Genomic DNA, 144,179 nt, shown 5'->3' on the forward strand with positions numbered 1-144,179 from the left:
GGGGATTATTTTGGTTAGGGTTAAGCAATACAGACTGTGTGACAATAGTGTTGTAATATGTATTTTAATAGAAAGTATGTTTGTTTTACAGGTGACGTTACCAACAAGCTTTAAATGAACATAGAGGAGACTACCCAGATTCACCTGGAAGACTATAGATGTTCATCAAACTTTTAGACGTGTGTCTTTTTCTTTGCTTTGGTGTTTTGATTTTAAGGGAATCCCTGCGATTGCAAATAATGTTCTTTTCTTCTGTTTTCTTTTGAAATTTTGTATTCACTTATTAGTTATTGCTGCCTCACCTTAACACTGGAAATCTGGAAAACAGACCATGCTCTGTTACAGTTTTAATATGATTGGTACATCCATGTATTTAACTCAAAGTGTAGGATGATACAAGTTGCCAATAACTATAAAAACACAATCTCTAGGGGGGGAAATGAGTGCTATGTGTGTGCGGGTGTACCGTCTACCTTTCTTTCATGTAGGTACAATACATCACTGCAGTACCATACAATTTGAACTGTAACAGCCATGAAACAAAATGAACAATAAAGAAAATAATGCTATTGTAGTGTTTCATTTCAATAGTATGCTTTCATCCAGGCACCTTCTTTAAGACAATATAATTTCTCAATATAGATAACATCAGCATATTATATATCAACAGACAGGATTTAAAAGCCTTGCCATGGTCAACTTTGATATTAAGGTCTCATTGACAACATTAGAAACACATTAACAGGATTAATTTAAAAACATCTAAAAGTAAAGAAATGAGTAGTTTTCTAAAGTAAACAAAAGGGAAAAATGATTGAAGAATGTTGAGAAGACCTTTAGAAAAACAATATTCTTAACCTGGATTTAACAGCATAGACACTCGAGGCTGACTTCACTTCTGCTGGCAGCTGTGACTTGCACAGAGGTTTTGGGGGGCAAATGTTCCGGATGAATGCATTTGAGGCTGTTGTACGGATTCTGCACCAATTGAGTCGAACAAAATCTGAAGCAGGCCACCACCTTGGAGTTGTTGCCATGGAAGTTTCGGCATCAACCGGGCCTGGTTTGGTAACCTGGCATTAGCCAGAATGATAATTGTGATTCACTCAAGGTAGTCTTGTCATGTTTAGGTTCTGTGGGGTTAGGTTTTTGTCTGTTTTTTGGGTGTTGTTGTTTTCTTTTGTCTGTGGTTAGTGTTTTTGTTATGTGTTCCTTGTCTCTCCCCTTGTCTCGTAATGTGTAACCACGTCCACCTGTGTATGTGTGTCTGCCCTCAGGCACTTGTGTCTCGCTCAGGTGTCTCTTGTTGAGTCAATCAGTGTGGGTGTATTTAGGCCACGTCAACAACAATGGTGGAGAGCGGCGTCGTAGTCGTTTTGTGCAACCTCCTTAGCTTGCTTATGCTTTTACAGCAAACTATTTTGCATGATGTTGTTGTACTTTGAAGACATTTAACATTTTCAATTTATATTTTTACTGTTTATGAATTTACTTATAAACATATATTGGAATATAACTGTGTATTGTAATGAATAACACTGTGATGATGTTGTTGTGAAGTATATTGGAACTTTTCACTCCCTTCCAGCTGGTGAGATAGGAATGTACATGGGAGTCAAGTTCTCAAGTTCTCATGGAGATAACACTGTGGGTCTGAGGGAGTCAAGGTCGCATGGCATTACCTGTCTAATCATATATTTCCGGCTTTGGACGGGGAACTGGAGTAAACATGTCAGTAAATCACTTGTCTGTCGATTATAATTACTAACCCTTTGTCCAGCCTCAGAGGAGGAGTATGCTTTTTACATCTATAAAACGACTGTGTGTTTTCATATTGACACACTCGAGGCTTAACATCACATTAGAATGTAAGCATTAAATCTTGTGTCTCTTAGGAGCTCCTAAAATAAATTCTCTTTGCAAAGAAGGCTTCTTCATCAGATCTCTTATCCAATTATTTTGAACACACAAAGATTACACTTAATATAGTGATCAACTAATACCTTCAACTTGAATCACCCGCCATTGTCACTTCTACTGTGCAATTACTAGAGATGGGACAATGAAGCCTTGTGAAGCTTTTGAGGCTTTCGGCTGATTGATTTGGAAAAAGAGTCGAAGTTTCAAAGCCCCATAAGATAGATCGTACCGGTGACATCTGGTGGTCAGCTGGAGTCATAGCAGCTATAATCTTCAAAGTGATTCGCCTGATTGATTTATATTCCAACATAACACCAGTACATTCAGTCTTACATTTGTGTCTGTCTAATGATCATCAGGTACACATGGAAATGTTGCAATATTTTGACACTGTACCAGTACTATGGTTCAATGTGATGTCCTGTTACTCATTCGATTTTTATAAACATGATTTGGATATGACACAAGTGCGCTGTGAAGCCAGATAAGATAAGTATTTCAACATCAGTCTTTGGGAGATGTGACTGAGGGTCTTGGAGAAGCGCTTCTAGCAACTCGGTGGAAAATACTTGGGTCAAGCCTGTATCTTTGACACACGATTTAAAAATAATACATAATTGGAAACTTTAAATGCATCATTGTGGGAGTACTTTTGTTGGAAACATACCGAATAACTAACTTTTCCAGGTGAACATAAAGTGAAGCAAATATCTACATGAGGGAATTGTGCGCCTGACACCGCGCCAAAAGGTTTGAATCAGTTACGTAATTTCCGGTATCTCATTAGCGCGCATAAAGCCGCATACGTCATCAGCACGTGATCACGGAGGTTTCATCGGGGCTTTTGATACATTGTTTCGAGCAGTCTGTCTCACTCGGCTGACACATGCTCCGGAGTCTCAGTGTCAAACGTCCCATCTCTAGCAATTACAGTCTTTTGGGGTATGTCTCGATCAGTTTTGCACAGCAGTAGGCTGAAATGTTTGCCCATTTCTCCTTGCAAAACACCTCCAGCTTAGCTAGGTTAGATGTAGAGTGTTTGTGAACTGCAATCTCAAGATCTCTCCACAGATTTTCTATTGGATTTAGATCAGGACTTTGACTGGGCCACTCTAGCACATTGATGCCTTTTTTTAATTATTTTTTTACCATTCCATTATCGCTTTAGCTGTATGCTTTGGGTCATTGTCTTGCTACAAGGTGAGCTTCTCAGGTCTATTGCAGACCCCAACAGTTTCTCTTCCAAGATCGCCCAGTATTTGGCACCAACCATCTTTCCTTCTACTTGCATCCATGTGCCTGCAGAAGACAAGCACCACCAGAGCATGATGCTCCCACCACCGTGTTTGACAGTGGGGATGGTGTATTGTATTGAGACTGATGAGCAGTGTTGTTCTTACACCATAGCGTTTGAAATGTAGGCCAAAAAGTTCAATTTTGGTCTCATCTGACCACAGAAACTTCTTCCACTTGTCACTTCGTCCGCGGTGTCTCCTACATGGCTCCTGGCAAACTGCAGACGTGACTTCTTGTGGCTCGCTTTTAGAAATGGCTTTCTTCTTGCCACCCTTCAGGCTTCAGGATGGCCCAAGTTTTGAGCTATATCAGGAAATCATAGTCAAAAAAGGTAACAAAAAACATCCTGAGGAGTGGACCTGGCTCCCGGCCTAATACTATATTTTTTTCTTCCTAAAGTAAAAAAAAACATTAGGTTAGCCCATCAATTTAACGGCTACAGTAGGTTCTCAAAAATAAAGCTCTTGTGAAAAATGAATATACTGCTTAATAATAGCCCTTTTATGTTTTACTTAGTTTAACCACTGTCCACTCACCATATAAAAGGTGTTTGGGTAGTGAAGACATTTAACATTTTCTAAGCATATTTTTACTGTTTATGAATTTACTTATAGTATATAGATGCCATTTAACTGATAATGTTTGTGTGAAATATATTGGACATATAACTGTAGTGTAATGAATAACACTTTTCACTCCCTTCCAGCTGGTGAGACAGGAATGCACATGGGAGGCATGTTCTCAAGTTGATAACAGTGTGGGTCTGAGGGAGTCTAGGTCGCATACCTGTCTAGTCATATATTTCCGGCTTTGGACGAAACTGGAGTAAACATGTCAATAAATCACTTGTCTGTCTATTATAATTGCTAACCCTTTGTCCAGCCTCAGAGGAGGAGTATGCTTTTTTCCTCTATAAAGCGACTGTGTGTTTTTCATATGGACACACTCGAGGCTTAACATCACCTTTGAATGTAAGCATGTCTTGTGTCTTTTAGGAGCTCCTAAAATAAATCTTTTGCAAAAGAAGCTTCTTCATCAGATCTCATTTTTCAATTATTTTGAACACGCAAAGATTACACTTAATATAGTAATCAACTAATACCTTCAATTGGTGACCCTCGACGGCGACAAATTGGGACGTTTTTGCAACAGCTGTGATGATCTTGGACAACTGAATTTCTAAATGCGCAAATATTAACAAGGTGAGTGGACAAATTATCCACGTAGAGAAATTCTGTTTGTTTGGGATTACTCAGAGCTGCATTACGTCCGTACCAAATTGTATTTGAGATCTGTGAACAAGTTAGGGGGGTTTTAGAGTCGTATTTGTTACGGAGGGACGCGAAAGTCCTCGATTATGACAATTACTACGACATTGAACCATGCATGGGTTGGCCCGTTGAATACGGAAGTGACGTCAAGTGGGAGCGCTCCGCCGTTCGGAAACGGCATATGAGATTGGTTCCGCGGTGGAATAGGCTGTCATGTTTTTATTTTTATTTTGGTATGAATAAGCCCTCCGAATAATTTTACGGAGTGAGCGGAGAGGATAAGCCGCCCGTGTGGTATCATTCACACGGTGTGTGTGCTGTGGGTTATTAAAAACCGTGGGACATAATTCCGCGGGGTGTGTGTGTTGTGTCGAATTAAGCCGCTCGTGTGATATTCACATTGGAAGCGAGAGCTATGAATTAAGCCGCTCGTGTGATGTCATTCACATTGGAAGCGAGAGCTGTGAAGAAGCCGCCCGCGAAGATCCGGATAAGTATTTATTAAGTCGCGCAAAAAGATATTTAATTTCTGTTTCGTTTTTCCTTTTTCTTTTATTTTTCTAAAAAAAAAATATATATATATATATATATATATATAATATTTTTTGGGGGGATTAATGAGAATAGTTTTGATCTGTTGTATTTTAGTATCATAAGTGAGACGTCACTGACTTTATAAATATTATAAACGACTAAATTACTACATATAATGGACGACATTTTTGACCGAGACTCAGGGTGGTTTGATTTGCGTAAACTTCCGGTCCATACTCAAAGCTTATCGCTAAGCGAACACGTCACGGCCGCAACGCTCGTCATGGCTGAAGCGCTGCCACCACGGCGACGGCGGAAGATGAAAAATCTTTTAAATGAATGGATGCGGACTAATTGTGATAAAGGTTGGTTCCCGTTAAAATCTGAGACATGTCTGATTGCATTAATGAAGTCTGTAGAAGTTGATTGTGTAAACAGCGCCAGATGCTGATTACCTCCGTGAAAAACACATCTATAGTTTCTTCGAATGGAAGAAAAGTTAGACGGTGTGGGGTCGTGGACCAAATGTTGGTTTGTGCTAGAATGCTTGCGTTGGGTAGCTCTGTGAAAGTTGCTCGTAAAACTGTTGAGCGAGTCCGCTAGCCACGGCTCGGCTAACGACAACGTGTTAGATGAACGCATGGCGAATGCTTGGCTAAAATCTCCGCCAGCTTAAAATTGTTGGAAATGAGACATGACCCGGAAAATAGATTAAATAAGGCAAAAATTTTTGGATTGGAATTGGCTCGGCATGCGGAGATTCCACAGTCTATTGGTTCTAGATGGCGTACTAATCTGGAGCATGTGTGACTTGTGTGATTAGGAGAGAATGTTTTTTTTGTTATAAAATGACTAGGGTCAATTGTGTGATTATAATGGGAATTTTTCTAGTTGGTATGTGTGTGCGTATGTGCCCCAAAAGTTTGAAAAAGTTGAGAGAATTGTTGAGTAATCGAATGAGACCTAGATAAGGAAAGTGGGGGCTATCCGGGTGGTTTGGAAGTTAACTGAATCTGTAATTGGGAATAAGAAATGTGTGGATGGATATTTCATTTGTTTTTCTTTAAAATCTTTAACTGTATGTTTGGTGTTGTTTTTGAGTAGAAAAGACTGGTGTGATAATGGCGTTTGTTTTTCGTATAGGAATGTAGAAAAAAAATAGGTTTTGAATGTGATTTTCCCTTCCCCTTTTTTCTGCTCCTTCCCTGTGTCTTGGAAGAGAGGAGGGGGATTTGTGTGGAAAATAGGAGTCAGAGGGCAATGTGTCCTGTAATGGGAGCTTTTCTTTTTTCTAGGTAAGAGAAGAATGCGGAAAGATAAAGAGGTCTAGATGATAACTACAGGCCACTATCCATATTATTATTATTATTTTTTTTTTTTAAATCTGGTCTGTGTTTTTATAGTTGAATGAGTAATAAAACCAAATTTTAATATAGTTGAATAAGTAATAAAAACAAATTTTAATTGAAATAGACTTTTCATTTTTGATTTTTTTGATTTCCCCTGCATCTCTGATAACTTATTCGTAGGTGTGAAAATGATTTAACCTTTGTCCTTATCTGAGTCCCATTCTAGAAGTCTGAGAAGTCCTGGAATTTGAGACTTCCCTCCATGTGGAGGCATAATTTAAGGTAACATGTAATGAAGAAGGAGTCTATGGTAGACATATGCGTAAATATAGTAATACTACTTGCTATAGTGTAGTGAACATATTTAAATAAAACTACAAAATACATATTTTTTGAGAAAATTATTATTTTTGATTATAACAAGCATATAAATCTCTTGCTATGATCTCATCTCCCTCTGTCTGTTCCGAGTGTATAAGTGTTTCAGGCAGGTTCAATCTTTGACGAGAGGTGTTGTTCTTGGGTGTCTCCAACGTGCTGGAATAACCTGGCTGTTGGGCACAGAGTGGACGGCGAACTGAACAATGGTCACTTTCGGGGGGGGGGGGGGGGGAGTGATCACACGGACTGCGAAAAGGATGGTATACTGCAAATCCGCTCGCCATGAGACTGTTCAATGACTCTTATGAATTATCTGAGCAAAATGTCCATCAATTCTTTGAGCAGACATCTCAAACTCTCATCACAGCCGTCCTGATGAAACTGTCAGGGGTCTCCAGTGACAGCTAAGGCCTGCTTTGAACTTTGCCCTGCATAAACTGCTATCAACAAGGACAGGAAGGAATATGAACTCCAGTGTGGACTCAAAGTTCGAGTCATCTGAGATCGGCCTTTGAGTCATATTTTGGTCTGTTTTGAGTACAGTTTGCACTCTGTACTGTGTCGGTAAAGGAGATGTGATCTATAGCAACGCAGTTTCGGAAGTTGAGAACGGCTTATGTGAATTAGGGTAGTATAAAATGTATTCTAATCTTTAATACTATATTTTCCGTTGTTTGATGCTTGTTGAATTTGGTCTTCTAATTTTTTGCCCATTTTCCTTTTAAATTTTAGCTTCTGGATTGGACTCAGATGTGGAACACTTACGGCAAAATTGCTGGTTAAATTTTTTTAATTTTGATTAAGGTCGCAGCACTGATTTTTAATTGGGTCATGATCTGCAAAGTTGCCTACTGTGTTTTACAAGCCCCGCTACTATGTAGAAGAGGGGAGGATAATTAGCATTTTAAGATTACTTTTTGGTTTATTTGAAGTAGGTATTTTGATCTTTTATCTTATTTTACAGTTAGTTTGTTTTTTCCTCACCCTGTGTTGCCTGGACAGAATTCAAATTTGCGCCTCCAAGGGTTTTGTTTTTAGGAATTGTTGCAAGACTAAGCAGGATCTGCTCCTGTAGTCTTGGTGTTGGCCAAATTGCCCCAATTTGGTTTTTATTATCAACAGGACACAAGGTGTCAGTTTTTTTCCCTTTTTGAAGCAGCAATTTGTAAGCGGCTGCAGTTTTCACATTCAGGTCTGAAATGATCAAAATTGATCTTTATCAGATGAGGGAGTCAGTTACTGGTCTGTCTGTGTGTGTCACGAAGGAAGGTATGCACACAAACAGTTCATGTTAAATTAAATCAATATAGGACTATAAGTTAGTCTGAATGAGGTGATACTTCTATAGTATGTGAGTGAATTAATTCACAGATGGAGAATGGAGAGGATTTGACTTGGAGGGAAGTAAGTTCTACAAAGATGACAAAAGACAACCCAAATAGCAGAAAATAAGGTAAGTATATTCAATTTCAGAAACAATTGAAAAGTATAATTTCTAGAGCCCATGGAATTTGCCATTTAGGTGTGGAAGGAACATTGGGACACCTGGTGGACATTATTTTATGAGACAAGTTATAAAAATGAACTGTAGGACTGCAGTGTTTATTAAAGGTATAAATATATATAAATCTCTTCTCAGACTGTTTATGGCCCGGCCGGACATGAATAGTTCTGAGTTAAGATGATGTTGTTTTTAAATGATTTACACTGCTATAATAAAAAACAGCGTAAAAAATACAGAAATTTGATGTATGATAAAAAGTACATTTATGCTAAATCTACAACAGTAAATATCATGGTAAAATATTTGATTAATCATTATCTACTATTATAAGGGCTTCTTAGGAATATTGGATTAGACGAACCCATTTGAAAAAAACAAAAACTTCATAAGATATAAAAAGGCTGGACTCCTTTTGAGGGTCATAAAAACAGGCTGTTTCCCGCCCCCAATGTTCCGCTGGGGAGTCACTCGTTGTGAGGCCCCCGGTAATTAAAGAGATAGTGTCTACATTCTCTAAGCTAACAGATAACCAACCAGAAGTTCCTTCAAAAATAAATGATTGTGAATATGTGTGGTTGAAAGTAACTGAAATGGTCTTGTCCTCGTTGGCTAGGTCCATTTAAGGTCAAGGAGCGTACATCCTGTGCGGTGCGCTTGTATCGAAAAGGGGATACTTGGTATCACCTCTCATCTAGAAGGCCGGCTGTTTCTGGTTCAACGCTGCCACCAAGGGCAACCGTCTGATGATCTACGCCCACACCAGTTGGAGCCATCTCACCGAGCCCCACCACGCCGTTTCCAGTGTCTACCTGACAAGCTGTCCAAGGAGGGAAGCTGCAGCGAAGGAGGTCCTGGAAGGAGATTCATTGTAGTGCCTTTTCCATGGGCAAAGCTGACCAAGTGTCAATCTGCTGTTTGAAGGAGAAATCACTCAATGGTGATTTGAGTCACATGCCCCTTTTTCATCAATTTACAAGGATAGAGTCACACTGGGAATGAAGTCCCGTGACCTTTCCTGCGATTTCTGGCAGTGAGCCAGGGTTCAGAAAAAGGCTGACAACGTCTCTAAAAAAAAATAAAAATAATCAACCAACGACTGACAAACATCCTTCTCCTTTGACAAAAGAACTTCTTCTCAAGATGGCTTCGATGAAGAACTCTGCTACTAATTGCTGCATTGTGACGGTTTTTCTCTTCTTAATTGTTGTGCCATTTTGGTTTTTCATGAAACCCCTTGACGTGAGTTTGAATACAACACATCGTGATAAAAGAAATGTTATTTCTACCCAAATTCCAATGGATAATGAACTGGGCGTATAATAACTCAATTGTCCTGACCGTTGCTCCTAACACAAACACATCTGTCAAACTCCCCATTAAATCTTTGAAGGGATTTAGTAGTGGGGGGCCGACGAAGGGGGGCCTTTGGCTCAAGTACTGGTGGTATTTGACAGGTAGTGTTTTACGACTGGACTGGAGCACCTTCATTACCACCCAAAGTGGCCGATACTGGCCGTCCAGTGGTGAGGCAGTTTTTTTTTTTAGCAAGAGAGTAACATTGAGAAGAATGGGACATCAATTCGAATTAACTTTTGTTCTTCCTGAAGGTAATATCCGGCCACCTAATGTAACCATAAATAACACCTTTTGTTAGGGCCTAATGCTGTGGGCATGGTTCTCTGGAACTGATCCCTATTTTCCAATTTAAATTTGCATTGATAAAACTATGAGTAAGACAGAACAACCTAAAATGACTAAATCAGAATCATATAGCCCTTGATATGTTACTTGCAGAAAGGGGTGGTGTTTGTTCAATGTTCGCAGAACAATGTTGTACTTTTATTCCTAATTACACTGCACCGGATGGAAGTTTAACCAATGCCATTGAGGGACTCCGAACACTTAAAAAAAATGAAAGAGCAGTCCGGTATCGATACGTCAATTTGGATAACTGGATGGATGCTTTTGGAAGATATAAAAATTTGGTTTCAGCTTTTTTGACAACTTGCGGTTGTTGCTGTATTCCTTGTTTAAGATCGTTGTGCACGCGGCTTATTGCCACACCCATTGAAAAGCAAGATGTACAAAACAAGTCGTCTTATATGATGGTAGAATCTGTAACTTCTAAAGCTATGACCGCGGTGGCGACATCAGATGAAGATCCGGCTGGAATTTTTCTCTAGACTATTTCTAAGGGATTTAATGTCTTATTTTGAACAAATATATTTTGTTCATTGAGGGACTGAAGACATTTAACATTTTCTAAGCATATTTTTACTGTTTATGAATTTACTTATAGTATATAGATGCCATTTAACTGATAATGTTTGTGTGAAATATATTGGACATATAACTGTAGTGTAATGAATAACACTTTTCACTCCCTTCCAGCTGGTGAGACAGGAATGCACATGGGAGGCATGTTCTCAAGTTGATAACACTGTGGGTCTGAGGGAGTCTAGGTCGCATACCTGTCTAGTCATATATTTCCGGCTTTGGACGAAACTGGAGTAAACATGTCAATAAATCACTTGTCTGTCTATTATAATTGCTAACCCTTTGTCCAGCCTCAGAGGAGGAGTATGCTTTTTTCCTCTATAAAGCGACTGTGTGTTTTTCATATGGACACACTCGAGGCTTAACATCACCTTTGAATGTAAGCATGTCTTGTGTCTTTTAGGAGCTCCTAAAATAAATCTTTTGCAAAAGAAGCTTCTTCATCAGATCTCATTTTTCAATTATTTTGAACACGCAAAGATTACACTTAATATAGTAATCAACTAATACCTTCAGTAGTTATTTTTCCAAACAACTTTTTTCCCCTCCTTAATAAAATGCAGCGGTATCAGATTGGGACTCGGAATCGGCCAATCTCAAAATGAGGTGACTCTGACTCGGATCCAAATAAGTGTGATTGGTACATATTGTATTGATTGTAGTAACGTTATGCTGCTTTTTCTTACGGTAAAATGTTATGCCACTTTTCCACATAGTAAAATAGTTCTCAAATGTGTAAAAGACAAGTCTTACTCATGGTACAGTTGTACCACACTGCTTCTGCTCGCCATGGCCGAGTTGTTTCGCATTCACAACATAAGCACAAGTCAAGATTATGACTGCACAGTGTCTGAGGAAGTCTTGGTTTTGTCACACAATGGCAGTGAATAAACTCTGCAGAAATGGAAGAGATCTCTGTTTATTCAAGTGAAATCTATTTAATATTTCTGCTGATTCAGAAATTACCTTTGGCCCGACATACAACACAGAGGAAGATACAGAAGTCACACTGATCTATGATGGTCCTGTCATTCCCCCCAATCCACCTGATCAACAAGATGTGATAACAATAAAGGTTCACTGCACTGACACATTGAATGATATGATTTCAGCATTCTCTGAAGATGCAATCTTGAACAAATCACTCAATGTGAAACGCATACTCCCAGATAATAGAGTAGAAGCAGGTGTTGAATCTGGAGTACTGAGAGATGTTCTCACCTGCGTCTGGCAGGAATTCTATCACCGATGCACCCTTGGAACATCAATTAAAGTGCCATTTATTCGCCATGATTTTCCTGCAGAAAAGGAAAGTAGTTGGGAGAATCCTTGTAAAGCGTTACCAAGATTGTTTCTATTTCCCAAACAAACTTGCGTTTCCTTTCCTTGAGAAGGTGCTTTTCAACTGTGTCTACAGTGACCCAAAAGTCCACTTTCTACAATTTGTGAGCAGTCAGGAGTGTGAACTTTTGATACAAGCAATGAAGGACTTTTCAGAAGTGGACGTTCTCAGAAGTTCTTGACAGCTATGGGTGTAGAAGAAGAATCTCTGCTGAAACCTTTCCCACAATACTGCAGGAAATAGCGCACAAAAAGCTTGTCCAAAAGCCCATGTTTGTTATTGACAGCTGGAGGGAGGTTACTCAGCACCATGTCTTCATCAGCCCTGAAGCACTGAGCAAGTTGTGCTCCGACTTGCAACCCATGTGATTAGTGTTGAGGGCTCAGGTAACAACCAATCATGGCTTACCTAACATTTACAAGTTGAGCCATGATTGGTTGTTACCTGTGCCCTCAACACGTGATGTCATTTTCAGTCGACAACAAGAGGCAAAATGTCTTTTTAAAGGTGTTAATTGTGCAAAGTACATGAAAAATAATGACATTGACAACTGAAAATTTAAAAATTAGTAAAGTATCCTCTTTCGGATGCCACTGAAAGTTAAGACACAGTTCTGTAACAACTTAGAAGTTTTTATACCCAGAAAAAGATGACCCATTCCCAAGCCCCTAGATAACAGCTTACCTTCAGACGTATTCCTGGCCAGAAGCGTCTTTCCATCCCAACTACCTACCAAAACACAAACAGACATAAGCACATTCAGTTTAACGCAATCAGGTGTACCTATATATTTCGATTGGGGATGGGCGAATACCTATACCAGGTTTCGGTAACGGGCCGATACCTGGCCATATATCAAGGTATCGGTACTCACAACGAGCATCAATGCTAGTATTGGCCATTGCTCTTGTGGTTGTTTTTCGATTAGGAACTAAAGGAATGCAAGGCTGACAACTTACTGTTAAGATTCAATTTAAGGATGTGTATGTAACACAAACAAACTAATATGACAAGGATTAACATCCTTATAATGTTATTAATTAACATATGTTGCACCACATAATGCTTTCTGCCAACCAAGTGGGTTTACCATCATCATAGATTTTAATAGATAGATAGATATGATGCCAGTGCCTTGCTTGATGTTAAAAATGCAGCAGGTAACAAATTGCCCAAATATATATTTACAGTAGCGTTTTCATTTGACCATTTATGACTCAAATAACTTCTAATTAATAGATTATCACCTTATCTGTTATGAATGGGTACTCCTGCAATCCTCGGGGCAATATTTTTCCGTCTGCATTCGGGCTCAAATTTCCTGCCCAGTTGCGGATGTGATGTCATGCATGCTCTCGTGTTAGCTCTCAATGACTCGCAAAATGAGTGAGTTAGTATTCCAGCCTGTTCAGACCGGAAAAAGGTCCGGCAGCTAAGCAGCCTGAAACAAGGAAAAAATTCCGTGAGTGAATACGCCATCCGCTTCCGCACTCTCGCGGCAGAGAATGGCTGGAACTCCACAGCGCTCTATGACGTCTTCCTCAAGGGCCTGGCGACGTCCATCCAAGAGCTGCTCGTCCCAGTTGATCTGCCTCCGGACTTGGACACCCTCATCGCCCTTGTCATCCGGACGGATCATCGGCTGCAGGAGGTTACGCAGAGCCACGGTCACAGGGCAAGGACGACGGAGGGATCCCCGATCTCCCAAGCATCAGGTGTGTCAGCTCCTCTCTGTTCCTCGTCAGTTCAGCGCCACGTTCCCTTGGGACCAGAGGAGGAGCCCATGCAACTGGCCAGAGCGCGGCTCTCGCAGGAGGAAAGATGACTCCAGAGTTAATTCCCCACGAAAACTCACACCAGTAAAAATCATTCACCGCACCACTTCCACAGACCTCCATGCCCTGATAGACTCTGGGGCAGATGAAAGCCTGATAGACAGGGGGCTTGTAAGACATTTTAGTGCCAAGACTGAGCCACTAATTAAGCCAATTAAGGCTAGGGCACTTAATGGTAGTGAGTTATTCCCCATTACACACATCACAGAACTCCATGTTGGCAAACATAAGGAGCACCTATTTTTTCATGTGTTTCAGTCTCCTTCACAGACTCTGGTCCTTGGACACCCATGGTTGCGTGAACACAACCCCCATGTGAACTGGTTGGCTGGTGAAGTTCTGGGATTGGGAAAGGATTGTGTGAGCCATGGGGTTGGTTCACCAATTCAGAAAGCGGACATTACAACTGTTAATCATATTTCTGTTAATTCCCTCACAGACTCTGAATACCCAGATCTGAGCATCGTGCCTCCTTGCTATCATATTCAACAAGGCCAAAGCCATGTCGCTCCCACCGCATCATACCTATGACTGTGCCATAGAGCTGATTCCAGGTTCCACCATTCCCAAGGGCCGCCTATATTCTGTTTCAGGACCAGAGAAGGCGGTCCTGAAGGAATACATTGAAACTTCCCTGAAGGCTGGACTGAGTCGTCCTTCGTCATTACCAGCAGGAGCGGGTTTCTTTTTTGTGGGGAAAAAGGATGGTTCCTTACAGCCTTGTATAGACTATAGCCTCCTTAATGTCATTACAATCAAAAACCGTTACCCCCTCCCTCTCATGTCGTCCATGTTTGAAAATCTTAAACAAGCTAAGATCTTTACCAAATTAGACCTACGCAATGCATACCATCTCATTAGGATTAGGGAGGGGTATGAATGGAAAACAGGGTTTAATACACCTAGTGGCCATTACAAGTACCTAGTCATGCCCTTCGGTCTCACTAATGCTCCTGCTGTTTTCCAGGCCATGATTAATTATGTTTTGAGAGACTTTCTGGACCAGTTTGTGTATGTTTATTTAGACGACATACTTGTATACTCGTCAGACCTAGCCACGCATCAAATCCATGTTTCCAAGCTTCTTCAAAGACTGCTTAAGAACAAACTTTATGTCAAGGCAGAGAAAAGTGTTTTTCATGCCAAAACCATCTCCTTCCTGGGCTTTGCCATAGCCCCTGGGAAGGTACAGATGGATCCGGCTAAAAGTAGCTCCGTGAGGGAGTGGCCCACACCTGTTAGCCGCAAGAAGGTTCAGCAATTCCTTGGGTTTGATAACTTTTACAGGCGCTACATCAGAGGGTTCAGCGCAATAGCTGCCCCTCTGCATGCCCCCACCTCTCCTCTGGTGAGGTTCAGCTGGTCCCCAGAGGCGGAAGCCGCATTCCAAGCTCTCAAACAACGCTTTGTCACAGCACCACTCCTCACAATGCCAGATCCACAGCGGCAATTTGTTGTGGAAGTGGACGCTTCCAATGAGGGGATCGGAGTCGGTCCTGTCTCAGCGTGCAGAGAAGGATGGAAAGATGCATCCCTGTGCCTTCTTGTCACGACGACTATCCAAGGCAGAGCGTAACTATGATGTAGGGGACAGAGAGCGTCTGGCTGTCAAAATTGCCTTGGAAGAATGGGGGCACTGGCTTGAGGGGGTAACGCATCCGTTTGTGGTCTGGACCGATCACAAGAACCTGGAATATATATGTTAAGCCAAGAGACTCAACCCACGCCAGGCCAGGTGGGCGCTGTTCTTTAACCGTTTTTCCTTTTCTCTCACTTACAGGCCGAGGTCTTGTGACGTCAAGCCCGACGCCCTGTCACGTCTCTACAACCCCGAGCCTGTTGCTAAGGAACCAGAGACCATCCTTCCGCCGAACTGTGTGGTTGGAGCCGTGTCATTGGTAAATCGAGAAGGACGTTAAACAAGCCAACGGTGAGGCACCTCCACCTAACGGATGCCCGCTTAATAGTGTATTTGTCCCAGTGCAGCTACGCCCACAGGTGATCCATTGGGCCCACACCTCACTCCTTTCCTGTCATTCGAGAGTCCGACGGACAATGTACGCCATCTCCCGGTGATTCTGGTGGCCTTCCATTGAACCGGAGGTCCGAGAGTACATCGAGGCTTGCTCGGTATGTGCCCGAAATAAGTCATCCACCAGATCACGCATGGGCCTGCTGCAGCACCTTCCCATTCCTTCCAGACCATGCACATTGCTGGCGTCTGTCCACGATAAATGGCCGCTGGAGGTCAGGGTAGGCCAACACTGGGGCCCGGTTAATGCCGTCTTGAGCTGAACAAAGGTGCGTTCACAGTCCTCGTTCCCCTGGAATATTTTCCCCTTTTGCTGTCTGCAGGGGACTGGCAATAGTGGCAAAGTCCCGGATGAATCTGCGGTCGTAGGATGCCCAAGAAGCTGCGCAGCTCGCTGGTGTTGTCCGGCACCAGCCAGTCTTTCACAGCTGCTGTCTTGGCTGGTTTGGTGGCCATCCCTTCTGCGTTGATGACATGCCCCAAGAATGCTGTCTCGTCGGATGGCATTTCCTAGGGTGGAGACGAAGCCCAGCTTGCCGGAAAGCGCTGAACACCTCCCGCAGGTGGTCTAGCTCACTTTAGAAGTTTGCAGCATGGGCCAGGAGATCGTTCTCTGAATGGTGAGCTTAGTCGCTTTCATTTGGCTGCTGCTTCGAGTCAACGCGTTCTACGTTGAGCCTTTTCGACAGCCAAATTGTGGTGGCCCTGCCAGAACCAGCACTGGCCTTGTATATCGCTAGCTTGGTCAGATACCGGATATATCATGATTTGGTAATTTTTTTTACATTAAAAAAAAAATCTATACCATTAGTTGGTCACACGTGTATTTTTGACAAATTATTCACCAATATGATAACTATAACTACAACTTATATCCTTTACATGATTTATAGTAATAATAAAAGGATAACTCAAAAATATTGTATAATTCTCATAATTTATTAAATGTGTAAGGCCATTTGTATTTTCAACTGTGTCCAGACTGTATAAACACCATGGAGAATACACAATAAAAATAATAAAATAAAAAAACTAAATTACACATGTAAATATAATGAAAGAGAAATATCTACGTGGTTTCACATTATGGCAAGTGGTGGCAGCTGCCGTCATCAGTGTTCAACAGACCACGTCTTAGCCTGCCGTGGCGTCTTAACTAGACGCCGCAATACAAAAAGTCAAAATGTTATTATAAATGTTCATTATAATTCATCAATAGTGTGTTTAAAAAGTGTTTTTAGAATTTATTCCCATTCTGAAACCCCCCTTCTTCCAAGAAGAAATGGTTTGGTCCAATGCCGCCACCAATACTAGCGTTCACATTTTCGTATATCAAGCAGTGCGACTCAGGAGCACTTTCTTATTGCAACGGCTGAAAAAGAGAAGTTGTGCTGTTCTACAATGGTGAGTTGGCAAGATCAACCAGTTTGCCCGAGTCAGGGTTTGGCTGACTGGCGCCCAACCCCCCTCCCCCCTGCTTGCAACCGGTCGCCATTTTCGCTTCCTCAGCCATTCTCCCCTCAACACTCTCGCTCCGCCTCACGTCTTCTACTAACGCCTACCCAATCTTGTCCAAAGAGAGTCGTCGCTGCAATCTAGTGCCCAAAAATAGTCATTATACTAACTAGATCTGCTTGATACTTTCAGCACAGCTGGCCAAGGCTTTCCTCCACCCGTTCCCAAAAAACAAACAAAAAAAACATAGTGAAGGTCTTTTAACGTCTTTGGCAGTCCTCCGTAGGATTTTACTAAACGTTATTTAACGTTTTTGGCAGTCAAAGAGTTAAGTGGATACTGGGGCAAATTTGGCCCAAAATCAAATTTAGGCTTAATTTGAATGGGTACAGTCCCTTTAATCAATCCAACATCGTATTTATGAGAAGCCCAAAGAGTAGCCGGTACTTTAGCCAGAGGAGGAAGTTGGGACAATTCTGTATAGCACGTGTGAATGCAAAAAAAAGAAGTGGTGATGTTTTAGCTGTCAGCGCCCTCTGTTAGATAGAGAGACCTGAGAGCAGGTGTGTGCATGCTGTGTGACATTTTAAAAACATCATGTGCATAACCCAAGGTGTGTGTGTGTGTCCAATCTGTAATGGCTTCACATTGTTTAACCCAGGTCCCTCCACTTATCAGTGTATTCCTTTAAGAGCGAAATGTGTGGCCTGGCGCTTGGAACTTCATAAAATTGGAGTTGTGTGGGTGTGTATGAGACAGAGATAGCACTGCGCACAGAATTCCAATAGTAAGTACACAATGTAAGACGATCATCAACAGCAGAGAAAAACTCCCGATCATAATCACAATCGGGGCCCCGAGCCACATGGGCAGGACAGTAAAGGGAATGAATCGGCATAAAATCAGACTGTGGCGATACCACTGTTTGCGCTTGTTCCAACAATTTAGATGCAGTGGATTGTGGAATGAGCTATTGATAAACATACAGTACAACGAGCTCATTACATAATTTGGAAAGGAAATAGGGAGCATGTAGACCTAGTAACCTTCAGGCAATGCGGCATTGAGATTAAATTGAGGCCCATAGTGAGCATTAAATCTCTCCCCAACAAATTAACTGGACAGACCATAGACAGCAACAAACTGTGTTTTAAAGAGGTATGAATTGGATTGTCCCCTTGGTCAATTACCCTTAGTGGTTTTGGAAACCTCTCCTTCAATGTAATACCCGCAGCACCAACTGAGTATACAAATCGGCCGGGCATTTGACAGGTCATACTCTTACAACAGAATGTGTAGCGCCTGAGTCCACAAGGAATGTAATAAATTTTCCCCAAATATTTAAAATCATTGATGGAATTTTTTTTAAGGCTTCTACATTAAAATTAAGATATATGTCTCTGTAGGTGGCATACTTTGTTGTTCAAGTCTTCGGATTGTCTCCATAATATGTGTGTGTGTGCCACTTCCGTTTTCAACTGCTGGAGCCCGGGGTTCTGTCTCCGTTGACCGCACCTCGCCCTCTCCCTCGTGCCCTCAGTCGGACTGGAACTGCTGTTCGGAATGCTGACTCTGCTGGGGTTGACCACGCTCTTAGAACCCTCGTCCACCTCGTCCACACTGCTGCATGTCCCAGTGCCTCTGGGGGCATGTCTTTGACCAGTTATCCATACTGCCGCAAATGTAGCATCCTCCGCCTTGTTTTTGTGACCTCTTTACTGCAGATTGCCCACCTTGCGCTTCCCCATATGATGATGACTGGATTGCGATGTCAGTCATTCATCATCTTGTGGGTGCAATCTTGGGCATGGACGGCATGGCGGCGTATGTCTTCGAGGCGAGCCTCATTGACACAGACACATGACTTGTTAACAGCATCTGCCAGTGGAGGTAGGAAAGCATTACTGAGATGAATCTCCCATGGGCTGGGTGCAGCCTCCAAGACAGTTGGTTCTGTGAGGCCACCACTGCTTTTTTTGCCCAGCTTTGCTGTGAGGCTTTTTTTTTTATATATACTTTCAGATCCCTTTTTTACTCAATAAATCTGTCTTTTTTTTTTTTTTTACCTGAGAATCGAGCATTTGGGTCCTTTGTGCATCCTTGTCAGTACGAAATGACCAGAATGGACCCAGCCGATTCGGAAAAACTCAAGTCCACATTTCGGCATCAAGGAAGTCGTATGTAACATCATGACGACCAGCTGTGGGCGATCAACCAACGGATCAGTGAGCTTCACAGCCACACAGAAAATTGGACTCTTGTCAGAACAACTTCAAAAAGTGTTGACCTCAGTTGGAATTTCAACCTCTCTATCAACAATCACTGCTTCCACCAGTTCTGTACGCTATGTACCTAAAAATTCTGTGATGATTCGTTTAGCTGCTCTGGGAAAATTCTCAGGTGATTCTGATGACTGCAGGCCTTTTTAGTGCAATGTGAACTGCACTTCAGTCATCAACCCACCATGTATTCTACTGAACAGTAGCATTTATGATCTGGCATGTCTGGCAGGGCAGCAGCCACAGCTAGGTGGTCTCGGAAGTTGGAAATTTATAATTCATTCACACAGTTAGGTCAAGCGGAGCGCTTAGTTTCACAACAACAGTTACAGGTTTTGGAACTCGGTGCACACAAAATAAAACTACTACTTAAACTAATACTTAATAAACGTTTAAGTTTTCAGCATTGCTGATTTGGCATGCAAAATCAGCCACTACTTTAAAAAGTGACCTCGCGAGGAGGAAAGTCCAGGACAAACAGAGCAGAGAAATTAACATAACAGGCAGTTAAAATGCAATAATACATGGTGTAACAACATGGAAATTTGTGACAGTAGTCCCGAGGGTCAGAATACCGGACAGGACGAGTCGACGAGGCGAGGGTACTTGAATCCGTTTCCAATAGGAGCATAACAGCAAGCCAACGTGTATGTGGTTGAAAGTAACATTTATTTGTTATTCCTCTTTACAGATGTTCTCAAAACACAGAGCAGTGGCTAAAGCAATGTACATCAGACATAATAATGAAGGCATGCATTGTTATTTATGCCAAAAGCATTGTTCCCTGATAGATTACTTTATTTTTGTAATCTTTTGCGTGTTCAAATAAATCAGAATTGAGATCGATGAAGAAGTTTCCTTGCAAGGTTTTTATTTCAGGAGCTCCTAAAGACACAAAATCAAGCTCACTCAAAAATTGGTGTAAAGCTCCAAGTGTGTGTTGGATAGTGAATCTTCAGCATCTTTATACAAAAAGTCTTACATTGGGACCTTTCCCTGCCCTTTCCTGAATCCTTAGAAGAGAGTGGTGATAAAAAGCAGATACAAGTTCTGACAGCCCATATCTTAGTTACATCCAGACTTTGGAGAATTGATGTGGACAGGCTTTGTCCTTAGACCTTATGACCCAATGACCGATGACCAGAAACTCTGACAGTACTTTTAAACATACATTTAAACAAATCAACAGAAACTTTTTAACACATTCCTTTCTCACGGCAAGAGAGGACAAAGAACAAAGAAACCATTTTCACATTCTTATTCATCTGGTGATTGAGTTAACATAGTAATATCTATATCTACACATCTATAACTAAATTCAAAACAGTTAAAATATAAATTGAAACAGTAAAATGTCAACATCCCCAACACCACAGGCAATTTCTGTCTCCCTAGTGAGACAGCCATCAACCAACAGGCTGGACACCTTAAAAAGACATGAGGTGACGGTTAAAGCAGCAGATGAGAAGGAGAAGTGTATTAAAGATGGTAGTACCTAAAAACACTCAACTAATAAAGATCAATGAATAATTGTAAAAAAAAAAAAATACTGTTAAAAAATGTTATTTAGGGATGACACTTCAGTGTGCTATTACAGCACAGGTGGAAATGGACCACAGCGCTTGAAGGCTGCTTCAAAATCATATCAGAGTGTCTCAAGCAAAAGTGGCCCCACCACACAAGCTATGAGCCCATCATTTTCTTGTGCAAGTGCTTAGGATCTGCTTAATTTTGCTGGCTTAAATGTGAATTCGTAAGTTATATTTTACACAAGTGTATATTCAATGTTTTCATAAAATTGTTTTAAAATTAAGTGTTGTAGCCTGTAGGATGCTTTACGGAAGTCTCTAAAAAAACAAATTCAAAAAGGAAAGGTGACCTTCTACTGCTGATGCAATGATGCAGAAAATGCGTGCAAAATTTGCTGTGGCAGGATCTGGACGGAAGAGCCATTCTCTTGGTCAGCCAAGTCAGTTTCTCCACATAAACAGGCCAACTATATGTAGCGTAATATGGTGCTATATTTCATCCACATATATTTTGTCGAATGTATTGTTGGCTCTGAAAGAGGGAGACTGTGGAGAGGATGAAAGGAGTATTCAAGCTCATATCCGCTGTATACATAAATGCTTAAGGTACATTTTCAGATTACTCATCCTTTCTGTAAACTGTAGGGAAGGTAAATACTTCAGCTGTACCATTTTGAGGAGGGAAACCCTTTACAGGTGCGCAGAATTGTCCTTTTCCTGGATGCTGTACAAGTGTTGACAGAGGACTACAGAATGGATATATCCTATTCCATGAGTGCATTAATGTCACTATACTTTGTATTTGGAGTCAAGTACCCAAAAGAACATTCAAAAACTCTCATTTTCATTGAAAGATTTGTTTTGGGTATCAAGGATCGTAGCGTTGACCCAATACCATTAAAGAGGCTGTACAACTTTGTTGGTCGTGGTGGGTAAATTAGTTGGAACATGGGATCTTTTATTTTTGTGGTGATAAATGTGAGTTCACTTCATCTAGTTTAGTTAAAATGGCACGATTACAGCTGCTACCCAGTACTGTGATTTGATAAATAGTGATGGAAGCTATTTAACACATAGTTTGGACCATTCAAATTTATGTTGGCCTACAGACTTCTCTTATTAATATTATGGTTACAAAAAGTAACATTTTTGTTATGTCACAACATAGGAATCTATTTTTAATGAAGAATATTTAAACTTTATTCAAATTGTGATAACTTTGTGGGGCTGCCTGGCTGTCACTTGATTGCGTGCCAGGGGCGACTCTTGTTGTATGGGGTTAGAAGACATCCTTATTCAGTCTGTTCCACTGTTACCTATACTATGTGCCAATACTCTGACTGCTCTTGGACCACGCATTACTTGAGTGCTAGTAGATGAGTAGATCAAGTGTATTATGTATTCCTTGTATTGACGCTACTAACTTTTTTTGTCCTCCTTTTATATGTCACCATTGCTGGAAATGATATTAGTCCACCCTATAAGGACAGCCTGGTTTGTGTGTAGCTGTCATGTTGCTGATTCCTCTGGTCTATGTTCACTTCTGTCCTGTTTCACCTGGGTCCTACAACACATGAACTGTCCTGTTCCATTGGTTTAGGATCAGCAAGTCTGCCCTCTTTATCCATCATTACTTAAATAATTGTGAATAATAATAAAAAATATATATATATAAAATCATCAATTAAAATGGTTTGACTTTTCTCTCACTGTCAACATTAATGGACGGACACAATTCACGTTAATCATTATTTTGTCTGATTTGTAAAATATAATGTGGTTCTTGATATATTGCAACCATTAGAAGACAAGCTTATTGGTGAAACCCTTATTCAGAAGATTCCTGTATGGCAGGGCTCGACACTGTGACCAATTCACCCACAAATGCGGCCAACTCTACAGCCTGTGCTGGTACAAAATTAATCCAGTTGCTCGGCGCGATGTTTTAATTAGCGGCGCAACGGCTCAAAGAGCCGTGATCCATATGCATCAAGGGCCACTGTTTTAGTTGTACATAGTCCGCGAAACGCGCTGCGGAGTCCTATTTCAAAATAAAAGCCTTCCAAGTAATACATTGTCGTCGATGCAATTGCCTTGTTATACACGTGTTGTACAGTATTTTGAAATTGACCCACACACCGTGTGGTAGGCGTCTCGGCTCAAGGCAGCCAGCTTGACCCGTCCTCACGCGACGGTCGACTTCCATCATAAATATACACTATACTTGTGAGGAAACTAGCAGAAATTAATTTATACTATGTTTTTAAGGTTGATGAGTGTCCTCGCTGTCAGGGGCATGAAAAAATAAAAATGGTTGCACCTGTCCTTCATCCAATTGAAGTGAAAGAAGCATGGAATGTGTTCTTGGGATAGATCTGATTGGTCCCCTTCCTACCACCACAAAGGGCAAAAGATAGCGTGAGTGAGTGAGTCCATTTGAAATTGGTAAATGCAAAGTATTTGGGTGAAAACAACATAGAACATGACTGTTATGGGTGTAACAGATGATTTGAACTATCTACATTTTGTGTTGCAGGTTAATTTTGACAGCCACAGACCTTTTCACCAAGTGGGTTGTAGCTAAACCTCTCTACACTAAAACTGCCACTGAGGTGTCCAGAAAAATTGTGGGTGGGGCGGCGGCAGAAGAGAGTTGTCGCTGTATCTGTTTGAATGTGAAGATGGAACGAGAAAGTGGTTAAAAAGAGATCAAATGAAACGCCAGACTGCAGTGTGACCTCCTGTCTCTTGTAGTTCATTTCGTTTACCCCGTTTGGACCCCACCCATTTGGCGATGTGTAGCGCTATCCGCGGAGACTACTCGATCTCCGACGGAACTCCGTAAATGGCACCATCTTAAAGTCATTCTGCGCTGGTTGACCGGGACGAGATCCGGGGGGACCATCACACCTTGGAGTTGCTGCCATGGAGATAGCTGCCCCGACCTTCTGGGCTGGGTTTGGATGAGGACCCCCTTCCTGATGACGTCTTCTTGCAGTGCTTCAACTTCTTAAATGTACTTTTGCACTATCCATCCATCAATTTTAACCGCTTATTCTTCACAAGGGTTGCAGTATTTTTGCACTATTCTAGTTAATATTCTTTAGTATTACAAACTATGTAAATTGTTGCCCATTACGCATCCATTGCAGCCTGATCATCCAGGAAGGGGGATTACCACATTTGTGTTCCCTTCTCAAGGTTTCTCATTTTCCCCCTGGTATGGGTTTTGAGTTTTTCTTTGCCCTCTTGTGGTGGGATGTTATACAGTATTTGTCCACTGTGGGCATTTGAAGCCCTTTGAGACTCTAAGGGCTATAGAAATAAACTTGACTTGACTTGATTAGTGTTTTACTTTTTTTATACTACACAAATCTTGAACAGGGCCCGAACCCTACCTGTCAAGAGGAGCAGACAGATACTTAGATCCTGTGACATTTATACTACCTCTTTTGCATGTGTATATGTATTAACTTAATTCTGAACATATAAAGAAAAGTTGTGCACTTCTTTTTCATTAGTCATTCATTGCTGTGTTAATGCATTTAACATCTTTAAAGAAAAAAGTAAAATGTGCCACTGTAGTTGATAAAATTAATTTATGAGGTTCATAAGTATGAGGTTATAATAAATGTTTGTCTTTATGATAGTAGGCATTACCTTTGATTAATATTTATATAAATAGTCCATGAGGCACACACATGCAGGTTACAAATAATATCGTAGTTACCTAATAACCTGAGGCTGAGTACAGAACACATTGGTGAGAAAACGCCACATCTCAGACAATAATTGCATTATTTCAACTCGTAGCGCAGGGTCACCTCTGAGGAAACATTGGCAAGAAAATATTAAAGATGTAATTTAAATTGCAAAAACGTAAATAAACCTAAATATAAAAGCAGGATACCTTAAGATTGAATAAATAATGAAATAGATTGAAAAATAATAAATGAGATCAAATAAATATAAAAGAAGGGAGGTAAAATGCAAAAAGTAAAACAAATATTATTTACTCAAATTATTTACTGAGATGGTTTAGATTGCTAGTGTGTTCCTATAATCATTACGACTGTTTTTGTGAGATATGATTTGTGAACAGCTAAAAAAGGAAACCAAACCAAAGTGAACACATCTGATTCACAAATTTTGCTTAAGTAGCGCTGCTGTAATGCTGGCCTGCTGTACTGACGTCATCGATAAGCGCGAAGGCCCCTGAAACGATCTGGCAGGCCGATCAGAACTGGTACTGACAACGGCACAAGTCTCCAACGTTAGCAACTAGCCCTTAACGGGAGCGTAAACATTCAGCGTTTAGCGAGCTGAACTGCAGTTGCATTCAAATACTATCAGACATTTCAAACTCAGATAGAAAGAAGTCAATCAATGCATTTACCGTTTCTAACTGCAAATATCAAAACAATGTAGGCTTTCTATCAATAAAAGATGGAATACATTAAAATGATGGGTGTGAAATCACTTTGTTTGTTTGTTTTTTACTTAATTACAATCAATGGTCCAACTAGTCACTTCTAGGCTACTATCTTCCATTCTAGTTGTTGGTATGTCAATGAATCAAAATAAAGGATAAACTGTTACCTGCTGTTTAATTCTTATAACATTTACCATCGAAACAGGGATGTGATTTGACCAAAGTGAAATTATCTGAAAATTTAGCCGGGGGTCTGGGGGCCGCATATCAACATATTGAAACCTGAAAAGTGCAAACATGATCATTATTACATTATAATATTTTCGAAAAAAAAGGGAAAACTGTCAAATTTATTTGAAAAGTTTACCACCTACCTCAAAATTCACGACTCTATCAGCAACTGGTACAGGTTGTTGGAGTGGATCACGTCTCTCTATTACCGCTTCCGATTGTGATGTCAATAAGGGATGGAGGCCGTAAAGTTTTGGAGTTTTCGTTTGGGCACCGAAACTTCCAGCGATGGAATAATTTGTTGTTCTTGACTGGAGTTCTTTCACGTGTTTTTTGCTCTTTGCGTGACTTTCAAGAGCTTTGAAACCTCTCCCACCATAGTCAATGGTATCATGGCACCAAATGCAAAGCGCTTTCCCGGCACGATCGATCTTCCGAATAAAGTCACTGAACAAATTCGTCACAGTCTTCTTTCCAACATTTGTAGATATATCCTTCTCTAACCAGTCCCATCGAAACTTGTTTTTTACGATCTTGTCAATTTCCTTAACTCGCGGAGCATCTTTGCGTTCGATCACTGACATCTTTCTTTAAACACCCGGCAAAAACGTGTGAGAAATGAACAATGGCTTACTCCTATGCCTTTATAACAAGCACGTTTATTGGTCAACACGGAGACTTCAGCCAATCGCAAGATCCGTTTCACTTCAGCCAATCGCAAGATCCGTTTCATTTCAGTTACGGAAACACTAAAATGGAATGCTGTAGAGACGAAATCGGAAATTTTAAATTTTTATTTTTGAAGATAAAAAAAGCGGAATTCCGCAAATTAGCGGAAAAATCACATCCCTGTCAAAAATAGGAGCACCTTTACAATACTCCCCTTTAAACAAAATTACATTAAATTAATTATTAAATAACACTAAATAAATCATTACACAAGAAATACTCAGTCAGAGTCATAGTATATCAGTTTGGTTTTATTTTCACCTGTTACCCGAGTTTCCATATAACTCCCTGCAATAAGCTCACATACTGCTGATATCCTGAATCCAAAGTAGTGTGATAATATAATAGGCAGGCTTTGGTTTTCCCAAGGGGAAGAGTGTTTGGAGGCCTCACAATAAGAGCAGGCCTCTCTGCATTGAACAAACTAATGTTCACAAAAGCAAAGCCTGTTTTTTCAATTTATTTTGATGTACAGGGTGTGCATAGTATAAAATAATTGTTCTGTTTTAGTGCAGACAAATCTTGTTACAGTAAAATATTTTGCAGCTATATGTTGAGTCGTCAATCTTTACGTCATCTGAAATTATGCTATGCAAATTGAGACAACTAAACATCAGCAAATACGGTCATGCTGTATCTCCCCCAAAAAGGGTGCGACCAAAATCTGTGTGGTGCGACCAACTTTTTCAGTTGGTTGCACCACCAGTGCAAAAGTAAGTGTAGAGCCCTTCTGTGTACGGGTTCCAAATAAAACCCTTGAAATCGAAAAAAGGGTACTTGAGTGGAACTCTGTGTGTTGGTTCTAAATGTAACCCTTGATATACAAAAGGGGTTCTGGGTGGAACTCTCCGTCTTGATTCTAAATTAAACGAAGGGTCTGAAAAGGTTATAGATTGAACCCTGGGTAAGGGTTAGTGAAACCACTACACCGTTAAAGGATTATTTGTAGAACCTCTCATACGGGGTTCTGGTTGGAACCTTTCACAGCTATTTCTGGGTCTAACCCGTAATGTTCTCGGTAGAACCCTCTGGAAGGGTTCCATGTAGAACCTTCCTAAACGGTTCTAACATGAACCAAAAAAGGTTCTCCCATGAGGACAAGCCGGGGAACCTAAAATGGTTTTAACAACACGCTTTTTCTTCTAAGAATGCACTATTTCATGATGGATGGATGTTTAATCAACATCCATCCACTATCCATTATGCATAGTTGAAATTAATCCAATATTGAGGTTCAGAGTTAGACAGCAGTGCATAATTGTCCAGTGTAGCAGGCTGACAGCAAGCGGTGTTTCTTTGGTACTTTGATTGGGATGTCACACTGACTGAACTAAACTCTCTTTCTACTCACAGTTAGTGGATTTCATTAGTATCTTCTTCCAACATGCATATATGAATATTTAATCTTCTAATTTCATGTTTACAGCAAATTGTTTAACTTTCAAGCTGATGCAACTCAATGCACATCTTACAAGCTTGTAACTGGAGCCCCGGAACAATAATCAAGCAGTAAGGCTGCATATTTCCCAAGAAGTGCTTAGGGAATTGAAAAAAATACAACTCCAGCACAGTCTTTTATCATTGTCTTTGATCCTTCCTGCCATCTAATGTGTGTGAGATTCCATTTGAGGGTTTCAGCTGTTTAAATGGCAGCTACCCTCAGTGGGAGCAGCAACTCTACTGTATGGTTTTATTCCGACATCAGTGCCAGTGACATCTTTAAGGAGGACCAGCAACTTATTATCCAGAAGCATTGACTGCCACTAGAGAGGCTGCCTGTCTGACTTTGATGGATGTGTGCTCTAAAAGAGGGGGGAGAGGGCGGCATTGTGGAAGCACTGTCATAAGATTAAATAAAACGTCTCGTCTGGATCATCTGGTTGTACCTACACTGGGAACTCAACATGTTGAACCCCCAAGGATCAGGGCCTGATCACAAGTGGGATTTGTTTTGCAGATAGCAAATGTAAATCTGCCTGCAGATAAATGAAAAACATGACTGAACATACCCTGTCTGCTCTGGATGCACAGTGCACGTGAATTTGCCGAGCGTTTCACACAAGTGTTGAACTGTACACTTACAAAGTACTGTAACCAATCTGATGAAAGGTGCACAGATGGGGAATTGCCATGGGTGTTCAGGGAGAAGGGCGAACACATGAAAGCGTACAAGACAAAACAGGATACTCACTCTCGGGGGAGGCAATGCGCTAAAGCAAATTCTAACGGCTGCGAATATGAAAATGAAAAAGACGTAAGGGTCTCATATTATAAACTTTTCCACATACTAAAATAGTTCTCAAATGTGTAAAATGCATGTCTGTGACATGCATTCGTCAAAACTGACATTGGTGTCTGAGGATTTGGGGGCCTGGGGGCGGCGGGGGCTGGGTGGTGGCGGGTGTGGGTGAGGGTCGTGGGGGGAGCGGGGGCTGTGGGTCGGTGGGGTGCCTGGTGGGCCTGTTGTGCCCTGTTCTGCTGCGTTGGGCTTGGGGCACGGGCTATGTTGGGGTGGGGGGGCGCTCCTGGTTCCTGGTTTTGTTTGCCGGCCGGTGGCCCCTGCGGGTTCCTGGGGTTGTGCCTTGGCGCTGCCGCAGCCTGGGGGGCCCTGGGGGTTGTGCTTGCTCTGTCCTGGCCGGGGTCGACGGCTCCCCTATTTGGTGGAGGTTTTCATGCATCCCAGATCCACCACACCAGCATCTACCGAAATTCAAACACAATCTGCTTCTTCCTCTGGTCGTTGAATCAGTGGAGGCTGATGTCTGTGGATCTCACTCTGCTTCATCTATCCTTTCTTCCTTTTCTCAGTCTCTCCTTTGGTCTCTTGAGGTCTCCCTAATTTGTTGGGGTTGGTGAAAGATTCTGGTTGGTAACCCGATGGCTTGTAGGTGATGTCTGGTTGGTGCTGGATTTCACTTTTCTTTCTTTTCTTTGATCCTTCCTCGGGGCTCCTGACAACTTCACGACTCTAGCTGGATTCTGAAGTATTTGGTTTAGGTGAACGGTATGGGATTTTAATAGGTTTTAGGTGAATTAATGAGCACACACTCACACGCACGCACATTTACACACACACGCACATGCACATGCACATACTCACGCACATACAAAAAAAGAAAATGATGATGACATGTCGAATCAGTAAGATTACCGAATGAACAATACTGAGCTCTCTCAGAAAAGAGGAAAAAAAGAGGAGAAAAAAGAAGCAGTATAATTTAATATTTGACTACCACCATTGACAACATAATGGAATGTTTAACCATTAAAGTACATATTAAAAACGCACATAATGTCATTATAAGTTGTATGTATAGGACACCAGGATCATGTCTTGACATATTTAATGAAAAACTAACGGGCATTCGCAGATACGCAAATTATATATTTTTTAAAAAAACGCAAATAATGTGGTGATTTTAACATTGATTTGTTAAATCTGAATGGGCATCAGAAAACAACAGATTTTATAAATACAATGTAGAGTAATAATCTATTCCCTGTAATTATGAAACCTAGCAGAATAACAATTGATACAACTACACTGATAGATAACTACATAAATAAAATTGACCATAAAATAGAAAGTGGGCTTCTTATTAATTATATAAGTGATCATCTTCCAGACTTTGCATTCTTCCAAGACTATTTTGATTTAAAAAAAAACAACAACAACAAAAAACAACAATAACTTACACATCAAAAACAAGACTAAGAACACAACGCTCCATGGCTGCCTTTAAGCTGGATTTAGAAAAACATAATTGGTCTGAGGTCTATTCAAATGATGATACTAATATCGCATGCAGTGCATTTCAGTCTACCATTATTTCTCTATACAGTAAACATTGTCCATTAATAAAAGTCATAAGAAAGTATAATGGTTTAAATAAGGCATGGATGACGAAGGGGATAGAGAATTAATGTAAAAAGAAAAACATTTTATACAAAAGATTTATTAAATTGTGAACTATGGAAGCTAAAATAAAGTACAAGACCTACAAAAATAAACGATTGAATATTATACGAACAAGTAAGAAAGATTATTACCATACATTACTAGAGCAAAATAAAAGCAACACACAAGAAATATGGAAAATACTAAATCATGTAATTAAAAATATCTAAAAAAAAAATATTGATTATCCAGAATATTTGATAAAAGATAAAAAAAATATTGTTATTGAAAAAATTTCAGACATAGATAATGAGCATGAGTATTTTGTTAATGTTGGCAGTAATTTGGCAAAATAAATCCCTGAGCCAAGAAACAAACATAAAATAGATAAGCATATTAAAAAAATTCGATCCACTATGTGGCTTAATGCTGTTAATGATACAGAAGTATTACATGTTGTTAAAATATTAAAAAATAAAAAGTCCACTGACTGCTTCAATATTGATATGACATTAGTAAAAAGTATTATAGAATATGTTGTGCAACCTTTCACATATATATGTAATTTGTCGTAAAGCCAGTATAAGTAAATCCTATTCATAAAAATGGAGAAAGACATATATTCACAAATTATAGACCAATATCACTGCTGCCACAGTTCTCAAAAATTCTCGAAAAATTATTTTCATATAGACTGGACAATTTTATTGAAAAATACAAGCTTTTAAGTGAAAATCAATATGGGTTTAGAGAAAAAAGGCCCAACTCAATGGCAGTCATGGAACTCGTAGAAACAACATCTACTAACATAGATAATAAAAAAATTACTGTTGGAATTTTTATAGATTAAAAAAAAAACATTTGATACTATAGATCGTTCTATACTAATGAATACATTTGAAAGATATGGCATAAGAGATTTGGTATAGAAATGGATGAAAAGTTATTTGGATAATAGATATCAGTATTTACAGTTTAACAATATAAAATCCAAACACTTGAAGATTACTCATGGAGTCCCCCAAGGGTCTCTGCTAGGCTCCAAATTATTTATATTGTATATAAATAATATCTGTTGTGTCTCAAAAATATTCAAAAGTGTCTTATTCGCCAATGACACAACTCTCTACTGTACAGGAGAGAACCTGAAGCAGCTTCTGACTACCGTGGAGAATAAATTGAACACATTAAGAAACTGGTTTGACTTAAATAATCGTTAAACTTAAACAAAACCAAGTTTATAGTTTTTGGTACTAGACAAACCACACAACAGGTAAAAAATGATGGTAAATTCAATTGAAATAGAAAGAGTGTATGTTATTGATGAAAAATTACGTTGGAAGTCACACATAGATAATGTCAAAAGGAAAATGTCAAAAATTATAGGGATACTCTCCAAAACTAAGGATGTCCTGAATAAGAAATCATTATACACAGTATATTGTTCATCATTATTACCATATCTGACCTATTGTGTGGAAATCTGGGGAAACGCATATAAAACAAATACCGATCCAAAAAAAAAGAAGCCATAAGAATGATAAAACTATCAAAATATACAGAGCCAACTCATTCTACAACTTAGTTGAATTTAAAATGGCACAAATAATGTATAAAGTACACAACAATCTACTCTGCCACGGTACTCAGAAGCTGTTTGAAATTAGAGAGAGTCCTTATAACATAAGGGGTACAAGTGTCTACAAAAAAAATTAAACAAGAACAAATATTAAGCAAAGGTGTGTTTCTGTAAAAAGTGTTAATTTGTGGAATGATTTTGGAACTGACCTGAAAAGATGTCAGTCACTTGCTGAATTAAAAAAAATAGTTTGAAAGCAAAGTTTAAAAAATTACTTACATCAGACATGAACTGTTAAAAATGTAAATATGCTGTAATTTCTTTGGATATATCGGCGTGAAAATTAATACAAATTGTATATGTGAGTATGAGGATATGATTTATAAATGTATTATGCTAAATGTCTATGAATTTCATGTACATATGTCGCTGGCAAATGTGCGTATGTTAAAGTGCACTTGTATATATGATTAGGTTTATACATTTCCTTTTGTTGAAATATAGGCCAATATAGACGGGCTAATTTGGGTCTAAACTTAGACGAGACGTCTAGACGTGTATGGTCAGTGGGTTTTACCGTAAAAAAAAAAGTAGCATAACGTTACTACAGAGATGTTGTAGCATTAGTTTGCGAATGTTTAGGCATTTTATTTTGTCATAACCGGCAACTCTCCTGCAAGCGTTATTTTGCCGTGAATGTCTCTGATTTGCCGTGAATGCTTGTAGACATTTACAAGCGGTTATGAATAACACACTGAATATGAATAACACTACTGCACGGTCGCAACGTGCAAGCCGTCTCGTCAAGAACACTTAGCGTCCGGTTACCATCACAAATTCACGTCAAGTAGGTGGCCGGTTGCCAATCACGGCAAAATAACCACCGCGGATTGTATCTTGGCAAAACAATACTCTGATAATAATAACAAAAGGGGGAAAACCATCGCCGGCCAGGTAGATTTTGGGGATTTCCACCCCCCGTATCTCCGAAACGCTAAGTCCTACTGAAGATCATCACCGGACTCAGCCCGACGAGAGCTTTCCAGTAGTGTTGGTGCCGTCTCTCCACGACTTTTCGTTACAGAGTTAGAGGGCTGACAAATGCCCAGATTTTACCCAAGGTAGCCTCCAGCGGTCCTGGCATGCTCGGTCGGGGCTTTATTATCCAACCACCGTCTGCTTTATCATGTCTGACCTCTTGTAACGAAACAACCTCCACACGACAAATGTAGCTCCCACTTTAGACACTAAATATATTCCAAATAAAATGTTAAACTTACATCTTTCACATTTGCAGTCGTGTCACACACCGCTGGGACCGAACCATTATGTTTGTAAATCCAGCTCTGAACAGGCTTTTCATTAACAAAACAGTCTTCGGGAAATGCTGTCGGTACACGTCCTTCAAAAATAAAATTAATCCACTGTTTTCTAAAAGACTCGGGCAACAGATCAACCTTTCTTCCCGATCGTTGTTTCCCCATTGTTCTCCACGGAGGTATGCAAGCAGGGTAAAAAAGAAGGGGGAAAAAAAGGAGCAGCCAGCTTCTCGAATGTCTGTGGGTGTGACAAACCTTTACCAGAGGTTGGTGTCACTAACCGGAGGGGTCGGGGTCGAGTGCACTTCCGTGTTTTATTACCGTCACCAACCCACGGAAGTTTAATCTGCCCATTTGAAACAAACATTTTAGAAAGGAGGAGAAAGCTAAAGAAGTCGTGGACGGACATTTTCATACCTGGTTGGATTGTAGACAGGCCGGTACAGGTGCTAAAATGTACTTCACAAGTGTTTTGTGGAAAACACTACTTCACCTTTATATTTTTATGCAGGATCGTGAGTGGTCGGCGGCAACAATGAATACACAGAAACTGATGCTTTGCTAGAATAACTGTGCCTTTTATTCCCCGCAAACAGCAATCAACATTTATACTGTGCTAGAATAATCGTACGTTTTATTCCCCGCAAACAGTAATCAACACCTGTGCTGTGCTAGAATGATTGTACCTTTTATTCCCCGCAAACAGCTATCATGACAACTCGCTTTGCTAGAATAATGGTGTATTTTATTCCCCGCAAACAGCAATCAATACACTACAACGTTAAGCAGCATAATATGATCATCATCAGCGCTTACCTTGACACTAGACCGGAGAGCCTACGGTCCGGGTAGAACGAGCTGCAAAACGGCTGGGCAACTGTACGTGTTCCACAGCTGACTCTGTCCGGACCGTGTGCCGCTCCGTCTTTTATTCGTTAGCGTGGGAAACTGGGCTAGCCAAGCCCTTTCTCAGACACTTTCGAAAACATGTTTTGAAAAGCAGGGAAAACTGTAGTATAAACAAGGTATTCACTCCCAGACTGATTCCGCCCTTTATTTACAAATTGTTGGGCACCTGGATTCGTACAACAGTTCAGGACGACAACATATCCTTATATAAGAGGTTACAAGAGGACATATCAAACCATGGTTATTTTCCCTTCAACAAGTAAAAGTAAAAAGTGTTTTTACCGGATGTTCGTGTCATATAATTTGAAGACCATTTAATTTAAAAGGTCATCACTTAAAACTCTCAAAACTGACTAGATCGCCTCATGAATCCTATGCAATATTATTTTACTCCTGTAGATGGTGGTCTTGGTTTAAAGATGCAATGGAAATTAATTCAGTTCCCACTGCATCAACCAACAATGCCATTTAGAGCAGTTAAAAAAAGATCACAAGTGCTTGTCATTAACCAGGGCCAGGCTAGCGAAAGTGTAATGATTATTTAGCTTTACCGTACATTACCTCGATATGTTTTTTTTTTTCAGATTGGACGGGGAATTCTTTGCAGGCAGCTAGCTTGTGGACTTTTTACACAGGACAGAATGCATTCGCCATGAATCGTTCTTCGAACCGACCAATGTGAACATTTCCCGCGGGTAAGGCCATGGGTGGGCGGACTGGGCGGTCAGCTGACTCGCTAGCTCCTTCTGAGACGAGTCCATAATGTTGACAGTTTCATTGTCGACATTCTCCACATTTTCGCTTATGTTACTTCTTAATAAGTGGCGGTTGGGAGCTACGCTACATTCAGACCAACAGGGAAGTATCGCGTCTTCTCGCGTCATCTCATAGCGCCTATGACAAGCGGGGATGTATGTCGGGGACCGTGTGTAACGCTTCACATGATTGGCCAAGGCAGGAACACTGACGGCAGCTTTTGCGCTAGGCGTAATCTCTTTTTTTATTAGTCATGAATGTAAAACAAAAGTAATGAGTAACGAATCTCTGTTTTGAAGTAGTAAAAGGTTCAGATACTGTTTCTAAAATGTAACGGATAAAAGTAAAAATTATCTTAAAAAAATAAATAAAGTACTGTGAAAAAAAACTACAAGTACTGTAACTAAGTATTTGTACTTCGTTACTTCCCATCTCTGAAATCAAGAATGTGAGTGAGGAAAAGCCACTAACAAGTAAAAAAAGATGGCTCATGAGGACATTAATGCTACCCAACGTCCCACTGTAACCAGTGTATTGTAGGCTGCTTGTTTACTGTTAATATTGAAGTTTATGCTAAATGTACAGTATTAATAAAAAGAAAAATTGAAATATTTGAATTGTGTTGTGAGCAGTGGTCAGAGTGTTCTCTCGTCTTCTTGTATCCTGTTGGAAGATAAGCTTTTTCTTCCGTGTGTTAGTTTTCTTTCGGGGAGTGAGAATGTTGGTTATCTGAATACAGGCTGGAGATCGGTGAACAGTTCCTTCAAGTTCAGTTCCTTCAAAGCTTTTTTTTCTACAGAATATTCCAGGCACAAGTGAGTTACAGACAATGGCTGTAGCCTCTCACAAGTGCGAATATTACAGAGGACTTACAACATTCTTATACCATCTTGAAGGGCGGTACCACACAGTTTCCAGTAAACAGCTCACAAAGTTAACCGGACCTTCACGTTAACATTCAAGGACACTATTCAAACACAGAACAAAGCCCATTTGAGGAATAGACGAAGTTATTCAGTCATGACTACACCTGGCAGAAATTGTGATAACACTCACAAGGATATATCCGCAGAACAAAGCTCTACTGAGGAAATGAGGAAATTAAAAATTATGACTAAATCTGGGCAGAATGCTCAATTCAATCCCTAACACTGAATGTTAATCTCAAATGGCAGCTGTAATCCTATAAACAAAAAGAGGCCCCACACTCTAATAGACAACAACAGTATAGTCAAAAAATAGTCAGTAATAGACAACAGTAGTGGCTTGCTGGAAAAGTGAACAAAAACATAAATTAATGTTTTCTATGCCACACAAGTTCTTTGTAACAGTACAGTGCATGACCAACTATAGTATTATATTATAGTACTATTATAGTCACAATTTTTGTAAGAGGTTAATACACTTACTTATTGTGTTTCCAGTGTATCATATGTGAGTGAGACACACGTGGAACACATACTGTATGTTAATTTTCCCCTCTAAACAGCATACAACAAAACAGTGCTTTTAAATTCGCAGTTAGCATAACACACACATTTTCATCATTTTGATTAGTTCAACACCGCTGTTCACACGACACTCGGCGCGGCAGTGATCAAGCTCTCAAAACATGACTTTTCACTGTACAAATATCTTCCAAATAGTACATCATCCATCAAAATAAATCACTTCATCTTCTTATTTGTAACCCAATTTATCGATTACCTTAAGATCTGCCGGATTACAATGGCATCTACAGGTATTTTTGCTGGTAATCCTGGCAAACATAGCTCAGAGACCGTCTATGTTCGCGGCATTTCATTCTCCTTCTTCAAGTGACAGTGCTACATTTATCACACGTGACAGCAATCACTATATCAGTAAAACTATAGTCTACCTGGTAACATTAACTCTTTGACTGCCAAAAACGTTAAATGCCATTTAGTAAAAACCTACGGAGGGCCGCCAAGGATGTTAAAAGACGTTCTCCAATTTTAAAAATTTTTTGGGGGGAAACGGGTGGAGGAAATCCTTGGCCAGCTGTGGTGAAAGTTTCAAGCAGATCTAGTTAGCCTAATGACTATTTTTGGCCCCTAGATGGCAGCAACGACTCTCTTTTGACAAGATTGGGTAGGCGTCAGTAGAAGACGTGAGGCGGAGCTAGAGGGGACAATGGCTGGGGAAGGGAAGAGAACATGGCGACCGGTCGCAAGCAGCTCACGCTCGAGCAGTTTTTTTCAAAGACGAAAAGCATCGACCAACCCTAAAGAGCACATTGATGACGACGATGATCATCATCGATGATGATGATGGTGACTCCGAGGTTGGAAGCGTTGACGCGGCAGTAGAAGACGTGAAGCGGAGCTAGATGGCTGAGGAAGCGAACAATGGCGACCGGTTGCAAGCAGCTCACACTTGGGAATTTTTTTCAAAGACGAAAGGCATCAACCAACGCTAAAGAACACATTGATGACGACGATGATCATCATTGATGATGATGATGGTGACTCCGAGGTTGACGCCGAAGTTGGAAGCGCTGACGCAGCGGCTATGACGACGTCATAAAGGTTCACGGGCTAGCGATGCTAACACCGGAAAACGCGGAGCACAACCGAGCACGCTCAGGCGGACGTTCAATCGGACGACGAAGAGTACCCCGAGTCCAATGCATATTCATCGGAGGAGTGGGTACAGTCTGCTACTTGCTATTCCCCGGAAAAAAAGGCCGTCAAGAAAGTGTAACGTCTGCACGCGAAACGGACAATCGAAGTGAAACGTATCTGTTGTGCAAATCCTGCTCCGTCTCCTTGCACGCAGGGCAGTGTTCCAAAAAGAAAAACTGTATTTGAAACATCCACATAATTGTAAATAGTACCACAGTTGCACACATTTGTAAATAGTTTGCGAAATTGTTTTGTCAAATTGTTACACTGTTGAATGGAAATAAATGTATTTTGCAATCTAAAAACACTTTTTCATTGTTGGTGGTGGTGTATTACAGAAGTAAAGCACTATTTAGGTGTTTGTGGCATCATTCATGGACAAAAAGAAGTGTAGAATTCACTAGAGTGCATGAAATAACATAGTTTCACAAAAAGCTCTTTTTCTCCGCTTTTTGTTTCAAAACAGAGCATTTCGGTGAAACTAACCATTTTCTATTGTTGATTACTGAAGAACGGAATAAGGTAGAAACAAACTTTTTCTTCTGATGAAAGATGAGAGTTCAATCTTTCATTTGGTAGTATGTTTCCATAGTCCAAACACAACATTTTCTGTGGACCTTGAAAGATCAGTCAAAATGCTTAAATCGGCTGGCACTGGCGACATCCCGTTTCTGAAAACGTCTGGCAGTCAAAGAGTTAATCATATACAGACGCTACCCAACTTACGAACGAGTTACGTTCCGAGCGATCGTTCGTAAGGTGAATTTGTTCGTAAGTTGCTTCAGTGCTATATTTTGTATTATAATTTATGTTTAAAGAGAATACGTACAGTACTGTACTACGTATGTTAGAGAGAGAGAGCGAGAGACACACACAGTATGTACATGTACGTAATAAGATAAATAAAATGAAGTTAAACTTACTTTTGGACGATGTACTCGATGCTTAAGGATTTGATGGAGGAGGAGGAGGAGGAAGATGAGGATTTTATATCATGAGAGGTTCTTCGTCGTCGCTGGAATGGGCTTCAAAAGTTACTTCCTCCTCCGTAACTTCAATGTAGGAAGAAATTGAGGGTCGAGGAGAAGAAGATGAGGGTTGATGAGTATCTTCCTTGGAGGATTTACTAGAAACTGGCCGAAAGAAGCGATCTAACGACGATTGCACAGTTTTCTTCTTTTTTCATCATAAATGATGCGGTAGCACTGTATGGCATCATTCAATTGATTTGCAACCTTTGTGCAACGTTCAATATTTGGGTCTTGCTGCTCGAAGAGTGCGATGGCTTTATCTATGAGCGACAGGCGTTTCTTCTTCTTCCTCCTCCTCGACACGTTGCTGAGCCTCCAATGTTGGGTGAGCTCTCACAGCGCCAAGCGTCGGTATTAGCGGCGGAAAGAAGCGCTACAGTACTCGGAAAAAGGTGCGCAATACAAAATCTAACTTACAGCATCTCTTTCCGAACATTTTTTGACATGCGCGCATGCGCGCAGACATGTTCGTATGTACCGTTGTTCGTAACTCGAATGTTCGTAAGTAGGGGAGCGTCTGTATTTAAATTACTTTTACAGCTGCCCCAATCAATTAAAGACGCTTTGGATGCAGAGAGGGATCTATATGTGATCCAGATGACAATGTGTCTCTGATGTCTGAAGATACATCTGCGGAGGAACCGTCTATTGATGATAAACATGAAGATCTTTCTCCTCCTCTACCTACACCTGCTGCAAAAACAAAACAAAAACAAAGCAAAGCCAATCTGCTGATGTCATTGAATTAGAAAGATTGAACGTTTTATAGCAGATATCAACTTTTTAAAAGGCTAATAGAAGCAACCCTATTGCTAATGACAGCGACAGAAGCTTTGGAGCACAAGGAGTTAAGGTTAATTAACAACCCTGTGATAAAGACAAGTTTAAAGAGAAAAATAATGATTGATTTATATGAGGTTCACGAGAATAAGCCACAGACATAATACCAGATGCCACCTATTTACCCTGGACCCTCTCTGTACATATGCCCAACATTCAACCACCCCCTTTACACACACATACAATTCGACAAGAACCACATGACCCCACTCTTAACGAATCCACTACAAGTTTCAGAACAATGAGACATATAGCTTCAGGAGAATGATGAGTGAATACAGAGGTAAGGGCATTGTCAGTCATAGTTCTCAAGTTGTACTATAGCCACCACATTTTGTGGTTAGTCAGAAAACCAAAGCTTTAAAAAAAAAAAAAAAAGTGTCTTCAATCATAATTGTGTACATTTAAGTACTGTATTTGGTTTTTAGGGGTGTGAATTGCCTAGTACCTGGCGATTCGATTTGTATCACGATTCATAGGTCACGATTTGATTCGATTAATCCCGATACAAATCTATAAATTGATTATTGCGATTTTTAAAAAACTCTAATTTAAAAATAAATACTAATCAGTAAACTTGTACATGTACACTGTAAGATTTGTATGAAAATGTATTTATTCATCTGAAAATTCAGGTTGCAGTCTGTTTCATGTTTGAACAGCACTGAAATAAAATATTAAGGCTTAATGTTCCATTAATATAACATTCTTCTATGCTTAATGTGTAAATCCTAACCCTAAATAAGACGTTTTGTTGAATATTCCCATAAAAATCGATTCGGCCGCATATTGAATCGATTCAAGAATTGCACACTGTATGTAATATCGCGATATATTGCCTAATCGATTTTTTTCTAACAACCCTATTTGTTTTAAATTTGTTATATGATCTTTCTTTTTACCACTGTTGTAGTCATATAGCTATACCTCCATACTATTGTTTTAAATGTTAACTTAAGTGACATGAAGATCAATACTTTGTTGGATTGTTTATATCCCAAAGTGAACAAAAAACTGTTATTTTTTACCAGCAGATCCTGTGTTCAGTTCATTTCAGTTTGAAGTGTCTGAGCCAATGTCAAATGTAGTTGTCCTGCCAGGTAACCATGCCTTCAGATTAAACAATGTAGCTCTTCAGATTCTCTCTCATTTGTTTGGCAGCCATGGAGCTGTTGCAGGGTTGAAGGCTTCCACACCATCTTGTCTCCATCTACCCTTGATTATTCTGTGGAATTTTATTCTATTATATTCTTCAGAGACGATCAGCGCTGGAGGTCCACATGTGACAGACCGAATTGCACACAAATAATTGTGGAGACATATACAAGCGAAGGCCACCTTTTCTACCCTGTCAGCGTTGACCTTAATGGTGGTGTGGAATACGCTCCATCTGCTGGCAAGTACAGGGAGTCGTCAAGTTACGGCGGAGTTACGTTCCTACGCTGGCGATGAATCCTGAGTTTCGACTTAAGTCGGATTTCCCCGTTTAAGTCTATATTTACATCAAAATACTAAGTGAAGTCATTTTAAAAAACATATTTGCGAGCCGGAAGACACCGGAACGAATATTTCATGTTTCCAGACATTCATTCCTGACGGACGGCAGAGCAGAGCTAATTCAAGCTTAAACACGGAAATGTGACGCACCTGATGGGAGAGCCGACCGGCTGATGGACGTCCGTTGCTGGAGGTAACAACGAAACAACTTTAAATAACTTTAAAATGGCGTGATTTGTGGGAAATTAACGAAAAAGAAGGTGCTATGGATGAGGCACGGGCGCCGTAAAGTCGAAACGACGTATGTCGCGTGTGACGTAGCTCGAGGATTCCTTGTATTCCAAATCCATTTTCCACCACTCTCCTCGAGAAAGCCTGTAGTTAAATATTCTTTGCTCATGTCTGACAAAAGGAGGTCATGAGGTCTGTGCTTACGCAAAGGGTAAGCATCGTCACCCACAAACACAAAGGGTGCTTAGTTGTATATCTGACTGTGGAAGGGGTTTTGTCTGCAGGGTTAAAATATCCCTGCAGTCCAGTCCAGTGCTCTCTTGAAATCAGAATCATTAAAAAATCCTGCATCTGATGCTCTTCCTTGTGCTCCCACACAGACAAATTTAAAGTCCATGAGTAACTCACTCACCATAACGCTAAATTAAGAGCCCTCGCCGCAGAGCGGGCCATAATGCGTCGGAATCACCTGTAGCTGAAAAATCCATGTACCTTTCTTTTTCTTCTTGGTCATAGGCTCCTGTGTTGTCTCATCACTGGGCCTTTTCTCCATTCCAAAGACACTTTCAAATATGTTCATTTTGCTAACTTGTTGATTAGCATCAGAGCTACGCGACTGAGATAATTAGCATTTTGACATGCACCAAGAGTCCGTCGTAAACAGAGGGAATCACTTTTCAAAATAAAATATTTTTAAGCCTCGGCTAATCAATTCACCTGAAGTACAGTAAGTTTCTTTATTCTTTCAACTGTGCGGCCTGGTGGTTGGGGGCAGGAAGAAGCCATGGTGCTCATTGCTTTCACTTTATGGAACTGCTATACTAGAGCGAGTTACACCACAATGTATGAATGGATTGTGCATGCATGCTTGGGCTATACGTGTCTGCTTGCACTAATTGAGCTTTCACTAAAGCCGGCATCATTTCTGAGGAACCGCACGCTAATGAGACTGACTCAATGACACAATGACGAGAGGGAACCTGCCGTGTTTGATGGAGAACTTGCCCAGCTGTTTGATTTAGACTTGTGGATGAGGATTGATCAAGAATAACGTGAATACATTGTTAAATACTTCAAGTACAACCAAACTTAGTTTTACTCCACTGCCTTTTTAAAAAACATACGCTAGCAAGTGAAAGCATGCAACCATATGTTTTCAGCTAGCGCATGTTTAACTGTGCCTGCGCCCAATAGTGCGGTGCACCTTATGTGTGTGCTAAATACAGAAATAGCACCCGTAACTGAGACTGTGCCTTTTAATACGGTGCACCGTTTGGTCGTGAAAATATGGTATATCAACAACAACTGCAGTGCAGTTATAGTACATAAATAAAATTCTGAAAGGAATATAATGTCGATACTTGATTCATTGAGCCACTTTCAACAGTAAGAAAATCATATTTTGTCTATAATTAGTGTGATTACTTCATCATTTTACATGAACAATTAATACCTTTAAAAACTAATTTTGACACTTGCTGTTGACTTGAAGATATCACCTGTGCTAAGGAAACAGGTAATGACCAATTGTGGCTCAGTTTGCTGACCAAACATAGAAAACAGGTAAGTCGTTTAACATTTGAAGGGTGTCTAATTAATCCATACTTTTGCGTGTCCAATAAACCAACTGGTGAGATGAGAAATGAACAGAGTTTCCTGCGCAGGATAATTCTTAGAGGAGATCTCCTGTTACACCATTGAATCAAACTCCGACAGGTTTTGATCAACAATGCACACCCTTCTTTCGAAGGGCCAGCCTTTTATTACAATTCAGTCTCCAAGCAGAATATCTCTCCCTTCATGAATGAGCAAATGTGTTATACAGTTGAAGGACATGTCAAACAACAGAACTCTTAGCGCAGCTGCAGCTGTATTCGTCTCTAGCCAAAATATGTATATTTTCAAGGCACTTTTCGTATTCTTCTCCATAACAAAATCTCACTTATCATTTGACCCAAAAGCACCAATGACCGTGACTAATGGAAAAGCAAAGCAAGTTCTGTTCAAGACCACAATGTACGTGTACAAAATAAAAACAAGAAATTCTGGACCAATCAGTGTATAGCAAAATCAAGGGCGAAAATATGTTTTCGCACAAAGTGATGAGAAGGAACTTTTTTAGACTAAATAATATGGTCCCAGCTTTAAACCCAGAGCATACGAGGTCAACATCATGTGCCCTGCTCAGGACACAAGACACTTTGACAAACTTAAAATGAAGAATTAAAATGTTCATGATCAGTAACAATAATTGATATATGAAAATAGGTATTAAAATGTTATAATATCCTTCACATTCAATATTCAATATTCAATATTTATTTATTTGTCATTGCAAATAACATGGTTATAAACAACGAGATAACGTTATGAGCCCCATATACTGACATAGTATGACTATAAAGTGCAGAAAGTCATATGCAATATCTAGCGAAACCCAGCAGAAGTAAAATGCATTCATCATATCAAAATAATAACAAGGATGGCAAACACAAAAACACGCAAATATTGACAGTCATCCATAGTATTCTTGTGCAAGAAAAATAGAGTGCTATAGGCCAATCTGTGGGATGGGGAAAATAAACAGAACAGAGTGGATAGTTGTGTTGGAGCTGCAGCAATGCAAAACCTAAACCTAGTTTTTGCAATGGAGGAATATGAGGATGTATGGGTAACAGAGAGGGAGGTGGTTGTTCATTTAACAGCCTCACTGCTTGAGGGTAGAGGCTAGGCTATGGGCCAGTCTGGTGGTCCTGGCACGGATGGATCTATACCTAGTCCCAGAGGTTAGCAGGCAGAAGAGGTAAAGTGCAGGGTGGTGCTGATCGCGCAGGATGTTATGTAGCTGCCTCAAGATAGCATTCAGCATTAGTAACACTGATTTACGTGCATGTAGTGTCATGGTTTGGGTTTTGTTAGTTTTTGTTGTCTTGTTTCCTTTTGTCGGTCATGAACTACAGTATTTTGTTATGTTTCCCTTGTGCCTTTCTTTGTCTCGTCAAGTGTTATCACATCCACCAATGGCCGTTTCTCAATATCAAGAACACAGAGTACGTTCTTGTGACGCAACGAGTAGGGTCTTGGTAAGCCTGGTCTCAAGAACGTACTTCCCAAGCACGCATAGCTCGCTGACGTATTTCCATAATTCATTGCAGTTATATCATGTGACCAGCTTTCAATGAAATTGTACTACTATTTCTTCTCCTTTTCCTTTTGGCTTTTCCCTCCAGGGGTCGCCACAGCGAATCAGTTGTCTCCATCTAACCCTGTTCTCTGCATCCTCTGCTCTCACACCAACTACTACATGTCCTCTTTAACTACATCAATAAATCTCCTTTTTGGTCTTCCTCTAGACCTCCTGCCTGGCATTTGGAAACTCAGCATCCTTCTGCCAATATACTCACTATCTCTCCTCTGTTCATGTCCAAACCTCTCTGACTTTATCTTCAAAGCCTCTAACGTGCTGTCCCTCGGATGTACTCATTTCTGATTCTATCCATTCTGGTCACTCCTAAAGAGAACCTCAGCATCTTCATCTCTGCCACCTCCAGCTCTTTCTCCTGTCTTTTTCTCAGTGGCACTGTCTCCAGTCCAAACAACGTCGCTGGTCTTCCCTCAGTTTTATAAACCTTTCCTTTCATTTGAGCTGAAACTCTTCTATCAAACATCATCATCATCATGTCATTAGCTTTCTCCAGATCTACAAAGACATAATGCAGCTCCTTCTGACCTTTTCTGTACTTCTCTATGAACATTCTCAAAGCAAATACTGCATCTGTGGTACTCTATTTTGGCATCAAATCATACTGTTGCTCACAAATGTTCACCTCTGGCCACAGTCTAGCTTCGACTACTCTTTTCCATAGCTTCATTATATGGCTCATCAGCTTTATTCCTTTGTAGTTGCCACAACTCTGCACGTCTCCCTTGTTCTTAAAAATGGGCACCAGAACACTTCTAATCCAGTCCTCAGGCATCTTCTCACTATCTAAGATCCTGTTGAACAACCCAGTCAGAAATTCTACTACTACCTCTGCTAGACACTTCCATACCTCCACAGGCATATCATCAGGGCCAAGTGAACTTCCACTCTTCATCCTCTTCAATGCCCTTCTCACTTCATCCTTACTAATCTTTGCTACTTCCTGGTCCACAACAGTCACCTCTTCTACTCTTCATTCTCTCTCATTTTACTAATTCATCAACTCTTCAAAGTACTCTTTCCATCTTCCCATCACACTACTGGCATCTGTCAACACACTTCTGTCTAGGGCTGGGTATTGCCAACAACCTCACGATACAATACGTATAACGATACAATACGCAACGCGACACGTATCGTGATACGTGTTGCGATATTTCACCAATTTTCAGAAAACAGTCATATGTATACCCAAATGATATTTTTATTGTTGCATAACAAAAATACCAGGTACTGAAGGATGAAGGATTCTTACTATTTGCGTGTTCATGCCGTTGATTAATAAAACATACAATGAGATCTGTGAAAAGAGATATTTCCTTAAGGTTTTATTTTCAAAAGCTTTTGAGACAGACAGAGAGGGGCCATTGTTCTTCCCCATCTGTGTCATTTCTTCCTCCGCTCGTCACTAACATCCGTCCGTCCTTCTGAAAGTCCCTCCCATGTCACACCTCCTTGCAGTTGGCCAACTACGCCCCCCCTCTTTTTGTCCCAAGATGGAAAAACAGGTACTGTAATCAGATAAGAGTAGCCTTTCAGAGCAGACCTGCTGGCTGGTTGTAAAACACAAAGGGATCTAATTAACACATTCGCTTCCCCCATGTCATGTTCTGTAGGAGGGAACAAAGAGAATCGACCCCCTCCCATCATTTGAATTCTCACACAAAACTATACTGAGTAAATCAAAGCAATTTTGTCCAATTCTAAATAGTTATAACTAAATCAAAACAGTTATAATTAAATTGAAACAGAATATTTACTTCAGTACCCAATGCTCTTAACATTAAAACAATAAATGTTGTAAACAGCTTGCTTCACAGCTCATGCAATAACTCCAGACTTAGCAAGTAGTACTGGTCAGTAACAAAAATCCCAACAACTGGCAAACTAGAAATAAAGAATATAACACTGACCAAAATAAACTTTACCTGGCTTATTTTTTTTTTTCAGACTACAGTGCAGTTACAAGGTAATACATGCTACCTTTGAACACTAGTGTTAATAAAATAAATACAACCTAATTTAAACTGAATAACTCACATTATTTACCAGCATTTAGTGCAATTACTATGTAGCTGCCTTTAAACTTCCCATCAGCAGTATTAAAGTAGTAAATAACAAACATGGCCTTCTTTACAAGCCTGTAGTGCAAAATATAGTGCAAAAATAGCTGCCTTTTAACCTGGCATTAGTAGTGGAACTGGTAATAATAATAATAATAACAATAAAGCTCCCTGAGGCCAAAAAACAACATTGCAAATTGGCAATAACGGTTAAACAGTAGAACAATGAATCAATAGAGTTAACTGTTTTGTATGGCACCTTCACAGGTTTTTGTTAAGGAACAGCAGCTGATCTACATGATCTGGTTTTAAAACACTTTTCTCAGCTGTCAAAATGTCACCACAAGTCGAAAATATTCTCTCTGCTGCCACGCTTGTACCTGGAACGCAGAGAGTATTTCTAGCCAGATGAGACAGAAGAGGATAAACACCTTAATGCTTTCGCCACCAACTTAGTGGATCATCAGATAGCTGTAATAGCTTTGACTCTCTATATGCCCTGATCTCATGGCCTGATCAATGGAAGATGTGGTGTTACTGTCCTGTCGCTTTGGAGGTGAGAAAGTCTCTCCAAGCAGATCTGACACCGCACAAATCTTTTTGCATTGTGGGGGTTGTGTATCATCTTCAAGCTGCCCTTCAATAACAACCGGCTCATCTTCCTCTGAAATAAAAGATAAAAACACTTATGTTACTAAAAAGTTATCAAACATTTACAAGTAACTAAAGTTTGAATTACTTTTACTAAAAATAATCAGATTGGTGTTTGTAGTTGCAGTAGTAATGTTTTGTTTGATAATCAATACCTTAAAAAAAAACATAAAAAATACCTGTGAAATTTGAGCTGCCTCTGAGCCAACAGTGGCAAAGACGTCATCTCTTTATTTTTTCTGTAATGAAGGGCAACGCTTTAAAACGTGGGTCCAGCGCTGAGGCCATCTGAAGGAAAGTTTTGATGGCATACCTCTTCCCCAGGTCTTGTACCAGTGCATTTTTTTATGTATTTTGTTATCCCAGAGTCAGTGGCTTGCTCTACAGTGCTTCGGCACAGCTGTGCCTGTAAAGGGCCAATGATGGACACTGTGGGTGTTTTCTCTTCAGACATCACAAGAGTTGCAACTTTAAGTGGCTGCAGAGTTTTAGCAACATCTTCAGCATTAGCGAGGTCTGCTTCTGATAAAGTCCACAGCTCCTTGGCATTCTTGCGTACCTCAGAGGAGAGCAGTGTGGCACAGATGGCAGGCTGCTGTTCTAAAAAACACACTACTCTATCCGGTAGGTACGTCCATCATTAGTTTGTGCTCGAGTAAGTTAATAAGCTTTTGCTTCTCCCGGAGAACATGGCTGGCGAGTGTACTCTTTCTGAAGAAGGAAACAATCTGGCGAATTTTGCCCAACAACTTGGAAACTGCGGTGGTCTTTAGTGCACATTGGGCGGCTAGATTTAACGTATAAGCGACACATCTCACGTGCACTAATTTATCTCCCTTGGTCTTGTTAAGTGTAATCCTGCCCTTCCTCGTGTCAACCAATCAGTGCCCTCAGCCACTTGTGTCTTGCCCCAGGTGTGTCTTGTTGTGTCATTAGCGTGTGTGTTAAAGGAATATAAGAGTTTGTATGCGTGGGGGTGAAATACAGGATGTGTGTGATGGACGTGGGCGTGTTAGGAATGGAATGTTGCCAACAAAGGATGCTAATGGCAGGGGGAGATGCAGAACCGTGATAAGATCAAAGTATGTTGTAAATCACATTTGTTTGAGACCGTGGCGGAAAAGTACAAAACAGGAGAAGCCACCCAGTGACGCTGCGGATGAAGATCGGCCAATGAAAAGCAAGCTAAAGTTAAACTGCAGAAAACACATAGCCAATAGAATAATGCCAGGATGCCTTTGTTTCTGTGTCATTTAAATATTGTGTAGTATAACTATTCACTGGGGCAACTCGGATGGGACTACGTTGGCTGCTTGAGACAGAGACGTACAGAATTGTATTGATAGGGACCCGGGACCCCAGCTGTTTGTATTAGATTTGAATGTTAGGAATAAATCCACTCGTGTGTGAAAATGCCGGCTTCCTGATACCTTTCTATTGCAGAACGAGCATGCTATTGTTGGATGAGTGATAGTTTGGTAAGGTCACAAATTGGAGTCAGATTATTAACTTAAATTTATATTAATATAGAAATAAATTCCAACAGTGTGTGTTTAGTCTCCTGTCTCCCCTCCGTCTGTGTCGGTTCATTGTCATTTCCCCTCCCGTCATGCTACCAGTTTTTGCCTTGTTGTCCTCCCCACATTTTGTTTTCTCTTGTCATTTGGAGTTCGCTTTTGTTTTGTAATAATTAAAGTCATTTTTTGTACATCACCTTTGCTTCCTTGCCCAGCTTCCTTGCGACTGGGTCCTCCACCAAACTTTGCCTTATTGACAGAATGAACCGACCACAGAAAGGACCAGCGGGAGCTCTGTCATGCCAGGAACAAATACTTGCCTCCGGAGCCCTACTAATAGCCTTGTTGGACGAAGCCCTGCGGCTCCTGGCTTTGGCCGCTGCCGCCCCGTGCATCCTCGCTGGTGCCGCTGCCGCCCCGTGCATCCTCGCTGGTGCCGCTGCCGCCCCGTGCATCCTCGCTGGTGCCGCTGCCGCCCCTTGCATCCTCGCTGGTGCCGCTGCCGCCCCGTGCATCCTCGCTGGTGCCGCTGCCGCCCCGTGCATCCTCGCTTGTGCCGCTGCAGCCCCTGGCCTCCTTGCTTCTCTTTCACCACTATGGGTGGTGTTGGTCCATCGAAGTCTCGACACCATGATTCATATTTGAGCCACTGGGCCAGATCGAGCAGAGTAGGAATGGAGCCTGCCTGCTGGAAAGTGCATCGACGAAAGTCTGCTCGTTGCTCTGGTGGGAGTTTGTTTAGAAGTCTCGCCACATGAGACCCACATCGAAGTTCGGCGTCACCATCAGTGCCCAATGTCCTGAGAAGACCAACCAACGACTGCACATAGAGGGCGAACCGCTCGAAGGCTGCGGTGTCACCACGATGAACATCAGGTGAGTCAAGGACACTGGCTATTTTCTTGAGGGCTATCTGGTGGGGCTGACCAAATTTCTCGTTGAGCGCATACATGGTGTCACTGTAGGGCATAAGTGAGTTGAGGTAAGAATCTGCAATCAACTTTGCCTCTTCGAACTTCAAATGGTCCACCAGGATCTGATATTTGAAGAGTTCGGTTCCTTCCACTGGCAGGAGGTTCTGCAGCGCTATCTTCAAACGGGTGAACTCACAGGGATCGCGGCTAATGAAGTCTGTTATTGTTGGGCGTGGCCCCTTGTAGGTCTGTTCAGTCGTGACTGCTGAATCATGGTGCTGTGAAGCTGGAGTCTGCCAGTTTTGTCTCGACATCCTCGGTGCTTGCTGCGGGGAGACTGGTAGGTGACCTGACTGTTGAGGAGGACTGGTTGCTGCGTAGGTAGGGAATCTAGGCACATGCAGGCTGGTAGTAATTTAGAAGCTGCTGAGGTACACAAGCAGCAGCATAAGGTGTAGCTCCAGTGGGTGGAGACTGGTCCTGGAACTGAGACGGCGTCGACGTAGCAGCTGGATACTTTGGCCTCAGAGATGGTGTTTGTGCTACAGGCTGGGAGTACTGTGGAGGCTGGGAGCGCTGACCCCACTTGTGGTGCTGTGGCGCGGTATAGGAATAAGGTTCGTGGCGGCTCGATGCCTGGCTCTTCATCTGCTGTAACTGTGAAATCAGCTCTTCTAATTGGTCAGTCATCGTTGGAGCTGGCTGGTCGTCACAGTCTGCTGTGTCAGGCCACGGCGAGGGATCCGGCCAGTCCTCTTCATCTTGACTGTGGATCGGATAGGGGTCAAGACGGCTGACAAAGTGTGGCATAGCTTGCTGAAGGCTGATGACTTTGCTGGTCAGCCTCCTCATTTCAGCCTGAACTTCAACAAGTGCAGCTGCGTCGGTATGCATATCTCGCTGTGACTGCTGTAACACGCCCTTCTCTCTGTCTATGTCCCTTAGCTCATCTCTTAAGCGAAGTTCCGGAGATATGGGATGGTGAGGATGGTTCTCGGACTTCCTCCCTGGGCTTTCTCTCCGGATACCTTCGGTGGGCTAGCTGGGGTTCCGGACTGTATCTGTATGCCGCTCTGAATAGTACAGGTCAGCCTCCTGGAAGTCAGCATCCCACCGGTGGTGACCGGTGTAGGGAGAGGGGGTGAAGTAGGGGGGGGGGGGTTTATCTTAGCCGCTCCCTGTTTGTGAGATGGCCACTCCTCTTCGTACCCATGCCTGCCTCGTTGCCTGTTCCCAATATAGTTGACATGGTAGTCGTCTAGATGGGCTGGTGGGGGTGTCTGACGCTTCGGTCGTGTTCCACAGGCTTCGGGCTCCATGTTATCCAAAAGTAAAAAGAGATATCCGGCTCGAAGGACCTCAATGATGGAGAGGCTAGGTTTGGACTGTATAGGTGCGATTCAAATAGAGTATCTCTTTTCGCCCTCGGGGTGTCAGTCAGAACACAAAGCAACAGTGGAGCGAAGATGTGGATTGGCAGCTTTAATCCAGGAACATCAGCAATAGGTGGTTACAGTATTTGCACTTTAGTGTACAGGCATGGGCTGCTATGATGCAGGCGCTGTGGCTAACTATGGATGCTTGTAATCCTGAAGTCTGGTGTATGCATGGTCTGATCATCTATGTGTGTATGGTTCAGTGTGTGTATGGTTCAATGTGTGGTTCTGCAATAAACAGAAAAACAATACAGCGTATGAGTGTAAATACTTGACTCCTAATAAACACAAATACAGTATTTCATTACTTAATAGCACACATTGATTGGCTAAATAACTGGGCTGCAACATTACTAATTTTACATGAACAAGCACTATGTTAGCTGTGCACATGAATGGCTATAAACACACACAAAAGTTGTACGACATACTAAACATGAGCTAATTACTCAAAAGTATGGCGCACGTAACGAATCACTAAACATGATTGTGGCCGACTACGGCCGTGGACGTTGCGTAATGGCGCCGCGCAGTGAGAGCATAATGTCCCAAACTGACAGCAGACATCATGTGCAAAGTGGAACAAAACATGCAAATAAGCACACAAAACTTTAGTGAACTTTTCTACTAATGTCTAACACACAGAAGAGAACACATTTATGTAGTTAAATGGTGTATAAAACATTACTTAGTGTACTCACGTCTGGTCAAAGACGCACACGGTCACCATAGCTCGCAACAAATTCTGTCATGGCGGCGTCCAACTGCGCAGCAAGTAATGGACCCAGAATGCAATGCGCGAATCACAGAAGTAAATATAATGACGTCACTCTATTCTTAACGTGGAATATGGAAAATATACAAATATAATAATGATGACTATTAATATTTGGAACCTTTTTAACAGGTACAAAGGGATGTTTGCGTCGTTGAGGGAGTAAATACAGTCGACTTACTTCCCAGCCAACGGGAGCGGCTCTACTCATTCCCTTTAAAGCACCATTCCCCCAAAAATATATGTAATTTGGTGGACGTATGTCACTGATCAATAATATACAGCGTTGGGTGTTACATTTTGTAACGCACAGGATTACAGTAATATTTTACAATTAGGCAGTAACAAAATAATATAACGAGTTACCCAATATGTTTTTGTAATATTATTACTGTTACTCAACCCTGTAACACGCATCGATTTTGACACAACCAGACAAAATTAATCATCAATAAAGGAGAAAGTGGTACATTTCATCATAAGCTACTAGCTGCAACAATCATCACGAGTGAGAAATTCTACTTATGCATAGAAGCCACTCATCTACTGTTAATACATTGAGTGCAGCACTTCTCTTCCTATCACTACTTAGTGTCGTACATAGGTAAGAAGTCATTGTGAGACCAATTACTGTCATGGTTTCATGAAATAAAAGCCAAACATATTAAAAATACACGCTTCAATATATGTGCCATCTATTGCAGGGTGCAAAATGGAGATCACGCTGATTGGCCGCTAGCTAGCAAATGCAAATCTCCTCTGGGCGAAGAACTCTGCTGGCCAATGACATCACGCTACTCAAATCGGACAAACTACAGTAGTTCTCTAATAACTCTTCATGTACTTTTGGATGAATGTTTCTTAAATGTTTAGTGAGGTTTGTTGTATTGACGCAATATTTCACAATCTTGTCACACACTCTACATTTTGCCTCATTGCTGTTTAGTGAAAAAAAATAGGCCCAAACTAAACTCCTCTTTCGCTTCGACAATGCCAGCGCCATGTTTCTAATTGTTTGTTTTGTTTATGTTGGTGAGGCAAAGGGCGGAGGAAAAGCATGAGTTAGAGTGGGCACGAGTAGACGCCGGTGCTTATGTGCGTACAGAAGGCAGAGGAAAAAAGTAGTTTGCATGAAGAAAAATGTACAACAAGAAATAGGGATAAAGAAAATATAACAAATTCATTAATTAATAAATATCGATACTTTCGCTTGAGGATCGACACTCAAATTTTGAGCACTGGATCGAAAAATAAATATTTTAGTATCGATTCGCCTATCCTAACACATTATCCATCCATCCATTTTGTTCGATCACTTTCAATTATACTTTGACTTAAGAGTTTATTGTCGCCAAGGGGAAATTATTTTCCACGCACACAATGTACATTTGACAGCAGACATAAACAAGACAGTAACAAATATACAATGGCTAGAATACACTCAGCGGGGTTTGCTGTTCAAAAATGTAATGGCTGAGGGAATCAGGCTCTTTCTAAACCGAGCCTTCCTGCACATAAGTGTTTTATACCTCCGTCCTGAAGGCATAGGAGTGAAATGCTTATGGAGTGGGTGTGTGGAGTCATGTCTATTGTAAGTGTAACGCGTCTAATGGCCTTATTAAGATCTGTGAGCTTTATGGTTGAAAGTCCTATGAGTTTTGCTGCAGTGTTTGTTACTTAATTTAATAATAAGTTTAGTCCGTTTTTTAACAGTTAGCAGATTGAAGAAGCAGGTGGAATAATACAATATAACGGGTTGAATAATAGACTGATATAACCGTAGTAGTAGGGATGGAGCAACAGAAAGTCCTTTTAGTTTACAGATGACTGTGAGTTGCTGTTGGCTTTTCTTCAGAATGTCTGAGATGTTTGCCAAATGTGTAACCTGAATTTTGACTTAAGTCGGATTTCCCGTTAAAGTCGATATTTACATCAAAATATTTATGTACAGTAATTTTTAAAAACATATTTGCCTGATGGCGAGCCAACCAGCTGATGGACGTCCATTGCTGGAGGTAACAACACAACTTTAAATAACTTTAAAATGGCGTGATTACTGTGGAAAATTAATGAAAAAAAAGGTGCTGCGGATAAGGTGCCATAAAGTAGAAACGACGTACGTCGCGTTGGCTCCCTGTATATATAAAGGCCTATATTGGAGCCTTGATAGTACTGTTGTATGATGATGAATAATACAGTTGCTCTTGATATATCATTATTTGCTAATTTACCCATTTCAAAACCGATAGGCATAAATAATGAATGAAAATTCAGGCCGTTACAGGTTTGTACGCTGGGCCTGGCTAAGTCTACCAAAAGCACTGTATTTGCTGATTTTGAAATGAACCCACGGTCCAAAATAAATGGTGGGAATTATCCCGCCCCTCCAGATTGCCCAGTCCGGGCCTGATTTAGGGTACCCTAACCCCATTTATCAAATTTTGAACATGCTCAAAATTTCTTTGGGACAAAAAAAACAAGGCCAAAAAATAAATAAGACCAGAAATATGACCCAGTTTTCAGTTAGTTTTTTTTATTCACTTTATCCACATGATTGATCGATTCTATTCTTTTTTTCCCCACACGAGTAATGTGTTAAAGTTTTGTCAGTCGCATTGCAATTAATGCACTTTGTGTTCCGCTCTGCCTTTTTTCAGTAGCTCAACTAATGACCTAATATGGGCCTGATTTTGAAAAGCCTTGTGTTTGTGCCTATATATATACTTAACATAATTAGCACCCATAGCTTCCCATACTATCTATTCTTGACTATTGCTGGTTGGTGTTTAAGTGTTCAGTACATGAAGCTGTCTGATGTCTTCAAGATGTACAGCAGTGGCTATCTTTATAGCAACATGCCTTAGTGCATCTTACACAGCTGTTCATTTGGTGCTGCTTTAACTGGTGCCTGCAAGGTACCATTACTTGCCATGTAGCCTTGCTTGTGTGATCTATTTCTTCACAGCCGCCCGCTCTTGATGTACTTTTCTGTGATGTTGCTCCCTCTGCTGGTCAGCTGCTAATCAAACTGTACTGCCAGATTCGAGACACCAGTTATTTCTGTTTGTAGGCTATTGTTTATTTGTGATAAATTTAACTAAAACATTTTATGAAGTTTAGTTATAACTTGATTTATTTACAAAACACTTGAATGGGTTAATCATGATAGGTATTAATAAATCCTGTTTATGACGGAGTATAAGTAAAACCCCAAAGCTATAAATAAATAAATAAATAAACAAATAAATTAATAAAATTGATTAAAATGTTACCACCTGTAATCTCATCATATTTTGTTTGTTCTTCTCAGTTTATTTTCGTTATCTGACTATGACCCCAATCTCATACTATTACTGGCCTTAATCATGCTATTACATATTATGGGGTGATAGTTTTGCCTGTAAACGTATCAATAGGCTTGTAAAAAAAATTAAAAAAAATAAAAATGTCTGAGCCTCTTTATACATTTTTTCTCCTTACAATCCCAATTCAGAGTGTATTGAACTAAATCTTGATCTGTCTTACATTGACTTTTGACATTTTGTATTATTGTGTCATGCATACAGCCAGAGACATAAGACAACAAACAATCAAAATGGCCCGACACCAGGATAAAAACAACTACAAAAGCCACAAAAAACTTACCTCATGAACAATCTGTCTTGTCTTCTTTTCCAGGCTTTAGATGTAAAACTTGCTTTTACAAAAATATAAAAATCAGAAAGCCATTTGATATTTTTTTCATCTGGCCAGTAGAACATATCAGGAATATATTGTTCCAAATCACTAAACATGCACTCCCTTAGATCATCATAAACTTTGAAAAGAAAATGAACTTCACTTTTCATGTCATTCAAATCACACATATCACATATTCTATCATCTCTAGGTATATTAGGAAATCGACCAATGGCTAAAGTTAGAATACCAAATCTTAGCTAAGCAACCAAAGATTTGTGATTCTGGACATTCGAGATATCATAAATCGTATTGTTCAGGAATGTTTCCTTGATTTTTAATAGAATGAATATTACAACACAGGTTATTCTTATAAATATATTGCATATCTACTTCCTCAAAAATTGACAAAAGTGTTTTTGTTTTTTTACCTAGAAGATTGATGTAATGTTACATTTCACATTTGCGTTGGATAGGGACCCAGCCCATATCTCCTTGAATCGCTAAGGTTGGAAAAAATCTATACCTAACTATCAAACATCTAATAGCTGATTTGAGCTGCACCTGATCTCCCTCAAATAAACTCATTGAGTGAAGTTCTGTTAGTGTGCGGGGGATAATTTTTTTCTGGTTGTGACACACGAGTTTCTGCTGCCCACCAGCACCTGACCATTGGCAGCTGTGCATAGACACTTCTCCACTGATTGATGTTATAGCTTTATTTTGGATAGCATGTATTACTGTATAATTTGTGTATGTCTTTCCCTTTGACCCCAGTAGCATAATTTAAAATGGGTGAAACATGCGTTATATAATAAACTATATGTATTATAACTAAGCTCCTTACATACTTTAGGTTTGTTAATTACCGATCACAAAGCTCTTCCAGCTGAGTCAGCAAGGGCCCCAGTTCCAGCATCAAAAGTCATCAATTCGTCAAGAAAAAAGCGTAATTATTTATTTACATCATAAAAAGACAAAATCAATTAACTGACTGCTTCTTTCTATACCCCCCCCCCCCCATAAAGTGTTTTGTTGTGGTTTATAGCGAGGCTCCATTTATGGCACCATGCATTTAATATATTTAACATAATCTGGATCGCAAGATCAGATTCAGCCTAAATAATAATATCACCTACATACAGTAATATGCCCACATTAAAATCATCCAGACAAAGGCTTATACTGTATTGGCTTCCTTTATCTCTAAAGCCTGATCATTCAGGATTAAAGCAAAAAGGGTTGGGGAAAGTACATCACCTTGCTTAACTCCGACAAGTGTATCAAACCAATCAATATACATAATTTCACCGTAAACCACTGGATTTTGATACAAAGTCTGAATTGCTTAATACAATCTTCCATCTGCTCCAACTTCCATAAGTTTAAAAGCAAGCAAATCTCTGCTTACCTAATAAAAAGGTTTTTGAAAGTCACCAAAGCATGCAAATGTGGGTTTACAGAGTGTACATGGTCAATACGAGCCCATTTTGTTCATCAACAAGATATTACCCCCTTTCAAGATAATTTTAAGGCCTATTATTTAATATATGAGTAAAGTTTGTAAACAGTACTGAGGAGACTTATTCCTCTATAATTGAGGGGTATTCTCAGGTCATTTTTGATGACTTTGGGATTGTCTTAATCATGGATTTTAATCATACAGATGGAATTAAGATTTGTTCATATTTATCTCCTCATATTTTAACTGACAAATATATTTTGGGAACACATCATCGGAACAAATAGGGATGTGATTTTGTAAAAGTAAATCTGCAAAGTCTTTTCACCATTCACATAATACAGCTTCTTTTTTATTTTCAATTTCCCCATAATTTATTTTAACTTCCATTGGAATTTCCTGCTTTCTCTTATGGCCACGGTTTATTTGTTTCCAAAACTGTTCTGGATTATTGCTCTGCAAATTATCCAACTTTAAATCTATTCCTCTTCTAAGACATCTTTTGTGAAACCTTAAACGTTTATCAAAAATAATCTGAGTTATATAACTTGACAATTTCAGAGCTTTTAAATATAGACAAAGAGACCCCTAATGCAGCTTCACTGTTAATGTTTTGCAGTGTTGCTATAATTTCCCCCACACACACATACTCTTCTTAAATCTCTGTTGTGAACTTGTGATATAGGAGTACTGTATGTTTGATGCATTTTCCTCCTACTGGGCCTGTCTCGCGATTTGTCTGCGGATGTTTCCACTCTTCCTTCTTCTTACACCTGGCGTGCATGTGTTTAGGAAGGAGCATATGTGACAGAGTCAGTTGAGTCAAATGTATATGTCCAAGTTGGAGTCTCCCCCCACCTCTTCACTTTCCTTTACAACAGTGTCAATTTATTGTTCCTTCAAACTATCTCAAATACAGCCATGAATAGCTAAAGCCCTGGCCCTTTAAGTTACCAAATATGCAATCTATGTGAGTGTTTTTGCGGAATTTAGAAACAAAGTATTCTGGTGGACATTGTAACTTACTTTGTAACAAGTGTGTCTGCAGTGATTTGTAATTCTGCTCAAGGAGGGATGTCCTTAATTCAAACTGCAGGGGAGATACATTAAAGGAAAGATTAAGCCAAACAGAACAGGATGAACATGTTAATGCTACTGTGAGAAACTGGGCCATTGCAGTAGACATGTAGAATTACAGAAATTTAAAAAAGGGATATTGTGGCTGGAGGGTATAATGCATGCCACGGTGAAAAAAAAATATTCATTCCTTTTACTGTTCAAAATGCTTTCTAATCTGTGCATGGTTTTCTCCTCATTTTGCCTTTGTCGTTTTCATGCCACACCTTTCTCTCTTCTCTTGCTCTCCGTTGCACGGTGAGCTCTACAGTGCCAGTCTGAGAGCATCAGGCCTCCACTGCCCAAACTAGATTTAGAACAGTGGTACTGGGAGCTGTTGATGGGTTCCAGCCAGCTCTGGTCTCCCCCTCTGTCAGCCTCGTCTCTGTCAGGCTGCAGGTAGAGGGTCTTCATTCTCTTTTCCATTCATCCTGAATGAAGCTCTCTACAGTTATGCTTAATGTTTTCACTGTAAGAACTGTAATTAACATAGATGGGATCAAAGCCCAGAGATGACAAAAGATAAAAAGTCCACTGATGATAATCTTGCTACCTTACAAACCTGAAAAATGGAAATGTCTGTCCAATACACCTGAAGCACTCACTCACAATATAGTCATAGAGGTTTTGATAAATGGTTCAAAGGCTGGAAAAGTCAGACCACATTGATGTCACACCGAGGAAAACCTTTTTACTTCTTGACATGAAAAAAGTAAATGGTTCCACGACACTTTCAGTCACCGCTGACTTTAGGCAAAACACAGGGCACACCCTGAACGGTCATAAGCCCGAAAATAGGTCACCAATCTGTGTCACATTTTAAAAATTGATTTAAATGTTTAAAATCAGTGCACCCACTCTGCTTAAGTCATTTGGATGTTGAGAGAAATGCTCATATTTATCTTGTGCTTTCCCTCATGCTGGGCCTCTGGGTAAATTGTGGACTTTAGCTACTCATCTTTCTGTAGGCTGCCAAAATAACTAAACAAAAACACAGCCTCACAGCCCACACAATGCAAATATTTGCACAAGATGTGTGACAGGAGTGGAAAAAGTGGGCATTTTGAATTTGCCATTCACCCTCAGAAAGAAAAGAAAGCTTCTTCTGAATGAATGATCAATGAGCCACGAAACAAGTCCATTAAGACGGTAAAAATGAAATAAAGTTTTTGTTATTGTTGTTGACATACACAATTGTCCATGAAAAGTGATGAAAGATTAAAAGTTTATTTTTAATTTTATGTCCCTTATATAGTTTTATTCTATTGATTTCTACTTTTCATTGTTACTCATTTCATTTAAAAACAACATTTTAATAGGCAGCCAAAACACACAAAAAATGTCAATCTTGTCAATGCTCCTGTTTCTCTGCCTGCATGTTCTGCTGTTTTGTTTCTTTGTGGTGAACATTAGTGGGAAAGGCGCCTCACCTGTTAACTGAAAATAATTGGATTTTGTGTTGTCATGTTTTCCCAGTGTCCCGTTTATCATTTCTTCTCTTGTGTGACCACCTGTTCTCGACTGCCTGGTCCCTTGTGGCTACCAATCAGCTCCCTCAGCCACTTGTGTCTTGTCCAGGTGTTCCTCATTGTCTTGTCAGTTTGCTTGTATTAGGCCCCGTCCACACAAGCCAGTTTCATTGCATCCTCACAAGTTTCTTACCTTTCTTAAGCCATTCGTCCACACGGTGGCGTGGTTTCGGAGCTTGAAACCGGGTTCCAAGAGTGCAAAGATTTCAAAACGCGCCCCGTACGCGTCCGTCTGGACATCATATGCAGGATACTCCTCCAGTGATGACGTAATGGTCGCAGCTCGATGACGACGCACCGTCGCAGATTGATGACGTATGCGCCAATTCTCGCGTGTCTGTCAACAGCAATGGTCGGATAGCCGTGTCGTAGCCGTTTTGCGCAGCCTCCTTAGCTTGCTTATGCTTTTGCCACGTTCAACAAGCGGTGTTGTACTTGAATCACCCGCCATTGTCACTTCTCTTGTGTGTGTCTTCTTCATGTTGTTTTGATACATGCAAAGCCATGTTCGTTCTGTAAATTGCAATAAAGTTAGAAAATATGTGTTTGTCTCCTTCGCTGATTCTTCTTCTACGCTTTCTGTTAACTCCCTGTGGCTGCACTACAGTGTCACTCCACACTTGGCATATACATTACAGCTGTTAAACGTCTTCAGCGTCTTCTTTTGGACACACGCAAGTCTTGAAATGCTTCTGTGTATGAGATATTTTTTGGACGGGGCCTAAATGTTGCATTCGAGGAATTTGAACATATTGAATTTGGAATTTCCCAGTTTCTACCTCAAAGCCTTTGAAGTGAATGTAGACAACTGGTTTAGATAAATTGTTTGTTGATATGGTTAACGCAGTCAATCAGAATCACTTTGGGTTACGATTCATTTTGCACAGGATGTGTGATATTCAGCATCTCGTGTGCATGGTTGTGCTAATTGTGTGTAAAGTTTTTAAACTCAGAACCCTGTTTTCTATTTTGTGCTTAAGCAATCGTACAAAACTGTAATTTGAACCCCCACCTCAACACGCACACACACACACGCACACGCCCCCCCCCCCCACACACACACAGGGGGGTATTCCATTAACGCAGCTAAAGAAAGCGAGGCTCATGCAAAAAAAAAGCGAGGCTGAAGTGAACACCATCTCTGAATGAAGTGCCAAGTCGTTCCACTAATCCATTTCAGCCACATCTAATCAAGGCTAACGTAAGACAGGCTTGCATAGCCTGGCTTTGTGCACACTCCCGGGGTAGATAAGAAGCCCTGCTGAGTCGATAGGCTTGCGATCAATCATGTCAAAAGACAGCAAATTGCGAGCAGTACTCTTCTTACAAACAGAACAAAAGTTATTGATAGAGCTGTATGAGGAATTCAAGAAAAAGGCAATACTGCTGCTATCAATAAGTCGAGGGAAATATCATTGGCAAAAAAAAACAACTAACTCATGTGGGTGGGAAGGCATTTTTTATGTGACTATATTATTTTTACCTCATTTTATGTAGAGCACTTATGATGATAATAATTTGGAGTTACATTTGATGTGTGACTTCTATATGATTAGTTTAATTAAAGCGATTGATTTTGTAAACAGGGCAGCACGGTGGCTGACTGGTTAGCACGTCCGCCTCCCAGTGCAGAGGACGTGAGATCGAGTCCGGGCTTCGGCCTTCCTGGGTGGAGTTTGCATGTTCTCCCCGTGCTTGCGTGGGTTTTCACCGGGTACTCCGGTTTCCTCCCACATTCCAAAGACATGCATGGCAGGTTAATTGAACACTCCAAATTGTCCCTAGGTGTGATTGTGATGGTTGTTCGTCTCTGTGTGCCCTGCGATTGGCTGGCAACCAGTTCAGGGTGTACCCCGCCTATGCCCGAAGCCAGCTGGGATAGGCTCCAGCACCCCGCGACCCTTGTGAGGAAAAGCGGCCAAGAAAATGGATGGATGGATGGATTTTGTGAACAGTGAAAGTGGTGAGATATTATTTTCATGGACTTTTTTTAATTACATGAAATAACTCATGCAAGTCTGTCTCTCTCTCTTTCTCTCTCTTTCTCATCCCGTGTCTTTTTTTTTTTATCCAAGGGGGATTCTTCTTCTCTGGTACACTTAGCCAACTGTACTTTCAAAACCAAGCTCAACACTGCCCTTTAAGGTAGTGTGCTGAACTACATCTTCTAATAAACTAAATGTGCATAAGTGCCATTAATCAAATACAATGTAATTCAAAAGAAATTATACCATTTCAGGTGCTACACAAGCGCAGAAGTCCACGTTACGGAACGGCCTTTTGATGTTTGTTTTTTTCACACACAGCTAAACTAAGCATGACAGTTAACCTGCTCCGGAGCAGGTTAGGTCTGCAGCATACATTTCCATGGTTACTGAGTTGACATTCACGTAAACTTACTGACTTAATATGAGCCAGGTTTATTGAAATGAGCCAGCCTTTTTTGCAGCATAAATTACCATGGTTGACTGAGTGGGAATTTATATATCCCACCTTAATGGAACGGAACTGATAAAAATGGGGGCCGAGTTTAGCGAAATAAGATATATAAGATATATATATATATATATATATATATATATATATATATATATATATATATATATATATAATATTTCTTAATCCGGCTTAGTGGAATACCCCCCAGGGAACACAAATTGGTCAGCATTCCTTCACTAATATTTGTAGACACTGTGAGTAGAGTCAGTAGTGAATAGCAATAATATTGAATGCCTCAGGACTTATGACGTAGGCCTACATGTGATTGTTAATTTTCAACTATTTGTAAATATGCTCATTATTTTGGCTGGTGCAGGGCAAAAAGCCCTTGGCCTTTCCTCCCCCTACATCTCGTCAAATTCCTCAAAATTTGTGGACCACACTGGCAGTAGGCCAGTCCAGCATCAACTTTGGGGGAGTGAATCTTATTTGGCTGCAGGATAGAGACTGGTGGGGGGGGGGGGGGTCGTGCAGGAGGGCGGTTGCGGTATAAAAAAAAAAAAAAAAAAAAGCAAAGTCCAAAAAGTTTGCAGTGCATGTGTCCGAGTGCAGAAAGCCTCTCAGTCCCGTCGGAACGTCGCGCTGTGTGTGCTGCGTAAACATGGCACCTGTTCTCCACATGTTGGCAGTTGTACTTGCATCTGTCTTTTTGCAAAGTGCGTCATCGGCTCATCTCAATGACACGTAAGTAGAGCCAATCTTGACCCGACAAATTTGCTCTCCGCACGACGTTTGAATTTACTCGGGACATGGGTCCTGCTCTATTAGGGTTATCTTTTCATCGTTGTCACTCATTTATAATAAGCGAGCGCGTGTTTGACTTCGTTACATCTACCGTATATATTTGCAAGCACTGCTTCAATCCAACGACTTCGGCATGCAATTATTATTTTTTGAACAAATGCCTCAGTATCCTCTCCACCTATTCAAAAAGGGTATATTTATTTCTCATTGGCAGCAGTGTGCAAGTCCAGATATTTAAGGATATGGTACAAGTAGTTGGCGGAGAAAAACATGAAAAATAACTTCATGTTTGCTCACCAATACTGCTTAGTTCATGTTTTATTGAGAGTTGGTGACTCAGCTCTCATCTTTTCACATTGCACGGGAACACTTTATTGCAGTGAAAACACGACAACCTTTAGTCAGTCAACACATCTATTTTTTATATGACAAAAATCTCATGACAAAAAAAAGTGGCAGTGACAGTATGAATATACATAATAATAAAAACTGTATCACCTCAATTTACTCACACATTGATTTACTCAGGGTCTGTATCTGTTTGTGGGTCATTGACGGCTAAGTTTGTCCAGTGATGCCCATTATATGAATTATCATGTGGTGCGACCAAAAAGAAACAACCACTTTGGGACTTTTAAAGACAGGAGTTTGTATCATTAACAAGACAGTCAAGAACTCATGGGGCAGCTATCAGGTTTGTACTATCTAAAAGTGACCCTTTTAGTAACTGGTATGTAGTGGTCATATTTGGACATCATGTGGTATGACCTGAAAAAATAAGTGACAGTGTGTAATCTTTATCATGTGAACTAATTAAATCAATAAAAAACAAACAAACAATTGATTTCAATAATATGCACAAACAAAAAAGCTTTCACTTCAACGTACATTAAACAAAAATAATCATAGGTCTAGTAATCACTAATTATATTAGATGGCTGGAATTCACCTAACAAGTGGCCGCCATCTTCCTGCAAAAGGACAACTTCGCAAATGTAAGTTAGCCATGGTGCTGCTTGCATCTAGTGTCGGACCGTTTGTGTCGACTGCAGTTTACTTTCATAGTTGGAGCCTGCAGGTGGTCGTCGCTGAGTCCCGTGATTCAAGCTCCCGTTGCTTGTCAGTTGTCACCTTCTGATTTGCTCTCATAAGCTTTTAAAAAAATATATGTTGCCCTGAATGCCAGATGGCCAGTCCAGCCCTGGCTTCTACTGTGTATGAATAAAGATGAGTTGAGTTGAGAAAACAAATTTGCTCAAATAACCTTTCATCTCTACCAGTGTTTACATTTTTGAATGAACATTTCTACAACATTCCTAAAAAAATCACAATGTCCCATCATTGGTGAGCTATTTTCAGAACAGGCCCGCGGGATACTCATGTGGTCCTTGGGGTCACCAGTAGGGTGCCCGATCTCTGTCCAAAACTGTAGATTTAATTAATTTTAGAAAAATTGTAGATAATAGTAAATAATTAAAAATAGATAAATATATATATATATATTTTTGCCCATTAAAGGGATAAAGAAAAAATATTTCATGTGTTTTTATAACAAATGAACTGTGCTGGGTCGGTGAAATCCTTAAATCCATAAATGACCCCTGTAACACAAAGCTGACATACAGTAGGGATGTAACGATATCCAAACATCACGATACGATATTATCACGATATGAAGGTCACGATACGATAGTTATCATGATATTGTCAGTAGGTTGGCGATATAAAAAAGGTCACAATTTTGTTAAAATATCGTGACATGACGACGACGATATTGTGGCAGTTTGAATCTTGTGATATCACAATATTGCCATTATCGTTACATCCCTAACATACAATAGCCTTCTTGAAGAAAGCCAAGCCATTCTGTTGCAAGAATGGCAACAGTTTGATATGGATGTTCATTGTCCCTGACGCTGTGTAATGGAAGTGCATTTAATTGATTCCTCAGTCAATATACATTCCTGCCACTGATAGATTAACAAAGATATATTTGTGTAATCATGTTCAATATATGTATCGCAAACAAGTGCAATAAATACTTTCATATGGAATATATGCTTTTATCTGATTTTGACCAATGAGATGCACCCTTAAATGTGATTAATTTGAGAACAAAGTCATTACTCTAGTTACATGTTAAATATTGCAATATCTGCTCTTGAATAGTTGGATTGGATTTAAGGAAGCAGTGAGCAGGGCTGACTTTCACTTAGCTTGTTGGTACAATTCAACACTTCTGCTGTATCTGTAAGCATACCTAAACATCCGTTTCAAGATTTTAACATAGTTCTTTGAGCAGATGTATTATAATTAGTATTTAGTATTAAGATAATTAACATTCATTTAAAAACGGTGCTCCATGTTACTATAAATGGATGTCGGATTTTGACTACTGTGCTATATTTGCTGTCTCATAAAAAAAAAAAAAATTAGTAATGTGACACTTAAGTTGTTTTCCAGCATAATGTTTGTGTTCCCTCCATCCGTTCAGTATCTTTGCTGTGACCATGAGCTCCCAGGTGAGAGGAGGGTCGCAGGAAACGCTGTGTGCCATCATCCACGGGCCCACGGAGGCCGTCACGTTGAGTATCGCCCTGGACACGCACACGGGCAGCACCATCATCCTGGAGGAGGATGTCAAGCAGGACTTTTACCACTGCCTGAACTTTCAGGTTCGTTTGTCATCAAATATTTATCCATCTATCCGTTCGTCCATCAATCATTCTGTAACAAATGATCTAGCTGGCGCCATGACTGAAGCTATCAGCATGGCTCTTAGCAAATAACTGCTCTGGACTGTCTCATCACAGTGAGTTGTTATGCAACCAAACAGGCCTTGCTCCTTTTCACTGGCTGCCCGAGTGACCCCAATCAGTCCGTAATAATAGCTTTTGATTTCACTGGGCTCCCTAGAGTTTAACCCTAGCTGTGTCAGAACTGGTCTGGCATTTCTCCACCTGCAGCTCAACAAAGGTTGCTTTCTACTGGAGGCCAGCAATGTACCTACATTCCTCTGGAAAACATTCCCTACCCACAACTTAGTCCTGCAACACACACACACACATGCACATGGACCGAAAACGCCCCTTGCAAATTTTGGAAGCAGTTGCTTCCCCTTGTTATGTAATAACAGCTCCATTTACATTGTAAAAATAAGTGAAACTGTATGCTTTCTCAAGTATGGAGTGATTTCATAATTGACCTGGCATAGTGGTTTGCCGTTGCAACACAGGGCCTTTTGCAATTAGAATGGTGATCATCCTATTTGTACAAGGAGCCCTTCGATCTGTTTCTCATTCCTCCCCTCTCTCAGTTTACAATCTGTCTGCTGTCTTCTCTGTGTGTTTGTGTGTTTCTTGGCGCCGTAGGTCCCAGCAGTGCGCACCAGTACTGTGGCAACCATAAATGTCACTGTGAAAGGCGAGAGTGCTACCATGAACAAAAAGACCAAAATCCTCATTGTGCCCCCTGCTTTCATCCACATTATCCAAACTGATAAACCTGTCTATAAACCTGGACAGACCGGTAAGTATCACCACTATTGAGACTTGAGAGACTTTTTTGGGCTAGAATAGGTAGTTGCTTTATGAGAGTATTTGACTATGGACAATTCCATCTGGGCATTTCAGATCTTTTTCGCAATGCAATACAATACAAATGCTTCCTTCACACGGTGAGCACAAACAGCCTATTGTTGCTTGTGCCTGTGACTAACATACAAACAAGGTAGATTGATACATTAATCAAATGACATTTCATCACATTTTAAAATCAAAATAATCCGCACAAATCAAATTACAACCATAAAATGAATAAAGCATTTTTTTCAATGAGAACATCCTTTTACCGAGTAAGAATGCCATTTTGACTTCTAAACTGACAATTGTCCATAGCGAAACATGGCCTTTTATAATGGAATGTAATTCTGATAATGCAAAATTGTCACAAAGAATGCTGCTTCAACAAAGTAGCAGCGCTAGCAATACTAAGCAAGCATTAGCACTGTTAACAAGCCGTCGTTAGCCTTAGCTGCTATGTCGGTATCATGACTTACCCGTAATGGAGTATTACTATTAAACTAAATGTTATTTGTTTGAAGTTTTATTTTATGTCTAGCAGTAGTGTTGTTGATTTGGTATTGCATCTGAATCCTCCAAATTTTCAAAGTTAACCCTTTGACTGCCAGACGTTTTCAGAAACGGGAGGTCGCCAGTGCCAGCCGATTTAAGCATTTTGACTGATCTTTCAAGGTCCACAGAAAATGTTGTGTTTGGACTATGGAAACACACATACTACCAAATGAAAAATTGAACTCTCATCTTTCATCAGAAATAAAAGTTTGTTTCTACCTTATTCCGTTCTTCAGTAATCAACAATAGAAAATGGTTAGTTTCACCGAAATGCTCTGTTTTGAAACAAAAAGCGGAGAAAAGGAGCTTTTTGTGAAACGATGTTATTTCATGCACTCTAGTGAATTGTACACTTCTTTTTGTCCATGAATGATGCCACAAACACCTAAATAGTGCTTTACTTCTGTAAAACACTTCCCTTCCCCAGCCAAGGAAAAAGTGTTTTTAGATTGCAAAATACGTTTATTTCCATTCAACAGTGTAACAATTTGACAAAACAATTTCGCAAACTATTTACAAATGTGTGCAACTGTGGTACTATTTACAATTATGTGGATGTTTCAAATACAGTTTTTCTTTTTGTAACACTCTCCTGCGTGCAAGGAGACGGAGCAGGATTTGCACAACAGATTAGTTTCACTGCGGTGGCCCCTTTCGCGTGCAGACGTTACACTTTCTTGACGGCCTTTTTTTCCGGGGAATAGCAAGTAGCAGACTGTACCCACTACAACGATGAATATGCATTGGACTTGGGGTACTCTTCGTCGTCCGATTGAACGTCCGCCTGTGCATAAGTGCTCGGTTGTGCTCCGCGTTTTCCGGTGTTAGCATCGCTAGCCGGTGAACCTTTATGACGTCGTCATAGCCGCCGCGTCAACGCTTCCAACTTCGGCGTCAACCTCGGAGTCACCATCATCATCATCGATGATGATCATCGTCGTCATCAATGTGCTCTTTAGCGTTGGTCGATGCCTTTCGTCTTTGAAAAAAAATTCCCAAGTGTGAGCTGCTTGCAACCGGTCGCCATTGTTCGCTCCGCCTCACGTCTTCTACTGCCGCGTCAATGCTTCCAACCTCGGAGTCACCATCATCATCATCGATGATGATCATCGTCGTCATCAATGTGCTCTTTAGCGTTGGTCGATGCTTTTCGTCTTTGAAAAAAACTGCTCGAGCGTGAGCTGCTTGCAACCGGTTGCCATGTTCTCTTCCCTTCCCCAGCCATTGTCCCCTCTAGCTCCGCCTCACGTCTTCTACTGACGCCTACCCAATCTTGTCAAAAGAGAGTCATTGCTGCCATCTAGGGGCCAAAAATAGTCATTAGGCTAACTAGATCTGCTTGAAACTTTCACCACAGCTGGCCAAGGCTTTCCTCCACCCGTTTCAAAAAAAAAATAATTGGATGACGTCTTTTAACGTCATTGGCGGCCCTCTGTAGGTTTTTACTTGACGTCTTTTAATGTCCATGGCAGTGAAAGAGTTAAAAACAGGACACAACAATTCTGTTGAAAATCAAATATGCAGTAAATTTTCACCAGGAACTATTTCTAACAAATTTCATCGCTATAGGAGGATTCTTTGTTGACATTTTTCTAGCGCATGCGCAATGGCTGAGTGACAGAAAACATGGCTGGCTGTATAGACTTGGCATACACGAGTATTATACAAGTATTTAAGCACTTTAATGGCCGTTTCCGGAGATGTATTGGCGACAAAATGGACTCTATTGAAAGCCCATATGAGACGTGGGATGATGACAAAATTTGGTCCGACTCACCTGTTTCCTGGCCACACATCTGCTTTGGGGAATTTTACTCTTACTACAAAGCCCTATGCAAAGCTGGGTAATTATTCTTCATTGAAATGTTCTTTGTGGCGCAGAAGTTAACACTCAACAATCATTAGTTCCAAGTGAAAAGTGAAAAACTAGGCACAAAAATATATTTTGTCTCATTTATAGGAATCCATAACACAATTCTGATACTCGTTGCCTTTTGATCCTCTAATAGTAACGCTGGACGGCTTCTTTAGCCTTCAGGTTTAGCGATCCAGGATAGCCCATTTCAAGATGAGGAACAAATCAGGGTGGTTTCGATTGTGCTTTGGAACACCTGAATAAGACCGCAAAACAATATGACTCAGCAGATTTTATAATGCACAAACTTGTTTTTTGTTTTTTTTTGTTTTTATCTCTCCAAATAACAAATATATAGTCACTAATATTTACCAGCAGTAAAGTGAGCCTCACAAACCCGTCAGCATCAGTCGGAATCCAGGCTTTGAGTGTCAAGTTATACCCTCCCGGCTCGCTGCCATTGCTTTCCTTTTTCGCGGCTCCTTTCGATGGGAATGCGATAAAAACGTTTTATAAGGCTCCTAACAGGCCGTACAATTTATGGCACAACAAGAATGAACCATCTGTTTCTCCTAATTCTCCTCCAAATGTGCAAAATCATCATATTCCATGTAAAACACATTGTTTCTTGCCACCCAGTTTCCCGTGAATCAACGCGTAAAACATAAACAATACGTCACACAGAATTCTCCTATTGTTAATCTGGTGACCTGTGTTTTTGTTATTGCGCAATGCTATTTTGGTTGACAGTTAGGGTGGCCAGATGTCTGGATTTAAGATGGACAGTCCTACTTTTTAGTGATGTGTCCTACGTCCTGGATTTTTTGTTTGAACGCCTTTTAAAGAAAATAAGCCGGTTGATTTTATGTGACCCAACATCAGGACCACCCCACGTTTGTCACAACTGGTCTGTGATTAGCCAATAGTGGCTTCAGTTAAAAATCTCGTATATTATTGGTTCAATAAATGTAAACAAATCTCCAAGTGTGGCTATATGACTACATAAGTTATTTCCTCGCCGCCTTCTTTGACAGCAGCGAAAAGGTAGCAAAAAGCCAGTCCTAGCAAAAATGTCAAAAGGCCGGACATCTTTTAATGTTGAATGGACGAAAGAACACAATTTCCTGGCCGAAAGCAATCAAGACTGGTTTCACGGTTTCTGCACGCTTTGCCGGTGTAATGTGGACGAGAGCAGTCAGTGCAAAGCAGTCAGAACGTCACGCGGGAACGGTGTAGCTTAAAAGCTAGAGGCGAGCAGCAGGTGCTTCATCATTGAAGATATTGTTTCCTTATTTGCTTTTCAAAATAAGTTGTGTTTTGTGGCACGTTACACTTTTACAGAAGCATGTCACTGCTTAGTGGTTTAACCAATTAAAGGAAGAAGAGCGCTCCCGGCTTTAATGGGTTAAAAACATGGTACTGTAAATGAAATAAATTAACAAAAAAAGTTTGACTTTTTAATTGATATTTTTTTCACCATTTAGTTACACAAACATGATCTATAAAGCATGCAAAACTTTATTGTTGATGAAAATACACTCACTGCGAGTCTGATGTAAAGTGTTCCCTCATTTTCCGCTGGGGTTAGCTTCTAAAAATACTCGCAATAAATGAAATCCGCAAAGTAGTTATAGCTATATGTTTTACATTTATTACAAATGTTTTAAGGCTCTAAAACCACTGAACACAGTTTATACACTTTTATCATCAAGGCATTTGCATTTTCTTACATTTCTCTCTTGTTTAAACATTCTCAATGTTCAAACCTTTATAAATTTTATATAATAGGTACATTACTGTAAAAAAGTGTAAGTGTTCTCTTTCCTGTTTGCTTTATTCCAATAATATACCTTTATGTAATGTATATATGCAATGCTTGAAGACCTTTTTTAATTTTAATTGGCTTCATTCCTTTACAGTGCAGTTCCGAATTGTCTCCATGGATTCCAGTTTCATCCCAGTGGACCGGCTGGTAAGTTTTCAATTAATCTTTGTCTTTTGTAAAACTGGAAGCAATGGTGCACATTTGTCTAGCACGATTTCTGGTAAATGTTAAGAACAAGCCTCTATTTTTGTTCAGGAGAGTGGGAGGTGAACGGAGGGCTGTTTGTTGGTTTTTGAAGCCAGCGTGGGTGTGATGCGCTGTGTGGAGTAGTGTGATAAACATGCTGTCAGAGTTCATTTGCCTCACACTGCATTTGACCCAAACATCTGAATCAATACAGGCTCAAGGCCTTTTCCATTAGTGGGGAGACAATTTGCCGTGCATGATGAACATCTGACAAAAGGAATTAAAGAGTATTGCAACAAGTTTGTTTGTTTTATTTACCAGTTCACCACAGGTTTTCCGGATCAGTATTTGTTTTTCTTTTATTTGAATGAAAAACACAAGTTACCGGAAGCTCAATCATTAATCTTCCAAGGCCAAAACTAGGAATTGGACATATTTGATGGGGGGAAGGTTTTAAGTTTGATGTCTGTAAATACAAGACCTAAAAAAGAGTGATCCCAAAACAAGTGCTTATTAAATTTAGACTCAGTCTTAAAGCAAAATGTGCAGTACAACTTGCACTGTAACATTTTCAGCCTGGTACACTTATCTGGAATATAATTTTGTACTTTTCTTTCTTTGGCTAGAAGATGAAATGTCAGACCATGGGCATTAAAATAAACAATTGAGCAATGAAGTATACACCAGAAACTTGTCTGAACATTCCAATGTCACACCTACACTCTCCACAACCCTCGGGATAACATTTCCATGCTATCCAGTAATTCCTCTGATATGCTGTACTGCATTCTCAGTTCCCTCTTTGGCATTTTGGCACAGTGACAGCATCATCTATCTTCACACACAATTTTGGCGCTGAAACAATCTGCTTTTACCTACCAATAAGAACACTCTTCCAATGTATTAGGCAATTACCGTTTTGTTCATTTACCAAAACAGTCAATATGATGTTCAGTGAATGCAGGTTTTTGGTTGTAAAAAAAAAACAAAAAACTCTGAAACTAATCTCTCATAATTCTGTTATTACATTTGTCTATTAAGATTTAACAAATAAAATAAAATGCTATTTTGACGAAAAATTTCCTTGCCAACCTTAACAACTCTCTAATCCACAAAAATAGCAAGTCCCGAAAGATAGCATCTTTAAATATCTGCTTGCTGCTCAGAGGTGGTCTTTGAACGGCTCTTTTCTTAATACAATGCATTATCCAAACAGAAAGTTGGCTTAATAATATAGATATCCCTTCATTCTCTGAATTGTATACAAATTCAACAATGTTTTTCTTGAAAGGTCCAGTGTTTTCAATGTCTTGCTAAAGCGAAAAAAGCATTGGACTATTTTTTCATCAGTAAAAAAGAGACTTCATTATAAAATAAAAAGACAGGCTAAAACAATTATGCAAAAACTTCCCTAGAAAGAGTTAAAACTCAAATGTTTATTTAACTTTACTCATGCATGAAAATGACAAAAAAAAGAGGGGGCCTTTGGAATTTTTTTTTAACTTTGGGCCACACCAATTCAATGCTGCAAACTACTAAAATACTGTCTTCACCGGCCCTTGCTAGTCATTGGACTTTGGAAGCGTTTTCTCCCCTTACAGCGTCCTGGCTAACCAATCATAATAGGAACAGGGTCGGTTTTCGTAAACTATACTTGACATCCATTCATGTCCTGACAGTTTGTTGGCTTTGAGAAATGATTGACAAACTGATTCAAAAACCAAATATTGCTCAATGTGGATATTTATAGTGTATGTTCATCTTGTCTAGAATGTGCAACACTAATGTCAACATCTAAGTGAAGTCATATTGCAAGCATTTATTCTCACACTTCTGGTCCTGTGTCCAATAAGGTTACTCCAATGTCACTGCCACAATACCTTTGTATTGTATTTTAAATTGCTTTATATCTTGTGATGTCTTTACCAGCATCTAATGAGTTTGATTTATTTGTTTGTTTGTTTTTTTCAGTACACAGTGGTGGATCTTCAGGTAAGAATGCCATTCTGAGCCACATTGACACATTTATGTTCACTCAAGTGGCACAGTGAAAGAGTGTTCTGTCACATTTGAAACGATATTGTGGGTGTGTTGCTTCAAGAGGGACTTCACTTTATTATTGTATGAATCTCAGGAGAATCGTGCATGTTTATGTGGTAATGGTCTCGACTTGCACAATTATTGATTTAACACAGCACACAGTGGGAACCGAATATAAGGTTTATATTTAAATTAGACATGAAACAAGGCTGGAATTGTTACTGGTTTTGCGCCACAGAAAGTAAAAAATAGTGTTGTCTCTCTTTCGGTTGTCTGGTGATCATTATGGGTCAATAAGCATACTTCTGTCTTGTCTTGTCTGTCTTCATGTAGGATCCCAATTCCAATCGAATTGCTCAGTGGTTGGATAAATTTGTCAATGCTGGAATCCTCGATCTTTCACATCCCATGATTCCAGAGGCTGCACAAGGAACCTACGTAATTACTGCCACCACAGACAAAGGAGAGAAAATCTCCCACAGCTTTGACATCAAGGAATATGGTCTGCTATAGTTGCTACAAAAATGTTGCACTTGTTTAAATTTCCTTGTTTTGTTCATTTATACTTATTTGTATTTCTTTTTAGTTTTGCCCAAATTTGAGGTGACTGTTCAACTTCCGAGTGTGATTTCAATCTTAGATGAGGAGGTCACGCTGAAGATTTGTGGAAAGTAAGTGTTATGGTCTGACTTTGTCTCCTAATCACTTTTTGTAAAAAGGAGGAAAACTACATGGAGATATTTAAACTTAAGTAATAAAAAAAAGTTGTACATAAAAGGTCTTGCAAGTGGTCTGAAACACGTGCAATGCAATTTCTTTAATTTCAGTAAACAGCAATCATCATTGCTGCAAGTTAAAAATGATAAAAATGAAACTGTCTGATTGAAATGAACTAAAACTAGGGATGTCCTGAATAAGAAATCATTATACACATTATACTGTTCATTATTATTACCTTATCTGACCTATTGTGTGGAAATCTGGGGAAACGCATATAAAACAAATACCGATCCGGTTTTCAAACTGCAAAAAAGAGCCATAAGAATTATAAATCTATCAAAATATACAGAGCCAACTCATTCACTATTCATTAAATCAAATACAATTAAATTCTACGACTTAGTTGAATTTAAAATTGCACAAATAATGTATAAAGTACATAACAAACTACTCTGCCACAGTACTCAGAAGATGATTGAAATTAGAGAGAGTCCTTATAACAGGGGTACAAGTGTCTACCAAAAAATAAATAAAACAAGAACAAATATTAAGCAAAGGTGTGTTTCTGTAAAAGGTGTTAATTTGTGGAATGATTTAGGAACTGACCTGAAAAATCAGACATGAGCTGTTAAAAATGTATATATGCTGTAATTTCTTTGGATGTATCAGTCTGAGTGTAATGAAAAATGTTGTAGCAATTATTTGGGTTGCCATAATGGCTTATGAGAAATTTAGACGGTACTGAGGGGAGTTGTAATTTCCTCAGCAACCTCTGGGGCACCACGTTGACTTTGCTTATTTGTAGGAGCAAAATAAACGATAAAAATCCTATTATCAAGTCTTCATAATCTGAAGTTGCTACTTTAGTTAATCATGGAGTTCTTTGCTTTCATAAGAGAATTACTAATCCACTCAGTAAACACAAATGATTCGGCAGAAATTGAATTTCTAGACAACAAATTTATTTAGTAAACACACATACTGTATATCAGTCACAGCCTAACCTATTAATGAAACGGAATAAAAATGTGAATCAAAGATAAAAAGAAAACTTGCAACCTAACTAACTAAGATAAAAAAAGGTAGATGAAAAAGATAGATGGGGGATAAAGATGGAAACGTTCTTTTATGTTTGAATAAAAGCGTTGCACCAGTAGTATATGGTCAGATTGGAATGCAGGCGCAACTCACGGTCTAGTTCAGTCACACCGGAGAGAGAGAGACTCGAGCGTCGAGCGTCGGTTGAATGCTGGAATGCTGCACCCGGTCTCCGGCTGCTGGTCAGGTGCACGCGCGGCTTGGAGGCAGTGGCCGGTCCTTGGCTGGCGCACGTCCAGCTGGAATGCTGCCCGGGAGTCTCTGGCTCCTTGCTTGATGCGTGTTTTGGAACGCGCGTTGTGACTCAAGTCTGGGGCTCAAAGGAATAAGCCGTGTGGTCACCCTTACCGACCACGTTTCTCGTGATGATCAGGAAAAGTTCATGGGGCCAGACGTGAGGTGGAGAGAGGGTGGAGGAGTTGCAGGAACGGGAGTTCAGGAAAAGTTCATGGGGAAGATTTGAATCCGCTAAGTTTACGAATTAGCTAAACTTAGGTGGCTACAGACATTACATACATCATTCGTTTGAGATAGACATAAAGGTTGTGTACAAAGATAAACAAGAGGAGTTACTTGATGTCAGTCAAGTATATAGAGTCAGTGTATGTCCCGAATTATGTAGACTTCAGATTAATTAGGAGCGGTAGGATTCTTGAGGAAAACCGATAGTGACCGTTGGAGGGCACTGTTGTACCATACAACTTCCAAGGGGCATTGTTTCCCCACAAAAAACACATGGCTAATTCCTGTGGATAGGCCAGACCATAAAAGAGGGTCTGGGGTCTGCTTATCAGACAGGATTTCAGGTCTGTCGGAGCTATGATATGCGTTTCCTGGGGGTTATGAAAAGAAGTCCAGTCCCTGCTGGAGGGAAACTCAAAGAGTCCTTTTGAACTGAAAACACAGCGTTAAAACATGCACACACATTCCCCAGGGGGAAATGTTTAAAAAGGCACACAAAATGGAAAAATTGAGGGTGACGGGCAATATTCGTTACAATGTATAGAGGATATGATTCATAAATGTATTATGGTATATGCCTATGAATTTCATGCACATACTGTATGTTGCTGTTAAATGTATGCATGTCAAAGTGCACTGGTATACATGACCAAGTTTATACATTTTTCTTTTATTGAAATACATTAACCAATTATTGTATTCATAATTAAATAAGTCAAAACATAGAACGAATAAGGGGTAGGACTACATAAGTTTTCAACTTCTTCCTATTCCCTTTTGAATATGTAAACTGTGACTAATGATGCTTTAATACGTTTTTTTTTCTTCTTTTAAATCTTTTTTTTTGGGTACTTGTTTATATGTTCAATAAACAAATCAATCAATCAACTTTTCTGCGCAGATACACTTACGGAAAACCAGTTGTTGGCTCAGTCAAGGTGGTGTTTTGTAGGAATGCTTTTCACTTTTACTGGCATTCCGCGATGGAGTCAAACATCTGCAAGACAGATCAACTGACAGTGAGTTGTTGCCAACAAACTACAATTGTATGTTTCTCCATGTAAATCAATTGCAGTAGTCTAAAAGTGACACTCTTCCAGACCGATAGCAGTGGCTGTGCTACACAAATGGTGAACATGACATATTTTGCCCTCAACAAGAATGCGTATGACGATAGTTTTGTGGTGGATGCTGAACTGGAGGAGTATGGCACAGGTCAGCTGGTGAAAAGTTTTCCCCACCCTCATGTTACCGGTACGACTTGCCTGTTTGTTATTTATAATCATCTCGTTCCCATTTAGGCGTGATCCTGAAAGGTACAGGGCAGACAAGCTTCAGTGCCCGTATCAGAACCGTCACCTTTGAAGATGTACCTCAATCATACAAGCCTGGCATCCCATTTGAGGGAAAGGTAGTCACTCTCTTATAAGTGTTGTGAAAGCCACTTTAAAACCATATCTAACCAATGAGACAAAGGATAAACTGCACTTAAAAGCATTGGAAGTACCATTAAGTCCAGAGATGTTTGGACTGTGTTTTCATGAACACATCACTGTAATAGAAATTTAATTGATGTGTGATTTAATTTCAAAAGGTTTGCTTAACTTTTGTCTTCAGTAATGAAAACCTAAACTTGAATTTCTCCTTTGGGAATCAGTAAATGATGATCTTATTTTGAAAGAATTGTATGGCTGTTGACGCATATGACATTTCTTTACTTTTAAAATATCTTTACTTGCACATCATTTGATCATAAAAAGAACTGATCTCAATCCAATAGAGCAGGGGTGGGCAATTCCAGTCCTTGAGGGCCGGAGTCCTGCAGGTTTTAGAGGTTTCCTTCCTCCAACACATCTAATTTCAATGAACAGTATCGCTATCAGCACTTTAACAAATTTCTGTAAAAACTACAGTAAAAAATTACAGCATTTTCTTGTCTTTTAATTTTACAGTATTTAACTGTAAACAGCAATACAATATGGGTAAAACAAAGTACAGTAATTTGCTGTATAATTTGTGGTATGTTTTGGCACTTATATTTGTGGATTACAAAACGGATTAGCACATCCGCCTTCCAGTGCTAAGGGTGTGAGATCGAGTCCGGGCTTTGGCCTTCCTGGGTGGGGCTTGCATGTTCTCCCAGTGCCTGCGTGGGTTTTCTCTGAGTGCTCTGGTCTCCTCCCACATTCCAAAGACATGCATGGCCGGTTAATTTAGCGCTCTAAATTGTCCCTAGGTGTGATTGTGATTCTGTGTTTGGATGGATGTTTGTCTCTGTGTGCCCTGCAATTGGCTGGCAGCCCGTTCAGGGTGTACTGCCCAAAGCCGGTTGGGATCGGCTCCAGCAACCCTTTTAATGAATAAGTGGTTAAGAAAATGGATGGATGGATTTTACAACGACATACTAAAGTTGTCAGTAAATTCCTTTAAATTACATAGAATACAAGAAACGGTTGTAAACTAGATTACAGTGAATTGCTGTAAAAGTAAATACAGTAAGTAACTGTAATTTATCTACAGTAAATACTTGTAAAAATAAAACAGTAATGTACTGAGATTTTACAAGAATTAGTTGGCAACTTTTTTGCCAGTTATTTCATGTAAATTCTACAGTCAATTCGTTACTGTGAGGCTTATGCAGAGCTTGCTGATGAGCTGATCATATAAATCAAGTATGTTGGAGAAGGGAAACATCCAAAACCTGCAGGACTAGGGTCTTCTAGGACCGGATTTGCCCACCCTTTTTTAGTTTTAGGTTGAAGTATTAAATATTTATAATTTCATCCAAAAGCTTTTTGTAACCCTAGAAATTGATTAATTGAAATCTTTATTTCAAACATAACATAAAAATATAAACTAAAAATAAAGAAGGTAAAATAAGAAAATACATCTATCATCATTAATTGAAAAGGAGTAGGAAGAAGCAAAATACTTATTTAAAAGTTAAAAGAAAATAGCTCTACCCTGATTACAACAACTACAATTCCTTTATACCATATTGTGAAAAACCTCTAAAAGGTGAAAATCTAAAATTCAGTCACATATTAATTGTTTAAAATCCATAGTGGTGCTTTTTTGATTTTACTAGCTTTTTGGTCAATCATTGTGAGTCAATGCAACTGAAATGCTTAGCCGTTTCTGTTTGATTTTTAGTTTTACAAATTCACATAGAGGTGATGATGCAACATGAAGAGTTTAATTGTTCAATTATACATTATTATTGCAAGTTTCTAGAGGACGTAGTTGATTAAAAAAAATAAAAGTAAGATGGTGATGCTGTAGTTCCCGCTTTTTGCAGTTCATCACGGTCTCCTACTATCATTCGCAAGGATGCCACCTAAGAAACTAAAATACTAACGAGGCCAAACCCATACTTGACCACATCTCTAATATGATTTTGTTGACATGCTTGATGAAAATCTTAAATGGCTAACATTTTTGTCCTCATTCATCTTGTTTGCAGGTGAAAATGACTGGTCCAGACAAAAAACCTGTGGCTAATGAGCCTGTGTACTTATTCGCCCCGGACTCAGTCAACTTAACACTCACCACAAACACAAAAGGTGTGGCCTTGTTTTCACTGAACACCAGCAACTGGAGAGACCATGTGAATCTTAAGGTTTGTGACTGATGGATTTTTAAGCCACTGTGGTTTATACTAGAGACATTTTTTATTTATTTATTTATTTGTTTGTTCTATTTTTTTTATTTTTATAACCAACTTTGTCAGAGGCTAAATATGCTTGGCTAAACACAAATAAAAAACAAATATATCTCTGTTATCGTTAGTGTGTCAAAAAATACACTAAAATATGCAAAGCCAATTTCTAAAAAAAAAATCTGTTATCTAGTCAGTGATGTGCATTGATCTCTAGGTTTGGGTAGGCACCCAATCGTAAATTGAGACACACACACCAATTACAAATTTGTTTGTCGGCAGGCGAGTGTACAACATATCCTAGGGTGACCATATTTTCATTTCACTCAGCCCGACCTCGAGATACTTAAATGATACTCAATTTACTCCAAGATGCCACACATTCAAACTATTTTAACACACAATGTTGATAGCCCATTTTTTTGCTTCACAATTGACTTTTTATTTATTTATATTTTTTATAACTTATTGGGGTGAGCGGGGTTTGTATCCATCGCCTCCGGTGCGGCAGCTCAACACTTTGCCACTCAGCTAAAGTTCTGTGCCACCATCACAGCCTACGACAGTATTCAAACGCTAAGTGAGGTACGTAAGCTGACCTGTGGGTCTGCCGGTCACGGTAAACACGGTGCAAAGCACTTCGCCTCCCATTTGCTGTACAGCAAAAAATTTACAATTTTATTAATTTATAAAACCCGCCCAGACGCCCAGAAAGGATGTAATCAAATGGATATCTCCCTTTAAAGCAGTCTACCGTAATTTCTCACAAAATCAACCTCGCAATTGCAATACCAAACACCATGTAAAGTGAAACAGACAGTTAATCAAAGCACATCCACAAAGCTAATCTTTCCTTTTGCATCATTCTTTGTGAAAAGTACAAATAAATCTTTGTCCCTTACTTTGCTGAAGATCTGGTACCTAAGGTGTTGGTCTCTCATCCTTCAAAAGCTGATGTTTTTCCTCAAAAGAAAGGCGTGAAATTAGTTTGATATTCTCCAGGGTGGTATCATCTTACCGCCCCAGTGTTCAGTGTGTTTTGAATTCACGAATGCACTGTGCGAACATACGTTCGCATAGGAACAATACAGCGACGTAAAAAGGCAGCGTAGCGTTTTGCCTATTTGCGTAAAGGACTTTTATACTTGGACACTGACTCCACATGCACAAACACACACCGGAAGGAGCTGGTAAAGGCATCGTAGCTGTGTGCCTTCAGCAGAACAATTTTGCAGAATTGTTGCCTGCAGGCCAGAAGAAGTAATGAGTCATTTTTAATTGCGCTATGAAAATCACTAAGTTGTCAGTTTCAAACCTATATGAATGAATTTTATTTTTTCAAACACACACACACGCACGCGCACACACACACACACATATATATATATAAATTAAAACATTGACTTTTAGTTTTTTATTTAGATTTAAAAAAATCGAGTTTTAATACCTCTGAATCGATTCAGAATCTTTTTAGTCCAACAATCGATGCATAAAAATAAAAAAAACGATTATCGTTCCCACCCCTACGAGAAGCAACTAAATACTACACACTGTCTCTTTAAGGTGCAACTACTACTTATTAGTGTTTTTCATATGCACACAAATGTGTACCACGGGGAATTACATTACTGTACTCTCTGATGTGCCAGTTTCTTAAATGTATATGTAGTTATAAATACCAGATATTATGTAATTAATTATTGACTCATTAAGGATGTATCCAGACCAGAAAAGTCATTTAGTCCGCTTGTTTGTTCCGGACCAAAAGCGTACTTTTTTTTTTTTCGTTTGGTGCGGTTCATATTCACACTGTGCTTTTTGAAAATGGACTATATTGCGCAATTATATGACCCGCGTGACAATCTGTGCTCCCACTGGACAAAAATGACAAGTGCTGAACACATAACGAAACCCGGAAATAGAGGAAAACGTAAAATTCCGACGTGTTGCATTACTGCTCTGCATATACAGTATGTGGCATTATTAGATTCAAGATATTTGCGAACGTCAAGAGCATCTGATTCAACGGCGGTTCCGCGACGCTGTTTCCAATTTTGGAACAGCGTCGTCGATTGCTTGCAGTACCCCGAAGGAGCCCTTGCGCTCCGCGTGCCCCGGCCCACAACATGCTGACAGTAGCGTGGCTAAACAGAATACAGAGGATTATGAATAAATTTAGCACAATAATTACTACCGGGCAATATCGCAGCCTCAAAAAGTAGGTCTCGGTCCACTTGTTTGGTTCACACCAGGATTCGTTTGTGTGTATTCAAATCTGCACAAAAGGTCCATATCATCGTGGGAAACTTGTTTGTTTAAAGCGGACCAAACAGTGCAAAATACACCCTAAGAAACTTAACAACTGAAATGATTATGTAATTGTATAGCAGACACAGCAGTTGCTCTGATTCTATTTCATTTACGTCACATGGTCTCCTGGCCACTCGGATTAATAAAGAAATTACGCTGAAAACAACATAAGGAAAATGAGATCTTGAATCACTGCTGCGTATTGGATGAAAACTATATTAGAAAGATAGAAGTTATCATAAGCTATCTAAGTTGACTCGGCTGACCCTACATTCAAAGTCGCAACTGGTTTAGAGCTCCACCATTGTCTTGTTTTTATGTTTACAGGCCAAGTCCAAACTGGTCGATGAAGATAAGCCGTATGTTCTAGATGCACGGAGACCAGAGTACAGGATAGCCTACCATGACGTTTCTGCCTTCTACTCCAAGAGTCGTAGTTTTCTGAAGCTCATGCAGGTCAGTGGGAAGATCTCCTGTGACAAAGATGCCACGGTACGAGTTCAGTACATCATCCAGGGACAAGAGCTCAAGAAGGGACAGGAGACATTAGACTTTTTCTACTTGGTGAGTCCAATTTTTCTCAATATTGACAACTTCTGTCTGTATTAGAAATGTTATCACTATGTGTAAGAAGCACACTGAATATGCAAGTTTCAAATGTTTATGTGGGTAAAGTGATACTTGACTTTGCTGATTGTATAGTGTGTGTACTTTGTAGGTGATGTCCAAAGGAGCAATTGTACAGCATGGCCGTCTCCCAGTGGCTGTCAAAGTGGGTGCAGGTAATCTCATTTAATTTGAATGTATTTAATTATGCTTGAGTGGGTTGTCACAAGGTACGCTGGATTCCTTTCACATTCAAAAGATGTGTGGTATTTTCTTTAAAAACGGGGTGTCAATACAATACAATTTTCCTCTGAGGTCCGCAAACAGGAAAATCAAAGGATGCAAGGACCACCTTGTAATTGTTCGACTTAAATATATTAGGCATGCTAAAACATAGTAATTTTGAAAGATTTTGAAAGATTGCTACATCACAGCTTTCTGTTAAAGGTGATAAGGCAAATACTTTGGGTGGTTTTGGGATATCATGTAGCCCTTTATCCCATCTGAATAGATCTGGCCCTGCATGGAGCAACAGCCGAATCACAAGAAGCGAAACCAGAGCAATCTGCAGCATGCAAATAATCTTCAGAGCATTTACTTCAGGATTATGAGTGAGATGTATTCACAAAGAGGAGCTTGACACCCCAAAACATTTTGCTTCTGAAATTGTTTTTTTTTCTTTATACCATTATCATGAGAGTAATTTTGTTATTTTGATTTTAGTATTATTTAGTTATTTTATCTATATTCTGTTTTGTGTTGTGGAAACAGTTTACTTGGTTTAAATCTATTGATTGGATGTTTAATTGTCAGTCAAACATGTTTTCCAATCGAATTTCATTATGTCAAAACCATTATAGTAATATTTTTGCCTGATTGAAAAAACTGTTGATTTCATTCTTCATTTGTTGTCTTGGTCTTACTTATGTCAGAGAACAAAGGGGAGGCGACCATACCCCTCAATCAAGTGATAGACCTGGCACCCTTTGCACAGGTTGTAGTTTACACTGTGTTGCCTGGCGGCGAGGCTGTGGCGGACAGCCAGGACTTCCCCATCCAGCTCTGTCTCAAGAACAAGGTTGTAACTAGTGATTTTCAAATAAACCTGGATTTGTTGCCACTGACCTCTGGTTGTCTTTCGTACAGGTTTCCCTTAAGTTCTCGTCCCTCCAGGAACTTCCAGCAGAGAAAACCACATTGAAACTCCAAGCTCAGCCTGGCTCTTTGTGCTCTGTTAGAGCCATTGACCAGAGCGTCCTGTTGCTGCAGGCAGAGAAGGAACTCAATGTTGGCTATGTAAGATAAGTTCACTTTAACACCAAAACAGGCCTCACTCCTTGTATATAATTTCTAAAAATACCAATAAAACACTTTTGATTTTGATTTTATTTAGGATGGCACAGTAGTCAAGTTGCCTCACAACAAGAAGGTTCAGGGTTGGAATCTGTTCACTGTGGCCTTTCTGTATGAAATTTACATGTTTCCCTCTGCCTTTAAGGATTCTTGTTGCGCACGCTGGCTTCCTTCTAATGTCCAAAAACATGTATTGATATATAAAACATTCAATTTACATCGCTGCTGTAGTAACGGAACTTTCTCGCAAACCAAGGCTCGCTCCTCCTGTATTTTATTAAAGGCCTAAAACAAATCTGTGCCCACATAAAACAGCATTTACACAGGCATTAGAGCAGCTGTGTCAAACGTATGGCCCGCGGGCCGGATCAGGCCCATAGGGGGGTTTAATCGGGCTGATTTTGTAAAATAAAAAATAAAAATGTATTTCCAGACCAATTAATCAGCTGGCCACAATCAAAACACATAAATTTGTAATTTTGCAAGCAATTCTTAGATCAGCAATGCAACTTGTACGAAAAATTGCCCTGCATGTCATTATTTTACGCACAACCTAAAGTAACGGTTTGTTGGGGAAAAAAACATAGGCCAAAATAAATCATAAATCATGCTGAATGTGACACAAATTCAACTACTGGTAACACAAACACATCTGACAAGGATTAGTATCCTTATAACTTCATTAACTGCGTCACACAATGCATTCTGGGAACAATATATATCCAAATCAGGTAATATAACATGCCTGTAACTCATATGGACAAAGTGTTGCCGTGTTCAATTTGCATGAATTTGCGTTATTTTTTTTTTAACAATATGTTTATAGTTGAGCCCCAAAATTTATGGCTGGCCAGCAAATCTGCGTATAATTGACGCCCAATTATTTAAAAGTTATATACCATGATTTTACCACTTGGTTATTTATTCTTCCCCATGTGGGCCCTGATCTAATGAGTTTGACACCCCTGCAGTATTGAGTATTGTGTTGCCATCCATCCATCCATCCATCCATCCATCCATCCATCCATCTTCTATATGTACTGATAATATTGTGTTTAACTCTGTGTAGGTGTACAATCAGCTGCCTCTTCAGAAGTTATCGGGATACTCGTATCAGGTTGACGACTTTGAGCCATATCCCTGCTTTCCTGAACCCATGCCAGAACCCGAACCTGAGATGTTGGTGGATGTAGAGGAAGTTGAGGAACGGCGGAGCAAGCGCTCATTTTACTTTGGACCAACTAATCATAAGGATGATGTTTTCAGCATCTTTAAAGTAAGGACTTGATTATTAAGTAGGCTACTGATATTGACTGACTTGCTTTATTTTTTTCGGGGATGTGCCTATCGATCATGGCATGATATTAGGGATGTCCTGATCCGATCACGTGATTGGAAATGGTAAGCCAAAAGAAAACAAAAACTTTTGAAATATCCTAAGTCTGCCATGCCTGATATGCAGCCGCCTCACTGAATGGCATTAGAGTTGAGAGAGCAACAGACAGGCTAGCAAATGTGACACATCTCTCTATACGTAACTTCAAATAGAAGCTTAAGTAGTGTAAATGATTTGGTAACAATCAAGCTTGTTCTCCATTGGTTGCATTTAACAAGGTCATAAATCAATAGTGTCATTTGTAGATGAAAGAAGTCACGTAGCCACAAACTAGAGTTGTGCTTGAAAGTTTACATACAAATGGTGAGCAAAAGGCTTAATGCCCATAAAATCCAAAATACTGTGGCAATTGTTTTGATATTTTCAGAAGTTTAAATTAACATGAGTAGAGATGTGCATATCTATTTTGGTGACAATTCATAGCATTTTTGTGTCATTAAGTGGCATTTAGCTTTTGCACATTTACATTTGTGCTCATAAATTTACATACCCCAAGGGTATATAAACTTTAAAGCACTACTGTACTTAGCTGCGTGGACTTTTTAGCCTGCAAAAGCCCATAAACAGTCATGTAAATGTATTGTTTACCATGAGATAAAACAGAGGTGTCAAATCCAGGTCTGGAAAGTAAAAATCCAGCCATAGTTTGGAGTTTGTTTCACAGAAATATTTTCATGTATTTCAGAGCCACAAATATATCTGTGATATTCCTGTGTTTTTTATGTTGTGTGGGCATTTATCGTCACTTATCATTTGTAAATATTCAGTTCAGCTTGTGAATTATGTTGAATTTGCGTTTGTGGATCAACAGTCACACACATTTCTTTTTTAAACAAACGCCATGCAAAATGTTTCAAGACATTCACACGCACACACACACACACACACACACACACACACACACACACATATATATATATATATATATATATATATACACGATACAATACGATACGATACGATATGATACGATATACTTTTATTTTCCCCGTGGGGAACTTTTTCCTGGACTCCGTCCAGCTGCAGTTTACAGTAAAGAGAAAACAACAGAATAGAAAGAGATGAAATTAAAATTAAATAAATAAGAAGTGCAGCAATAAGTATAAGACTTCCCAGAAGTCTTCACAGGAGTATACATGTGTAGAGAAGTACATTGCACACACCCATATACACACACACACACACACACACACATATACACACTTATATATATATATATATATATATATATATATATATATATATACACACATGGGTATGTACACAACATTGCACCATATATATATATATCTTATTGCACTGAGTTAATGTCGGTTGTTAAGCAGTTTGATGGATGTCGGCAGGAATGAGTTCTTGTAGCGGTTCAGCCTGGTTCTGGGGGCCCTGAATCTCCTGCCGGAAGACAGTAGCTGTATATATATGGGGCATATTCTCCCGTTTCTCACGCGCCTTCCTAATAAGGCACCTCAAATGCGCGTCAATTCTCCTGTCTCAGCTTCTGACACACCCACTCTGCGTAACTGAGGAAAACTCACGCAACAACCAAAGAGGTGTGACCCATTGAATTGTGAGGAGGCCTGCAAGTCCCGGATCGTGGAGTTTTCCTGTGACGTGAATTCAATAGAGATGCATTTGGAATATATTTCACACATTTCACACTTCAAATGTGACTTGCATATGGATCCGGTGTCGGTACCAGATGTGAACGGCCTGCCAGATTGACAGCTTAATATGATGTCATACTACAGGATTGGTAGGAAGTTATCCAGTTGACATTGAAATGTTGGTAAGAAAATATTAAAGATGTAATTTAAATAACAAGATGTATGGACTGAAATTATAAAAACGTAAATAAAACTAAGAATATAAAAGCAGGATACATTAAGTATATAATATAAATAATAAATGAGATAAAAATAAATATAAAAGGATGGAGATACAATAGCACATAAATGCAACAACTAAAACAAGTATTATTTAAAAGCTATACATTTAAATTAATTTACAGAGATGGGACAAATATTGTCAGTTTAGATTGCTAATATGTTCCTATTATCATTAAGACTATTTTTGTGATGCATTGTGATTTATGAACGGCTTTAAAAAACAACAACAACAAAAAAAACTGTTAAAACATCTGACTCGCGCATTTTGTTTACCGGTAAGCAGCGCTACTGTACTGACGTCATCAGCAGGCGCAAAGGCCACCGATACGATCTGGCAGCCCGATCAGATCTGGTACCGACACCGGAAGTTATACTGATCGTACCCAAACTGCCCAAAGATGTGCGCGCAGCTCATCTAATTGGTTACTTTTAAGCAGCATGCGTTTTTTGTATTCAGTATTACATAAATAAAATAACAGTAATTTAATCAGAGAACTGTGCTCATGACTGAATACATATTTGGAGCTGTTACATTACTGTAGTTGAAAACGAGTGAGCGCCTTGTTGTGTGAATTTCACGACCAGCATATGTCAAATAAGACAAATGTTTAAAAATCTAAGTCACAATTGGACTATTAGAATGACTGTAGTTGTTATGAGCTCTGCTTTCAGACAAACTCCAAGCCACTATTGCACGAGTCAGCAGCCGCCCGGCGTGACGCGGTCGTCACCAGAGGAGCACGGTAGCAGTTAATTGAATCAAAAGGTGCAATACGATGTTTGACCTTCAAGAGGCACTAGTCCTGCAGCATCCTGAACACGCAAGAGGAAAGATGCTTAGTCTCAGGGAGAATATGCGCACTGCTACATTTGACAGAGGACGCCCTCATTAAAATATCGCTCCCCCCAGAGTACGTACAGGTCATGAAGGTGTGTAACTGACATAATTGGTTAAGTCAAAAATGGTGTGCAGCAGCGCACCATTTTTGACTTAACCACCCCGGAGAATATGCTCCATATGAATGAGAGAGAGAGAGAGAGAGTTACTTCTCCTTCTGAGACTTCTTCTTTCTGGTCTTGGTGGTGGTCTTTCAGCATCATTGATGAAGTTAAGGTAATCCACTTTCCCCATGCAGTGTAGCATTCAGCCTTTACTGAAGTTAAACCTGCCAGGCTTGATTTGCAGTAAATCTTAATTTAGACCTTGATTAGTTCTAGTCTTTTTTCAAGACAGGGGATTATTTAACTCTAGACTACTAGGACTAGTCTGAGACTATTTGAATCCATATCTAATTCAAGTCAAACTATTCCAATAAATCCTGTGTTAAAATGTGAATTAATCTAGACTACGTTTTAATTCCTGTACAGGGTTTATGTTAAACTAAGATGTTTAAGAATGCATTTCTGTTCCAACATTACTTTTGCCAGTGCACAAAACAAGCTCCATAAATCGCCACTATCCAGAGATGAATGTTTTGTGACTTGACAAATGTATCTCTTTTTTTCAGGAGATTGGAGTCAAAATTGTGACAAATTCTGATGTGAAGAAACCCTTTGACTGCCGAAGACCTAAAATCGAGGCTTACCATGAAGGTATGTTTGCTACAGTATATTCTTTAATCCTCCACTGTACCGTGATTTTTCATTGGAACACTTCTATTTTTGTTCACAAATTCCACCACTCTAGCATGGTATCAAACTGGAGTCTAGTATTGTTTTTAATGACTTTTATTCTTCTAAAAAGCTCTGCTTTGTTGTGCAAGGGCACAAAGTTTTTTTTATTCCTTTGACTGCAGAAATGGACAGCCACCATTTTCCAGTACAAAAACTGCAAATGAAAATAGAGGTTTACTGTATTTAAATGTATCACTGATAGTGTGCTCTGTTGATACAAATGTAATGACAGTGAGTGTTTTCTAGCAGCTGATTAAAGTTGATTCCTATTAAAGGTAAATTCTTATGTCTTTGTAGCAGATTCCTTAGATTATCCCGTTTCCATGGCCTTCAATGTGATGAGGTACTCTGATGTTGGAGAGAAAACTAAGGAGAAGAAAAAGGAGACCGTTCGGACATTCTTCCCAGAAACATGGATCTGGGACCTAGTTTCTGTTGGGTAAACATGCTCAGATGGCAGATAATCAAATCTCTGTGTTGTTTGAACTGAAGTCAACCTGCTAATTTGCCTGCTGTGCTTGTGTGTGTATAGTGACAAGGGTACAGTGAATGTAGAGAAGACGGTCCCAGACACCATCACCAAGTGGGCCGCTGGAGCTTTCTGCGTCTCCTCTGTGGGCTTTGGTGTGGCGCCCACCACTGCACTGACGGCCTTCCAGCCCTTCTTCGTCAGTCTCACGCTGCCCTACTCTGTCATCCGTGGGGAAGTGTTTACTCTAAAAGCCACTGTCTTCAACTATCTCGCCAAGTGCATTATGGTAAATGTCAGTGAGTCATGAAATAAATAATTGCTTCCTGATACTGGCAATGTTTGTGTTTGTGTCTGCAGGTGAACGTTACACTGGCTCAGTCTGACACGTATACCTTCAGAATCTGTGACGACTGCCAATACAGCGTGTGTCTATGCAGTGAGGAGAGCAGAACATTCACTTGGATTGTCACTCCAAATACCCTTGGTAAGAACTACATCGCTACATCACTTGGACTGTTATAGTTTAGCATTTTTTTATTAATTATTTATTTATTTTGTTAAATATTAAGCGATTATTACGGTAGTCATAAGCCCTTAGTGGAAATTTTGTCACCACTGCTGTATACCAGTTAATTTTTTAGTTGTATACCACAAAAGAACCATATCCAAATCCTCCCAACTTCCCTCATTGAGTGTCCAGACTAAACATAACCCAAAGCTCTACCCCAGGTTAGAACGTTTACGTTTTACCATCTTGCTTTCAGAATGCCTTGCTACTGGCAAGAATATTAACATCGGCTCATGTAGATGATGTCAACTTGTGCCAGCTAAGCTAGCTGTAGCTATCTAAGAATGTTGAGTATGGTGTGAGAGCTGAAAATGGTTGAAATTTTGCCAATTTTAATTTAACCCCACCTTGTTTTTTAGCCTTCAACTTAAGAAATGCGAAATTTACATATTTAATACTTCCACATTTAGCTCCACAATTGTCCAAGCTTCAATTTAGACTTTAGATTTTAGTGTCTCCAAGGGGAAATTATTTTCGACGCAGACAATGAACATTTGACAGAAAAAATGTACAAGACAATAACAAATATACAATTAACAGAGTACACTCAGCGGGGCCTACTGTTAAAAAATTTTATGGCTAAGGGAATCAGGCTCCTTCCGAATCGAGCCTTCCTGCACATAGCCTAAGTGTGTTATACCTCCGTCCTAAAGACAGAGAGGGACGAGGTGCTTATTGAGCGGGTGTGTGGAGTCCTGTTCTATTGTAAGTGCAATGCGCCTATTAGCCTTATTAAGATCTGTGAACTTTGGTGTAGGAAGTCCTATGAGTTTTGTTGCCGTGTTTGTTACTTTAATGAGTTTAGTCCGGTTTTTAACAGCAGGGGGAAGGGTACAATATACTGGGTTGAATAATAGCCTGGTATAACCGTAGTAGCAGGGGTGGAGCAACAGAGAGTCCTTTTAGTTTACAGATGATTGAGAGTCACTGTTGGCTTTTTTTCTGAATGTCTAAGATGTGTTTGTCAAATGTGAGTGAGTTATCTATTGTGATCCCAGGTATTTAAAACTGTCTACAATCTTTACCGTTTAGTTGTGAATAGTTGTGTTTTGGTACTGTGATAAGTTGAATATAAGTTCCTTAGTTTTATTGACATCTAGAAGCAGGTGGTTATCCTCACACCATTTGGTGAAGTGTGTAATGGTGTTGTTGTAGTCCATGTCCTGGTTATTATGTTTAAGTAGAGCAAGAATGGCAGTGTCATCGGAGTATTTTAGGTATTTGATGTATGGTGAGGTATTGATACTGTTATTTGTGTACAGTGTGTAAAGAAAAGGGCTGAGCACACACCCCTGTGGTGCCCTAGTGTTTATGGTAAGCAAAGATGATTTGGTAGAGCCCAACCGTTCAACCTGCTGCTCAACAAGTCATGCAGGAGGTGGATCATCCTGGTGGGGATGTGAAGTTCCTGCAGCTTCCGGATCATCAGCTGCCTCTGGATGGAGTCTGAGCTGACATCCACAAAGAGCACACATGCAGTGATCAGGAGTGTCCAGGTGCTGGAAGAGGAGGTGCGGCAGGCAGGCTACAGCGTCCTCTGTGCCTATCTTAGCTTTATAGGCAAAAGTGGGTCTAGATGAGGTGTAACAACAGGTAGAATGGTGTTCAGCAGCAGCTTTTCCAGGCACTTCATTATGATGGATGTGAGGGCAACAGGCCGATAGTGATTCAGTTAATCACTGTGTAATAGACGTCCTTAAACAGTGAGTGCAGAACATGTGAAAGTTCTTGAGTGCAATGCTTGAACACCTTAGCTGAGATGTCATCCGGTCCAGGGGCTTCTCCCAACTTACATATGCCGAGTTGACTCCTTACGTCCTCCACAGAGAAGGGCAGAGGTTCATCCAGATCTTCTAGGGAAGTGCTCTCAGGAGTTCCTCACACTCACCAGAAAAGTCTGAACCGTCAAATCGTGCATAAAATGTATTAAGTTCTGACACAAATCGCACCGGGTCAGCGACTTTATTTGAATGCACGTTTGTTGTTTATGATCCCATCACTAAACTGACATTGCTTTCACACATTGAATTGATTAGCTTGGAAAAAACACCTTAAAAATTATTGGAAAAGTATTGACTTTTAGTATCTGAGTGAGGTCTAAAATTTTATGCTGTGTGTACCTTCTCCGTGGAGAAGCAGCAAGCCATATTAGGAGAAGTTGGCGGAACTTGTCTGTCTGGCATTGCGGAGGGACATGTCGAGAGTCGAGTCCTCCACACACTACGCGGCCAATTTGAATGTTGGAAGGGAAAGAGGAAGTTTTAATCGCTATTCACTGTTTGGAACTCACTCACTGAAGAAAAGGAAAAAGTTTGAACTGTCAGCGTGCTGCGACGTCCTGCAACAGAGGAGCTAGTTACTAACCCGCACAATGCTAATGTGAGTCAGAGTTCTACCTTCCTTACATATCACGCACCGATGTACTATTAAAACACCATTTAACAATTATTATATATATATATATTAACAATAAAAATGTAAAAACTAGCGACTGGGATAAAAGTTCGTTTTGCGGTTGATACGCATAGTAATCATCGTCGTAGTGTAATTAGGTCATAATTACGGCGCGTGTGTGTGTGTGTGCGCGCGCTTGCGTCTTTGTGAGAGATGAAGGCAAGGTTATTTGGGTGTAAATCTGTAAATGTTGCCTTCATAAGCGTTATTTGTCCGCTTTTTCACTATTTCACACTTTATGATGGCAACAACTGTTATGGAGAAAGCAAATCTACTTCCCTCTTGAGGAGGAACAGCTCACCACCCAAACATCCTCTATCTATCTATCTATCTATCTATCTATCTATCTATCTATCTATCTATCTATCTATCTATCTATCTATCTATCTATCTATCTATCTATCTATCTGTCTGTCTGTCTGTCTGTCTGTCTGTCTCTACCCCTGCAAATAGTTGGGGTCCACTGTTACTGTCAAAGTTACATTATTTTAATAGTATGGTGATTGGATTAAGTTAACTACATTGTTTTAACAGGTAACTAGAAACTGTATCAGAAGAATACAATTTAAAAGCCTCCCAACCCTGTATATATAGCATAACATGACCATGTATAGATAGATATTTTGTTATACATTGATACTGTCTTTTAAGTCTGCTTGATTTTTATCACTCAAAATGCATCAAATTTATGTCTTTAATTATGAAATATTTTAATTTTTTTGCATTCCCAATTACCGTCCTAGAGCAGTCGTATACATTTTTCCTCCCTGATTAATGCCTAAATATTATTATTTAAAAATAATCCGTGTGCCCCCTACTGCCCTGCAAAATTTGTGTTAATTGACCACAGTCAGTTTAAACATAAACACATTTTTCAGTCAAATACAAATTTGTTGATACATATATAAATTCCCATTCAATTTACAGTTTGAAACATTTCTCTCTCATGAGAGAGAAATGTGTTTCAAACTGTAAATTGAATGGGAATGACAATGTGAAACAAAAACTAGATCGCTGTATTTGGAAAACTAGCTGGCATGAAGAGTTTTGATTGCTTCCATCAAGCAGCGATGCAGACAAGGCTGTGTTGAGTGTCAAATCGTGCTGCTCCGTCTCCTCTTAGAGGCGTGCTGACAATCCCTTGTACTAACATGTCAGGTAGCATCACTGATGAAACACTTGGAAACCTCTCCCTCAGGGGCTGATCTGTACTTGGCCTCAGTGAGAACAATTTTGGGCTGTGAAAGACAAGGAGGGGGTGGGAGATAATTTGGTATGAAGAGAGCGTGTATTATAAGGAAACAAATGGGGATTAATGACAGTGAATAAGACTGGAATCTAGGCGAGGAAGTGAATTCTGATGTGGTGGGGGAGATAAACCCTAAAAATAAATTAGTCCGGAAAGCTGTTCACGGTAAATCTATGGAAGGCTGGACTGAAGACGCATTCTGTTTGTTTGCACACAGGCAAGGTCGACGTGAAGGTGAGTGCCGAGGCCCTGAAGACCAACTTGCTGTGTGGCAATGAGGTAGCTTCTGTCCCAGACGTGGGCCGTATTGACACTGTGGTCCGCAGCTTGCTGGTGGAGGTCAGTGCCTGTCAGATGCAACATACCGTACACGACTAGGTTGACATAAATCAGCAGATGGGATTGTCATTTCAAACCGTCTAAGTGGGTTGAAGGGATGGTGATTGTAAGGGGCATTTGACTGTCAGAGTCCATAGGAAATATAATTTTTGAGCATTAAAGTGACTGTGTAATCTTTTGGTGGTAAACTAATAATTTATTAAATTTTAAACCAACTATTGATTTCAATAATATGCCAAAATATATCGAACCAACGTACATTTTTTTAAATATCGTAGTAGGTCTAGTAATCACTAATTATATTACATGGCTCGAGCCTCAACTTACAAGAGGTTAACCTATGGGGAGAAATTTGTCTAAAAAATATTCACACAAATAAATTTGTGAATTTCACATGTGTTTTTGAGATCCACAAATACATCCGTGATTTTCACGTGTTTTTCAGATCTACAAATATACCCGCAATTTTCACATCTTTTTTAATTTTGTGTGTGCATTTTCCATGACTTTTGCTTGCAAGTTGTCGAAAGTGCGTTTGTGGATCGTTGCGCTCGCGCATTTTTTTTTTTGGACAAACCTTACGCTGTTTCGACATATTCACACACACAAGCTCTCAGGTATTCACATGTGTTTAAGGCCCGTTACTACGCCCTCCACGGGGAGGCAATGTTACTGTCTCCATTGAACGGGAATGTTCTCGTTTAAAATTGGACATTGAAAAACAGAAATTGAGTCTTTATCTGATCTTTTATTATGTGTTTATTTTGTACAAGTTGGCAAGCAAAATGTGACTTTAGTTTGTTTCTCTTGAACTTTTTTTGTTGACACTCTAAAGACGCTCTTCTTTTGCTGTTAATTTTTCTTCTTCTACGCCACTAAAGCAGCAGCGGCCAAAGAAGAAGAGTGTCTTTTGAGTTAAACTAAAACGAATTTGAGGGAAATAATTTAAGATTACAATTTGTTTTCCGACTTTTGTAAAATTAACACATAATAGAGGATCAGATAACGACTCGATTTCTGTTTTTCAATGTCCAATTTTAAACAAGAAACGTCTCGTTCCCGTTCAATGGAGACAGTAAAAAGTAAAAAGTCATGGAATGCACACAAAATTAAAAAAGAAGAAAATCACGGATATATTTGTGGATCTGAAAAACATTTGAAAATTACAAATATGTTTGTGGATTTGAAAAATACGTGAAAATCGCAAAAATATCTGTGGATCTGAAAAATTTGAAAATCACGGATGTATTTGTGGATCTCAAAAACACGTGTGAAAATCACAAATGTATTTGTGTGATTATTTTTTAATAAATCTCTCCTCATAGCTAAAATGTTTCGCTGATCTTGGATGCCCAAAGGACAACTTCGTGAACATAGTTGGCCCTGGTGGTGCTTGCAATCTAGTGTCGAACCCAATGGGTCAACCGCTGCTTACCTTCCACAGCTGCGGCTTGCAGGTGGTCATCGCTGACTTCCGTGATTCAGGCTCGAGTCGCTTGTCACCTTATGCTTTGCTCTTGTAAGCTTTTACTAGCATTTTTTTTATAGCTTCTCCTACTATCTGCTCTTGTTAGCCACTCTAGCGTATGGCTCCGACTAACTCCCGTAGCCGCTCTTGTTAGCTGCTCCGGCTAAATTTGGCTCGCTTGGTATTTCACTGGGCTTCACAGCGGCTGCCAAGACGCCGTCGCTCACTGAGATGCTCGTTTGCTCACGCAAATTATGAATTGGTGTAGACTTGTGAAATGTGGTCAGTCTGAGCCACCGTAGTGTGCATGCTTCGAAATACACGCGCTTCGGTTGCATTCTATAATATAGCGAGATCGAGTGGCCACTTATTACACACTGTCACTTTAAAGTGAGCTTTTATGTCTCGTGGTCCTAAATCCTCTTCGAAATTTGTTGTATCTACGTCATTGTGGTGCAAATAATTTTTCCCCAGGTCCATACTGTGTCCTCTTTTAAAAGCTCGGGAGAGCTCTCGAGAGCACGACGTGGGGGAGGGTGACTCTCCTGATCGCATGTTGTTTCTTTTGGACCGGAACAAGGCTTACTTCTCTTTCTTTATACTTGTTTTGCATTGCTCGGCAGTGAGCAAGTGGCCATTCTATGTCACTACACAGAATGTGTTACCACGTAAAGAACAATGGTGGTGTAGGCTACATACAAATAAAGTTTCTACAAAATGCATTAAACTGGAAATTATTTTTGAAAAATTAATCTCATAGTCATGTTCTTAACAACCAAATAAATCATATGGAGCAAAATTGTCATTACTTTCGGGGTTCCTTTTAAAGGAAAACACTTTGGCCTTGTTTTCCCCCCTCCCTCTTTCTTCATGTCTCCTTTCTTTTTCCCATCTAAGAAACTTGGGGTGCTACTTAGCGTACCACCAGGCTTCCCGTCCCCATTGGTCATTGTTATATTTGCTGTTTCTTGGACAGGTTGTGACTGTGAAGACAAATTCCTTGTGTGTTTTTACATACTTGGCCAATAAATCTAATTCTGATCCCTCGCAAGACCCCTTTGCATTGGCCTTGGTAGTAGTCAGCTTTGAGGCTGTATAAACACAATGCATAATTGCATTAAACACGGAACTTGAAACAAGGTCGCAGAAGATTTATAAATCTAAACCATGAACCTTGTTAATAGGGCTATCTCTGTTTTGTTGTGTTGTGTAGTTCATTCCAGTTAAAAATGTTCTGTGTTGGTTTCTCTTGTAGGCTGAAGGAACGCCTCAGTCAGTCAGTCACAACGCGCTCCTCTGTCCTGCAGGTATGTTTACATCTATAACTTGTTTGGAAAATCTTGCTAAACACAGTTTTGGAGTTCTTCGTTTTACTCAAATGATCGTTTGATGGATTAATATTGTTTTGTTACTGTCATTTTTTCACAAAATACCAAAAATAAGGTTTGTCATGATCAGGGTTATTATAGTTTTGGAATTTTCATTATAGTTAGTTTAGGTCTGTCTTTATTTTGTGCAAGCTCATTTCTAAAGTTTTTGATTAACTTTGATGAACTTTGGTAGTAATTGATATGTATTCAATCATTTCTTCACATTAAATAATCAGGAGAATCCTGATGTTAAAGAAGAACACACAATTCCCATTATAATAAACAAAGCCTTGAAGATTCAATTAAACTTGTTCAGATGCTTTTATCACAGTCGAGTTTCATCAGCTATGATGGCAATTTGCTCTTTGTATGCACAGTCACAACATGTAACGGCAAAGCACAAATGCAGGTTTTGCGAGTGGCAGCGGTTTCAATTTATTACAGAAAATCCCTTTTAATATGGTTTTATCAGATTGTTATTTATCATCTTGTCCTTTTTTGGCTGCAGAAGAAATTTAAGATCGTATAATGAAACTTAACAAGTTTCATTGTTATCTTTACCATAGAAATTGAAATCAGTTTTACTCTGCGACACTTAAAAAAAAAAAATCACATTACAAATAAACAGATTAGAATAACCATGTGAATGTATTATTTTGAAAGTGAAAATGTTCAATGGTGAGTTCTCATAGATTTTTTCAGGTCCTATGAGACTAAATTGTTTTTAATACTAAAGCCCAACCGGGCAGTATGTGTCAAAGGTAAATGATGTCACACACTTACATGCATACTTTTTGTTTCCAGAGGGACCAGTGGAAAAGAAAATCTCTCTTCTGATGCCAGAGATGTTTGTTGCTGGATCTGCCAGAGCCACTGTCTCTGTGCTTGGTAAAAAATAAAAATAAATCTCTCAGACATCATTTTCAGAGAACTCCTCTACATCGAACCTTCCCTAATGAGATCCTTTTCCCGAAGGTGACCTAATGGGCCGAGCCATGAAGAACCTGGACAAACTCCTGGCAATGCCATATGGCTGTGGCGAGCAGAACATGTTGCTCTTTGCTCCCAACATCTTCATTCTCAACTACCTGAAAAGCACAGGTCAACTGACTGATGAGATTCTGGACAAGGCCACGCGCTTCCTCGAGAGCGGTGAGTCGTCATTCGCAACATTGAATAGGGGCTCACAGAAAAAGATATGAGACAGTAAAAAAAAAAAAAAGAGTCATCATCAAAACCGATGATAATGAATAAGAATTCATTCAAAATGACAGCTTGTACCTGCGGAACTCCAATTTGCATAAACCCCACCCCTATTTTCCTATGAAAGGGCATCCGTTTGATGCATCTCAGCCAATGCGCGGAAGCATAAAATTGCAAGAGGTGGCCCTAAACTTTCTTCATTCATTTCTTTATCTTATTTTCAAAATGTTTGTATCATCTAGAAGCTTGCTCAACACAGAAACTGACAAAATATGATAATAATGTTAATCATTTTTCATTAATTCCAAAGTAAAACTACAGCTGCAGGCATCAATGGGGTAGATGCCACGGACTTCCAACTTCCGGGTTTTACACATCAGCGCCGTTTCCGGCCACTGCTGACCGCGTTCCAACACTCGCACCCCCACCCCTGCGCCCCCAAACCGCGCGCTCCCGCTCATTGGCTATTTGAAATGCTTTGGACACTGAGACAGACACTACACATTCGCGGTCTCGCACCCGTCGACGGGACGCGTACTGGGACGCGGCCCACACGCCGCAAACCGGAAACAGAAACAAAGTTGATGGGTGAAAACTTGGATGTCGGAAGTCCCGCCTCCTCTGTGGCATATTGTCCATAAAGGGCCCTTGCAGCCTGGGCCATGTTGGGGTGCTGGCACATTGAATTTTTTGAAAATGGGAAAATAAACCTTTACATATGGATGTTTTTGTTTTTCAGTGCAATAAAAAGTTTTGATTTTAGTTTTCATCGGGAACATGTTTCGATATGACGCACCCACAGATTCAATTCAAGTCAATTGGATAAAATCTGTGGGAGGAGTTCTTGATGTGATCTCTATAATAGGCCAAAATTTAACAACATTTAAAAGTAAATCTAAAATGATGGACTTCCTGTTGGCAAGATAATTATTTTGTAGGTTTTGGACAGTTTCATACGCCTCTCAACAGTTCCGTTTAATCAGTTTAATAGTTTGATTGGGTCCGTCTTTCCGTTTGGTCCTTTCATGTAACTTAAAAAAACAACAACTCATTTCTCACTTCCTGTTTATTTTACCAAGATACTTTTTTGTAGGTCTTGGTCTCCTTCATATGCCTCCAACTTTTTGTGAATCTTGGTGAAACATATGGCTGCTTCGTTAAAAGTTTCTAGGGAGCGCTTTTTTTTTTTTTAATGCGAGTGGCCCAATGGGTTTTTCCGATTGCACAGCATGAACTCGCACGATTTCCTTGTTAAGTGACAACTTTTAACATACATGCAGTGGCGGATAAACTCAACGGGGTATCTGACGTGGGTATTTGTGCATGTGTGCGTTCCAGGATACCAAAGGGAGCTCACCTATAAACATGACGATGGCTCCTACAGCGCCTTCGGAAAGAGTGATGCGTCTGGCAACACCTGGTCAGTTGCAAAGCATTGGTGGAAATCAGTGATGGTGCTTTGTGGAAACAACTGAAAATGATTGCCATAGGGGGGTGGGGGTGGGGGGGTGAAACGTCTCAGTTGTGGAAACAGTTTTGAGTACTGTGGAGGTAAAAAGTGTAAAACAATTGAAAGCCCATTTACCATCCCAAAAAATAAAAAAATCCATTCCACTGACAATCAGTCACCATCTTAAAATATTTTAAAGTCTTCATTGTTTCTCTTTGCCATCACTAGTACCTTTGTGGTGGTATCACTCAAAGAAAAAGAAGCACAGCGAAACAGCTGCGAGTTCACCCTTTCACTGAATTTATTGATTGTGAGACCTTTGGATGCCTCATGTCAACTTGGTATCATCCCCGAGGTTTTGGGTGACTTACAAGTAGACATTACATTACAGTTGGCCTTATGTGGTGTGTATGAAGGTTTGTGGACACCTCGGCAGTTAAGTACAGTTACTGAATCACTCAGAATTTTTTTTTAGAAGGGTTTTAATTTAAAGTGCCAAGAGTAGCTGTTAGTTGCTAGTGATGAATTCATCTGCCAGTATTTCACTTTTAATTTACTGTCACAAAAATATGTATAGTGAATTTGAGCCTGTCACTGATGTCGCATTAAAACCTTGATGATGATCTGAAAAGACCAAAAATACCAGAATAAATGATGTAACACACAATATAGTGCAGTTGCATCAGATGTTATGGAACATTTTGAAGTACTTAGTGCTTTGTTATACAGTGACTTTATATCACACTTAATTTGATACGAGACTAAAAATGGCAGCCAAGGCAGGAGTATACATCTTTCTGTTTTTGGCACCAGAAAATATTGTAGCCATTTACATTATGAGGAAGCTGCCAGAAAATGTTAATATTTGCTTTTAATAGGCTTAAAGCACATCGCCTGGGGGGCTGGGTTGGGGGGCCGATTGAACAAACCAATGCTTTGGTTTTGCTGAAAGGATGCTGGGCAGTTTGGCACTTGGTGAGCACGTATGGGGGTGGCTGATTGTGGAAACAAGGACTCAAGTGTCCAATCACATTAATATTTGCTACAAAAGATTCGACAAATCACCTTGAATGGGTTTTGTTCATGAAGTAGGCAATGTAGGACTGTAATGGGGAAAACAAGTTTGACTGCACTCATCACATTTATCACGTTTTACAAGGGTTTGGGAGAGTTTATGTGAACAAATACTACAAATAATAATAGCTTAGATTTATATAGCACCTTTCAAGGGATCCAAGGATGCTACAGTTTTATACTAGGGGGCTAATTTGTACAAAAATGGATGTAGCCTTAATAAACCTAACATTAAGTATTTCTATTCATTTCTGGTGAGTATTTACTGCAATCCTGACACTATTGCAGTAGGGTCCTGGAGTGTCACTTTGTCATATTTAATTGATTTAGTGAATATTTTAGTTTGCACTCAAAACGTTGCTGCCCCTCTGTCAGATTTAGCTGAACTCTCTTGTAGCCCAGAGGCTTCATATCACACACAAGATCGTTATGTAATTCCTCTATGGCTGGGTTCATTTTGGGGTTACCGCCACAGGCACTGTGTGCTTTGATTTGTTTTCAAAAGTGTGTGTGTGTGTCTCTCTCTCTAGGCTGACCTCTTTTGTGATGAAGTCATTTGACGGTGCGAGGCCTTACATCTTTTTAGATCCCAAGCACATTATAGATGCCAAGAAGTGGTTGTACTCAAAGCAGGGGCCTGATGGCTGCATCAAATCTGTGGGGAAACTCTTCCACAACGGCATGAAGGTGATGACATCAGTATGGCCGATGACATGCTTAATTGTGCACATGATAATCTCAGAGTTGTCAGCCACAATGTAACCACTCGCACAATCCATTGTAGTATCTCGATTGTGAAAAAACATATAAATATGTTTTGTATGCTTGTTTTTCCTCTGCTCCCTCCGTGCAGGACTCGGGTGGTGGGAGGCCCCATTGTGTTGTGCAATTCACGTTACTTGCTGCAGCGATAAGATGACTCTTTCATCAATGCGTTAATCACACTGTGGAACCAATCGGTTGTTCATTACTAAGTGAAATGTATTAAGTAAAAAATATAGTTTAGCAGAATACACTATTTATAGAATTTTCAGTAGAATAATCGAATGTTGAAAGATTCAACCGGTGCAGCCCTACATTCAACCTCCCCGAGCAAATTGCACATTTTGACACGCAAACTACAACCAAAGCATAGAATGATATATGAATGCATGTTTTAATGTGCCATCAGGGAGGAGTGAGTGACGACGTGTCCCTGACAGCTTACATCGTTGCCGCCCTGTTAGAACTGGACTCCGACATTAACGTGAGTCAGACGTCACTCCCATTTTGCAAACAGTAGACCGCCAACCTCATGTGTTGCTGTGCTTCACTGGATCTTCATTTTCAAATTCACCTACCAAGTTAAATTAACTGTACAAGCAAGAATTAATTTTTTGTGAGCTCCCCATGTCAGAAAATGTTTGTAAGGAAGCCGTTTGGGTTTTGGTGGCGTCACCCAAAATGATCCCAATACATTTTGTGAGTTCACCTTGAGACTTTTGGATCCCTTCAATGTGTGCACCGGTTTTGTGACAGGATCCTGTGATCCAGAGCGCTCTGGGCTGTCTGAAGGAGGCAGCCGGTCAGAGGGACAACTTGTACACCACAGCGCTGATGTCCTACACCTTCACCCTGGCTAGGGACGAGGAAATGAGGAGCAAGCTCATCACCTACTTGCACCAGCAGTCCAGTACAATTGGTACCTAGTAACTACTCACAGAAAACGAAGTTGGCTTCGTTTTTGTTGAATGGAAACAGTTAAGAGTATGTGCAGTGTAGTCGTACTCCTTTTGAAATCTATACTCACAACCAGGGTTATTATAGTTTTGGAATTTTTGAGTTAGTTTTTATTTCGTTTTGTTTTGTAAATGTAGTTAGTTTCAATTAGTTTTCATAAAAAAAAGTGTATTATTTGTGTGCAATAGTTAATAAACACCATGGCAAAATAAAAAAAGTAACACAGTTCTAACCTAGCGTCGCATTTAGGTTGAGTTCAAGGAAGGCAAGGAACGACGTCATCTGAAGGTGCTTTTCTATTGGCTGCTGCAAGATGACGTCACTTCTGAGTGACACACTTTCAGACGTCCTTATTCCGGTGTGAAATTTTCACTCAGAAATAAACACTGGATGTATACACACAAAATCCTTCTCAATCAACACCTCTGGACTTCTGTTAATGTGTGGTGGTGATTTTGTCATCAAGCAGCCTGTATTTTGCCATTTTGTTGTGTTTTGCCATAAGTAGGACGTTTCTGGGCGGAAAGTCAATGTTTACACCTCCAGCCAATCACAGAGCGGGGGGGGGGGGGGCATGTCGCTGAAGGCAGGCGCAATCTTGATGAGAAGAAAGCGGGGTTGAGCTATGGGAGGAGTCCGTTTTTAATTGTTTGTTTACAAACAGAAACTGTCAAAACTTAAGACCCCACCTTCAAAATCACATTAAAAATCACCCCGAATGCTCATGTATTACATTAATTACCAAAGACTAAAACATTTTTGCTCTAATTATATTAGTTATTATATTAGTTTTAGTTAGTTTTGTAAACGTAAAAAGTAGTTTCAGTTAGTTTTCGTTTTTTTAAAAGCATTTTTGTTTTTATTTTATTTCGTTAACGAAAATGTTTAGTTTTTTTTATTTTAGTTTTAGTTATTTCATTAGTTTTCCTTAACTAAAATAAACTTGCTCGCAACAATAAAGATGAAATTAGTTCTGACAGTATCAATCAAAGCTGAGTTTTATAGTATAGCAATTTTGGTGCTCCCTAGTCCGTAATGTAACTTCATACTCTTTCATACTCATGTTTACTAGTCATTTCTGTGATACATTGCTAATGTTCTTGTGGCAGGGGGAGTCCGCCACTGGAACCGAGCGGGGGCCCCTGGGAATGGACTTGACTCTCTGGAGGTGGAGATCACCTCTTATGTGCTGCTGGCACTGCTCTCCGGGCCTGCCCTGCCAGATTTTGGGCTGGACTATAGCTCTGGCATCGTGCGCTGGCTCACACAGCAGCAAAATCCTTACGGAGGCTTCTCTTCCACACAGGTAGGCAAAACTTTCAGCAGCAGTTTCTACCATTTGGGCAGACTTACTGACTGTGTGCTCCTCAGGACACTGTCGTGGCCCTCCAGGCACTAGCGAAATACGGTGCTGCCACCTATAGTGTCGGGGGCAGGACTACATTGACTGTGACGTCACTAGGAGGTCTGAGCAAGGCGTTTATAGTGGACCAGAGCAATCGGCTCCTGTACCAGGAGGAGAAGCTGAGTGATGCCCCCGGAGAATATATCCTTAAAGCGGAGGGACAGAGCTGTGTACTGGCACAGGTACCATGTGTTATGTTTATGACAAGGCTACCTTCCGCATTCAAATAATAACCAGTTGCTTTGCAACTATCCTTACACCCCAGCAGGCAATTCATTGGGTTGTAGTTGTAGTTGAAGATTAAATGATATGATTATATTCTACCACGATTATCATGAACAAAAGAATCACAATTATTAATGTCATCACAATATTATTAAAGGAAATGTCAACATAAAAAAAAAATCAAATACAAAACAAAATCCGAAAAATATAATAAATATAAATACCGATATGTTGGTCCTAACCCCTTCTAGATCTCCATGCATTACAACATTCCCCCTCCTCCTGACTTTTCCGCCTTCAACATCTCCACTTCCACCATGTCAAAGTGCAACCAGAGCAAGCCGCAGCTCATCCTCTTCGTCCGTGCCAGGTAACTGTGTGTGTGCGTCTGCCTCTACAGATTAGTCATTGAACATTTTGTCTAATAAACATAGGGTTTGCATACATACAGTAAAATGCCCTCTAAAGCATTTTGAGCGCAGCATGTGTAATTTACTTATGCTGTCACATATGATACAGTATCATGCAATGCTTTAATGTAAGAAAATTACTTTTGGGTTTGATTAGACACAATTATTAGTGTTTATTGTTATTATAATTAATTGAATGGGTATCTCGGAAAATGAGACAAATTAATGGCAACTAACAAAATAGAGCAGACATGGGCAAACCCCGGCCCGCGGGCCAAATACGGCCCGTTATGCGTTTTTAATCCGGCCCGCCGAACTTATCCAATAAGGCTAGAAAAAAATTCAAAATCTTTTTTTTTTTTTGTTCAGCTCAGTGGGCGAGTGGTTAGAGTGTCCGCCCTGAGACTGGGAGGTCGTGGGTTCAATTCCCGGCCGGGTCATACCAAAGACTATAAAAATGGGACCGATTGCCACTCTGCTTGACACTCAGCATTAAGGGTTGGAATTGGGAGGTTAGATCACCACATGATTCCCGAGCGCGGCACTGCTGCTGCTCACCGCTCCCTCAGGGGATGGGTCAAATGCGGAGAACAAATTTCGCCCCACTTAGATGGGTGTGACAATCAGTGGATTTTATCTTATTAATTTAATTTTGTCCCTGCAATGCCCGCGTTTCACCAATAGGTGGCGCCAGCCGTGGCGCCAAAATTTTTATTGTGGGTGGGCCTGAGGAAAAATGGGTGGGCCAGAGAAAATATCCCTTCACGTCCCTAATAGTGCTTTACCGCGGGTACCAAGGACAGCGATTAAGTTGCCGCTCTTAACACACACTTTTTATGGCGTTATTTCGCTTCTTTAATTACGAGGGCGCAGAAAATAAAATCGCTGGCGCGGTCTCACGTAAAGTGAAGGACTGCTGTGAGTGACGGGTGCAGCTGGGAAACGCGCTCTCCAGCTGCAGCAGTACGAGCAGTGGATGACTGGTGTTGGGATCCACTTCCCTCAGACTCCTGTGCAGATTATGTTTTACACCAGAGTCACTGCTGTGTAACTTCTACACACCCGGAAAATATGATCACTGGGTCGGGGTCTCACTGATAAGCTCGTTTACGCACAGAAAGGGGACAGAAAGATACGCAGGGCACATTCATAACAACGTTTGCAATTTATTAAAATAAACGGGAGAATGGCAGTAAGCTTAACTCAAGATAACTGATTCATAAAATACAATTCTTCCTGGATTTGGACATTTACAGCAGGAGACGGCAGGGTTTTGTGTTGAACACAGCAATAATGTCCTGATAGTCCAGAGAATCGGTCAATTATTTTTTGAAAGAAAGCAGGGACAAAGAGTTCAGTCTATGAGTCAACATTGTGGCACTGTTGCATGTTTTGATCCTTTTGACAGCTGAAGATAGTCTTTCTACATGTTGTCTTGGGTGAGGTGAGGAGCGCGCATGCAGGAGACTGTTGATATTGGTGAATACATCCCCGGGGCGTGCGTCGAGCACCTCTATGAGCGTTTCCTCGTTGGCTTTTGGCTTCTTTTTGAGCTGCTGCACAAACACCGTGTGCTATGCGTCCCCCACGGAGATGGAAAAGTGGTCAGAGACGGATTGGATGTACGCGCTTTGTCCTCAGCGCGTGACAGGCAGCAGCGGCTATCATGCAGCCGCATGTGTCACACATACTGTGGGCCCGGGTTAAAAATGGGTGGGCCAATGGAAAAAAATTCTTTAACTTTACGCCTTGAATTGAAATCTATTAATAATAGATGCAGTCTCCAGGTTTGACAGATCACAGTGTATGTGCTATTATAATCTATTTACATTTCTCCTCCCACTTTGCCAAATAGTGTGTAAATGCCGCATCTTGCATATTCATTGAGGCAAACGTACTACCTGGATTAGGGCTATTTTATAATAATCATAATAATAATAATAATGCATTTCATTTAAAAACAGCACCTTTCAGAACACCCAAGGTCACTTTACAAAGCATAAAAACAAAGCAAAAGTTGAGCTAAAACAATAAAAATGAAGCTATTGGAAAAGCTGTTTTAAATATGTGGATTTTGCACATTTGAAAAACGCAGTCCTAAGTGCACACTATAAGTAAATTGGGTTGTACTTTTATCTGTGTGTGTTTACTGTGCTATGAGGTCCAAATGCTCCTGGTCCGGCCCATCTGTCAAAATTTCAAACCCATTGTGGCCCGCAGTGCAAAAAGTTTGCCCACCCCTGAAATAGAGGCTGTTCATCAGAAATATCAAAATCTCAAATATTGTTCATTTTCATTATTTTTATATCACTGAATTATCTGACAAAAGACTCTGGTAACTTTGAGAATTATCCAGATACTGCTTTTTGCTGGTCTAAGATGTAATTAGATGTTTAAGTATTTAGGTGGACTGATCAATTTTGGACATGGCGTTGTTGTTTTTTGTAGAAATGTAAAGAAATAAAATAAATATTTGATAGATTTTATAAAATCAATATCTGTAATTCTTACAGTTACATTCTTCTCATGGTGTCATTTCCAGCTAAATGATACCCATTCACCAAATAAACATTTAACTTGATTTTGTATGACTATTTTTGGACTTTAATCTATAGAATGGTAAGTCATTCTTCACAGCTTTCAGGAGTTGGAAAGCTTTCAAGTTTGCTTTTGATGCCGTGACCTTGTTTTGGGTTTCAAATGCTGCTGCTATCAGGCCATCAAAATTGAAAAATGGGTTTTAATTTTTCCCTTCACTGCAAAAACACAAGTGACAGTGACATGCACAGATAGACCCGCTAGTGGCGCCCCAGCACCAGCCCCTTTGCCCCGTATGAGAAAAGTGCCTTTTGCCAGGAGGCTTTTTTTCTTTTTCTTCATACCAAAAACAAAAACCACCCTGTATGTCATTAAATCACTCTAAAAGTGATGGGTAAGTTCTTGTGAGAATTTTGCTCGTCACTGTGCAGTGCTCACGATCTCTGGCCATTTAAACAGCCAGTGTGTAGGCTTTTTATATCCAATATAGCTTCCGTTCACCTCCTTTGTATAAAGATTTATTGACTGTTGTTTGTATTACCAGAAATCAAGTTAGATATTTCTACTACTGTTTTTCTTGATTGTGTAAATTTTGGTGATGGGTGCCTTTTTTTCTCTGCATGTGCCTAATCTTGAATATGTTTATTTATTTGCAAGAGTTGCAGAGAAACTGTTTTGTGTTTGCAGGTACCAGGGCAGGAGAGAGGAGACAAACATGGTCATCATTAACATCAAACTTCTGTCTGGACATATTTTGGATAAAAGCTCTCTGGAGTCGGTGAGGTTTTTTTTTTTTCTTCTACCCTCAAGTCAAGTCAAATTTATTTGTATAGCCCTTAATCACAAAAGTCACAAATATTTGTGTCACTTGTTATCGTTTGAACTACACTGATGGCAGTTTACTGTGATGCTCTAGTTAAAGAATGACATCTCAGTGAAGCGTGTGGATCTGGATGAAGGTTATATCAACATCTACTTGGATGGGGTATGAACTTTTTTTTCCATCTATAAAATGTACTGAATAGAAAGTAGAGTGGAACACCACAAATTGAAAGCTGGATTTTTTTTCATTTATTGTTGTATTAATTTAATTACGTGTACACTTTTAAGGCTCAAAATAAGCGGATTCGTATTACAATTTGCGAGTCCAAATTAGCATTTTGCCTCTCATACACGCACACTGAAAATCAAATCTGCGAACGGGCATTTACAGTATGTGGCACAACACGCTAATGTTGCCTACGTGCAGGATGTTGGAGGCAAAGGATCGTAGGAACGTGTCGTCTGTGGAACAAGCTCATTCTGAGGCCAATGAACCGTTTTGAACGTAGTTATTTTTTGTCCAAGTGTGCCAGCTTTTCTTGCTAGACAATAATTCAATTATAAACTATGAACAAGTTCATTTTAAAATTAGTGAACTGAACTTTGAAGTAATTTGCATAGTAAAATTAACTTTCCCAACACTGAAGGTTGCAAAGATGTTCACAATCAGTTTACATTTACTTAATTCCATAAAAGGTGTATACTGTTGTGCGTTTTATGTGACAGGTTGCAAATCTATTTCGTATACCGCATAATCTGACCAATGTATTGTTATTATACATTGATGTGGTGACCCGCCTCCCATCCTCCACCCCCACTCCCGTTAGCGAGGCATTTTGGTCCCAGTGCGACCGTGTATACTTCTTACCTTTTTCACCCCTGACCTGTTTTCATGCCTGATAAAGAATACAGTATTTGTGTTATTTCCAGTCTGCTGGTCTAAATTAAAAAACACACAGCCATGAACCAGCTATGTCACTCAACTGAAATTGCACAACAGACTCTTATGCTGCATTCACAGTTTCGGGCGGCACGTTTGCATTGTAGTCAATGTACTTCGCGTGGACGGGCACAAAAGTGGAGCAGGGGACGCGTTTGGAGCGCTGGAACACGGTGCGGCGCAGTGAAATCCGCACATTCGTGGCGAAAATCCACACACTTGCATATTCGCCAAAGTTGAAAAATTTGAACTTTTTTCAAATTTAGCCACACGATAGCCAATCGGCTTTGAGTACGGGCTACGTCACATACAGCGAATGCTGAGCAAGGAAGTAGCATATTGAGTGCTCGTAAGTGTATTTACTTGTTCTTAAACTCTACCGAGGTAGCAGTAGTGCATCCATGCCAAAGCTATTTAGCGTAACTGCCGGCCGCCGGATTGACACTAAAAAAGCGGAAGTGCTAAATCACGTACCTCAAAAAAGGCGCTGCTGGAGAAAATAGTGCCCCGGCTGTATAGTCCCAGGAAAGAAGTGGAACTAGTCGGGGGTGCTCTCTTTTTATTGACTCGCTAAAGTGCTCTACAGTAGTTGGTCACCAAGCGACACGGATGATGCACGAATAATGCACGAATGAGCGGCATCCGTTCCAGATCGCCTTCTCACTTTTGGTGTAAATGTAGCATCAATACAATTTTTTATTTAATGCCTCATGTTTTTGATACAACACATGCCAAGTTTAAACTGGAATGTATATTTGTGTTTGAAATGGCCCAATTAAAAACATTTCAGACAAAATACAGTTTGATGCTTTGCACAATGTGAGATATTGCTGAACGATTAGTTGCATTTGCAATTAAATGACGGTTTGACAAAACGCAATTACGTAATCGTTTAAGGCTGCGATTTAAATGCCTAATAAAATGTAGCAGAAGGAGAGAAAGAGGGTCTTCCCAGTGTTATATTTATACTGGGAAGAGAGTAAAATAAAGAACTTGGAAAAAATAAGTCACCAATGGGTTGAGGAACGAACTTCAGTTTGGGAGACAGCAGATCTACTCCCTGAGCCACGCAGCTCCTGTTGTGTGTTAGTACCTTTATATCGCTCATGTCAGCTGGTGATCTTCCTAATGGAGATAAGCAAACAGTTGGAGGGGCATAGCTCATGGTAGTTTGGCAGTCTCCCAAGCTAAAGGTTGTGAGTTTGTTCCTCAACCGTTGAGTGACTTTAATTAATTTTTTCAATTCTTTATTATGCTCTCTTCCAAGTGTAAATATTACTCTAAAACAGAGTCTATTTGGTCCTACTCTAAATAGAGTCAAATTTACTCTACAGAATTTACTGTGTGGATGGTTCTCATAATTGCTCTAAAAATACAGTTGATCGGAATACTCAATTATTCGATACAGAAATATTTAATAGCTGCGACCCTACATTCAACTGTCCTGTTATATTGTCATGTTTTTATCATTTAATAAAACCTTTGCTTCAGGTCACTGGGATTAGCCTGCCCATCCCCGTCCCCCCTCCCCCCCAAAACAGGTCAAATAAAAAAAGTTATTTCGTGCCTTGATAACTTTACAAGAAGGGCGCTTGGGGGGAATTTCAGTTAAACTCAATTTGACCTCATGGGAACTTATGAAACTGTTAGTGTTCCATACTTTCTGAACAGCTTGTTGTTCTCAAGCAAGGAGCTATATGGCAAATTTCACAAGTGTTTGACCCATGACAATTTCCAATGATTTGCATTTCTATAACAACCTGGTGATGACACTCTGTGACACACTCTAAGCTCAGCGGTCACTTCCCTCCTGGTTGAAGCCTGTTTGCAATGATGAGGTACTGCTGATCAATTTGTGTTTAAATATTTATTTTTAATTGAACCAGACTGAACCAGTATTGGTCCATGTATGAATCACACGAATTTTGTGGTTCATCCGCTTGTTAGAGAACAGCAAGTTGTGCACAAAGTATTGAACAATGAACACTTGGACGTGCATTCAAAAGTTAAAAAAGGTCAACTTAAGGTCACCTGTAAATCTGAATCCTGAAATTTTGCCGGATTTCCCTAGTTTTTTTGAAAGAGTGTAGTAGTATTTTTATTTAATTATTATTATTATTATTATTATTATTATTATTATTATTATATTTTATTTAAATTTATTAAGTATAACAAGTGTTTAGAAGGGTGGGGAAAATTGAGTGGTTGGAGGGGTAGTAATGGCTTAATAGAGCTATAGATCTCCACGCCAAACAAATTTTAAGAAATTTAGAATGTATCACTCGTGAAAATTGAGGGAACACAGTCATTTAGTTAGTTTTATAAACCTAAATTGTAGTTTTAGTTTTTACACTCTTGTTTTTATTTTATTTCATTGACAATTTTTTTTCAATTTTAGTTTCAGTTTTTTCTTAATATATTAACCTTGCAAGAAACATCTAAATTTATTTAGGTTAACAGTGTTTTATTGATCAAAATGAGTGATTTCACATGAAACATCAAGTTGTTAATCTGTGACAGTTTAATAAAGACATGTCCACAAAAGTCTTTAAAAGTCTATGAAATGACATTGAGGAGAGAACGTCTTACTTTAAAGACCTTTCTCTCTCCTCGAATGATATCCCCAATCAATGACTGAGGATCTTGCAAATAATCAGATGAGATTCACCCTCAAGTGAAGGCTACTATTTTACAAAATATGTTCTTGTATATGCCAAGAAGAATTAACACAAACTGTGGCTGTTCTCCATTCTTCTATTTCAATTTGCTGTGCAGTGGGACAATGTCACACTATTCATGTCGGGGATCCAGCTATCGTCGTCCTAACTAGACACACCGCAATAGAAGCGCAAACTCCTTCAGTGGCGTGTGCTTTGGTTTGTGTTTGCAGCTGAAGAAAGGTGAGAAGGTGGTTTACAGCATGACACTGGAGCAGGACGTGCCTGTCAGGAACCTGAAAGCAGCTGTGGTCAAAGTGTATGACTACTATCAGACAAGTAAGATCCTCCTCGGTTACAATTGTGCCAATGTCGTTGTCAAAGGACATATTTTTATTACATTTTATTTGATCTCTGTGCTGCTTTACCCTGTTCTGCTGTAAAACTTGAACCTCCCCCTATCACCACTATCACTTAACGATTCTCGTATTTTATTTGCAGGTGACGTGGCTGTGACAGAGTACACATCCCCCTGTGCAGAGAGTAAGTCACATAGATCTGGTTTATCATATGATTATAGTGGAGAGTGAAACACTGGTTGGGGTTGGACAAATTGGAGACGAAAATATTCCACTACAATGCATTTAGTTTAGATTAACATTTAGTCGTGTGGTTTAATTTTCATGTAGCTCTTTGCAACAACAAAAGGACAAAAAGTAGGGCTAGCCACAACATAAAGTGTTAATAGTCAAATAAAATGAGAAAAGCCATCATCTTAAAATAAACCATACGTTAGCTTAGTTGGATAGAACTGTGGTTAACATATTTTTACACTTCCGTCACAAGATTTTAAATAATGAAGTTGCAATGTGTGTGTGTTAGGGGTGTAACGTTTGTGAGGTGATGGTACGAGTTTGTTATAACAGGAAAAAGCGACAAAAAAGCTGAATTTTTGGTTTGTTTTTATTCATTTTCAGCAGACAGTATAGTGCAGGTAACAGTTTGTCCTACATTGTGTCATTTTGAACTACCAAAGATAACTTGGCATAAAATGCAGATTACTGCTTAAAAGTATTCATTCTTTATTTTAAAAATTTCCTTTAAAAAAAGAAAAAAAGGGAAGGGAAGTTTATTCAGCTCATTGTTTTCATCATTATCATTATTGTTACTGTGTATTTTTTTTAAATACATTTTAGTCATCAGAAATATCCCTTGATATATGCTATTATTTAATTACATTTAATTTCAATCAAATCAATACTCAAACATCAAATGGTAATATAAGTTAAAAGGGTATCATTCATTTTGGTAGTGATTATGCAACACATACATACTGGGTGATCATGTCTAATAGTAAATAATATGTTTGCTTTGCAGGTGACGTAATCAACGAGCTTTAAATGAACATTGAGGAAACTACTCGATTCCTTTCTGGGAGACGAGATATTCATCAGACTTGTCGACGTGTGTCCTTGTCTTTGCTTTGTTTGAATTTGAAGGGAATCCCTGTGATCGCAAATTATGCTCTTTCCTTCTCTGTGTTCCTTTCTTTTAAAAATCTGAATTCACTTTTTAGTTATTGTTGCCTCACCTCAACACTGGAATTTTTTTTTAACACTTAACTCACTGGAGCCAAGAAAACCAGACTGTGCTCTGTAATATTTTTAATATGATTGATTAATATTTTTAAACTCCCAAGTGGGGGATGAATGATGCATACAAGGTACCAATAACGCTGTAAAAACACTATCTGGAGGGGGGGAAAAAAGAGTGCTGTGTGTTTGGGAGTACTAGTGCGTTTAGAATGTTGCTGTGCCTTTTTTTAAAGTAGCACTACAGTAACATAGAATTAGAAATTTGACATTTGAAAAGTCATGAAATAAAATGGACAACAAAAGAAAATAATGTGTATAAGTTTTTTTTTTTTTTTTTAACAAACGCAGTACATATTGATAGTAATCCATTTTTATTCCGATTTGATTTTTTTGGTATTGCCTATCTCGCATCTGTGTGGTTTTCCCCGCTGATGAATATGAATCAGCGCTTTTTTTCCTCTTTTTTTTTTTTTTTAATGTACACCCATTCAAACGCACACTAACGTGGTCTCTTGGGCGGGAAGCGAAAATGCGGTGCCTGCACCAAGGGCAAGCGATGGTACCACCACACAGCACTGAATCGGTGTGTAATGTTCGTCATCTGCGCCCTCCCCCAGTTGATGATTCGGAATCGCCACGTTTGACGTCCACAACACCACCACACTGGGACCATGAACGACACGTGGCGATTCCTATTTATCGAGGGAAGTGGAGGGGTCGGGCAGACAATGGACTGGGCAGCGTTGTGGGACATGCGCCGATTCTGAATCTGAACAAAAGCCTGTCTCATGTTTGTCTGATGTCAAACACGGATATTTTAAAATTGTACAGCAAAAACTGTTTTTGTGGGAGAGTGTTTATGGTAATTAATTACATATAATATCTAAAGAAATAAATATAATTGTGCTTTAATTTTTTTCACCATACTCTACCTTTCTAAAAACAAAACAACATGTATCCCCTGTCATAAAGGTAGGTATCTAATAAGTAAGAATTGGTATTCTACACATGACATTCAACTGGCGTCCGGGTGAAGGGGGAAGGGCCAAGGGAACAATAAGCAGGATTAGCAGATCAAACAAAACACACTGACATGTAAATCCAACCTGAGGATTTCAGGTTTCAGTCACTCATTCACTTAAAGCTTCCCAACCACCGGAAAGAATACGATTAGACACGCGAACAGGCAGTACGGTGAATATATACACAAGTCAGATTGAAGTTGAAAAAGCCCCTCTCATAGACGTGAGCATTCGGCCATAGCAAATGTGCAAAAAAAGACAAGGGGCTGGGTAGATGAGCACAGGTGGACACAAAAAACAAGGCAGACATGGAAAACATGACAAAACAAATTGTATTCAAAAACCAACAGAAACCCAAATCATGAGAGTACCCCCATCTTAACAGACCAAGACGTCTCGTATTCCACTTTGGAATAATCAAAACTAAAATATCACACAAATGCCTAAAAATGAGTTTTAAAGTAACAATCCAAAACTGGAGATAAATCTTACTACAAAAAGGAAACAAGATAGGGAGGTCTTCTTCCGGGAAGACTTGACTCACGAACAAATACAGATCCAGCAAACACAAAGAATGAAACCAGGTAACTATAAGGCCCTGTTCACACGGAAGCAGTCCTTCCTTAAAATAATCTTGTACACACAGAAACGTTTCAAGACATGCGTGTGTCCAAAAGAAGACACTGAGGACGTTTAACTGCTGTATTGTATACGCCAAGTCTGGAGTGGCGCTGTAGTGCAGCCACAGGGGGTTAATGGAAAGCGTAGAAGAAGAATCAGTGAAGAAGACGAACCACTACATGTATATGTATGTATATATATATGTATGTATATATATATATGTATGTATATATATACATATATATATGTATGTATATATATATGTATGTATATATGTGTGTATATATATATACGTATGTATATATGTGTATATATATATATACGTATATATATGTATGTATATATACGTATGTATATATATATGTATGTATATATGTATATATACATATGTATATATATATATATATATATATGTATTTATATATATGTAATTCAAGTAGGATATCAAACTATGACAATGCGTCGTCATCGAGCTGCTGCGACCACTACGTCATCGCTGGAGGAGGATCCCGCATATGCTGTCCACATTGGAACGTACCACTCTGGAGCCCAGTTCCAAAAGTGATGGGTTTCAAGGTCCGAAATGGCGCCGCCGTGTGGACAAACTGCCCAAACGGTAAGAAACTTGTGTGGATACATTGAAACGGGCTTTCGTGTGAATGGGGCCTAACTACAAGCAAACTTGGACAAGAAACACCTGTACAGTGGCTGAGGGAGCTGGTACAAGGAAACGGTAGACTCGCACAGGTGGGCACAAAAACCTAATGAGACAGACATGGAAAACACATGACAAAATCTAATCTAAGCCCCCCCCACCTCTTTATAATAAACATCTTAGATAGACTGCAAGTAAATCACACTCTTCAGCTAGGTCCCATGTTTGTCTAAAAGGATGAAACGCCCAAAAAAACACTGGATGACTTTTCAGTTGGAGTCAGTCGCACCTTATCTTGTATCGTGACTCGCTTTGCGTCTTACAACGTTGATGACGAGTGTGTTTGCGCTGATGGATAAAAAAGGACAAGCGCAGCACTTTTGGCCCTCTCTTTTCCAAGCAAAGCTGCTCTCATTGTATGTTGAGATTTGACTTGCTTCTTACGCTACTCGGCTACATCATTGCACTTTGTTTCATCAGCCACTGCAGAAGTGCAGTAAGGAACCGGTGGGGAACTCAACAGCCCGTTTCTACCTCCAGGCACAAACACTCCACAAGCCAACTTCAAGAGTAGAGGTAGAGATGCACCACTTCATTTCGAGGAATAGTTTAATACACCACTATTATCTTCTAATGACCTGTTTAGCATTCAAATAGCCTTGCTTTTGCATCTCATTTGATTGAGAGCAAAATTCTGCGTTTCGGTACGGGGTGATTAACGACAATTAACGGCTCTCACCACTTCTGGTTACTTATTGTTCAAGGTCAAGAGAAAAGGGCAAGCGATGCATCTCAATCAGCCTCCTCGGAGAGCGCCAGCGCCACATGCATTTTAACGACAGCGCCAGTCATCTCTATGCGCCTCCTCACTTGAAACAAGGTGCGCTTTAAGAGGCTTTAAGCGGAACCTTCAGACGACTTCAAAGGGCGGAAAGTGAACAAGTGTCCCAGAGCTCACGCCGGCAGATCAATTACAGCGCGCGCACTGAATGTCTGGATAGAGCATACATGTTCAGACATCATACTGTGGAGAAAAAAATTGTCTGCCATGAACATGTCTGACATCAATATTTTAGCTTATGGTACATATTTGAAGGCCTTTTATGCCCTGTCCTTCACAAACGATGTGACACACAAAACAAAGTCTTCAACTGGAAAGCTACAATATACGCTGCATAATGTGGCTTGTTGCCTTTTTTTTAATGTTGCAGTTGTTGTCTGACTTACAGTAAGTGCTTCTAGTGAGTATATTAATTCATTTGAATCTGACCTTTATTTCTTCAGTTAGCACTAAGGGAACATAATTATCATATTGAGTTTATTATTATTTCATAAATGTTTGTTTTGGGAAAACATTGGAAAGGCCATATGCACCAATTGGCCACATTATGTCCTCTGGTACAATCATTGCCATAACTTTTCTTTTCTTTTTTTGTAAGCACGAGACCCAATTAGAATATCTAGTACCTTCCTGGGAATCAAACTAAATAAAAATAAATGATGTACTGCCACAAAATAGACATACAGTAAATATTACAAGTAGTGTTCTCTTAAAGAAATAAAAACCCACATAATTACTATATTATCTTGTAGGTGACAAAAGTCAGCAAAAATAAATGTACCGATCATAAAAAAAGGCAACAATATTCAATGGCAAAAATCTTATTGACAATTGAAATAATTGATTGCTTGTGGCTTCCTCAAAAGGTTTTTCAATGTAATTTACCATTTTTGTACTTTAAAAAAAAGAAAATAATAATAATAATTCAACAGTTAATGTTAAGTTACTTTTTAAAATTATTTCAAGAAGTTTTGTTTTAGTCTCTAACAGGAAGGTACCAACAATTTAGTTTATCTTTTTCAAACAGTTGATCCTATTCGCAGGAAGTTGACGTTTGGCAAGACAGCTGAAACAAATCCAGCAATAAATTTGAGGGGGAGAAAAAAGCTACTCGGACAGGATTTCTGGGAAAACATGATTCTTCACCTTGTGTGCTGTTATTGAATAGTTACAGCTGAACAAGTACTCATTTGTGTAACTTTGATTCAACTGTATGAATAATTATGTCAGCTAATCTGGTAATAAAAGACAACCAAACAAGACTGTGTAAATAGAATTAAGAAGACATTTTGTTGGAGGAGTATTTCTATCCAGCTCTCATCCTGTCATGAATTACCCTCAATTTAAAAATATTAATGCACGATGTGCTTGTAATATACTGTCTATTTTTCAGTAATGAGATTACTATTAACATTATTGGATGCTTGGCCTGAGATATATGAGTCATTTGTGATTCTAAATAATCTGGAGGGACTCAAATGTATGTCGAGTTGAACTCTTCTTACCGACGTAGTACGAGAAGGTCCTATTGAGGTGATCAAAGACAAACCAGCGTTTCTTCCACGACTTTATCTTGCCTCCCATCTTGACCAGGTAGCCCTTGCACATCTTCTCAGTGAGGATGATGTGGTAGCAGGTGTCCACGTTGTGGCCTGATGTCTCAATGTGTACGCGAAGGTCAAACTCCTCCTTCCTAATTGGCAGGTAGCGCGTCATAGGACGGGCCTGGACGCATGCAGAACAAAAAGGGGTGAAAGGGGGGATTAATACATGACAGCAGCTCATTATTTGCTGATCTGTACTGCTTTTTTAAATTAACTCCAAGCCATTCTCACTGAAGAAAGCCCCTTCGCTCCAGGCTGTTTTACTGGATTTTGACTGATTGTGCAAGGCCCACAGATTATTGCTTTCTATTGCTATAAAAACATGGAACCTACCAAAAGAAAGATTAGAGTCTCTTCTTTCATCAGGAAAAAAAGTATATTTCTATCTGCTTCCGTTTTGTAGCAATTAGCATTAGAATCAAGCTAAGTTTCATTATTATTCACAAATCAGTTTAAAACAGTGGGGGAAATTAGCTTTTTTTCAACATGGCCCTGGTTGATCTTATACTCTGCTGCCACCTTCTGGCCGCTTTTATAATAACTACCATTGTTTCAAGCATTCTCTTCAGTTCTGAGGCTGCATCAAAGTCTTCTGTATGCTCTAGCATAAGAACAAACAAACATTTAAAAAAAACACAAACACGTCTTTGGGAGCACGGTAATATTTTAAAAGGAACGTTTTATAGGTTTTTGGGAGCAAATGAGTTAAATAACATATTGTCATGTTCATTTGACATCTCAGAAACATTTCATAATGCCCGCCACAAACAATTTCTCATGCAGCTTTTTAAGTTGCAAGAACATGTTCATGATATTCATCACAGATAAAAAACAGTCAACTGATAAGAATGATGATGACAAATACTCATTGGCTCTTGAGATCATTCAATACAGCCTCGTTTGATGGATCTAATGCTGTTTGATGCAGTTCTTAATAACTGCTCGATAGAAGAGTAAGTTAAGAAGAGTCTTCAGGAATTTTGAATTTGGTTTTGCAATTCCAGTCGATGATATGCAAAAATCCACGTAAAATTGATGGTCGTTGAATTCAATGGGAAAATAAATACAGCACATAAATAAATAAATACGTACATGTATGCAGAGGTGGACTGTATCATTCTGGATTTTATATAGGGATGATTTTATCTTAAAAATGTAATAAACGCACACTTAATGTGGAAAACGGCATATGTATTTTTTTATGTGACCAAACATCAAGCAGCAGACTTCATTCCAGACACCTTCAAATGTGCATGTCTGTAAAATGCTATCAATTTGGACGTGAGGTCATTTCACGCCGCACATTTCCAATTATGTCTCCTTTGACTCACCTGAGAGAAGTTCTTGGCCCTCAACTTCACTTCCTTCTCCACCAGCTGCTGTCGGTGGAGAGTTTCATCCTGCAGTCTTTTCTCGGCTTCTTCCCTCCTTTTCCGCTCTTCCTCCAACAAGTGATGGCGAACGAAGCTCTCTTGTTCCTGAAAGAGAGCTCTTTCCTTCAATACTTCAAAATTACTTCAACATTAATTTATGTCCCTGCTGTCCTTGTGCTCTTCAAAACACTTCAGAAACGTATTTATTTAGGCATTTAACACTTATTAGCACCCACATAAGGTACAATGACAAAATTAATTGATAAAAAAGCCAATAAAAATAAATGAAAGGACTTGATTGCAGTATTGAAGCATTCTCCCTTATTGATCGCATCACTACAAAAAGTCATCAATCAGCAAAATCTGATTCCAAACAGTCATGATCTCATAACGGCCCTGTTGTCATGACACTTACCCGAAACTCAATAAGTCTGGCTTTCTCCATCTGTGCCTCCTTCAGCATTTTCTCCATCTCTTCAATTTTCAGCGAGGCCGTTCGTCCAACACTTGAGGTGGGAACAAAAACACCACATCTGCATTCAAACTGATTCGGAGATATTTATGATTTCACGCAAGATATTTGCCTTTTACATCAGAGTATAGGTGAGCAATCAATTCTGTAGAGTCAATTTGACTCTAAACAGAGTAAAATTTGCACGTGAAAGAGTGTGTTGGAGAGAATTTGCCTATCCAATGAAAAACCTATTAAAGATTGTTCACTCGGAAATTCAAAGTAAATATTGCAAGGAGAAATTTTGACAAAATGTTATTCTTATTATTTTTTAAAGTTACACAAGGGTTGATTGAGGAATGAACTCACAACTGTCAGCTTCAGAGACTGCCACTCTACCACCTGAGCTATGCCACTCCTACTGTTTGCTAATATCCAAAAGGAGGTACGAAGATTCCAGCTGACACAAGCGATATACTAACACACAGAAGGAGTGGCATAGCGCAGGTGGTAGAGTGGTCTCCCAAGCAGAAGGTTATGAGTTTGTTCCTCAACCCTTGTGTAACTTTTTTTTTAAATAAACTTGTAAACTTTTGTCAAAATCTATTCTTGCAAAATGTACTTACAATTTGAGTGAATTTTTGTGATAGGCAAATTCTCTTGCACACAAATAATAATTTGGCAAGATATACTTACATTTTTCAGTTTAGAGTAGGACTGAATAGGATCTGTTTAGAGTAAAATTTACAGAATTTACTGTGTGGCTGTGTCTGATTTTAATATGGTCATGTTGTACACGAGTAATTGTATCTTCACTAGGACAGAGTACAAGAGCACATACCGTCGTGAAACATTGGACATCAATATCTGCAATGACTTGGAATGTGACTAACTGGATTAATGAATGCATATTTTTGTCCATAACGTGTATGAGACGACGATTAATGTGTCAAAAACTAGATTCAAATAAGGCCTGACGACGACTGAGCGGAAACATGCAGGTTTCCTCTCTTTATCTCATCCCTTGGTCTCCATTGTGCACTTTTAATTAGTGCATAAATGCAATTAAAGTGATCCAAAAATATTTTAGCAATACAGTTTTGTCTCTTGTGAGCTACAAGAAAGCTGTGAACAGTGAGTTCAGATGAGAGCATCCTGCAGTGAACACTTTAGTAACACGGCACACAACCTGCTCCCAACAGATGGTCCCCAAATAAAAATGTGAAGACGAAGTCTTTAAGTGGTGGGGAGCAGTCTGGGAAATGGTGCCTGTGGGTGCCTTTGAATGTGAGCCTGACTGAATTTGTCATAAAATGGCTAAATGGGATTATTCGGAATGCTTGGCCCCTCTCTCGTTATTAATAAATCTGTTGCTACAGCACTGACCACCTACTGTATATTAATGGCAATAACGGTTCGCTATTCACAAATTCACCTAATTGCAGATTTTTTTTTTTTTACCTTTGCTTAGTTACGGCTCAAAAATTCGCTTAGTTGCTGTTTTGTGCACAAACTGAAAAGTAGTACTAGTTCTACTGTGGTGCCATCAGTGATTAGCTTGAGTCAAACAAACAGTGATTGTTATTATTATTATACATGAGTGAGGTTGTCATGGTTACTCGGACAAATGTCCTGGCGAGCAGGCGGAGTTGCTTCCCGTGGACACGCTGGTGTCCATACTGGGCTGCAAGCCATGGAGCGCCTCCCACTGGCACTGAGCAGACGTCACATCATGTGAATTCCATCTGGTTTGATTACATATTTTATATCATGTTTGACCAATCTGTAGTCAAGACACACTGTAGCACCTAACCTCAGAAGATCCTCAACATACATGATGAAAGACAGGACAGGCAAAAGAGAAGATTTAAAAAAAAAAATCAACTTTGAGAGGCATGGAAGAGACTGAAGGTCAGAGGCATCAATTAACACCCAGCGACAGTAACACCAAGGTAGTTTGAGGTAGTTTGGAGGTCACACTGTTTCAAAGGCTACCTGCTGATTTTCCCTCAATGGGTGGCTGAGTGGAGGTCTGAGCTACTGAAGTCTGCAGACAAACATATACAGTTGGAAAGAATCTGTGCATGCGTACTGTGAATAGAAAAAGTCTGCACACCCCTGTTTAAAGTGTGTGTGTGTGTGTGTGTGTGTGGGGGGGGGGACCATGAAAAATCATTTCAAAACTTTTTTCTCCATTGATGTGACCTATGATCTGTACAGTACAACTCATTGACTTTTGTTGAAGTTGTCTTTGAGGGAAGTTAACAGTTAACAACAGAAAAATGGTTGCACGAGGGATGTGGCTGTGTTCATAATAAATACATTCGAACATTCTAAATCATGTTAAAAAGGAATTATCACACACCTGCCATCATTTAAAGTGCTTCTGATTAATGTCCTTCTCAATTATTTGCTGTATATTGTAACTATTTTTGAAGAAAATACTTTGCACTCCACCAACTCTCCACACTGACTATAAATAGTTTAATTTGCCTATCCAATTGCTCCAAGTACATGCCCAACATTGTATTGTTATTAACATAAAAACAAAAAAGACCTCGGTCATCAACTTACAACAAAGAATAACAATAAATATAATTAGTCTGTATGTAGTCTTTCTCTGCCTTTCTTTTCATCCCTGTTTAATTCTCTTCAGAGTTTGTTCACTTCACTTCATAGCGTCAAGATGTGTCACAGCAAAGAGCAGTTCAATGACAAATCTATTCCACCACTTGCGGACAAACAATACGAAGGTGAATGAGGAATATTTAAAACTGCAACTTCACAAGCAAGACTACCGCTAAAGAAAAAATAAGTAAAGCTGTACAACATACTTTAAAACCCTCGCCCAAGCCATTTAGCAAACACGTACCAGTACACAAATCAAGTAAACAATGGCAAGACGTCACGTCACAATCGACATCCCTTACATTTATTTCTACTGAGTTCAAGCCAAATTTGAATGTTAGTGCTTGCTGTGGTGACAAACTATTTGGTTTAAAATATCACATCGTTTTTCTTTTTGATGTCATCGTAATTTAATGAGATTTGTTCACGTTGTCTTATTTACTTGCTTTAAGATGCTATTGAGCAAACATGATTTGGCATATTCTCCTGTGATGAACCTGGACATAACAGCCGTGGCTCAGGGTGTAGAGTCGGTCGTTCAGTAACCAGAAAGTCGGCTGATCGATCCCCACTCTCCCCCAAGTCATGTGTAAATGTGTCCTTGGGCAAGGCACTTCACACACATTGCCTCCAGTGCTACTCACACTGGTGTATGGAAGGCGTGAATGTTTGGTGGTGGTCGGAGGGGCCGTAGGCGCACACTGGCAGCCACGCTTCCGTCAGCCTGCCCCAGGGCAGCTGTGACTACTTACGTAGCTTACCGCCACCACAGTGTGAATGTGTGAGCGCATGAATAATGTATCTGTTCCATTGTAAAGTGTCTTTGAGTGTCTAGGATAGTGCTCTATAAATCTGATGCATTATTATTTAAGTTAATATTACTATAGAGTATGGCAGTGCAATGTTACAGATGTATAAAACACTATAAAAATAAATAAATAAATAACATGTGTTCTTCTGAAACACTGTCTCTATCCATAAGTGGGAAAAAAGGAAACAAGTCACAAGGGCTCAGTTTCCCATACAGGGATTAAGCCTAGTTTTAGATTAATTCACGTTTTAATGCCGGATTTACAGAAATAGCGTCTTTAGTTATTGATGACAATAGTGCGTGCAGGCGTGGGTGCGTGTGTGCATGTTTGTGTGTGCCTCATACCAGAAAACATATTTCATAGTGAATGATAAGTAAAAACAAGCCAACATTAAATTAAATCTTTCCTGAAGTTGTTGGAGGGACCTGTTTTTAGCATTTTTATTTGAATTTTATTTAATGATACATGCAGTTCAAGCCTTTCATTTTGTAAATTCTGCTGATGAATGATGACGTTTATCTTCAGTTGTGGGGCATTTTGAACTTATTTCTTTCAAAAGCAGCTTCTTCCTTTTGTTTTTGGAATATTTTCTTTTCCCTTTCTTTGTGCATAATCATTGGTTAAACTACTGCCCTTGAATACTGTAAATTCCAACGTATTGGCAAATTTGTGGTCATGTGATTGTGTCATTTCACTCACCATGGATAGATAGTTACATTACAGTGTGTGTGCATCAACCTGCGTCAGCCCTGAATATTTTTGCTTTAATGTTATACGTACACAGTTCTATAAAATAATAATTAAATATTTAATATGAAAATTAATAATAAAAATACCCTAAAAAATTTTTGCTCGCGCCCTTGTGAGCGCTCACATATACTATACAGCATATACTATACAGCATGCCCACTCTAAAAGGTCACCGCTTTTCATAACTCGGCTGATGAAACATCGACTTAAAACTAGTTGAATGGTTTGTCATGGCCTGAGGGGGTCTGTATAATTTTTATTGGCACTAAGCAACTTTGAGGAGGATGGTAGGAACACTGCCACACAAAAAACTACAAATGTGCTGACTGCTCTATGGCATACGTCACTTCCCCCTTTCCCCATTCGTTACAAAGACGGAAGTCAATTTGTGAGTTCATAAACAACGCAATGCTCTTGTTCTTATATGAAATGTGGTCTTCCTTCAGGCATAACATTACCACTTTTGTCCATATGGCGCCGCCATAATCAACATATGAAATGAAAGTTCCTTAGTGTTGCTTTAACGTGCAACTCAACCACTTACTCTTCTCAGTCATATTTGAAAACAGCACTCAAAGGGGGCGTTGCCCGGAAGCCCATTGGGCTTATATACACCACGGTGGCAGAGCGACTACGTCAGATTCACAAAGTAACAAGCTCGTCCAATCCGAAGACAAACAGCCAAATTGTATTTATTCCATTGTTTAACCTGAAGATGGCGCAAAATTCAAGCTTTTAACAAACATGCACTAAAATATCAAACTAATGACCAGGACATGTAGACAGGGGTTAGGGTTATTTATTTATACATTTTTACCCATTAATACAGTTTATACAGCAAAAAATGTTGATTTAGGGTTGAGTTGCACTGTTTTTTTGGGTAATAAGATTTCTTTGTTTACACCGGGGTGTCAAACTCATTTTTGTTGCAGGTGACATTGTAGTTTGGGTTTCTTTTGGAGAGCTGTTATGATTGTGAACCCAAATCTATGATCACTGTTACATTTACACAACACATTGATGTACAAACCTAATTCCCAAAAAGTTGAGACACTATACAAATTGTGAATAAAAATGCAATTACGTGGAAGTGCCAAATTTTAATATTTTATTCAGAATAGAACATAGAGAACAGGTCAAAAGTTTAAACTGAAAACAATTTATCATTTTAAGGGAAAACTATGTTGATTTTAAATTCCATGGTGTCAACAAATGTCAAAAAAGTTGGGACAAGGCCATTTTCACCACTGTGAGGCAGCCCCTCTTCTTCTTACAACAGTCTGACAACGTCTGGGGCTCGAGGAGACAAGTTTCTCAAGTTTAGAAATAGGAATGCTGTCCCATTCTTGTCTAACACGCATCACTCTAACTGTTCAACTGTCTTGGGCTTTCTTTGTTACACCTTCTCCTTTATGATGCGCCAAATGTGCTCTATAAGTGAAAGAAGTGGACTGCAGGCTGGCCATTTCAATACCCGGATCCTTTTCCTACGCAGCCATGATGTTATAATTGGTGCTGCATGTGGTCTGCCATTATCGTGTTGAGAAATGCAAGATCTTCTCTGAAAGTGATGATGCCTGGATGGGAGTAAATGTTGTTCTCCAATCTGAACATACCTTTCTGCATTGACGATGCCTTTCTAGATGTGGAAGCTGCCCGTGCCACAGGCACTCATGCAACCCTATACCATCACAGATGCAGGCTTATAAACTGAGTGCTGATAACAACTTGGCTTGTCCTTGTCCTCTTGAGTCAGTATGATAGAGCGCCCCAGTTTTCCACAAAGAACTTCCAATCGTGATTCGTCTGACCACAAAACAGGTTTACACTTTGCCACACTCCATTTTAAATAACCCCTGACCCAGAGAAATGCCTGCGCTTCTTGGTCTGCTTTAGAAATGGCTTCTTCTTTGTACTGTCGAGTTTCATCTGGCATAGGCGGCTGGCACGGTGGATTGTGTTCACCCACAATCTTTTCTGGAAGTATTGCTGAGCCCTTTCTGTGATTTCCCTTACAGTTAGCATTCCTGTTTGTGGTGCTGTGCCGTTTATGGGCCCGAAGATCATGGGCATCCAGTATGATTTTTTGGCCTTGATCTTTACACACAGAGATTGTTCCAGATTCTCTGAATCTTTGGATGATGTCATGCACTGTAGATGATGATTACTTCAACCTTTTTGCAATTTTTCGCTGCTAAACAACTTTCTGATATTTCTCCACTATCTTTCTGCGCAACATTGGAGGAATTGGTGATTCTCTACCCATCTTCGCTTCTGAGAGACACTGCCACTCCGAGAAGCTCTTTTTATACTCCAATCAAGTTGCCAATGGACCTCATTAGTGGTAACTGGTCTTCCAGCTGTTTTTTTACAAGTGCAATTGACTTAGCCTCTAATTGCTACCTGTCCCAACTTTTTTGAGATTTGTTGGCACCATGAAATTTACAATCAACATATTTTTCCCTTAAAATGATCAATTTTCTCAGTTTAAACTTTTGACCTGTCATCTCTGTTTTCTTCTGAACAAAATATTGAAATTTGCATTCAGTTTGTATTCACAATTTGTAGTGTCCAAACTTTTTTGGAATTGGGTTTGTATTTCAGTATTTCAGCAGGAAACCCAAAGTCGATGCACATAATTTGCTTTGACGAGCCCCATAAAATGATGTCACCCCCCGACTTTAATTTGACAGCTGTACATTGGTGAAAGTGTCATGGGACACAAGTCTCTCGAACAAACCAAAATAGATTGCAAGCAGCAATAGACATGCAAATAAAAATGCAAGTTTTGAACGAAAGGTCAATTTAATGAAGTAAAAGTAGTGTTTTTCCTTAACAAAAATAATAGGAATAATGAAAAGAAAAATATGTTTGGTGCATTACAGTTTTTTACGATTGCATAAACACTAAAAATAAAATTATTCCATAATTATCAACACCTTACACTGAAGGACCAAAACATTGGACCAGATTTTCACCACTATAAACACAAAGTCAGCCTCACACTTTTTTTCAGAACAACACACACAATGAATTGCGAAACACTGAATACACTTTTACACATTAGACACAGCAATATGTCATAATGTCACTTCCTTGCAATTCCAAAGCACTGACTGACAAATCACCACACGCATGAGCCAGTTGATTAAACACATGTACATTAGCTGTTTCAACACAATTGCTTTATTGTAGACAAACTGATCAGGTTTGAATGCTACAAAAATGCAGCAGCTAAGTTCACCTGCTTTCAACCAAAAAGGAAGAAGTAGGAGGAAGAAAAGGGAGGGTGAGAATCTGCAGAGGATGAGCAGGAGATAGAAGTTGAGGAGGACCTGAAATGGGAAGAGAACGTCCTCAAAGAAGAAGAGGACCAAATTTGTCAAATAAAATTTTAACTCTAAAATACAATTTGTGCGTGGGTGGTCTCTGGGGACTCCAGTTTCCTCCCACATTCCAAAGACATGCATGGCAGGCAGGGTTGGGAGAGTTACTTTTGGAATGTAATCCATTACAGTTACAAGTTACTTGCTAAAAAATGTAGTTAGTAACGTAATCCAAGTACCATAATATTAAAGTAATGTAACTGGATTACTTTTGGATTACTCCAATATTGAGTATGCTCATGAAGACAAAATAAAAATAAACATCACCACAAAATACAGTTTATTCTATACAATGTGCCCTCTATCTGCGGCTGATAGGAACCCGGGCAGCCTACAAATAGCAAAAATTCTTGAGTAATTAAAAAGCATGCAGGCGATTGATTGATTAATTGAAGGCCATATGCTGTTTTCGAACTGTCACTGAAAGCAACCACACCTCACAGTTTGATTGATAGATAGATAGATAGATAGATAGATAGATAGATAGATAGATAGATAGATAGATAGATAGATAGATAGATAGATAGATAGATAGATAGATAGATAGATAGTCATCCAATGAGGATGAAAATGTGTGACATCAACAGCAAAATTAACTTTTATCCCAGTCACAAGTTTAGCCGTGTATATGTTGTGTATGATGTTTAAATAGTGATTTGGTGGTAGGAAGATTTGTTTGGAAGGTGTAACTCACATTATGGTTGTAGGCTAGCAGGCTAGCTAGCAAGAAGCTACAGCGCGTAGCATGCCGCTGGACTCAAACTTTCAAACTGTCCGCGTGTGGTGGACACGACTCGTCAGTTTGTTCGTTCCCACCTCCCCGACATGTAGCAACGGTCCCACTTGCGCAGACGTGCACGCGCTCTCTCTCGCCTTGCCCTTCTCTCTCACTCTCACTCTCTCTCTCTTGCTCTGTCTCTCTATCTCTCTATCTCTCACCCTCTTTCACACTCTCTGTCATCGTAGAAATTGTAATCCCTCGAAGTATTCCCCATTTTTAATAAATGTACCTGTAATCTGATTACATGTTTTTCCTGTAACTGTAATGGAATACAGTTTAAAAAAAAGTGCAATCTGATTACATAACGGCGGTACATGTACTGTATTCTGTTACTCCCCAAGCTTGTTGGCAGGTTAATTGAACACTCCAAATTGTCTATAGGTGTGATTGTGAGTGTGGACGGTTGTTCGTCTCTGTGTGCCCTGCGATTGACTGGCAACCAGTTCAGGGTGTACCCCGCCTACTGCCCGGAGCCAGCTGTGATAGGCTCCAGCGACCCCCGCGACCCTTGTGAGGATAAGCGGTTAAGAAAATGGATGGATGGATAGTTGATAATGTCATTAACCATGGATTGATGCTAAGGGAGGCTAGACTTTCCAACAAGAAAATATGTATAAAAAAATAATAATAATTAAAAATCCAATAAGGATCTTGCTTATAGCGGGGTTGATGAAATTCGCTAGTCAGATTCTACTAGGCCAGGGGTATAGGCAACCCTGGTCTGAGAGAGACGCAATCTTGCATGTTCTAAATGACTCCCGCCTCCAACACAGGTGATTCAAATGATCAACTCATCAGCGAGCTCTGGTGAAGCCTGATAAGGACCCTCACTTCTGTTGGAGGAGGGAGACATCTAGAACACACAGGACTGTGTGGCTGCCTACCCCTGAACTTGGCGATCCATTCATCCATCCATTTATCCATTCATCCATCCATTTATCCATTCATCCATCCATCCAGCCATTCATTCATTCATTCATTCATTCATTCATTCAGTCATTAATGAATTCATTCATTCATTCATTCATATTTTTACAGTAAATTTAATCTGTACTGGTAGTAGTAGTAGTAGTTGGGACACATTTTGTTATGATTGTCTAACTTGACTGATTTTGTTTATATGAAGACAAATTAATCCTATTTTCAATAGTGTGTAGCATTGATCTTGTGTTTGATTCATTTACCGTGTTGTGTACTTCACTTATAGTGACTGCTAAAAGTTTATTAAGTTAAACATCGTGTAGTGTGTAACTGGTTCAAAGTTAACAGAGTTCAACTTTATGACACGTGTGTACGTCATACGGTAACATAAGGTGTTTTATATACATGTGTTTAGAGTTTTGACAAGTGGGATTCTTTTTGCACAGGATGTGAGATCTTCTGCATCTCCTGTGCATGGTTGTGCTAGTTGCGTGTACCGGTAGTATTTTTAAAATCCGAGCCCTGTTTTGGATTTCGTGCTTTAGCAATCATAAAAAAAACCTGAAAAACTCCTTTAACAAGTACACTTTATCCAAAAAGTTACTTGAGCAAACATAATGGAGTACATTTAGCTTGAATAAAATCCTTGGGTTTTGTCTATTTATGTGTCCACAGACCACAGTGCACAAGCAGGGATATGTTGAGCTTTGGGTGGTATAGATTAGACAGCTGAGTGCCTGTGGTTCGCGATATTCCTTTGTGGTTACTTCTAAGGGATTTTAACGGATGTTTCAAGTTTTATATTGTTAGATACTAGATAGTATTGTTTTCCAAGCATTTAAGACTGTACTGCACCTAGTTCATAGGCCATTAGCCTAACAGATAGCAAAATAGAGCTGTTTTGATTTGCATCAGAATAACATGGTAATAAATTGTTAAAGTTTGCACTTATAGGTGTATTAATTTTGAATGAACTGGCCTTTAAAACAGCAACTTTGACTTTTGTTTCTGTTTGCATCGCACCCACATTCATTTAGCTCTCTCTCTCTCTCTCTTTCTCTCTCTCTCTCTCTCTCTCTCTCTCTATCTCTCTAACACCCACTGGCAAGCAGTAGCTCCATCTACTGTATATCACGGGGCTCTCAGAAGGTGCTGAGGGAGCAGAGAGAACATTGTTTGAACTGCAGCAAAACACAGCTCCCATCAGCTTCCAGATCAAAGGAACTCCATTACCAACAACCGGGTGTAATGAGACCACCATGAGTTGAAAATGCTGGGACAGCTCGCTTGCCTCAAATTGCAACTTTGTTATGAGAGACAGTGGTGGAAAGGCAACAGTAATCGAGTAATATGGGTTTCTCCAGATGTAAACTCATTGACTCTTCAGGCTTCTCTACGTAATCCTGCTTGAATTCTACACAAGGCCTCACATAATATCGCACGCAGCTTTCCAGTCAGCCTGAAGGAATCTCATGAATATCAGCCATGTTTACTGAAGGACATCTCAGATTCGTGACACCCTAGCAAAGCCTTTCATATTTTTTCTGCAACATAGTTTCATATATACTTCCTCTGCTCTTGGGGGGATTAAAACCGAAAAGGGAAAAATGTACATTTTATAAAACTACATGAATTCACATCAGACTTTTTGACGCCAAAGAATGGCTAATTTTGACAAAAGAACTCATTAAACCCCTCAGTTATGTAGTGTCTCGGGTCACAAAGAGCCCCTTCCTTTTCTAACATCTCAACAGGGACAACAAGTGAAGTTTGCTTTAAGTAACTGGTTGATAAGGTTTATAATTAAGTTAAACTTTTGCTTTTAAATTAACTTAATGTTATTTGAAGCTTGAATAAACCTATTTGCATGGACTGTATGTTTGTTTGTTTGTTTTTTACATTCCTAACTGGCAGTCTAAAATCATGTCTTCTTGTAAATTTCACAATTATAAGAAGATTTCTAATAGCTTTTCTTATATCTTTTTATAAGATCATCCGTCAATCAAGATTTCCTTTTAGATGAGTTACTTGCTTTTTGGGGGGGTGATCAAAGGAAAGATGATTTCTAAAATTGGGGAAAAAATGTAAAATTAACTGATAGACTTCATTAACATCTGTTTGAATCTATCAACAAGATGTCTTCAGACATTAAACAACAATGCCATTTTATATTTATCAAATCACAATTTATTGGCATTACACATCAACTTTAGCAACAGCAATTTCAACAACTTTTTTATTTTCATTTTTTTATTTTACTTTTACTCTTGTACTGTAAAAGGCCACTTTTCTCACACCTTAACAATCTCATCTACCTCCTTACAATTACTTCACATTGTTGTGGTATCGTTCAATTGTTTTTTAGTCGTACTGCAACAGCATGGTTATTTTTGTACCTCATTTAGATAAAAGACATGATGAACGCTAGAAATAGAAGTGTTTTTGAGTGGCGTTACAATCATCCATATTTTACAAGTAGGGCTACTACTAGCCTAAGTCTTAAAAGGTTTTCTATATAGTGTCTTTTGTGTGAGTAGATGTCTTCTTTAGGAAATGGTGGTGACAAATGTCCGTATCCAAATTAATGATCTGCATTGTGATAAGTGTTGAACCTTTTCAAAAACATTTTTTTTTCTTCAAATAAAATTCCTTGAAAATTATCCTCTTATTAAACCCATTTGCAGTACATTGACATGCCATCTCTGAGGTGACCCCCCCACAGACACACCCGATATTAAAATATACATAGTTGTTATAAGCCAAAATAGTGCAATTAGTGAATATTTTCCTCATCATATTAAGGCTTCATATGTTGGAGAGACAGTAAGAAATTATACTGATGTAAAAGGCACAAAATGGCAACTAATCACTTAAAGTTGTAAAAGTTCCAGTCAGTACAAAGGCTGAAGATCTGTGTGATATTACATCTATTTTAGATGTTCTGCATGCAGACCAAATGAGAAGTATTAGATTAATACAAATATTTAATCAGCCTACAGATCTTCAAGTCCACCTTAAATGGATTAATCATTCATGTTTTTATTTGCAATTCAAATTTATGTTAATTACTTTCCTACTCCAATGGGAAAAAAAATGCAAATTTAAACTGTATTTAACATTTGTTATTGTCTCTCTCAACCATCTCATGCGGTAAATGATAATATCACGGGAAAAAGATGTGAAGTGTGTATCAACGGGATCAGACTTATTTGACATTCTTCCACACTCCCTGAGTGCCAGAGTAATTATCACCATGTCAGGGTCTAACATGCTCATTTGGCTTCGTCTTTAAACTAATTAATTTGAATTAAGTGTGTGTGTTTCTTCTCTGTGTGTGTGTGTGTGTGTGTGTGTGTGTGTGTGTGTGTGTGTGTGTGTGTGTGTGTGTGTGTGTGTGTGCGTGCGTGTGTGCGTGTGTGTGTGTGTGTGTGTGTGTGAGCCTGCTTGCCGCTCTTCAGTTTTTCAGAATGAACGCTTTAATTCTTATGATGAGTTGTTTTGACGGTCTCTCGGTGCCCAGTTCCCCATCACAAAGATGCGAGGAGAAAGTGACTCACTCTCCTCAGGGAACACTTATCAAAACAATACACCAGCCATCATTCAAACACAGCCTTGCACACATCTTATACGTCCCCATCCTCTTTTTTTTTTCTTTTTTTTAATCCTCATTGTTGTTGCTCCCCTTTTAATCCAGCTCTAACTGGAGGGATTCAGTTCAATTCATTTCATTCAACAAACACAACGTTTCAGCAACAAACAATATTGTATGTTGAAACAAACTCTTGAATATTGGAGGCAAAATTGGTTCAAGTGCTGGCACCGCTGTGCACCCCTGCCTTTGTGTTGCCAATCCTTGTAAAAAGTTAATGTAAAGCAGGATTCACAAGGAGCAGCTGGTGATGAAATTATGGTGTAACTGATGCCAACGTGCCAGAGTAGAGGAGTGAGCGCATGGCCATCTGCGGCTTTGAAGGAGGCTTTTCCTTTCCCACGACGCACCACTGGAGAGGGCTCCTGTACACTTATACAGTACAACCCAGCAGACGGAGGGCAATATTGCACAAACAGTAGGCAATCGTTATGAAAATGAAAGAGAAAATAGAATTGAGAGATAGAAAATACTTTCTTTTTTTTTTAAGTGTTGACTTAGTTAAACAGGTCACTTTTAGATTAATCATGATTTTCTGGACATTTTTTAGGAAACATTTCGTTGTAAAAAAAAAAAGAAATCATTTTTGCATATTTGATTTTTGCAAAAACATACAAAATGTGCAATATGTTGGTGAAAAACTGCATATGATATTGAAAGAGTTTGAATGATATGAACTGAGTTTTACTTAATTATAGAGTATAGAATTAAGTGAAATGATATTGGTAATAAATGTGCAATATGTGATTGAAAAATGTATAATTTGGAAATGTTGGAAATCCTTATCAAGATGAACTCAGTGGACTGAAGATTTTGAATACAGAATAGGAACAAATTGTTGAGTGTGTCCTTGAAAATTATTGGGGAATTTTTGGTTAAAAAATGTCAAATTATGTGGAATGTGGAAAAGTAGTGTGTGAGTGAAATATGTCAGATTGAATGTCAAGGTGAATTGAATGAGCTGAACATTTTGAATTTTGAATAGAAACTATACAAGCCCTAACGCATAGTGCTAACCCTAAATTCTGCCTCGGAAAAGAGTGAGGAATTTTGTTGGTGAAAAATGAGGAATTTTTGCTATGTGGGAATTGGGGTAGTGTTGAAAATTGATCCAGAGGTGAATTGAATTAGCTGGACATTTAGAATTCCGAATGCCAGTGAATTGTTGAGCATCCGATTGGAAATGAATGGGGAATTTTAGGGTGAAAAACATGGAATTGTGGGAAAACTGTGAATATTCGAAATGAGAAAAATGTCAGCACACTTTGCGTAAATTTTTGGAACATGTTGATGTTGGAATGGTGAGAATCACCCAAAAAATGTGGATGGAGTAACACATCAATAAAGTGTGAGAAATGAAATAGCAGATGCAACAATAAAGTTGAAGGCCTGAGCCTTCACACAATTAAGCAATACATTTCTCAATGCTGGGCTTCATTATATAGCTTCATAAATAATGCGTTGAAGTTTATAGAACAGATGGGATGCAAATCTCTTGCGGGGGTATTGCACCCCGTTCCTTTTCTCCGAGACCCGGTATGATTACGAATTAATGCGAGACTAAAGAAGCGCATCATGCATAATAAAAAAAGTGCACTGTCGGCAAAAATAGCGAGACACACACTGTAAACAATGGGGGTGTAAGAGCTTGGAGGGGGAGGCCGCAAAAGCCAAGGCGTTAGAAATGCCAAAAACATGTTTTTGAGAGGGGTGAGCCAGTGTTGCCTATTACTATAGCAACAGGAAGACTAGGCTGCTTCAATCAGCTTTTGGTTTGCGGGGGAAGCTGAGGATAGGCAGAGAAACTGGAGCCAGGGAGCATGTAGAGCTATCCTGGTTTTACTAATGAGCGGAGTGAGACTTGTCTGGCCTCAGCCCTTCTGTCCGACATCAACATGTCCTTCCTGTCACACTGCTCCCAATGCCCTTGAGCTGCCCGAGGGTCACAACATGCAGAGACAGGGCTGACAACCAGCAGTTTTTTGGGGGGTGGGAGAGTAAGCATGCATTTCTATAAGCTTGGCTTCACTTCTTTATGTTTTTTTTTGTTTGCTTGTTTTTTCCTTGTGTGTGTATATGTGTGTAATTAGGTCAAGAAGTATTTGAATAATGACAGTTTATTTATTTATTTATTACCCCCCCCCTCTTCCCCCATTCTTTGACCATAACAAAATCTCCAAAGCTGTCATCTGTTCTTTCATTATATTATGAATGAGTACAAATGAAAGGTAAAAACCACGACTGACTTTCACTAGGCATGTGTGTGTGAATGTAGGTGTGTGTGTGTGTGTGTATGTGTGCGTGCGTGCGTCCATGTGGGCAAGTCAGCAGATGTGTCTGTTCGGCCGTCGTGGCCCAAGCATCCATCATTTGAGAGGGGTATCAAAGGGGGGAATGGGGGAGGAGGGAATTCAATGGGTGTATGACAACACCACCCCAATTCATACGTTGATACATATTCGATGGTTAAAAAAAATAAAAAATCTGTCTTCATCTTTGACGCCTCCAAGTGAAAACACCACTGATGCTTTTACTTTCTTTCTGTCATGTTTGGATCTGTTTTCCTTTTGTGTCTTCCTTGTCTTGTTAAGTGTGATCCTGCCCTTCCTTGTGTGATTCAATCAGTGCCCTCAGCCACTTGTGTCTTGCACAGGTGTGTCTTGTTGTGTCTGTGTATTTAGTCTGCTGTCTCCCCTCTGTCTGTGAGGGTTCATTGTTTTTCCCCATGTCATGCGGCCCGTTTTTTTGCCTAGTCTTTTCCCCATGTCATGCTGTTCGTTTTTGCCTAGTTGTTCCCCCATGATTTGGTTCATGTTTTGGTTCTAATTTTGCTAATTCCTAAGGAATTCCTAAAGGAATTTTAATTACTTACAAACAAAAGGTGATCTTCCAAATTCGAAGATAAACCAAAACTAGAACTTCCTAAGGAATTCCTAAAGGAATTTTAATTACTTACAAACAAAAGGTGATCTTCCAAATTCAAAGATAAACCAAAACTAGAACCAAATCATGGGGGAGCAACTAGGCAAAAACGAACAGCATGACATGGGGAAAAGACAAGGCAAAAAACCGGGCCGCATGACATGGGGAAAAACAATGAACCGACACAGACAGAGGGGAGACAGCAGACTAAATACACAGACACTAACGACACAACAAGACACACCTGGGCAAGACACACCTGGGCAAGACACACCTGGGCAAGACACAAGTGGCTGAGGGCACTGATTGGATCACACAAGGAAGGGCAGGATCACACTTAACAAGACAAGGAAGACACACAAGGAAAACAGATCCAAACATGACACTTTCAAACAATGGCGGTAGTACACAAGTTTCTTTACTTGCAGTCGAGATGAGCAGGAGTGATATCTCCAGAGCTAACAACCTATAGAAATTCACTTCAACAATTTGTTTGAATTTCCGTAATTTTTTAAATGTGTTAAGAATATTACCATGGGACATTTATTGCAGTAGGCTATACAATGTAGTCTGATACAAATAATTCTGCATAACCTTCTGTTCAGTTGCACAACATAATCATTATTTTTTTATATCCATAATTGTTAATAAATAATGGCTTCAATATTTGTTATTGCAAAGTATTTATTAACATTAAGCTTTAACATTGTAACGGCAAACAGTTACAACCTGAATCAAAGTATATGAGATATCATCGTGCCATTGTCGAAAATATCTGAGTTTACCAATCTTGTTTTCAAGCCTGTTAAATCAGATTAATCAAATCTCAAAAGTCAAAATTAAAACTCAACACTCTATTTTGTAAGCAAACAAATAACAACACTAATAGATTGGATAGTTTATGCACTGACAATGGTTTAGGTTACTATTTTGTGCAATGTACTTCTTGCACACGTCTTTGCTTGCATGCTCTTTGGGATTTTTGATGTTTAGTAAATAAGTAAAAGGTTGTATTTGACGTTCATATTTTCATATTCATAGCATATTTCAACATGTTAATTCTTATTTATGGTGACGGAAAAAAGCTCACATTAAAGTTCAGAACAAGTGAGTTGAACTGATTATTAATTAGCATTATATTCCCATATTCACATAAACATGTTTTGATTGTTTTGTTGTTTGATGTTTTGATTTATTGCCATTCGTCGCACGTGTTGAGGTTTCAGTGGGCTTCAGACAATTTTCAAATTCCAAATTTGGACATGGCACTCTTAAAAGGGAAGTCCATCCATCCATCCATCCATCCATCCATCCATCCATCCATCCATTATCGGTATACCACTTATCTTTACGACATGCATGCTGGAGCCAATCCCAGCTATCTTTGGGCGGTCAACTAAAATAAATTATTTTCAACTATATGTTGTATTTGCCCCAACTATTCTAAACATGGCATCCTGAATCTGATTCATATTGCATAAGTTGTGGAATATGAGTTAACCAGCAAAGTCCAACCGTTTTTATTCATCGCAGGGGCAGGCCATGAGCAACGGTGATGTCATTTTCAGTCAACAACAAATGATTTAGCTGCTTTCGCAATAACGTGCAATATTAATTAAGAACATTTTTGGCTTCACTTCCTCTTCAAAAACATCAGTTCCTGAGTCCAAACTGAAGACTCTTTTAGTCATATTTTAACCACTGTGTAAGAGATGTAAGGGATATGGGTCCTGGGTGTGTCACTGACGGGTGATGTCATCAGGTGGCGCCTAAGTTCAAGTGTCCGCCATGAGTTCCCGCCAGTTGTGATACCGACTTGGGAGAAGGACGTTGTTGTGGAAGCTCCTTTTCATTTTTGTAACGTTAAGTGAGGTGTGGTTGGTTCCACGGTTCCTCTGTGGGACGTTCTACTAGGCGAATGTCTTTGATGAGGATAAACGACGAGCCTTTTTCGAAATCCCTCAACTTTGGCGTGGTTGTCCGTTCTTGCCTCGTCTGTTCTATCGACCACACTGAGCTGAAACAATACAACTGGTCAGGTACAATTCACAAAACACATCTGCTCCATTTTGCAAAACCTTAAACACATTCTCAGACACTAAACACATTTCCCCCGTGATAAACTTAGGTTTCAAAATTATAAACACTGGCAGCAAATTGTGAACACAACCCCAACACTGCTGTCGTTTTTAAACACAACAACTCAAAATTGAAGACGCAAGTGTCTGATATGAGAAGACCAACTGGGCAGGATAAAATCAATTTTGGCGTGCACAGGTGGCGCCTGCGCTTTGATCTGGGCAGAAACATACATAGAGACAGGTGAGCTTGTATGAGATGTGGTTGACAATGAGGAAGACGATAAGGGCGAGGCAGAGGAAGACCAAGCACAATCATCATGGATAAAATGTGTTCAACGATTTGACACCATGTCATTGTTTGTGGGGCAACAATGACAGAAGCAGGACCATCTTAATTTTAAATTAAAATTTCTTTGAGCATGTTTATGAATTTGGTAGACGCGCTACGTCTCCCTTGACGTTCCAGCACACCGAGCTCTGGTAATTTCGTAACTGAAAGTACACTCAGTTTTAGACTCGGTAAAAGCAGGTCTAAATGGTAGCAAGGTGGTGTAGCACGATTTTGGTCAATTTGGTGGAGGCGTACACATGGATGCACGATCAGGGGCAAGGCAGTCTCCAATTGCCCACATTACATTGCGCAGCTGACTAAATCATCCGCAAGGGGAGATCTTGCAGTTAATATGTATAATAAATGCACAATATACGCATGTCAATCTCATCTATCTGAGCCCAGTGAGTCAAACTGCTTCCGCAATGTCAAGCGCTCCTACTGACCTGATGTTAAAGGGATACTTTACTCATTGAGCCCTTTTCAACAGTAAGAAGACCATATTTTGTCTATAATTAATGTGATAAATTAATTATTTTTCATGAACAGTTAATACCTTTAAAAACGAATTTTGCCACTTTCTATCGAGTGAAGATGACATAGCCTAACAGGTAACAACCAATCATCGCTCTGAGCCGTGATTGGTCGTTACCTAATTCCTCAGTACCGTAATTTTCATTGCAATACTATCTATTTCTGCTGGCTGTATACAGTATGTTTGTAAGTGCATTTTCGTCTTTGTTGAGTTGAAACATGACCAAATGTGGGTGGAAGGACTGATCTTTGTCTCATTGTTGACACGAACCTTCGAAATGCAGTAATGCCTGCCTACTCTGTAAAATCCAGCAGAAAGTGACTGAATGAAGGCCTTTGGCGGGACACTGCACAAAGTCAAGATGTTGGAGACTGAATTTTGGTGACTCTGATTATGCAATAGTGCACTTTTTGGTTTGATTGTTGTTGATTTGAACTTTGTTTTGTTTTGTTTTGTAGCTGAATGTGAATATCAGTCTGACTAGGATCCTTTATTGTTTTGCTAAATGCATTGACAATAAACGATTTTCTGTTTAACTACATGCCCTGAATGCTGTGTTCTAAATTATTCAATGTAGTGCCTAATGAATGCTCTGTGTTAATTGTATTTTTACTTTCATGATGTATGATCTGAACACATTGTTTGATTTTTGTACACACTATAATTAATTTTGAGATGATAGTTTGAGTTGTGATATGTCAGGTGTTTTGTGAATTCAGTTAAAAGTTTTGGATTTGTGTTTAAAGTTTTCAGCAAATGGAAGGCCGGAAATATTGAATGCCCACTTCTAAAATAATAGTTCCACCCATGGCTGGGAGGGAGTTACAATCATGTCTTCAAAACACCAGAAAGATTAATGAGGCTTGTCGCTAGCATCATTTTGAGAAACAGTCCCCAATGTGGTCTAAATTATTTGTCAAGTCAATGTTTGTTAACATTGATCATTTTGTTATTATTATTATTATTATTATTATTATTATTATTATTATTATTATTATTATTATTATTATTATTATTATATACACACCAGAATTTTCTCACATGAGAATCAATTTAAACTGCCTTTTAGGTAGTTTTTATTTATTTATGTGGATTTAGTAAAATTGTAGACAATTTGAAAATACATAGTATTATAAGAAGTATGCTGTGTCACCTAAAATGTGTACCGCGTAGCTTGAACTGGCCTACACAGAGCTATGAGATGTTGAAAACTGTAACTGTTTGTTACAGGGGTTTTTTTCAGATGGCTTAAACACATGTATAAGTCTTACTTAGCTCTTCAAAAAACAAAAACAAAACTCTTTTTTTTTTTAATCAAACAATTTACACAAGCCATCATATCTATGTACACGATGTGCCAACTACACACTGATGGGAAGAATCCTAAACATATTTGGCTACTGCTTTCTCTGTGGACAAGGTAGGGCAGGCTATTACAATTTGAGGTCATATTAGTTCTGTAAACACACACAGCGATTCAAAATTCAAGTATTTACTGTAATCATATCCACATAAACACAATATAGTGTTTTTCCATGATACACACAAAAAAACAACACAGTAATTTCACTGACAGATAGAGAGAAAAAAACATGCAAACATGCAATGTCTTCAAGTTCACACCGACATCTTTCCTGTGGCTTATTTATTGTGCTCAAACTGATTCCGAAGTCAGCTAATTATCTAAAACTGTCTTCACCTGTGACAGTGTGGCCAGACAGTTGGCAGAAGAGTGTAAGTGTGTATAGTTTTGTGTGTGTGTAATTTGAAAACTGCGTGTAAAGCAGTGAGTTGTGTTTACACTTTTGCTTAGTGTGTGTTACAAAATTACAAACTAAAGAGCAGTGTTTGTGCTTTTGGTTGTGAGAACTTTTCTAGTGGTTTTGCAGTAGATATTATTAGTTTTAGTAATTGTTCTACAAGAATCATGTTGGGTTTGTTAGGGTTTAAGCAAACAGAAAAAAATTGTATGCATTACAAATGTTTCTGACATGATTATTAACTAAGTTGTAAACATTTCATAAACCTTTTATACGGACGGGTACTCTTGTTATTAAGTGACAAACAAAATTGAATCTAAATGTACTTTTTCTAAATCCTGCTGTATTAATTATTTTATGCAATGATGTCTGAGCAATTCATTGCAAGAAGCGTATTGTTGAACCAAGAAAACCTCTAAAGAAAAGTAATCATAATAATGAAAATGTATTCAATTCGATTGAAATTATTTCAATAGTGTTTTTTTTTAATAAATGTAAAGGAAATAGGTTTTTGAAAATGTTTGTAGAAAAACAGTTTGTAAGGTGCATCAGTCATTTTCTGAATTTAATATTTTGACATTTAAAGTGCATTTCAATTGGGGTTTTCCCCACAATTGTTTGCTTGATAACTGTTCACTAAATACAAATAGACCTGTAAAGATGAATAGACTTTTAATAAGCTACAGTTAAATAGCTGTTTAATTATATTTATCTGCTTCGATATTATTTTTACACCATTTCTGGTGCTGAGAAACACACTTCTCCCTGGTTGGTGCTTATGTCAAATGATTAGCAATCAGTATAAGAATGATGGGAGGCAAACAGAAAGAAAAAAAAAGTTCCCAGTATAAGCCAATGGTGAGTGCACAGTGTCGAGTCCCTCTGCGCATCTGATGCAACAGGGCTGCAACTAAAGTTACACCTTCACGCTGCAACACTATGTCCCTCCGCCGAGGCGCACCGAAAACTAGTGCCGCTGTCTGAGCAACATGCATTTAACTTCTCTCACACTCTTAATTTAAAATTGTTTTTGGAGTCTAACTTTTAACTCATCATTGAAGACAAACGATGACGTACGTTTTAAATTTGTTCATCTAAGGAAAACAGTTTTCTACTTTTTTTTTTTTTTTAATGAATGGTGCTCTCCTGTGTGACCGCATTTTTTGCCGCTATTTATTAATGGTTGAGTAAATAATTATCTGAAATGCGTCGGGAAAAAAAACCCTAGATGCCAAAGAAAACAAGTCGGGGATGTGAGTGGAAGTCATCTTGGTAGCGGGAAAGTCCCGTCTAGTTGATGACGTAACAGGCGGCTGAACTCTCGAAAGTGCGGAGTGATATCATGAAATGTGATCCGGTCGGGGCGTCTGGAGTTGCAGAAGTAACCGATTTAAAAACTTTGTGTCTTCAAGTGTTCTTGCTGCTAATATCGCTTCATACTTCCTAAAAGGGAAGATATGGCTTTTTAAAGCGTGCCTTCGTCTCCGTCGTCGTTCTGAATCTTCGTGTGCTTTGCTTTCGCAACGCACTTGACACCACACACAACTATGGGGTAAGTGTAACTACTTTGTGACTTTAGTGGGGAGCAGGGAGCATCAATGTCTACTTTTTGCTCTTCTGACTAAAATCTGTTACTTGACCGTCAAATTATTTATTTGGTATTGTTGTTATTCAACAATGTCTTTTTCAAGTTACTTTTCCATTATTAAAATGTATCTCTGCTTAGGTAAGTGCCAATTGATTTTATGCAACATTATATTAATAAACGTTTAAATGAATTTTATAATATTTTAATTAATTGTAAAATGGAAGAAAAAAACATTTTTGTTGACTTAATTTTTGTCATTGTTTCTCCAGCTGTTATTGCTAATTAATTAGTTTGAATGACATGACAAGTGACAACTCTTATAAGTAGTTTTGTTCAAAACTTTTTATTTGTTAAATTGCATAGTAGATTTAAAAACATTTATTCATATTAATTTATTTTCTGGAATTCTACTTTTCGTCTTTGTATGATTTAATTATTTGATCCATAGGGTCAAGTAAGTGTTTCAAATTCTTATTTTTTATTTTTCAGGTCTTCAGGTGTTTATGTGACCCTTTCATCCATCTATTGCACTATTTGTGCCATTTCACAATTTAATCGCAGCAGACGATACAATGGCGGCATCGATCCTTCGCAAGAAAATTCACCCCATTTCCACAGGCGGACTCCACGTTCTCCCTCTCCGACAGGCTAGCCCCAGCCAATCGAGGCCCTCGACGGGGGCGGAGCCAGTGGAAAGGCAGCGCTTAATTGGTGAGTTTTTCCAAGATGCTTTTTTATTTTTCCACATCTCGAGGTCGGAGCCGCAGTGCAGCACGGGACTAATGTCGTACAGTGAGTACAGCTAAGTGGATTTTTATCGAATGCAGACGATGCTGTTCAATCATTTTCAGATGATCGGTTAGTTGTTGGATTTTATTGGGAGTTTTTTGTTCTTCTTGATTTTAACATCATTGTTTATTTTTCCTACATGATTTATTTCAACATTTTTTTTTCCAGTATTTGAGTTTTTTCCCCCTTTTGTTTTTTTTTTAATTCTATGCAGAAAACATTTCATTGATTTTAATGTCTCTATTTCTAGGTGATGGTCACTCAGATTGGATGACGGAAAAAGTTGATTTGTCTTCATTCGTGTCAACCACCGAGTCGTCTCCCAGCTCATCCCTTCCACCCTCGCCATTAGAACAAGATGTCAAGGTGCCCTCAGACCTGGAGGTCATGACCTCTCTATTGCAGGAGGAGCTAGCTCAGCTGGAGGACTACTTCCGCTCAGAGTCCACAGCTACGGCCGGCAAGTTGGAGAAATCCTCGAAATGTGACAAAGGTGCCCAAGCTATGGGCTCGCAGTCTTATTACCAGTTACCTTATGGCTCGTATGGGACCGGCCAATCAGACAGCAGCCCTGTGGTTGTTACCTTGGCAACAGGGGAGCTGGACCTGGCCAGCTTCTGCGGCGGTCCCATGGGCAGATCCAAAATCGCGCGACCCGCTCCGTACAACTACCACCACCGTTACCACCACAACAGCGGGCGAAGAATCATCAGCGAGGCTGTGAAAGTCGGGGAGGACGTGGGACTGGATACGTGGGGCTCCAGGGGAAGTTACTCAGGAAGCACAGAGTTCTCCGTCAACCACTACTCCACGTTGAAGACGGTGAGCAAGAACAGCCTGGCTGGCATCAAGAAGGTGAGAGAATGTGCTTTATCGTTGAAGGAAGAGGAGAGCTATTGTTTTTCCGAAGGAATGTTTTGCAGTGAAGAGATTGCGCGAAGTTTTTGCCTGGGTGGCTCCTACGACGGCCACCACAAGCGAGAGGGACAGCTGATGCACAACGTGAAGGTTAACGTAAGTTATGACAGCGCCGGACTGGAGGTCCTGCACTGCAGCAAAGATGGAGGACTGTCTGGAAGTATTCCCCAAGAGACAATGATGGCTGCCGACAGCTACTTCCACCAATCCATGGCCAACACGGAGCCGTACCATAGCTTTATCGGTGAACTCGACCAGCCGTCGCAAGTTGTAGAGCCCCAACACGGCCACTACCTCTATCCTGAATGCCTTGCGGACCAAAGTTATGAATGTCTGTCCAGAGGAGAGGGCGAGGGGACGCTGCTGGGCGGCCCCATCCACCGCCCGACCCAGAGGCTAAAGGACGAGCAGTGCTCCATCAAGTCCACGCTTGTGGTTGGTAGCGCTTCTTTGGATTTGAACACTGGGGAGAGAAAGCAGAAGAAGAGAGACCAGAACAAAACTGCTGCTCACAGGTATGTAAATAAATAAATCTTGCTTTATTACTGCTATCATAGTGGTGGAGTCCATTTTGGATGTTGAAGTTGGGCTATTGTATGTCAAATGTTGACATGGAATTAGCTTGGTGCTTAAAGGAAGTGGCCTCATTTTGTGCCAGTGTGTCATATAAATTAATGTAGAGTCTGCAGCTACTTCCCAAGAGACATCCCAAAAGGTTCCACACTCATTTCATCTCATTAATCAAGATGCTAGGCAACCAAAAATAACGCCAAGACAAACATTTCCTCTGCAGGTACAGGCTGCGAAAAAGGGCAGAGTTGGACTCTCTGGAAGAGGAGCTTCATGGACTGGAAGGGCAGAACAGAGAACTTCGCGACAAAGCCGAGTCGGTGGAACGAGAGATTCAGTATGTTAAAGATTTACTCATTGAGGTCTACAAGGCACGCAGTCAGCGGCTCAAACAAGACGGCAGTGCCTAAAAAGAGACCACAATGCCCCCCCACCTCAACAAACCAAGAGCACAGACAGGTTTCAAGTCTTGTTAAAATGAACCGGTAGTTGCATGGTTTTGGTAGTGATTTTATATCTAAAAAATATATTTACTTTAATAATCTTCCGAGAGGAGAGTGAAAAAAAAAACATCGCTTCAATCAAGAAAAACAAAAAGGGTGATGAACTCTACAAAGCCTTAGTGATGTGGCTTCCCGAGGAGATGCTGAACTTGTCCGTAACCACTGTGACCCCAACTGAACTCACAAGCGTTTGTGACCACTTTGAGTTTTGCGCTTGCGGCTGGAAAAAAAGACCTTTGAATTAGTGATAGTGATTGAATTGTGTGCGGGGGTTTTTTTGCGACACACGCTGGTGGCATCGCCACGCAAAATTATATATACAGTATATATATACATATATATTTATTTTGTATTTTATTTTTACTTAATGTTCATTTACATTTGCGTTAAGATGAATAAAGGAATTGCTGAAAAAGTGTGTAAACATGCTCTACAATTATTCATAATGGGAATGGTTAAGGGGATTTGTATTGCTCAATTTTTGTGTATTTACACTTCTTAACCCCACTGAGATAACCAATGCATGTTTGAGCTTTGGAAAAGCATGTGTGAGTGTTATTTGATGGCATTATTCTGTTTACTGCATGGCTTCAAGCTCTCCACCTTATTTGGTCAAGATTTTCTTCTCTTCGCCAGAGTGATTCATTCTCAGGTTTTGGTTTTGGGCTCAGAGACGACGAATAATTCATCATCCCGACTAAATTCCTTATTTCTTTTCCCTTTTGGTTCCCGGCTGTATTTTGCGATAAAACAATCACACAATAAATGTTGACTCACAATGAGTGTGACTTTGGAATTGCTGACCAATTTTATGTTTTTGACAATTCAGGTCCTTTTATTG

At 39.6% G+C, this 144,179-nt stretch overlaps 3 protein-coding genes across 6 annotated transcripts in view; all 3 read left to right on the forward strand.

Annotated features, from left to right (window-relative positions):
- LOC144052311 (alpha-2-macroglobulin-like protein 1) overlaps positions 1-569 on the forward strand; it is a 16,160-nt gene extending 15,591 nt beyond the window's left edge. Inside the window, exon 36 of the mRNA XM_077566247.1 lies at positions 92-569. The gene's annotated coding sequence lies outside the window, so the exon portion shown is untranslated. The remainder of the gene's footprint in view (positions 1-91) is intronic.
- A 61,891-nt stretch (positions 570-62,460) lies between these two features.
- Positions 62,461-112,759, forward strand: LOC144052310 (alpha-2-macroglobulin-like protein 1). Of its 2 annotated transcripts, none has more exons than XM_077566245.1 (36): positions 62,461-62,627; positions 65,182-65,362; positions 66,059-66,215; positions 70,595-70,647; positions 72,658-72,678; positions 73,060-73,228; positions 73,313-73,397; positions 75,908-76,025; positions 76,107-76,221; positions 76,308-76,417; positions 78,470-78,625; positions 81,302-81,538; positions 81,693-81,756; positions 82,513-82,658; positions 82,727-82,876; positions 84,003-84,209; positions 87,724-87,808; positions 88,187-88,328; positions 88,422-88,647; positions 88,719-88,845; positions 92,850-92,971; positions 95,695-95,746; positions 96,614-96,697; positions 96,785-96,961; positions 98,351-98,432; positions 100,067-100,223; positions 100,708-100,782; positions 101,055-101,217; positions 102,365-102,561; positions 102,627-102,842; positions 103,137-103,255; positions 106,521-106,611; positions 106,750-106,818; positions 110,486-110,591; positions 110,754-110,795; positions 111,630-112,759. In XM_077566245.1, the coding sequence occupies exons 1-36, from the start codon at positions 62,545-62,547 to the stop codon at positions 111,650-111,652; spliced, it is 4,407 nt and encodes a 1,468-aa protein (XP_077422371.1). In that variant the 5' UTR covers positions 62,461-62,544; the 3' UTR covers positions 111,653-112,759. The 2 variants fall into 2 exon arrangements, with proteins under 2 accessions (XP_077422371.1, XP_077422372.1); XM_077566246.1 differs by having other exon boundaries at positions 88,190-88,328.
- A 27,546-nt stretch (positions 112,760-140,305) lies between these two features.
- Positions 140,306-144,179, forward strand: part of atf5b (activating transcription factor 5b) — a 3,944-nt gene continuing 70 nt past the window's right edge. Inside the window, exons 1-4 of one of the 3 annotated variants that reach the window (XM_077566984.1) lie at positions 140,306-140,522; positions 141,048-141,269; positions 141,598-142,780; positions 143,059-144,179. The exon at positions 143,059-144,179 is cut by the window's right edge and continues 70 nt beyond it. In XM_077566984.1, the coding sequence (XP_077423110.1) occupies positions 141,131-141,269; positions 141,598-142,780; positions 143,059-143,245 (1,509 nt within the window). In that variant the 5' untranslated portion in view covers positions 140,306-140,522; positions 141,048-141,130 and the 3' untranslated portion in view covers positions 143,246-144,179. Of the gene's footprint in view, positions 140,523-141,047; positions 141,270-141,292; positions 141,417-141,597; positions 142,781-143,058 lie in introns of those variants that run through there. The other 2 variants (XM_077566986.1, XM_077566987.1) reach the window with 2 other exon arrangements.

Source organism: Vanacampus margaritifer, chromosome 5 (assembly GCF_051991255.1).
Source record: "Vanacampus margaritifer isolate UIUO_Vmar chromosome 5, RoL_Vmar_1.0, whole genome shotgun sequence".
Taxonomy (NCBI): Eukaryota; Metazoa; Chordata; class Actinopteri; order Syngnathiformes; family Syngnathidae; genus Vanacampus; species Vanacampus margaritifer.

Coding starts and splice junctions, on each gene's coding strand:
- LOC144052310 (XM_077566245.1), top strand. CDS start 62,545: ATGGCACCTGTTCTCCACATGTTGGCAGTTGTACTTGCATCTGTCTTT. Junction 72,679..73,059: donor ACACAGTGGTGGATCTTCAG/GTAAGAATGCCA, acceptor GTCTTCATGTAG/GATCCCAATTCCAATCGAAT. Junction 84,210..87,723: donor ATGTTTTCAGCATCTTTAAA/GTAAGGACTTGA, acceptor TCTTTTTTTCAG/GAGATTGGAGTCAAAATTGT.